Source organism: Gobio gobio (genome assembly GCF_949357685.1).
Source record: "Gobio gobio genome assembly, chromosome: 23".
NCBI classification, from domain to species: Eukaryota; Metazoa; Chordata; class Actinopteri; order Cypriniformes; family Gobionidae; genus Gobio; species Gobio gobio.
In genome coordinates this window covers 8942158-9086336 of record NC_137119.1, presented here as the reverse complement: position 1 = coordinate 9086336, position 144179 = coordinate 8942158, and the positions used below count along the sequence as shown (strand labels likewise).

The 144179-nt window shown below is 40.0% G+C and overlaps 1 protein-coding gene across 2 annotated transcripts; it reads right to left on the bottom strand.

Moving 5' to 3' along the window:
* Positions 1 to 61388: 61388 nt before the first annotated feature.
* Positions 61389 to 138629, bottom strand: plod2 (procollagen-lysine, 2-oxoglutarate 5-dioxygenase 2). Of its 2 annotated transcripts, XM_079806964.1 has the most exons (20): positions 138227 to 138608; positions 109601 to 109692; positions 109305 to 109441; positions 106482 to 106645; positions 100938 to 101050; positions 100661 to 100724; positions 98410 to 98507; positions 88738 to 88839; positions 84781 to 84906; positions 84564 to 84685; positions 81570 to 81674; positions 80589 to 80714; positions 79459 to 79600; positions 78047 to 78109; positions 76770 to 76883; positions 76464 to 76529; positions 72419 to 72523; positions 72047 to 72193; positions 63038 to 63163; positions 61390 to 62953 (listed from the first exon to the last, which is right to left on the bottom strand). In XM_079806964.1, exons 1-20 carry the CDS (start codon positions 138321 to 138323, stop codon positions 62798 to 62800), a joined length of 2265 nt encoding a protein of 754 aa, XP_079663090.1. In that variant the 5' UTR covers positions 138324 to 138608; the 3' UTR covers positions 61390 to 62797. The 2 variants fall into 2 exon arrangements, with proteins under 2 accessions (XP_079663091.1, XP_079663090.1); XM_079806965.1 differs by lacking the exon at positions 78047 to 78109 and having other exon boundaries at positions 61389 to 62953; positions 138227 to 138629.
* Between the last annotated feature and the right edge of the window lie 5550 nt (positions 138630 to 144179).

Sequence of the window (144179 nt, the reverse complement as noted above, 5' to 3'; positions counted from 1 at the left end):
TTTCCATCGGCTAATAGAGCAGAAAGGGTTTTCTCTACGGCGGGGATTATAGTAAATAAAAAACGCTCTGCACTAGATCCAGAAAACATAGATCGCCTTGTGTTTTTGGCCAACAACTTTTAGGACCAAATCTTGCCCATGTCGATTATTATAGCCTGGCCTATAGCCTAATGTTAGTGTCACTGTTACGCACTTAAGCAGCGCACTTTGGATTACTTTTGTTCTACATTACAAGTTTGTATTTTCGATATTGAGCAAATTTCGAATTGAAAATTGAATTGTCAAATTTGAGCATTTAATATTCGAATATAATTCGAATATTAAAAAAAACGAATGAATGAAATTCGAATGGGATAATGGAGGAAGATTGACAGCCCTAGTCTGAACTCGTCATTAGGACCAGATTTACTAAACAGGGCAAATTAGCGTGAGAGCGCATTTCCATAAATGAGCTGATGGGAGTGGACAGTTCTGCGCGTGATCTACTGATGACGCACAAATTAATGAACACAGACGCAGCCGCATCATTTCCATAATGACCAAAGCAATCTACCCGTTAGCGTATGGTTTAAGCTGGCTTTTTTGGCCGGTAAATTATGGCGCAAACACCAGTAAATTGATGAGCGCAAACCTTAGTAAATCACCTTGCATGAACCATTTAAATACTCTCCTCCCAAACATTTTGCATCTGAAAGGGAAACCCCTACAAATGCATATGCAATAAGGTCAGCTGCAAAAATGACTGTGTCTACACCTTTTCAGCTCTAATTTATCACTGCGCTTCTTTAGTAAATCCTGACGGTATTTTTTTTTTATTCCAAAAAAAGGGGGTGCTGGCACAAGCTGTTAGTAAATCTTGCCCTTAGGCTCAAACCAACATTTGAGAGGCTGTGCAATGAAATTGGTCCGTTGGTTAGTCCACATCCACTGTTAAGGCAACGTCACTTGAGTTTTTTTGTTGCGCATCAAGAGATTAAATCGGTAAATGTGTTAAAATGATCTGCCTCAATTGAGCACATACGTTTTTATGTGCATTTTTAGCATTTATACGCAACTCTGCGTTTTCAAGCCCAGCGTTTTTTTAATGCAATATCTGAAAATGCACATAAAAATAACTGGGTGGAAATAGCTATTTATCACTGTGATACTTTTCAGGGAAGGAAGAAGGTTTGGCTTGGCTGGGACGTGTTTATTTCAGAACTCAAAACAAAACAGACGCACTCTGCGTTCTCTGCATCAGACAATAACTTTCTGTTTCTCAGTTCACTTTCCCCAGATCCATCTCTTCCTCAGCCACGCACGAGCTCCCAGTCCAGTCTCTCTCCCAGTATTCTTCTTCTTCTTCTCATTATTATTTGGGCTTATTGGCGGTTCACATTAATAAGAGCATTACCACCATCTACTGTAGGTAATGAATCTCTCCCAGTCTTGCATTTCCAGGTGGCTTATATCCTGGCTGTGTCCAAAACCTGGAAAATGCTGCCTTCGGAGGACACATTTCAAGGGAATGTACCAAGGCACGTCTGAATCTAATGTTAGCTTCACTTCCTGTCTCCTGAGATACCTTCATCTGATTGATTTTTGAAGGCAGCATATTTGTATGCCTTTGATACCCCACAATCCTATGCTTTCCATTCTGTGACAGTTGAGCTGGAAAAAAATTGCATCCGAAAGTTGCGTTTACTGGTCAGTTTGTGTGTAAATGTATGTTTTTACCAACATTTTCCACTACTGATGTCATTTCTAGCGAGAAAGTACTTATGTAGTAATTAAATATTTGTTTAGTTCTCACCAAAGCTCTCTCTTTTTTGCTGTAGATCAGTAAACGGTTACACTGCCTAAGAAGTCTGTCCGAGATCAGTTTCGCGTGGTGCCTTCATACACAAACGCTGCCTTACAAGCCATTGTCTGATAAGGCAGCGAGGCAACGAGTCAGCTGCCTAGGTTTTCAGTGTCTCTCCACACCAATTACAGAAACAAGACACAGGTGTTAGTCATTTGTACTTGATCCATTTACGTGCCACTCTTCTCCTGACTCTCCAGTTGCAGACTCTGCTGAACCATGCCCCCCTCGCCACAATCACATTCTTACGCTTTCAGGAAACAGTTTTGACTTGCTAGTTATTTTACAACCATACATAATACCATTGTAGTTAAGTAGTGAGTTACATTTTTGTTTGGGTTCTCACACCAGAGCAATGATTTGAATGGTTCCCACTCATCCAACTAATGGCCTAATTATAGTTGTCCCTGCATATTAAAAGCAGGAGAAAGTTTGAATACTAATTTCATTAACACCAACAAATCACTAGTTTTTATGAACAAAATCCTATTACTGTTTTGTAAGCATGAGTGTGATACGTTCATGTCAAATTTTACTGAAAAAACCCTGTTCACTTCTATGCAGAGCATCAAACAGAGCAGAATTATTTTTCTCAGTGGAGTTTGTTTATCTCAGAGTTCCACTGATCAAATCAAACTGATGGAATGATTAGTTAGCCAGTATTTTTCCTTTGATATTTCAAACAGCCAGCCAGCCCCTTTCAATTCTCTACGATGAATGACAACATTAAAGAGAAACCGACAGAGTTGGTTATCAAGCACCTACCTTGAAGGGAGACATCTGTTGAGTTTATTTAGAAGGCATAAAATATGAGCAAAGCCCTGTGTGTCATATACTCAGAGGGAGATCAAGGTTTGAGCTCAGCTGCTCTGTGCAGGCACTCAGGCACTGAAATCTGTTTTATTGTTGCAATGCCCTCAAAAGACAAAAGATGTCAATGCTGGGATAAATTTAAACAAGAGCTAGAATAGTTCAATTTGCACACAAAACGCTGCTTTTTACGTTGGCATTACCATAATTGTAAGAAAACTCTCCTTTTACTCTGAGTTTACATTCTCAGACTTAGAAATGGTTTCTATGGCTATGTTCATAATGTCAAATTTGATATGTGTGTGTGTGAGAGAGAGAGAGAGAGAGAGAGAGAGAGAGAGAGAGAGAGAGAGAGAGAGAGAGAGAGAGAGAGAGAGAGAGAGAGAGAGAAAGCAAGTAAAAACTAAATTTGCAATTTTATCATGTAGATCAGTTCCACATGAATCAGTTCATTTATATCAACATTTTTCCACTTTATTTTATTAAATTTTTTGGCCAGGAAACATCATAATAAAAAAAAAAAAGTAATTTTCAAGTGGGTCAAAACTGTTTTTCAACTAATTGCATTTAATGTAAAGTTATACTATAATACATTTTTATTTCATTGCAAATTACATGCATTTAATTGTCCAAAAACATTACATTCAGTTTACAGTAAAGGGGTACTTCACCTCTGGAAAGATGAATGTGTATTCAAACTGGGTCATTTATGTACTAGAAATGTGAAATAATTTTAGAAGTTGGTGCCTTCTTGACTGAGAAAAGCCAGAAAATTTATTTTTGGCTCATATGGATGAAAGACAACAACTCCCAGAATGCACTTGCTTCGCTGCCCTATGAGGCCACTCCCAAGCCACGCCTACCTGTTACATCTCTTGCCCACCGCGGCACAACCTCACCGTCGTTTTGATTTTTATAGTAATAAAATAATTTAGTTCAGTTAGAGAACAGACACTACAATTAAAAACTGAACGTGTCTGCTCCGAACGAGAGTCGCAGCACAAACGCTGCAGGAGTCAGATTTCATTCATCAGAGAGTGAGGAGCTGACAGACCCGATGGTCGCGGAAGATTTGGTTTCAAAGCAAAATGCAACTATTTAAGTGAGTTTGTCATTGTACCGCTTTGTTGATGTGTTTTCATGAAACCACAATTCAAGCAACCCGCCCCTGAATTGGCGCTAATTTTAAACCGAAACTAAAATGAGCACGGCCGACCGGCAGGGCCGTTTCTAGCCATTCTGACGCCCTAGGCAAAATCCTTATTGGTGCCCCAGTTATATTTTAAAAAGCAACATTTTAAGTATTAATTAACAAATAGCCTACATACATAAACTCCAAATTATATTTGTATATATTTTAGCCCATAGGCCTATATATATATATATATATATATATATATATATATATATATATATATATATATATATATATATATATATATATACACACACACACACACACTGTGTATATACCATTTTTAAATCGGCCGATTAAGTTTTATATGGGACAATTACAAAACACACTGATTCTTTTATGACTGCATTGGCGCAAAAAACTTTCGTAGGTGCAAGTAAGAGAAGAAAGTATTATAGAGTCAAAATATAACTGCACAGCACTCACTTCTTCATGAAATGCTCTCGTATTTTGCCTCTGACATACACACAGAGCAATGATCTCTGTCCATTTCACAGTGTGATTTCTCGACTGCCACAAATACTGCCCTAACAAAATACAGATTTTGTGCATTTTTTACTGTACCTGTTATTTTAATTGGCCTTTAGCTTTATTGTATGGTTATAAAAAGCGTTACCAAGTGCCAGATATACACTTATATTTTGGCCATCATTCGGACAGTGTCCGCTACAACATGCTTGTACTAATAGTGGAATTAATCTAAACTACACCTGTTCTATTTCTATGCAGCATATTCTCTGGCTCTGTAGGCATTACTGTTTCATGTCATGCTAGCTGCTCTTCAGTCAAAAGATTCTGACCGATGTCGTTTCGGCATGACTTACACTATATACTTCTACAAACATTTGTGAAAACATTTGTGAAAGAATGGGTCGCTCTCGTGAATTCAAGCCATGTTCAACCGTGACTTATTGCCACCTGTGCAATAAGTCAATTCTTGAAATGTCCTCACTAATACATATTTCACAGTCAACTGTTAGTGCTATTATAACAAAGTAGAAGCAATTGGGAACAACAGCAACTCAGCCACGAAGTGTAGGCCACGTAGGAAAAGCACACCACCACTGGTCTCTAGAGCAGTGGAGATGAGAATCACACTTCTCTGTCTGGCAATCCGATGGACGAGTCTGGGTTTGGCGGTTGCCAGGAGAACTGTACTTGCCTGATTGCATTGTATTAAGTGGATTTTGGTGGAGGGGGGATTATGGTGTGGGGTTGTTTGTCAGGGGTTGGGCTTGGCCCCTTAGTTCCAGTGAAAGGAACTCTTAATGCTTCACCATACCAAGACATTTTGGACAATTTAATGTTCCTAACTTTGTGGGAACAGATAAGGGATGGCCCCTTCCTGTTCCAACATGACTGCGCACCAGTGCACAAAGCAAGGTCCATAAAGTGAGTGAGTTTGGTGTGGAGGAACTTGACTGGCCTGCACAGAGTCTTGACCTCAACCCGATAGAACACTTTTGGGATGTATTAGAGGGGAGACTGTGAGCCAGGCCTTCTCGTCCAACATCAGTGTCTGACCTCACCAATGCGCTTCTAGGAGAATGACATTTGAAGCAATTCCGCTGGAAATTTGCTCTTTTAAATAGCTGGATGGCCGCAGGGGAATCGCTGTGTCAGCTGCTGCTGAAGCGTCTTTTAATTAGTTTTAATTATTTTTTAAGCTCTGTGTTTCTTTCAATTCATTGTTCTCATTGTGTTATACTCAGTTGTACGGTTCCTGTTAATAAAATCTAAAAACTGCTGCAATTACATCCGTTTTCTCAACCTTTTCTACCTTGTGGCGAAACCAATATACATATATAAATAATCCAGCATATGGGGTCAAGACAAACATTGTTATAAATACTAATTAATTCAATACAAAATACCAGTCACATGACCTAAATACAAACTTTTTCGATTTAAATTTTATGTTAACAACAAAAAGTTTTTTATTGTGCTCTGTTATGTATTGGATAATTAGCTTAGAAACATCAAACTCTTTTGGAAACAACTGTAAGCACCATGTGCGATTCAGGTGAGGAACGTACTTGTGTGATTCACATGACTATTTCAACCGTCTCACTTGTAAGAATGAAGGTTTCTGCCTAGGCATCTGACAGCGAGGCAGCTCACTATGTTTTGGAACAGAGCTAATGTCTCCCCCTAATGTCATTTCTTTATAAACCCCTCATGCCATGTCTTTATCTTTGAGTTGTTTGTTACATTTTAGTGGTCTGGCACCAGAGTGTAGATAAACGTCGTAAACAGATCTTTACGAATGAATAAATTCACCTCCACCGGCATTGTGCCACTGGCAGACGTTAATAAACTGATTCATGGTGTAATGCACTCTCTCTCGGGTGCGGCCGTAGCCCTTTTATGCTGGCTGTTTATGTGCGCTGTTATTTCATAGAGTCAGCTGAAAAGGTCTATCCGCAGGCAGATGATAAATTATGTTTTCACACTCTAATTTATAGAGGTGGGCTTGTGTTGCTTGAGCAATTTTTATTTTCCACTTCCAGTAGCGCAGAGGGTTAGCAAAGAGAGTTCTGAGAAGACTTCAGCCTTCACAGCCGTCACTCCTGTTAGTGCCGTGAGGAAGAGTAAGATTCTCATTTCTGATCCCGGGGTGAGTTTTGCCGCAGCAAAGAAAGTTACAGAAATTGCTAGAGTTTAAGAGAAAATAATGCCCCCTTTGCCACAGTCAAGAATGTATTCCATCATAGTGAAGGCTGGTAATGATAAATTATTGCCTTCTAGCTTTGTGTATGTGTGTGTGTTTAGGGGTGTAATTGATATTCAGTTTTGAAACTGTATTAAACTAAAAAAATACACAAACCTGTATTGAAATTAATTTAAATTAACTGTATTAAATTATTAAAATGTTGCTTTTCTATAATGAAGGCAAAAAACATTCCCAAAAAATAAGGTTTAAGATTGTCTTTAAAAAAAGTCAAAATTGTATATTTTTTCTTTACCTTCTCGTTGGAGATCCCATACATATTGTATACATATCCCATACATATACGTGTTTCATACGAAAAAGAAGTGAAGTGTGCTATTAGTGCTGTATACTTCTTTTAAACAAAAAAATAAGAAAGTATACTTTCAGTCTACTTTGTACTTCTCAGAAATATACTTAAATTTGCACTTAAGTTTACTTGACTTGGATACTGACAGAAAGGTGTAAGTATATTTGGCCTATACTCAAACTTTTTTATCAAGATCAACTTAAAAGTATAATTAAGTATTCTAAGTATACTTGGCTTGTAGTTGTGTTTACTCTTTTGATTGAGTAGCTAATAATTTTTTTTTCACATAGTTTTGCTTACTGTCTTATAAACTTACATTGTTGAAAATATTGATTTATAATGAAAACAGATATGTTCCTAATTCTATGTATCTGCATTTTTATGTAGGGTAGTCCACTGGTAATGTACATAGGAATTTACTTCAAATCTACCGTTTTCAAATCCATTCAGCCGATCTCCGGGTCTGGCGGTAACACGTTTAGCATAGCTTAGCATAGATCGTTGAATCTGATTAGAACGTTAGCATCTCGCTATGCTAAAAAGTGCTACCACCAGACCCAGAGATTGGCTGAATGGATTCTGAATGGTTTAAATCTAGGGGAGTACGAAAATTAGCCTATTTTCAAAAATACTGGAGTGTTCCTTTAAATGTCATCATGGCAAACAAGTAAATTTGGCAGACACTTTTATCCTTACATTTAGTGTGAGCCTGGGCCAGCGATGTGCCAGGCAAGGCCAATAGCCTCGGAGCTCTAGCACTGAGGTGATCATGTCACCTCAGTGACATGAGGTGACATGTTGCGTTTCAATTGTCGGGCCAGTAGCCCCACAGCTCTACCCTAAAACCCGCCCTTAACATGCCTCCATAGAACAAAGTCACACAACCTTCATTAGCTGACAGAAAACTAGCTAGATCGCAAGCATGACAGAAGCAAGCGTCCCAGGATCAATATTTAACCAATGTTTTACAATAAAAAAAGTTACAGTGACCATAATTTATTAATTTGTATCTGGAGTGCACATCAATCATGCTGAATCAAACCGATATTTACCATTTCACATAAAAGAAGAACACATACCCATTCGGTTGCACCTGATTCCACTGATTCCACTTTGCGATCACAGGAATGCACAAAATAACTCCATTAAGGTTTTTAAGTCCAAACGCTTACACATTTTGAACATTTTTATGTCGCATGTCTTTAGAAAGAGTGAGCATTTCTATTCATTTTCTACAAAATTATGCAATCTGAGGAGGTTTGAGCGACCTCTCCCCTCTCACTATACTGTTATCCTTTCAGCTAGAGCAACAGAGGGAACTCACGAGCAGTAAACAGTCCTGAATTTCATTTTAATAAAGCAACATTTTAAACAAAATTGTATTTTGGTCAAAGACTTCATCCGGATCAGATTCAGAACGATGATCAAAATATAGATGGAGTTGATTGAATTTATCAACACCCCCAAAGCTTTACAGTAGTTTCCTCTTCATGGGTTCAACATTTCATAACATGAAGTAGTTTATATTTACATTTACATTTAGTCATTTAGCAGACGCTTTTATCCAAAGCGACTTACAAATGAGAGCAAAAGAAGCAACTAGAACAGTCAAGGGCAACAGTATGCAAGTGCTGTAGCAAGTCTCAGTTAATCTAGCTCAGAACACACAGGACAGTTTTTTTTTTTTTTTTTTTTTTTTTTTTTTTTAATAAATTAGACAGACAGAAAATGAATAGAATGATAAGTGCTATTCTTGATTGGTCAGGTGCTGCTGGAAGAGATGTGTCTTTAGGTGTTTTTTGAAAATGGTTACAGACTCGGCCGCACAAATTGAGATAGGCAGGTCATTCCACCAGGTGGGAACAGCCCAGGAAAAGCTCCGTGAGAGCGATTTCATGCCTCTCTGGTATGGCACCACAAGGCGTCGTTCACTAGCAGAACGTAAGTTCCTGGAGGGTGTGTAAGTCTGAACGAGCGAGTTTAGGTATATTGGTGCAGAGCCAGTGGTTGCTTTGAAGGCGAGCACCAGTGCCTTGAATTTGATGCGAGCAGCTATTGGCAGCCAGTGCAGACTGATGAAGAGAGGCGTGACGTGCGCTCTCTTCGGCTCATTAAAGACCAACCTCGCCGCTGCATTCTGGATCAGTTGCAAGGGTTTGATAGTGCATGCCAGAAGGCCCGCTAGAAGAGCATTACAGTAGTCCAGTCTGGAGAGAACAAGAGCTTGGACCAGTAGTTGTGTGGCATGCTCTGATAGGAAGGGTCTAATCTTCCTAATGTTGTATAATGCAAATCTACTGGATCGGGTTGTTGCAGTAATGTGGTCAGTGAATTTTAGCTGATCATCAATCACAACTCCAAGGTTCCTGGCTGTCCTGGACGGAGTTATGGTTGATGAACCTAGCTGAATGGAGAGATTGTGGTGAAGTGCTGGGTTGGCAGAGACAACAAGAAGTTCTGTCTTTGCAAGGTTAAGTTGAAGGTGATGTTCCTTCATCCAGGCAGAAATGTCTGTTAGGCAGGCAGCGATACGAACACCAACCGATGGATCATCTGGTTGAAATGGGAAGTAGAGTTGAGTGTCGTCGGCATAGCAGTGATAGGAAAAGCCATGTTTCTGAATGACCGATCCCAGTGATGACATGTAGATGGAGAAGAGAAGTGGTCCAAGCACTGAGCCCTGGGGAACTCCAGTAGCTAGATGATGTGACTTAGACACTTCACCTCTCCATGACACCCTGAAGGACCTACCTGAGAGGTAAGACTTGAACCACTGGAGAGCAGTTCCTGAGATGCCCATCTTCATGAGAGTTGACAGGAGGATCTGGTGGTTAACTGTGTCAAAAGCAGCAGACAAATCCAGTAAGATAAGTACTGTGGATTTGGAAGCTGCTCTTGCCTGTCTGAGTGCCTCCGTAACCGAGAGCAGGGCAGTCTCAGTTGAGTGCCCGCTTTTGAAGCCGGATTGGTTGATGTCCAGGAGGTTGTTCTGTTCAAGAAACGTAGACAGCTGGTTAAACACCACTCGCTCAAGTGTCTTTGCAATGAAAGGAAGAAGGGATACCGGTCTGTAGTTTTCTAAAAGTGCTGGGTTTAGAGAGGGTTTCTTAAGCAGTGGGGTTACCCGAGCCTGCTTAAATGCTGTGGGGAAGGTCCCGGTGCGAAGAGAGGTGTTGACAATGTGAGTGAGTGCAGGAGTAACAGAAGAAGAAATGGCCTGAAGGAGGTGGGTGGGGATAGGATCAAGCGGACAGGTAGTGGGATGATTGGATAGGATGAGTTTGGAGACATCTGCTTCAGAGAGCAGAGAGAAGGAGGGGAGCGTGTGTGTGATGGTTGTTGAGATGTGCGTGTCAGTTTGTGGTGTGGAGAATTGACTGCTGATGGAGGAGGTTTTGTTTGTGAAAAATGATGCAAAGTCATCAGATGTAAGAGTTGATGAAGGAGGGGGAGGAGGAGGACAAAGGAGCGAAGAGAATGTTTTGTAAAGTGCACGAGAGTCAGAGCAGTTGTTGATTTTGTTGTGGTAGTATGTAGTTTTAGCAGTGGAGACATTAGTAGAGAACGAAGAAAGAAGAGACTGATACAGGGTTAGGTCAGTAGCGTTTTTAGTTTTGCACCACTTCCTCTCTGCCGCCCGGAGTCCAGAGCGATGTTCGCGGAGAACATCAGACAGCCAGGGGGCAGAGGGGGTGGTTTGGGCTGGCCTGGATGTAAGGGGACAGAGGTTGTCTAAGCAGGATGTTAGAGTGGAGCAAAGAGAACTGAGCAGGTGGAGGGAGTGAGGATGAAACCATAGTGGATAGACGGGAGGGAGAGAGCGAGCGTAGATTACGCCGAAAGGTGATCTGTGGGGGAGTGTGTGTTGTGTCAGGAGTCAGTATGAGGTTAAGAGTGATGAGAAAGTGATCTGAGGTGTGCAGTGGAGTAACTAAAGTGTTGTTTGTGGAGCAATAGCGCGTGTAGATAAGGTCCAGATGGTTACCTGATTTGTGAGTAGCTGTAGTAGTATATACTCGCATGAGGTCAAATGAGGTCAGAAGAGTGGTGAAGTCAGCAGCCTGGGGTTTATCAAGGTGGATGTTGAAGTCACCAAGCAGTACCAGAGGAGTGCCATCCTCAGGGAAGTGAGAGAGGAAAATATCCAATTCCTCTAAGAAGTTACCCAGTTGACCTGGAGGGCGATAAATAACTACAACATGGATTTTAGCAGGATGAGTGATAGTGATTGAGTGTGATTCAAAAGAGCGGTTGCCAGATAGAGATGTAATGGGCTCAAATTTCCAATCATTTGAGATGAGCAAACCAGTACCTCCACCCCTCCCAATCGGGCGAGGGGTGTGTGAAAAAGTGCAATTATTTGAGAGAGCTGCAGGAGTGGCAGTGTCTTCTGGTTTGATCCAGGTTTCAGTTAGAGCCATGAGACTGAGATGTGAATGAGTGGAAAAAGATGAAATAAAGTCTGCTTTGTTTACAGCAGACTGGCAATTCCACAGACCAATTGGAATGGACATTAATGTAGTAGAGGAAATAGGTACACTACGCAGATTATTAGGATTACGGTGTCTAGAACGTGCTGAGCGTGACTTGCGGGTGTTTGAGGTAATAGTAGCAATTTGGAAGCACATCGTGAATACGGGTCAGAGAACCAAACAGATAACAACAAGCAAAACAAGCAAAACACAAAAGTGGACAAAGTAGAAGGAAAGCTAAACTCAAGTGCCTTGTCGTGTCCTTGCTCGAGTGGAGTCGCGCAGAGTAGAGTCGAATGGTCTTTACACTCCTCGGTCTTCACACGATGAGGGCTTCACACGAGGGCTGCCGCTTCCGCTCACTTATACTCACGAGAACCGCTCACTTATACTCACGTTAATTGTCCTTATTGAATACAGATGGCTACTCCCAGTGAAACGCATTCGCGTGAGGTCACGTGACTAACAAACTTTCAGCAAACAGACAACCAACTACAGCACACAGAAAACGTTCTGACTAACAGCTGAACTACAGATCACTTAAGAAAATGTAAACAGTACTCACAGACTAGTTGTTCTCCCTGAAGTTCGATTGCTTCTCTCTACCTCCAATTGTAAACAACACAGCTCTTATACCACGCTGGCTAGCGGCCACGCCCAGTGAAATGCATTCGCATGAGGTCACGTGACTAAAAAACTTTCAGCAAACAGACAACCAAAGACTAGTTGTTCTCCCTGAAGTTCGATTGCTTCTCTATATGCTGTTTAATTCATGATCACGTTATTTTACATTTGTATTAACAATCTTCTATCTCTTTTTCCTGCTTCCCTTTCACCTCTGTTTTGATCCGGAGATTCTGTCCTAAAATAAGCGTAATAGCACCCCCCTACCGTATAACAGTGAAAACATGGATAGCCAGAAAATTCAGTCAGTGGCAGGAAAAGAGTAAAGTAAATGGTAAAATGGTAAATGGACTGCATTTATATAGCGCTTTTAACAGACCAATGGCCATCCAAAGCGCTTTACACATTGCCTCACATTCACCCATTCAAACACCGACGGCGGTGTCAGCCATGCAAGGCGCCATCCAGCTCGTCGGGAGCAGCTGGGGTTAGGTGTCTTGCTCATGGACACCTCGACACTTGGTCAGGTGGAACTGGGGATCGAACCACCAACCTTCCGGTTTGTAGACAACCTACATGAACCACTGCAAAAGTAGATTTGAAGGAAATTCCTATATACATTACCAGTGGACTACCCTACATACAAATTCAGATACTCAGAATTAGGAACATATCTGTTTTCATTATAAATCAATATTTGCAACGTTTATAAGACAGTATGCAAAACTATGTGAAAAAAATATTTAATAGCTTCTCAATCAAAAGAGTAAACTACAAGCCAAGTACACTTAGAATACTTAATGATACTTTTAAGTATATCTTGATGGCCAGGGGCATTAAATGTAGTACACAATGTAACTACAGAAGACTCAAGTTTTAAATAGGAAAAATATTGAAACTCTGGTCATTTTTTGAGCGTGATGCTAACGGTCTAATCAGATTCAATGATCTATACTAAGCTATGCTAAAAGTGCTACGATTAGACCCGGAGATTGGCTGAATGGATTCGAAAACGGTAAAACTCAACTGTTTAACTAGGGGAGTTGGAAAATGAAAAACATTTCTATTTTCAAAAAAGTGCCGTGTTCCTTTAGCTACTCAATCAAAAGAGTAAACACAATTACAAACCACGTATACTTAGAATACTTAATTATACTTCATTAGACCATCTCTGTAGTCCTACTTAACAACTGCCTTTTTCAAGACATTTATAAACCATATATTTAATATATTTTGTTTACTTATGTATAGTTATTCTATTACATGTGGGATTGGGACACACAGAGTTTACAGCTTAACTGTTCAGTCAATCAAATTTTTTGAACACAAAGCATCAGGGAAACAAACCCTGGAATATGGAAATCCCTGAAATCAATTGCTAGCACATTAATTAACCTTGCCCTGATAAGCAGATGCTGGGTACACCTGAAAAGCACGCTTAGCTGTGGACCCATCTGTCACAGCCAGTTTCTAGGGATGGAAGGGCTGGACAACAATTTGGTGACCTCCAACATTTGCCTCCTGCAGCTCTATAACCTCTTTCCACTGACCACAGTGAGGCAAAGGGTCATGCAAACACGTTGGTAAAAAAGTAAAACTATCTAAGAGCCACTAATATAATAAATAATGTAATTAATGGCCACATGGGTCATTCTAGTGTTGCCAGATTAGGTAAAAATTGGTTTGGGAGGGTGGACAAAATCTGGGCTGGTTTGGGGTTAGTTCGGCAGTTTTCAGACATCAAAATTGAATAGGCTAATTGGTTAACAAACAAAATTCAAGTGTGCTTGTACTCCATAAAATCAGTCATTATGACGTTACTAAACACACCCACGACCACTGCAGAGTCGGCTGGTTTTGGTGTTGATGTCAGCAACGAGCATGCACTTTTAGCCAATCAAGAGCGATAGCAGACAGACGTGATGATTCACGAGTTGTTTTAAGCGTGATACAAGAAATCCGATTTTGAATTCGTAGCTGTATATTCAAGTGATCACTATGCCAAAGTGGCATACACAGTGTTGGGCAAGTTAATGAAAATTAGTAATTAGTTACAGATACTAGTTACTTCTTTTAAAAGTAATTTAATTACTTTACCAATTACTGTATATCAAAAGTAATTAGTTACTAGGAAAAGCTTTCTTTTATGTCTGCTTTTTAAATGTAAATATGAACAGTACTGACCAGTCAAACACAATAAACATAATTTTTAGACCTATTTATTGTAATCAACAGGGCAAAAGGCCTTCAAATCAAGCAGTAGGACAGTGTTTAGTGTCCACCAGCAGCAGCGAGCATTCCTTCGGCGCAGCTGGGAGAGTATAGCCTGGGAGAGTTATAGCCTTTTTACAACTGGTCACTTCATTCGTTTTCTCTGACCAGATATCTATCCGATTGTGAAAAGACCAGACCAGTAAATGGCTTCCGAGATTCTTTCGAGACGGATTTAATTCCGATTACTCAAACAAACCAATTCAGAAGGTGCAACACGCGTCACCGCAAATGAGTAAAGCAAGCCAATTCGCAAACTGCCGCCAGTGAAACTGAAAGTATAGGCTAAGTCTTAGATGCTCAAAAACACAATCATCTTCATTAAAACTAATGAGACTAAATGATCTTAGCAGTGCTTAGTTCGCTTTCTCTCATATTGCGGTCTTTGATCTTTTAACTGACACATAAAATGCAGCTCATATCTTTTGCTTTCATTGACGTGAACTCTGTTAAATGTGCATATTACGCGGGAAATGAAGATCGGATTTATATTCATTTTGTGGAAAGGTGTATGGTAAAACAACCTGCATGTTTTTATTTAAAAAAATTTAGATTGTGTGGCCCATTTCATTTGTGAGGGCCTACGCCTAACCTCAACTTATAAAAAATGCCTTTTCACTGTGGTGGTGTGTGTGGTGGTGATAGTAGTTTAAACTAACATTGTGATGCTTGAAGTGTTTGATATCTATTGATTTTACTATAGGCAATACAAGTCAAGTGTTGATTTGAGAGGCTAAAGCATTGGGTTAACTCGCTGTCAGCCGCTGGCCGCTTGGTCATCACTATAAAAAAAACAAAAACTTTAATTTAACAACAAAACAAAAAAAATGCTCCAAACATTTTTCTAAATTAACTTAATAAAAAAACGAAACAAAATATAACTACTTTGAGATTAAAAACAAAAATGAACTATTTTAATGGCTGCAACAATGTGTAAAAGGGAGGATAAAAAAAAAAAAAAACACGGGCCAGGCTAGGGCCTAGATCTGAGCTTCTTGTCTGCAAGCGTTCATTTTTCACAAAAGAGAGTAACGCGAGTAACAAACTCATTTAAATTTCAGTAATTGTAATTGCGTTAATTGATTTAAAAAAATATTTAGTTACTTGCGCGTTACCACTAAAAGTAGTGGAATTACAGTAACGTGTTATATACAGTAAGTTGTAGCTACAGTAAAGAGTGACCAAACTCTCAACGTGGATTACAACTGTGTTGGGAAATGACTCGAAGGCTCTTTGTAAATATAACTGTTATTCCAAGTGCACAGTTGAATGACTTAAAAGAAGTGTCCTGTCTATTGTCATGTGCACACTGGCCTGACAGTCATTGCAACCTTTTACCATCCAGACTGCACTCCAGTATACTCGTCCCTGACAGCTAAAAGAGGTTTGAATCAACGATTAATCAGTTTTGACTGTGCAAAGTTCTGCATGTTCTACAATGTGTACTTTTAAAAAAGGCGTAATTATTGTTGTTCTTTTTTTGAACACGAATAACACATTTTGGGCTTTTATGGTGTGTGCGAGGGTTAAAGTCAGTTAATTTCTTGAATATTTGACATAATTTAACCGTTTCTACCCATTCCGATCTCACGGCAATTCGTACATATTTTACGAGGTGGTTCATTTCTACGAATTTGTACGACCTCACTCGTACGAATTGGTACAATTTGTGCTAAATCGTACCGAGTTGCCCAATTCGTACGAATGACCTCCCCCTACCCTGCCCCTACCCATCACTGGGGTTTAGACAAATCGTACAAATTTGTACGAGTGAGGTCGTACAAATTCGCCACCTCGTAAAATACGTACGAATTGGTCGTGAGATAGCATTGTTTTCTACCTGTTTGGGTAGAAACATTTTGTCATTTGCTAATTTTCTTTTGCTGTATTTGATCCATTTTCCTGTTGTATTGTTCTCCTGGCAGGAGAAGTGATTCATTTTTATAATTTTATTTTGTCGTCATGATTTAGTTTTAAGGAGGTAAATAGTACTTATACACCTTGGTTGTCATGACAATTTTGATAGTGAATAATATGGGCAGGTTTTTGAGAGCTTTTTGGCTGGAAAACGTCGACCAGATCTGACAACACTACATGGTTCACAAATAAGTTTATTTTTCTTAAACTAAATGAGACTGTGTGTTTTATGACAACAACCGCATAAAATGCACTGTTAAATACAACGTCACTGTCAAAATTGCTGCGCTTCATTTTTTTGCATGTTAACTGTTAACTCTGATTTTACCATTCAGTGATACATAAGAGAAGCTGTTTGTAGTATAGTCTATCTCCTGCTTAGAATGTGCATGTTTATAAGGACAGCTAAAACAGACATTTCTGTATTTTTCTCCATTTGTCTCTGTCATACCTCCACACAAATGATGGCAGTAAAATTCTAAATCCACTTTCCGCCAGCTAACCTGCTGCCCTTTGTTTTGCATTCTGAAGGGCAAAAATAATGATTTCTGATTTGGTATGCATTTCCCCCCATCTCTCTCCCATGCGCTGCCTCTACTTGTGGAGTGAGACAAGAGGATTTCAGGCTTATTAGAAGTCTTCGCTGTGCTCTGCCGGTACTGTAGATTTTATGAAAAGAACTGAGAGAAGGTGAAATAGACGGGGCACTGGAAAAACAAGCCGATATGTTCAAACAAACACCACAGTAATAAATATCTGTTGAATAATTACATCTGCACTGCTAGAGTGCCAGGGTTTTCAGGAAACAAACACTATCGAATTTAATTTGTGGTGAAGTTTGTATGCCTTCCTTGACCACAATTCCTTGTCATAATATGAGACACTTTATCTTTATATTCATGAATTTGGTGGAACAATTTAATGTGACTTACAATGTTTTAAAGGGTCATGAAACCCTAAACCAAATTTTCTGAGATTTTAACAGAAGTATGTGTGTTGAACATCATGGAAGACAATGTTACCATCTGTTAGTTTTGAATGTAGGAGAAAACTAGTTAATTTGAAACCTTTTTGCTCTATTTTCAATTTTCTGGTTTAAATTCGTCTTCATGTCAACGTCATAGGATGTGACGTTTTCTTGTATTATAGTATGGCGATGACTCATCGATGTCTCATAATTATTCATGAGTCTGCGCTGCTTAATTCATGACCGCACACGCTTAATTATTCATGACAGCACGTGTTGATAGGCATTTTCCTCTGACTGGCGCTTCAAACAGTGAGATCGCACACAGTAAGTAAAAGATGCATTAATGGATCAAAACAAACTTTTTTTTCCCACTCTGTTTGAGTTTCTGCATTGCCTACGTTCTCTTCAATACATCCTGAGTCTTCATACAAATGTGATTCATCCACACTGTGAGTGTAATCGCTCTTTACGGCTATTTAACCGATCAAATGGCATATAAAAACTCCACAAAATAAGCCTCAAAAGTTATCAAAGTTATGCAACAGCGTGTTCATATATATTTTCGAATTGCGAATGGCTGTGCATTTAATTGTTCATTGAATTATTGCTGTCACAGGATATATATGTATTGACAGCACTAAATCGTAAATTATTTGCATATTGACAGCACTAAAAACTTAGAATATTTACGTATCCGTGTGAATGTGAAGCAGTTCCCATGTATGAATATTAAAATTGTGGCATTAATGTTTTAATTCTATTGTATTTAACTGTCAAATCAATTACATTATTTCAGTCGCATTTATTAAATGCAGTTTACTCGTCTATTTACTGTAATAGGTCTCCTATGCAGCGACTGACAATACAATCATTAAATACACCAAAACACAACATAAATTCACAAAAGACATCAATTTTATTTGTTTGCTGTAATCCAAATCTTTAGAATCCATGTTTGTGAGGAACAGATCCAAATGTAGCCCTTTATCGAGCGATCTTCATCTCCATTCTAAGCATCGACCGTGTAAATGTCAAATCCTGCGCTTGATTTATGAATTCAAATTTAAAAAATCGTGCACTCAAGAAGCATTATTACATGTTTTACGGCAGTGGTATCAAATGCTCATTGGCTCTCGCCTGCTTCGTCACAGATTGCGACATGTCGTGTTTTAGTCGATGTACATTTCAAATGGGAAATGTGCGCCTTCACGGAAAGAAGCCGGATTAAAATTTTCATGGATTAATAATTTAAATTCTGCTCTGTACCTCATACAAAACTATACCACCAGAGAGTAATGGGACTGCACATCATCATCTGAACTACTTTTGGTAAAGCTTTTGACATTTTCGACAAAAAAAAAAAAAAAAAAAATTGTTTATTGGTTTATTGTGATTACACTTTTCTGTCCGTTATGCTTTTATTTATAACAGTACATCTTTTTGAGAAATTGTTATGATTAGGTTTAGGGGTAGGTGTAGGTGTAGGATTAGCGACTAAAATTGACATTTTCCTACACAATTCTGTCCATTACGTTTTATAATATTCTGTATAAAATGGGTATGTTTAGGTTAGGGGATCTTACATTTATCTGTAAAATGGTAAAGGGGAAATTATACAGATATCTTTATGAAATGAAAGATTCGTAAATATTTAAAAAATTTCAGCTTTAAAAACGTAATAATGCAACGTTTAAATGTCACCAATACGTACATAGTTTACGTTTCAGGACCTATCCAACACCCTATGAAAGTTATGTATTAACACCTACGTATTAACGATGAGACCAGGCTGGGTTAGTAGAATAAGTTGACATGCACTTGCAAAGTAAGGTTGCACATTAATGGTTAAACTGATAATCTTGATTAATTAACAAAACAATCATGTTTATTAATCACGATTAATATCCAGAAATTCCAGAGAAAGAGAGAAGTTAACACACACACACACACACACACACACACACACACATAGCCTGGCTCCGCCCTCCTACGTACTTCCGCTCAATTTTCATTTTCCTTCAATACTCCGTCTGGGATTGCGGTTTTCACTGGTCAAATTTTAACCGGTTCAATCAGCGAACAGAGGGAGTGGCTGAGAACGATGGCGTTGATGTCGTGCGCTAGTTTGAGATTACATACGTCACGACCAAACGTTAGCGATTGGTTATGGTAGAACAAGAGTGGCTCTGGGCAGATCCAATATTTTTAAACTTCAACGGAGTACCCGCCTTCAAGGAAGTTAACACTTGTCAATGGAGAGTGGCCAGACTCTCTGTACAAATGAAATGTGCGAGAGTCTGGTAGGACCAGGCTAACACACACACAAACAATATTTACTTTTAAAATGTAATTATCAAAAGGAGAAAAGTATTAAAGGCCTTTTTACATTTCACTTCACCTACAGTAATAGACCTGTAGGTGGCACATGGACATCATTTAACCAACTATGATAATTTCATCGAACGTAAAATCAATACAAAACAGGGGCTCCTAATTGTAATCCAATAAGCCCAAATGTTTAATTTTTACTTTCTATTTTAGCAGCAGTTGTATAAGTGCATTTATTCACCAACCATGATCACAAACAATATGGTCGAGATTCGTGTTTGTATTTATTATGTATTTTGAGTCTCTCGCAGATTAAGTAGCAGCAAATCGCAGACACAGCCTCGTGAAGGACACTTTCATTCGGGCAGAATTTCACAATGGACATCACTAAACTTTAACGTATTTGTTGGTGTAAAACACCGGATAGAAAATGTATCCTTTTAAGAAAAAAGCTCAGTTTTTGGGGATTTATGCTCTTGAGATCTGGCAACCCCAATCAAGAAAGCTTTAGTGGAGGCTTTTTACCAATGCAAGATAGGGTAGAGGGGGGAAAAAAATGCCCCCCTACTGTTTTTCCCAAAATAACCACTAGATAAAATCAAGATAAGTTTTTGTTGTTGCTATGGACTACTTTGACCAGAGTGATGTAGAAGTTTTCACTGCGAAGCTTACACTGGTGATGTACCTGAGAGAAAATGTATTTCACGTTAAGTAGACTAGGGGAAAAGGCCCCCATGGGGTAAAATGCCCCCCTACTGTTTTTCCCAAAATAACCACTAGATAAAATCAAGATAAGTTTTTGTTGTTGCCATGGACTACTTTGACCAGAGTGATGTAGACGTTTTCACTGCAAAGCTTACTGGTGGCGTACCTTCACGTTAAGATATATAATTTATAATAGTAAGAAAAAGCTTGTTGTTTTGCAGAACATTACAGTTGTATATAATATGAGAAGAGCAAGGCCTAATTTGTTTAATAATAATTTGCTACATTTATATAGTGCTTTTCTAGGCACTCAAAGCTCTAAAATGACATAACTTTTTTTTTTTTTTTAAACCTAGTCTGTGGGGTAAAACGCCCCCAGCCCCAGGAGTATTGCTTCCACTATCATAAATTCTGTAGTTATGTTACCATCAAATGTAATCTAACTAGGTGGTTAAATAAAAATATTTGGACTTAAAGGTCCCATGGCATTACATTTTCATTTTATGAGGTTTTTCAACATTAATACGAGTTCCCCTAGCTTGAATATTGTCCCCAAGTGGCTAGAAATTTTGATCGGTGTAAACTGAGTTCTGACTGTCTTTCTCTGCCTTTGAGAAAATGACAGCCCAGAAGAGCTGATCTTGAATTTTCCTGTTATGACGTCATAACAGGAACGGTTACCTCCCTTTCCTCCGCCCAGAGGATTTGGCACGCCCATGCGAGTGCCATAGAGTCCTCGAGAGATCATGGCTTGTGAACGAGTGAATGCTGGCAGTTTCTCAGTGTTTGGATGTACAAATGAAAAAAATTTAAAAAGTATTTTTTTCAGTTCCTTCTGATCTGTGATCATTGATTTCTGATGTGTTGCTAATTATTCAAGTTCACACAGAACTTTATTATTCGTGCACACGCTGCGGCTTCTCTCTCTCCCGACAGAACAGTGTTTTTGTGTTTTCTATCTTGTGAGTCAGTGTTTTTGTACGTCCTCGTCGCGTCTATCTGTTCTAAAATGTGCATACAGTCGTGAGTTTCTGCTCAACATCGGCAGAGCCACATCTTTAGAGATAAACCTCACACATGCCGAAGCTCGGGCTGCACTGACCGGTCGGCCTTCAACATCACCGACCCCCAGTACTGCATCTGGCCCACAGCGGAGGCGCCATATACAGCGCGAGATCAAGCAGAAGGGGGGTAAGCGCGGGGTATCCAGGCTAGGCTAGCCAGCTATCCCCACAATCAAACTGATGAGACGTGCTGAGAGAACTGATGAGAAGTGAACTCAGGTCCATCCGTCTCCGACCTCGTTAAACCACGCCCCCTCCGCTACAAGATCTAATACTCATTTCAAATGCAAAGATGTCAGTCAATCACAACAGTGGGCGTTTTTACTGAAGTCTCACAGCAGACACGCCCCTTGAAACAGGACATTCAGCCAGAGGGCAAACATCAGTATAGAAAAAATGCCTTTTATTTCTAAATGATGAAATTTTATGATGTAAAAATCATACTAACAATATAAGTACACCTCAGAATACATTATAAAATAAAATAAAAAATCCATGCCATGGGACCTTTAAAAATTACCTCACATTTGAATCAGCTAGCTAGTTAACCAGCCAGTTAGCATAAGCAAACAATATTTTTCAAAAAGGTTGATTTTCAAAATGGTTCATTACTAATATTCATATGTATCTACTGTTATTTTCGCTCGTCTTTTTAATTTTAAGTTTAAAAAAATTGTTGTACTCTGATTCACCTGTAAACTTATAAAGCAAATTGCTTTGTCAGAGTGGGGGTTCCTTAAGCATTTCCCCCACTCTACCCTAATGGAAATATTAAATTACCAGGGGGCCAATATCGTGACAAAGCTGATATCGTTATCACAATTAAAATATGATTAATTGTCCAGCATTGCAAATTAACAGTAGAATGTCGAAATTAGAATGTCGAAATAAAGTGTTACCCTTTTTTTTTTTTTTTTACTTTTTATAGAGAGCCTAATAGCAATCTATGCTTTTACTTTTCTACTAATTTACTGTCTCTGGGCACTAGTTCTCCATTCTGAATACAAACAAATTTGTGTTAAAGCTCATCTTACCAAATTGAAAATCTCAATTACAGACATATGAACAAAATCCCACAGTGGCAATCTATTACCTTTCAGCCTTACCAAGTTTATCAATGCTATTTGTGTACTTGATGGCAGTAAAAATGTGGCATATTGAACTGCCTTGTCTTGTCATCTTGACAGCTTTTGTGTTTGTGTGTTTGTGTTTTTTGCCTCACAGAGATTAATTGTCCCTGTGTCGCTGGCTGACAACAGCGTTTATGAGAGGGAAGGCCAGAAAAGTGGTTGTCGGTATTTTTTATTTCCCTCTTCCTCACCTTCACATTTTCTTTTCTGCTTGCAGGTCCTTCTTAAAATGACTACATCAGAAGTGCTTGTGATTATTGACACATAGCAATAAAAGAACTAAGCTGAATATACTGTAAAATTATATGTATGACAATCAAGTTTACTTGCTAGTGTACTTTTAGTGCCTCAAAAACTTGCATAACTTCCAAAACCCTAACCCTAACCCACCCTAACCCCTAACCAGTGATTCATTTTTCCTCAAAAATACTTATGGTATCAACCTTGGTAAAAAATTGTGTGGACTAATACAAACAGTATGCACTCAGACTCCCAGAATCTGCATACAGTTTTGTTTTCATGTTCATCTCAACCTGCTGTGGTTCAATACAGGACTATTTGTGCTAAATTATTTTGACCACTTCAGAGACATTTGAAAACAATCACCACAACAATGATTTTAAGACTTCCACCACTTATAAACCATTATACTGAACACTTAAAATCAGTGCAGTCAAGTTCCTCACTTGCAGGGCCGTGCAGAGAGTTCTTCAGAGGCAGGGGCTCAAATGTAAAAAAGGGGCAATATGTAAATATATATATATTAGGGGTGTCATGGTACACAAAACTGACGGTTCGGTACGTACCTCGGTTTTGAAGTCACGGTTCGGTACGGATTCGGTACAGCAGTTTTACAAAATTGCTTTTTATTAATTTTTATTCAACAGTGGTTTAATGAAAAAAAAAAAATAGTGTCAGTCCTTAAATGAATTCAGTTATAACTAAAAGTTTCTTAAAGATAATGCTGTAAACTTTATAGGGAGCCCTTAGGCTACATATTGCTATTAAAGATTAACAACAGAGCCCAAACTATTAGCCTAAATTCATTTGCTATTTATTTTTAGATATAAAAATCAACACTCATAAGCTTCACATAAGGCAGTTTTTGCATTAATATCTAAATCTAATTTATTTATTTTTTTTCTCCAACTCGTTGTTGAAATATAATCATTTAGTGGCTGTAATTTTCATGACAGGTTTATTTAAACATACATTAAATAAACAAGACATCACTAACAGGCTAAGTGGAATATAATGAATATATATAGGCTAATATAATGAATATATAGGCTAATATAGTGCATGTATTCAGTGAAAGAGTTAATCTCTCTAGTGAACTCACAGCTGTGGACACTGAATGACTTCTGAGGTAAATGTAATTCTACATGACATTGTTTGTTTACAAGCTGTTTTATTGTCTTTCCGCGGTTGAAACACCGATGGAGCGATTACACAACATATGATACGTTTCAATAAGTTGTAATGTATCCTCAACATACCTTTAGATATTCATTTCTTTAGGAAGAGATGAGCGCGTTCACTCGCGCGCCGCGCGCTGCCGCTTGAAGTTGAACTGATACGCGACGCGTCTCTCTGTCACGTCACATATAGGCTAATAGAGCGTTAAAACGGCATTTATCGTTTGAATTTCATGAGAAAATGGACTGAATACTTAATATGTTCGTGTGGGAACTCGGATTGCAGTGTGTCCATGTAATTTTCAACCGATTTATGAATAAGAACAGAAAATTAACACTCCACTTCACATGCCCAATGGAATTTGAACTTGCTTTGCCAGATCACGATTGGTTGGTGTAGTTTAGTAGTTTACTTTTTTTTTCCCGCGAGGCCACACACTCTCTGAAAGGACCATATTTGGCTCGAGAGCCGCTTCCGAACAGGGGAAAATCAGCAGTCAATCAAAACGCACGCAACCCATAGCAACGCGTTATGGCAACGCCTAAACAGAAATTGTCCGACTTTTGAGCCGTTCGTTACTATTGTATACATTGTCATCAATGTCATGTTATAATAATCACATTTATTTAGTTTTATTGACCACGATATTATCATTGATATTTGTCTGAGAGGGGCACTTTTGATTCATTTTGAAAAAGGGCAGGGGCTCGAGCACCCAAAGCCCCCCCCCCTCTGCACGTGCCTGCTCACTTGTTTGCTTTACATATGTTCTGACACTTGCACGATATGTCATTATAATATTAACATATCATGAATATCAAGCTCAAATGGAGTTTCAAGGTTTTTGATCAGCGAATGGTGGGTGGATTTATGAAGTTTGGTTGACAGTTTGAGGAGCCAAACTCAAAATACTTTTCTTTTAAATGCTTTTCATTGGTTTCATTTTTTGCAAAACCCACATACAGACGTAAAGAATGACCAATAGCACTGATTTTTAAAAAATAAAATAAAACAAAAATGACGAAATATAGATACAAGGATTTCACCCAAAAGCAACGCTAAATTCTTATTTACAGTATAAAAAAAATTATTCCCACTATTAAATACCCATTTGGCACTTAAATTCCCCTTTTCAACTATTTTCTTAATGTTCATATAAAATAAACACTTCACCCAGCTATGTGATGGTAAAAGACAATCGCCACCCACCTTATTCTCTATGCTCTCTGATTCTGTTATCAATGGGATTTTAATGTTTTATTTTGTCTTGACTCAATAAGGCAATGGTGGGCGGAGTTAGTGTAAATAGCATCGGCCAACAACGCGGGCTAATACACACACCAATATTTAAAGGTCACATATCGTACACCTTTTTTTTTTTTTAGGTTTTGATGTCCTTAAAGGGATAGTTCACCCTGAAATGAAAATAAAGCCATCTTTTACTCACATTGCTGTTGTTCTAATGCCCTATGTCCTTCTATCTTTTTCGGACCTCAAAAGCAGAAATTAAAAAAATAGTCATGCATGCGCTCATTCATAATGGAAGTGAATAGCGACCAGGCTAAACCATTACAAAAATATCACTGGAACAACAGCGGGGGAATAAACAATGGCTTTATTTTCATTTCAGGGTGAACTAGCCTATCCCTTTAAGAATATATATTTGGGGTATAATTACCAAAAACCATCTCAATATATTTTTACTTGATATTTTTTTGTAAGGGTAGATGTATGTGTTCATAGCACTCAGCTGACACGTTTGTTTGAAGGATAGCATTGGGCAGGATGTGGAATAGTGTGTCTTGTCAATAAAATAAAATGGCTTTTTAACAATTTAATCGAAAAAATTATTGGCAAACTAATCGACTATCAAACTAATCAATTATCAAACTAATCGTAAGTTGCAGCCCTAAAAATGAGTGAAGTCAATGATCCGTCACTACATTCTGTAGTGGAGTGACGTGGCAAGATGGAAAAGAGAATTTTAGTGGTCAGCCACTTTCCTATAATTTATATGTCTTTGTGTTCATACGGTGGTACTCGCCATGCTGAGTACAAGCCTGAATGGAGATAGACACGTTCTATCCAGTCTATCTCAACAGATAAATGGAGGCAATGTTTCTCGTTCATCTTTAATGTTAATCCCATGTAGTCTTTACCTTCTAAAATGAAAAGAAAATATATTTGTTGTCTACAACATGGAATAACATCCATGAATGTCATGCACAAACGTTACAACCAGTAGTGGGAACGCCCACTAGCTACCTATCCGCCACCACTGATGACATGCAGCAAATGATCAAACAGCTAATAATATGTTGCTAATGTTACACAAACCATGTTGCTGCTTTGAACAACTTAGAATGTCTACTTAGTACCAGGTGACCAAACAACACTATAAAAGTACAGAACTTTTCCCAGAACTGTATTCCAAAAGACACTAATTTGTTTAGAGACAAAACTTTTCACTATAATTTCACTATAATTTAAAAGGATAGTTCTGTAATCATTTACTCACCCCCATGATGTTCCAATGCAACCTATGCGTTTCCTATGCTTTTCAAACCATTTATTAAAATATTTGACAGTCATTTGTTTATTAATCAGACGCTGGCTGCGCTGTGTTGTTGTTGCTCGCACAACAGTAGGAAAAATTATCTAAGACATGCGTCATCTTTGGAGTACACTTTAAACTTTATACAGAACTATACTGAATCTTATACAATCTTAAGACAACATTTCCTCATATTTCAGCAATCAAGTCTTGATTTTCTGTCAGCTGTGGAAAACAAGTCCTATAATTCTCGATGCGTTTATCACTTTCTTGAGTCGGTTCTTTTTCTTTTTTTTATGAACGCGTTAAAGCGGTTAAAGGAACACTCCTTTTTTTTTTTTTTTTTTTAAATAGGCTCATTTTCCAACTCTCCTAGAGTTAAACAGGTGCACATTTAAAATTTTTGTCAGTTCTTGCTTTCCCTGGGAATCGGACCCATGACCTTGCCGTTGCTAGTGCCACGCTCTACTGTTTGAGCTACAGGAAAGCATAGATCATTGAATCTGATTAGACCGTCAGCATCTCGGTCAAAAATGACCAAAGACTTTCGATATTTTTCCTATTTAATACTTGACACTTCTGTAGTTACATCGTGTACTAAGACCCACGGAAATTGAAAAGTTGTGATTTTCTAGACCGATATGGCCAGGAACTATACTCTCATTCCTGCGTAATAATCAAGGAACTTTGCTGCCATACCCTGGGTGCAGCAGGCACAATGATATTACGCAGCGTCTAAAAATAGCACAAAAGCATAACCAACGTGACAACCTGCTTACACACGGAGCGTGCTGGGGACTATTTTCAGGCGCTGCATAATATCATTGCGCCTGCTTGCACCCATGGTACGGCAGCAAAGTTCCAGATCTAATCAGATTCAATTATGTATGCTAAGCTATGCTAAAAGTGCTACCGCCAGACCCGGAGATCGGCTTCGAAAATGGTATAACTCAACTGTTTAACTCCAGGGGAGTAGGAAAATGAGCCTATTTTCAAAAAAAGGTGGAGTTTTCCTTTAAAACTGTCTGAATCGGTTGAGGGTTCAGTTTGAATGATAGCCCGCTTACATACAGAGTTGTTTGGATTGGTTCTAACTTCCTGTATTTTTTGTGTATTTTTTGTGTTTGTAGTCCCATATACCATGGGACTACATGCATATAGTGTTCATTCAGTAACATGCCATCGTATATTGAAGAACTATAAATTACCATCTGATACCATCACTATATGGCACACCTACAGAAGGTACATATGAACAAAACAAAGGGGTATTTTTTGAAAGTTAAGTTTGAGAAACTTGAAATGCTGTTACGTGAATAGTTGTGTTGATAAGGTAAATAATTGTTTATCTTCAGAGTCACCTGTAGCCAATTGTTGCATTAGTGATAACAATTGGCTGCAGATGACTTTGAAGTTAATGCTCAAAATGCTCAAAAAAAAAAGAAAGAAAGAAGGAAAGAAAGAAAATTCCTCAGGGCTTATGATTTGAGAGTCCACACTGCAGCCTATTCTGGCCTCAGGCCGTCTGCCTGACATTTAATTCACAGTTTGTTTTATTCATATGTCCCATTTTAGGGTTATCTGAGATGTATTAGATCTAGCATGGGGGGAAAAACTCTGCATGTCTTTCAAAGATTTGATGTTACTAATCCAGTGCCAAATCCAGTGATTATTTCATCCTCAAATTAAAGTGCATGTTGTATCCTTCTGGTACCTTTTTAACAGAATTTTATTTCCAGATGGACTGATTAAAACACCTGTGTGGCAAACTATAGCAAGTTGGCTAAATCCAGCCAATCAGATTAATATTTCTTGATAGAGGAAGTGCTTTTTGTCTGCAATAGACCCATAACATTTCTGGGTTTGGAACACAGAAGTAAACTATAGGGGCATTCACGCCATGTCAGAATTATCATCATTATGGGATTCTGACTTGCAAAGCATTCACGTCCTCATATAATTGGTAATAATAACCTGAATATTAATTAGGGTGTTGATAGTGTAGCCATAGAAATGCATACTTCCCAATCCAAGGACACGAACAGCCACTGACACATGTTTTCCTCAGCCCTTAACTTACGTTTTATGGTTAGCAGCAGCAACAATAAAGGCACTATTATTGGAATAGCCCATTAATGTAATATAATTACTATGTTCAGTCTTCTTGTAACATACTGCTCCGAGACAGAGGTTGAGAATCCAAATGCAGCTTTATTTGTAAGGGGTAATCCACAATCGTAGTCAAAAACAGGCAAGCAGTCCAAACAGGCAAACAAGGCAGGAGAGACAGGCAAACTGGTAATCCACGGAACAGGCAAGAAATCCAAAACCAGAGACATGAAACCAGGGAAACGCTCAGAAATGCAGTAGAAACACTAAACAAGACTTGGCAATGACTGACAGAATGAACAGGCTTATATAGGGTGAGCTAACTAGGAAATGGGTGCAGGTGGATGTAATCAATGGGTGTTGAAGAGTCCGGGCAAAGGATTATGGGTGATGTAGTCCTTGATGGAGTGACAGTCTGGAGTGTAGTGCCCTCAGGTGGTTCTCATGGGCACTCACACAGGACGAATTGTGACATAGCCCCCCTCCTAAGGAGTGGCTTCCAGAAACTCCTATAATAATAATCCCGGAGGGAGGTGGAGCGGAGGCGGACACGGGGGTGGGCTGGAGGGCCAGGCCCATGGAGCGTAAGAGGGCCTGGAGACCGAGCAGAAGACCAGGAAGGAGCAGGCTGAACAGATGACCAGGGTGGTGCAGGCCAGACAGATGACCAGGGTGGCGTAGGCGGGACAGATGACTAGGCTGGCGTAGGCAGAGCAGGCAGCCAGGGTGGAGCAGACGACCACCACAGCAGCACAGACGGTCTTGAAGCCCCCCGCGGTGGAGCAGACGACCACCACATCAGCGCAGACGAGGTTGAAGACCCCCACGGCGGAGCAGATGTCCACCACAGCAGCGCAGGCGGTCTTGAAGACCCCCACGGCGGAGCAGACGACCACCACAGCAATGCAGGTGAGGTTGAAGACCCCCACGGCGGAGCAGACGACCACCACAGCAGCGGAGACGGGTTTGAATACCCCCACGGCGGAACCCTCTCTGGACTCGTGCCTGGAGGCGCAGCCCTCTCTGGACTCGTGACTGGAGGCGGAGCCCTCTCTGGACTCGGGACACGGGCCGGAGCCGTCGCTGGACTCGGGACACGGGCCGGAGCCGTCGCTGGACGCCGGTCAGTGGCGGGAGCCGTCTCTGGACGCCGGTCAGTGGCGGGAGCCGTCTCTGGACGCCGGTCAGTGGCGGGAGCCGTCTCTGGACGCCGGTCAGTGGCGGGAGCCGTCTCTGGACGCCGGTCAGTGGCGGGAGCCGTCTCTGGACGCCGGTCAGTGGCGGGAGCCGTCTCTGGACGCCGGTCAGTGGCGGGAGCCGTCTCTGGACGCCGGTCAGTGGCGGGAGCCGTCTCTGGACGCCGGTCAGTGGCGGGAGCCGTCTCTGGACGCCGGTCAGTGGCGGGAGCCGTCTCTGGACGCCGGTCAGTGGCGGGAGCCGTCTCTGGACGCAGGTCAGTGGCGGGAGCCGTCTCTGGACGCAGGTCAGTGGCGGGAGCCGTCTCTGGACGCAGGTCAGTGGCGGGAGCCGTCTCTGGACGCAGGTCAGTGGCGGGAGCCGTCTCTGGACGCAGGTCAGTGGCGGGAGCCGTCTCTGGACGCAGGTCATTTGCGGGAGCCGTCTCTGGACGCAGGTCAGTGGCTGGAGCCGTCTCTGGACGCAGGTCAGTGGATGGAGCCGTCTCTGGACGCAGGTCAGTGGCTGGAGCCGTCTCTGGACGCAGGTCAGTGGCTGGAGCCGTCTCTGGACGCAGGTCAGTGGCTGGAGCCGTCTCTGGACGCAGGTCAGTGGCTGGAGGCGTCTCTGGACGCAGGTCAGTGGCTGGAGGCGTCTCTGGACGCAGGTCAGTGGCTGGAGCCGTTGACTGGAGATGAAGAAGAAACCCTGATGCAAGAAACCCTGGACATGAACAGGAGATGTCGCTGAACCCTGGACATAGACAGGAAATTTCGCTGGACCCTGGATATGGACAGGAGATATCGCTGGACCCTGGACGGCAGCCATGACAGGACGAGACTCTGGAATGGCGGCCATTTTGCACGAAGACAAATGCATAGCAGATGCAGTGGGTATGTCACTATCCTCCTCCATGATACCCACTTTAAAAGCAGAACCGCTCAGTTGCAATGCAATGTCAATATACGTCTGAGACCAATTAGGATCATGCAAAGGCATGATTGAACTGAGCGGCTCAGATAGTCCTCCTCTGAAAAATATCATGAGACATACCTCGTCCATTGAAGTCAAATGTGCCAGCTCAGCGAAGTCCTCTACATAGTCCTCGATAGGACGATCTCCTTGACGGAGACACAAGATTTTTGCTGATGGATTCATGGTGGCCAAGTCTTCTGTAACGTACTGCTCCGAGACAGAGGTTGAGAATCCAAATGCAGCTTTATTTGTAAGGGGTAATCCACAATCGTAGTCAAAAACAGGCAACAGGTCATACACAGGCAAGCAGTCCAAACAGGCAAACAAGGCAGGAGAGACAGGCAAACGGGTAATCCACGGAACAGGCAAGAAATCCAAAACCAGAGACATGAAACCAGGGAAACGCTCAGAAATGCAGTAGAAACACTAAACAAGACTTGGCAATGACTGACAGAATGAACAGGCTTATATAGGGTGAGCTAACTAGGAAATGGGGTGCAGGTGGATGTAATCAATGGGTGTTGAAGAGTCCGGGCAAAGGATTATGGGTGATGTAGTCCTAGATGGAGTGACAGTCTGGAGTGGAGTGCCCTCAGGTGGTTCTCATGGGCACTCACACAGGACGAATTGTGACACTTCTTCATACCAAGTTAAAATGTTGTGTTTTGTTCATTATAATTTTTATTTATTTAATTGATTGAATTTCTGCTTTAAAATAGTAAGCCATCAGTTGTTTTTAGGTCTAGTATGTAATGTTTGTATTGTAACCCCGCCCCCTTTTTCTTATAATGCATATATAGATACATTAACTATTTGTTTTCATAGCCTTTATATTATACATTGTTTGGAGGACAGCATTGGGTAGGATATGTAATACAATTGTTTAAAATAATGGATTAAATTATTTTTGGAAAAATAATTGACAGATTAATCGATCATCAAAATAATGTTAGTTGCAGCCCTAGTAATTACGCTAATTACAACATTGCGTGAATGCAGCAAAAAGCAATGCTAACTGGAGGTACAGGTCCAGCAAAAATCCACTCTTGCTTTTCCACAACTAGTTTGAGATATGCAGTTTAATTCAATAGCATCCAAAAAGTCAAACGTTTTCTAAACCCACCATGCCAGACAATTCCTTTTTTTTTTGTGATGCATCAAAGCAATTGCTAGGTCTTGTTTTTGTTCTAAGCTCCAACACATGCTTCCTCTTTCTTTTTCTTTCACAGTTGTCACTGTTAACTTTGTGCAATTCCCACTTTCTTGCCACCCAGCAACCTTATAAAAATCACACTTCCGTGACAACACTATGTGCTGCAATGCTTTTTATGGTCAAAGTAGCGCATGACTTCTGTGTTGAGAGGTGCATTGAAACCCTGACTGAAATGGCATAGGGCAGGCTAATATAATTATATATATATTTATATACACACCGATCAGGCATTACATTATGACCAATATGATCCTAATGTTGTGTTGGTCCCCCTTTTGCTGCCAAAACTCCAAGACTCCACTAGACCTCTGAAGGTGCTGTGGTATCTGGCACCAAGGTATTAGCAGCAGATCCTTTAAGTCCTTTAAATTGCGAGATGGGGCCTCCATGGATCAGACTTGTTTGTTGATCAGACAGATGCTCGATTGGATTGAGATCTGGGGAATTTGGAGGCCAAGTCAACACCTCAAACTTGTTGTTGTGCTCCTCAAACCATTCCTGAACCATTTTTGCTTTGTGGCAGGCACATTATCCTGCTGAAAGAGGCCACAGCACCAGGGAATACCGTTTCCATGAAAGGGTGTACATGGTCTGCAACAATGCTTAGGTAGGTGGTACCTGTAAAAGTAACATCCACATGGACCCCGCAGAGCATAGCCCAAAGCTTCACACTGCCTCCGCCGGCTTGCCTTTTTCCCATAGTGCATCCTGGTGCTATGCTTTTCCAAAGTAAACGACGCTTACAGTTCTGATGCTCACATGCCCACTGTTGGTGGCTTCGGCAGGTGGACAGGGGTCACCTTGTGGACCCTGACTTGTTTGCAGCTATGCAGCAACATGCACAACAAATTGCAATGCACTGTGTATTCTGACACCTTTCTATCAGAATCAGCATTAACTTCTTGAGCAATTAGAGCTCCAGCTCGTCTGTTTGATCGGACCACATGGGCCAGCCTTCGGTCCCCACGTGCATCAATGAGCCTTGGCCGCCCATGGCCCTGTCGCCGGTTCACCACTGTTCCGTCCTTGGACCACTTTTGATAGATACTGACCGCTGAAGACTGGGTACACCCCACAAGAGCTGCAGTTTTGGAGATGCTCTGACCTAGTCGTCTAGCCCTCACAATTTGGCCCTTGTCAAACGCTTGCCCATTTCTTCTCACACATAAACTTTGAGGACAAAATGTTCACTTGCTGCCTAATATATCCCCCACCCACTAACAGGTGCCGTGATGAAGAGATAATCAGTTATTCACTTCACCTGTCAGTGGTCATAATGTTATGCATTATATGATTTTATATTGGGGGGGGGGGACACTGTGCCTTTAACTGTTGTTGTGATTTTATAAAACAAATAAGCCTTTTGAGGTTCTGTTCTAAATTGATTTTACCAAGGTTTCTGCTTTGTTGTATGCATAACATTCCTTGACCATGGTAAAATTGCTTTAACTTATAAAATAACACTATGTCTTCTTACTCATATAGCAGTCACCTCTTCTGTGGGCGGCTTTGGAAAGGGACACAGGTATCAGAGTCCTTAGAGAGGTTATTATAGTGACAACCCCAAGCTGTCACATATATCTGACACAGAAAGCAGGACCAGAGGCATTAGGTGCTGTGCGCATCTTTGTGTTGTCTCTCTGGGCTGTAATGTGAAGAGATTAGTGAGTTCTCCGATGATTTCCTCATCTTTTTCCACATTTTCAGCTGTCTGGCTGGACACCTTCGGCCCTGGACATCTTGCCTCCATAGAATTAACCTTGAAAAAAAAAAACCTTGACTTTCCATTAGACCAGGACAAGAAGAAATCCATTGTCATCAATCTTTGTTCCTGGTCAAAATAGGTTATTTTTCACACACAAGGATACACACAACTTCCATTAAAGGGATAGTTCACCCAAAAAGGAAAATTAGCCCATAATTTACTCACCCTCAAATCATCCTAGATGTATATGACATTCTTCTTTCAGACTAATAAAATCTGAGGTATATTACAAAAGTCCAGGCTAATCCAAGCATTAGAATTTGATTCATAGTTGCTCTGTTTTTGAAGTCCATAAAAAGTGCATCTGTCCGTCAAATAACTGCTCCACACGGCTCCGGGGTGTTAATAAAGGTCTTCTGAAGCGAATCGATGCATTTGTGTAAGAAAAATATTCATATTTAACACTTTATCAAGTAGAGTTCCAGCCGATGGATTTCCTTGGAAAAGTGTTGAATGTTGACAGTGAAACTCAAGATGCGGACCTGACGTCATAACGAGCCTGGTCGCGTTAGTCTTCCGGTCGGCAGGGGAACTTTCAACAATTTTTCCATAAATCGAACAGGAATGCTTCAGCCGAAAGTTTACTTGATAAAGTTTTAAATATGGATATTTTTCTTACACAAATGCATCGATTTGCTTCAGAAGACCTTTATTAACACCCCAGAGCCGTGTGGAGCAGTTATTTGATGGGCAGATGCACTTTTTATGGACTTCAAAAACAGAGCAACTATGAATCAAATTCTAATGCTTGGATTAGCCTGGACTTTTGTAATATAACTCAGATTGTATTCGTCTGAAAGAAGAATGTCATATACACCTAGGATGATTTGAGGGGGAGTAAATTATCGGCTAATTTTCATTTTTGGGTGAACTATCCCTTTAATTGAATTTATCAATGCTGATCTTTTGTTACTTGACAATAGATACTTTTCCACCGTTGGGCCAACCTGGTCTTGTTGCTTAATTACTGTTCCATTCCATCCGACCCAGCTATGGATATGGTTTCATTTTCAACTGTACACTCTAAAACAAAAGGGTCTATATGGCACCAAAAATGGTTCTTCGTCGTAATCATAGAGGAACCACTTTTGGTGCTATATAGCACCATATCTTAACATGTTCTGTATATGGTAGCGGTGCTATATAGCAACTTAGTTAGCGGTGATATATAGCACCTTAGTCAAAGAACCCGGCGAAGAACCACTAAAGCACCAAAATTGGTGCTATATAGCACTTAAAAAGGTTCCCCTATGATTACGAGCCAAGAACCATTTTTGGTGCCATATAGAACCTTTTTTTTTTTAGAGTGTAGGGCCAACAGAGCTCTTTGGAATGTAATATATATGCATCATTCATTACCTTGGTAACGCAAGAATTTACATTGTGACCACGTTAGGGGCAGTCGTGGGCTAATGGTTAGAGTCAGACTGGTAACCCGAAGGATGTGGGTTTGATTCTCAATACCAGCAGGAAATGACTGAGATGCCCTTGAGAAAGGCATCCAACCCAGCAAAATGGCTGCCCACTGCTCCTCCAGGTGTGTGTGTGTCTACGGTTTGCAGTGTTTGTGTGTTCACTACTCACTACTAATGTGTGTGCACTAACCTGGATGAGTTAAGGACAATTTCAGATATGGGTTACCATACTTGGCCTTCACATGACACTTATGGAGGTTGATCAGATATTTCTTTTAATTTTATTACTAACTTGCACTAACTTTGCTTAAATAGCGTGCCTGGCCAGAACCTTATATAGCACCTTAACCACCCCAATGAACCGCTGAAGAACCACACTGGGCTTAACAGGTTCTTTATACAGTAGTGGTGCTATATAGCACCTCAACCACCCCAAAGAACCGCTGTTTTTTGAATACTATGCATTCGGACATACTACTCTTTTCACATACTGTTTGTTTAACTGCTATTGTACAGGCATATTCGGATGCAGGGCCTGCACTGTACAAAGTTTCTTAGATTTCTTCTCTGTTAATGTATTATCTGCCAGAGAAAAAAAAATAATGAACAAGCGCTCAGAATTAATGAAAGTCGTTAAGAAAAATAGCTTAAATACCTCAAATGTATTGGAAAACGATCAGTAATGAGTTCATGTTCTTGTGCCAAATATTTTCTCGCTTCAGGCTAATAAAAGAACTAGAACACATGATTTCTTAAAGAATAAAAATAAAATTCAAGTCATTCAATTATGATCAAATCCTAACCACTTTGTACTCTAACTGGCATAACCATTACAGCTATAGTGTATTATCAACTAGAAAGTGTGCATGCTTTTATTCATTTTTGTTACAAGAATGTGTGAGTCACTGTCAAAAAATGTCATTGTGAGTAGTTATGTTGGTATCTAAGGTGTTCAGAGTAGTTTTTAGCACATTGTTATGCGGTTGCTAGGATGGTTGCATTGGCATTTTGAATGGATACTACCAGTAGCTGCTATCAAGTAGCCCATACTGTTTGACCCCCAAGTAAAAGCCATAGTAGTTATAGTTTGTGAAGTAGGGAACAAATTAGCAAAGTTTTCATTGAAAGCTCTTTGGTTCCTCCTTGTGGTGCAAAAATCCTTTTGTTTCTGAAAAACATTTCTTTGACAGTGTTTAGCATTTTTATACATAGTTTATATATTTTATATAACTTTATTTTGTAATGCAAGTATGATTTTAGATTATGTGATACATGGTTCTAATACTGATTTACTGGTCCCATTTCTGTCACTTATCCTCAAGGGGGCAGAATGAGGATGTGGACATGGATTGTGTATGTCTAGTTAGGTTTACCCTGTAGATACAGTGACACCTTGTGGAGGCTTGCTTAGGTCTGAGGGATTAAGGCAGGGTGGTTCAGTCTTATTGTAGCCCATCCAAACATATATTTGTGTGTTGCACTGTATGGATAACTCCTCCACATCTCTTAATCCTGCTGATTTGTTGGTCTTAGCTGGTCTCCCTGCCTGGTCAGTTGATCTGCTGGTTTTAGAGAAGGTTTGGCTTGTCAGCTGGTCAAGCTTGGAGATCAGCAGCTAACACCAAAAAACAACTGTTGACCATACATACTCAATGTGTTTGTGTAATATTTAGTATAATTTTATTTTAATTGGAATTATGCTATGTTGCTTTTTTATCAAAAGCCTTCCAGCATTAGGGACTGATGTTGTGTATGTATGTGATTGTGTGTGTGTGTGTGTGTGTGTGTGTGTGTGTGTGTGTGTGTGTGTGTGTGTGTGTGTGTGTGTGTGTGTGTGTGTGTGTGTGTGTGTGTGTGTGTGTGTGTGTGTGTGTGTGTGTGTGTGTTTATTACAGTAGAATATTTCACCTGACGCAGTCAAACAGTAGCATCTCCAGTCCTGGTGATGATTTGTGCTTGAATTATATCCATTCAAGATAATTGCACAGACTTCCACAACCCTCATCTGTGCTTCCTACAGTGCATTAGTGCAATCCACACAAACGGTGAATGCTGGGAATGAAAGCTGTTGATGTGCAGTACATTGTTCACTTAGTGGTATTTGAGTGGTATTTTTCAAAGCTCTTCTTCAGAAAATGCATAAAAATCATATTTTACAGTATAACTGTGCATCGTTTCACTGAAGATGTCATATCACATATCTAAACAGCCATATAATATCAGACAAGTTACTGTATTATAGCCTCCAGTCAGTTCTGCTGTGCATGTTTTAATTTTTGCAGATAGCATAAAGTATTAGGTGATTTTGTAAGGGAAACCTAACAAGATCTTTTACTGATGTGCTAAAAAAAGATTATGACGTTCTTGCTAATACATAATGGCCAAAGCTCAGATTGCAAGACTGGAAGGAAACAAAGTAATTTACTTTTCAACTAATGTGCTCAAAATGTTCCGAAATGTCAAAAAAATTTACGCTCAGTCTGAGATTGGAGCCATGATGTAAGCTCATTCATTCTAATGGGCTTTGCAGCCATTCCTTCTTTACAGAATCAGTTCTACTTGGTCAGCACTGTCGTGTGAAACTGAACACCAGTCATGAAATGCATTACTCGCATAATCTCTCAGCTTTCATTCAGGCTTTCTGAAAAGCCCACAATTCGCTGCTCACAGAGCAGACATACTGGAACCCCACAGGCTGGCAGTGGGTGGGTTCAGGCCTGCTGGCTGACTGGAAGGGTGATATGTTGTCTGTTTCTCACAACCAGGTCTATTTTGTGCATTCAGACCTACCCAGCTGAGCCACGTTGTTTTGGCAAGATGAAGATTTGTAAATTCTACTTGCTCATTCACAGTTTACCCTGAGAAAACCACAATTTGATTTCGCAATTTGTGCAGCGGACATGAATGACACATCAAATCATGTGATTTATTGCGGAGAGTTGGTAATTTTCTAAGCAAATAGTTGATATCAAATAAATCCCATTAACAGATCAGCTACTGTATATCTAGGACCAAGAGAGAATATTATGGACTTCAAGGGGGGCTCTACTTGAGGCAGTTAGCAATTACAGAGCAATTTGCTTGCAATCACTTATTCGACCACACATAACACCCTAGCAATGACCTAGAAACCACACTGTACACCTTAGCAATGTCTTCATAAACACCCGAAATGGTGGCAAGCTCCCTTATTTCCTCGTTATGGTTGGCAAGGTTGGCAAAACAAACCTTGCACCTTCATTAATCTCGGATATGATTACGTATGAGTTCTTCTTCTGCTCATATTAGCTCATTTGTACACAATTGTTAATGGGAAATTCTGTGATATGAATTTTCTCCAAGAATTCCATTCATCTGAATTTCTGAACCTATTTTCACATTCGTAACAATTTAGCATTTGTTACAATGTAAGTTTGCAAGGCCTTGGACTCAATTTCATCGGGTCTGTGAATATGACTCATAAATAAATAAAAAATCATCATATCTGAGAAATGTAATGTTTAATCAAATGTTGAATCCTTTCAGTCGGTTGATAACAAATAAATCCCATTTACAGATCAGCCACTGTATATCTAGGGCCAAGAAAGAGCATTATGGACTTCCAGGGTGGCCCTAGTCTCGCGTAGCCAGACCTTCAGACTGATGGCAGAAGGACTGGACTCTATCACAGCTTTCATTGATGAAGGACTGCCCAAGAGGACATTTGACCATTTGTAAAGCAACCAATCACAGTTCGTTTTGTTCCACGTCATGTTTAGGGGCGTGAAAATGTAAAGTCGATGTCCCTGCAATAACAGACCGGCGTGCACCTATAAATGATTCAATCAAGAATGTTTTGCAAGTTTACTGCAACAATGGAGCCGCAAACTTCACACACTTTTGAAAATCCAGCATTTAGTTGATCCTGATATGCGCTCATTGTCTTAGTTTTAAACACGACAGCATTCTTCTTCCATGAGGGAGTTTGCCGTCACAGCATGTTTCCAGGCGGACCGTTAAAGAACACGACACACACGTATCGTGGACATCCTGTAGAACTCAACCAATCAGATGACGACTTCAATACTCCTGAAGTGTTTCCAGATAAGTGTGCCAGAATCAGACGTTCAGCCAACTCACCATGGGCGTGACGTCTTAGGCTGAGACTAGGGTGGGCCTACTTGAGGCAGTTAGTAATTACTTAGCAATTCCCTTGCAATCACTTATCGACCACACATAACACCCTAGCAATGACCTAGAAACCACACTGTATACTAGAGCCCGACCGATATATCGGCGGGCCGATATTATCGGCCGATATTAGGCTTTTTCCAAACTATCGGTATCGGCATTTATGATGGCCGATAAATGAATATTTTTTTAAAAATAAAAAAACGGACGAAACACCTCTCAAACACATTGAGTGTTGGCGTTTCATAGTTTGTCCACCGGAGGGCGCTCTACAACGTGCCGGCTGGCAACACCACCAGCTGATCCAGCAGAGTCATGCTGAGCTTCAGCGCTCTGAGCGCTGCATTCACAACACAGATCATCCGCGAAGTGCATGTAAGTTGGCAACGAGACATACATTGCTTGAATTGAATAACAATTAAAAGAACATCCCCATCAGTTCTCTTAACTAAAATAACATGACACAATTTGTAACTGCCAAGTCCAGTTTTGCTGTTACATGTAAGCCAAGAGAGCTGGTAATTACGCTAGGTTACAGTTGACTGACTAAGTTTAACTCGGACAATGTGACTGAATAAAATGTATTTCTTTAATAGTCTGACAGTTTGACATCATGAGACGTATCATCTCTCCCCTGCCCGTTATTTTGAAAAAGTATACATATTTCTAAATTATAACTTATCATAGACGCTAACCACAAAGCTAGCTAATGCCATGGCTATCAGTGGGAGACCGCTAACATTAATGCGCCTTGAAAAACACAACAAACTTATTCTGCCTAAATAAAGTAATGATTACTGTATTTATAACTAGTATATTTGTAGTTCCAGTCTCTGCATTGTAAATCGTAAGTTAGGCTCGTGAAGAGTGAACGAAAGTGCGTGACTTCGTTCAGACGCCGCATTAAAAAGTCAAATAATGGATTACACGAGTCATCATCAGTAACGTTAGTAGATTTTAGAAGGCAGGCAGCAAATGAGGATTGAAAATGGTTTGTGGTAGCTTGATGGATAGAATTAAAAGTGCATGTAAAGGGATAAGCAAGTTGACATTGTAATTATAAGGTGGCTCATATTTATACTGTATATAGTTTATGTTTTGCTGTTGTTGTTATTTATCAGAACTTCTAGAACTTAACTGAATATTTTTTTTTCCAGTCTTGCTAAAAGTTATATTTATAAAGCTTACCACATCTATTAATACTGGTAACTTTGATTTTTTGTTTTTGTTAGCCTATTGTGTTTTCGTCCAAACGACTTTAAGTTTCATATCTTAAGTTTGTATTTTTATACATTTTATTTATCAGAACTTTAATATATTTTATGTTCCTCTGTTCTGTTGTAACAATAAAACAAACAAGTTTATTTTTAAACTGCATTATCATATTATTTTAGAGAGGCTGAGGGATCATGAATAACTACAAATAACTGATGTATAAGGGAAATCTGTTTGTGTTTTTTTACGCGTTTCTGTTATTTTATTTTTTAATTTTTTATATATATCGGCTGATATATCGGAATATCGGATTTTTAAGTGACCAAATATTTGTATCGGTATCGGCCTTAAAAATCCTTTATCGGTCGGGCTCTACTGTATACCCTAGCAATGTCTTCACAAACACCTGGAACGGTGGTGTAACGCTCAGGTTCAAGGAAGATGAAGACGAAGGTGACACAAAGTTTAATAGAACAATCTCTGCATGCTTAGTTGATTAATCCTTTCAGTCCTTGTATGCTTTTTGAGTCTTTCTTGTTCTCATCATGTTGGCAATCCAGTCTTTCACTCGGCCTGTGTCCGTTTGAGTATTTTCAGATTTTCTGCGAGGAAAACCGGTAATTCTAAGTGAAATCAGACATTAGCCCATTTCACACAGCAATCCTGGGAAATTTCTGGGAAATTACCAGAATGACTTTACCAGTAAGTACACCAATATGCTGTTCACACAAGCAACGGCGTTCTGGCTTTTTACCGGTAAGAGACCATTCACACAGCAGCAAAATACCTGTAAATTATATGATGTCAGTCATCTTTAAGCGCTGCGCTGTTGTCTTCATCCGCATGAGAAGAAGTGCTTTAGTTTCACTATCTGATCAATTTGACAACATACTTTGACGTCTGAGTGAAAGGCATAAGGGGGTGATCAAATAGAACGCGTGTTTGCTCTTAAACACACGAAAAGCGCATAATAGTATCAAACTGCAGAGCGCAGCGCTGATGAATGGAAAAGAAGACTGGGTCTCGAGTGCGACACATTGAAAAAGCGGCGCAACGGTCAAAGATGATAATTTAGAGCATATTTAAATAGAAAAAAATATTTAAAACCTTATTGTAAACAGCATGGAGTAATGATGTAATCTATTGAGCACCCCCATATAGCCAAATTGGCATGATCCTTGTTTCATAACACCCCTGTGAAGATTCGACAGTGAGATTGGTAGTCGAATTCTATCGAAGAATCGAATCTTCGACTATTCGGGGTCACCCCTAAATTCTACCTGTCTGCCATTTCAAGAGTTCACACTTGCATATAATATATAGAGAGTAAATTTAAATGTGTATTTGCCATGCTGTCCGGGGGGAGGGCTTCAAGCTCGCAATTTGGCCCGAACCCAGAGTACCCTGCCGTGTATGTAAGTGGTTAGAACTAAAAGTGTGGAGAAGGGGTGGTGGAGGGATGCTGATAATTGTCAACAAACGCAGGTAGGACTGCTGTGTATATATATATATATATATATATATAAATATATATTCTAAACTTGTGTCAATTATCTGAACGTGCTCCTCCCGAACCTTGTTAATAAAACATCATTTAAAAGGCATGTGTCATTACCTTGCAGTAATGACACTAATTTCTCATAACACGTCCAGCAATTTCCAAGAACTTACCATACAACTTGTGGAAAATATGGAAAGAAATGCTTTTAAGTAATACTTGCAGAGCTGAGGGGGAGAAAACTGTTTGATCCATTAAACATCACTTAGTGTGGTTAGTGCTGTGTTTCGTGGAGGAAATTCCAGTTGCACAAGGTAATGAGATCATGGAATGTGAACAGGGCTAGTCTGATAGAGCAGAAGAAATTAGAGATCTGCCAAGAATGTGCCCGGGAAGAGTCCACTGCTTACATGTCCACTATAAAAAACAACCCACCTTCAGAGCCAGCCATTAGTTCCAATAGCATAGTGTTTGGCAGGAACAAGAGAACTGGGATAGGAATAAATGAAGGAGGGTGAGCTGTTAAAAGCCCTGGGTAAGAAACAGCAAATCTTGCGGTTAAGAATATCTCTGTGAAGTTTGAAGTTATTGGATTTTTATTGGTTTTCAGGGAAAAGGAGGTTTTAAGAAGCAACTTCAGAAAGAGAGGGTGCTTCCGAACAGCCAAACGGATTCAGCTGCTTCGTCTCCATTCTCTTTGTCTGTTCTGAAGTGGCAACCAATTGTTGTTTAGTCTAACTGCATTTCTCCAGCTCATTTTCCTCCCTATGTGGCTGCTTTCCTGGAAGAACTTGCCGGTTACCATTAGCTAGTGTGCTCTTCATAATTCTAAAAGAGCTGAGGACCAGCCCAGTGAATCTGTTCTTACTGTAATGATGGGGCTAAAATAAGATGCTTCCAACTGGACTGACAGAGAGTTGGAGGGGACAAAGAGTGAGAATACAGGATGGCATGGTTATTGTGGTAAAAGCCTTTGTTGTTAAATCGGGCATAATGCAATACAGTTCATGCAATGCATCCATCACCCGGATTGTAAATTTATACAAAGAGAAAGGGAGAGAGGAATGGGAAAGGCACAGAGCCCAAAAGTAAATTAGACTCGCCACAAGACAGAACCTCAGTCTTCTGTCCAGGATCCACAGTGGCAATGGTTTCTAGAGGCACGCAAGCAAGTCTTGGAAGAGAGACAAGAAAAAAAAGTGACATCTAGGACCAGTGTACATGAATGTCGGGTCAGGATCTTTGGAGATTCTATTGTCAAAGTCGCCGGGTTAAAGCACAGATAGATTTGATCTCCAGGTCTTTGTGGTCTTGGAGTAAAGCTGTACTGGGTACTAGTATTTCCACAGGAGGAAAAGAAGGGTGATGGGTTCATGCCACCTCAAATGTACTCCTCTTTCCAGACTTTTCTTTTGCATGCAATTGGGGACTGACTTGGGGAAGTGCTAAATGCAAATGAAACAAACACTGGGCCAAAAGAAGTATGCAATTACCATATTCAACTAGAGTTGCACAGTATTCCCGGAACTGGGGTAAGTCTGGAATACTGGTGCAAGATTGGCTCTAATTGAATGGGTTATTCACTGTCATGGATTGTCAGCTTTGATACAAACCACAGCAGCAAATAACTCAGTCTGTCTGTGTGGAATATTCTCTCTCTAACATAGTGATAGAATGCATCATCCTTTCTAATCATGGAGACCTGTGATTAGCATCCCATATTTAGGTTTGACTCAATGTTAGGCTTGTACAAAATCTGATATGCCTGAAGGTTGAAATGTAATTGCACTTCCATGAGGTTTTCTTGGCTAGATCTAACCATTTGATGATGTACTCTATCAATTGAGTCCATATGGTTCTTTTTAATTACTGATGCTGGATGTTTGATTAATTCCAACAATTATTCCAACAGTTACTTAACTTTCTGTACGATTGAAGTAGGCTATTTCCTATTTCTTCCTGCCAGAGAATTCAACAGACATCTAATTTACTAAATTTGAGGAGAGCTGATCCATGTGAGAGATTTAAATTAAGCCAAGAAAACATTACAAGACTGAAGCTTATCGCCCATTCATGTTTTTAGTCTGTAACAAAAAGCCCCAGGTTGTAGCCAACTCTCAGCACATGCCCAACCCAGACGGTCTTCTAGTCTAGTATAAGCAGCTGTGACTAGTCACAGATGCTACAACAGATTTCAGACTGTTTTGAAATTTGGCCGACTAGTCAGGTGTGTGCACTGTCCCTACTGTAAAACAACGAGCAACAACCAAAGAAATTGGAAGACAGCAAAAAATGTGAAAGGAAGGTAAGGCAGGTGCAGATGCCAAAAAAAAAGACTCCACATCTCCCCAATCACTGAACAAATCATATATCTAGGGGTGTAACGATATTCAAAACGAGCCGGAAAACCGCGATACACCACCCACAGTTCGAACCGCGATACTCTTATGTCGAACCGATCCAGCCCCGCGCTGCACCAGCCCAGCTCTCACTTCACCTTATGCCACAAAATTATTTTTTTCTTCCATGATATTAGATTAAATTTCATTTCTACACTTTTAACAACTACAAGCGCACACTCTTTAGTTATACGTGGCGGTGCCCGCCCTATCACGCCGTATATTATAAGCGCAAGAGAAACTAAAAGTAAAGAACCAATAAATAATGTAACTGGTTCAACGTGTGTTAGCTGGGAAGAATTTGTTATGATGTTCATTCTGCTCATCAGGAGCAGTTTTCATGTTTCATTAACAGTTCATGAAGTATTGTGTATTCGCCATGGTAACTGTTGTATCCATAACCACAAAATGCCACTTTATTTTCACTTAAATGTTATTTTGTTTATTTTTAAATAGTGTGGTGGCTACTTAATAGTATTAACAAAAACTGCTATTTATTATCTTTAACTTATAGGCCTATTTATTCATCAGTATTAGTCATATTCATACATTTAATGTGTTTGTTAAGTAGGCTACAGTGGGACATTTACTTGTGTGTGTCATAAATTTGTATTAAATAAATGTGCTTTTTTTAACTTTATGGTAAATGGTAAAATTAGAAGATTATTTCTGACTAGTCTACAGTGCAGACATTTATTTCATTTGAGTTTACTCAGGTATGCTAACTACTCTAAAGAAAACATGAAGCCAATGTATAAAGTTAAATCATTGCTGTTGTTATTATTAAGTAAAAAGTGAATCTAGTGTTATTATTGCTGGTGCTCTTCATGAACCATGACTCCACAGCAAACAGAACCGCACCGAACTGAACCGCACCGCGGCTCCAAAACCGTGACATGAACCGAACCGTGGCATAGGTGTATCGTTACACTCCTAATATTTACAGTTTGGGAGGACAGTGATCGCATAATAGGCCCTTTTCACATGACATCAGTTAACATTTTCTGACTCGAAGTGGTGTATGCCTACTTTTGCATGCACACTGCTACACATAGCATATCAAATATTAGTCATAATAATAAACAATAAGAATACACATATAAAGAAAAAGTAGGCTACTGACACTACTGACAGGTGAAGTGAAAAACACTCTTTAATATCTCTTCATCACTGTACCTGTTAGTGGGTGGGATATATTAGGCAGCAATTGAACATTTTAGAAGCAGGAAAAATGGGCAAGCGATCAAACAGACAAGCAACTGTAGCTCAAATTGCTCAAGAAGTTAACCCTTAAATGCATGACTGTTTCACCAAACATTCTTACATATTGGGGTCTTTAGCGACCCGGATCTATGTCTAACATGGATAGATTTATACCTGTTGCGATAATATATAAAACTCCTGATATTAGAGTAACAATTACAGAAGAATAAAATAAAACATATTTCGTTACCTTTTGGAGCTTGGAAGGGTTCAGTTTGAGCAGATGTTTTGTACCATCACCACTGTCCTCGTCAGAGCTCCTTTAGCAGCACATTCAGCATCTGACTCATATTCGCCATCTCACGCATATTCTCAAAACTAATTTCCAACATATTCAAAATAAATATTTTGATCACTGACAGCTTCCTTCATCAGATCCATCATCAAGTGACAGTAACAGTAATAGTGTTCAGTTCTTTCTCTGCAGTAAATCTCTGAGACATTTCAAGTTTTGCAGATTATAATTATTATTGTTTCGTTTTTTGTCTGAGGTCACTATGAGTGAAACGTCACTTTATCATTGTGTATCAGACATCGCCACCTTGTGGAATAAAGGTGAATTGCACTTATTTCGTCATTATAGATTAATTTATTATTGTGCTGAAAAAGTACAGTCTTACACACCTCGGGTCGTTAGCAACCCTATAAAATAACTAGTGGAAAAACAGGCATTCAATTATTATTTTATTATTTATTTATTTGTATATAGTTTAAAATGGATTGATTGAGGAATACTAAGAATGTTGTCTAACTTAAAAAAATTAATGAGGAGGAGGGGAGTGAATGACGTCTTGGGTCGCTTAAGACCTGAGGTATGCATTTAAGGGTTAATGCTGGTTCTGATAGAAAGGTGTCAGAATGCACAGTGTATCGCAGTTTATTGCGTATGGCGCTGCATAGCCGCAGAGCAGTCAGGGTGCCCATGCTGACCCCTGTCCACCACCGAAAGTGCTAACAGTGGGCACGTGAGCATCAGAACTGGTCTGATGAATCACGTTTTCTTTTACATTACCTGGGGAACACATGGCACCAGGATGTACTATGGGAAGAAAGGCAAGCCGGCTGAGGCAGTGTGATGCTTTGGCCAATGTTCTTCTGGGAAACCTTGGGTACTGCCATCCATGTGGATGTTGCTTTGACACGTACCACCTACCTAAGCATTGATACAGACCATGGACAACCTTTCAGGGAAACGGTATTCCCTTGTGGCTGTGGCATCTTTCAGCAGGATAATGCGCCCTGTCACAAAACAAAAATGGTTCAGGAATGGTTTGAGGAGCACAACAAGTTTGAGGTGTTGACTTGGCCTCCAAATTCCTCAGATCTGAATCCAATCGAGCATCTGTGGGATGTGCTGAACAAACAAGTCCAATCCATGGAGGCCCCATCTCACAACTTACAGGACTTAAGGGATCTGCAGCTAACATCTTGGTGCCAGATACCAAAGCACATCTTCAGTGGAGTCCATGCCTTGATTGGTCAGGGCTGTTTTGGCAGCGAATGGGGAGCAACACAATATTAGGAACATAATGTTATGCCTGATTGGTGTATATCTTCTGTGGATGTCTCAAGACAATTTAGATATCTCTCTCATCTAACCCATCTATTTTAGGTCCTAGAGTCTCTATTAACAAGCTAGTGAGTTAGGAAGAGTTCAAAAAGCTTGTGTGGCTCTAGGAACAGGGTTGGGAAACACTGCCATAATTGATGCACCTAGTTCATGATTATTTGTGTCATCTTTAAATGTCTCAAAGGATTGTCAGTTTGTGTGAGGTTTGGGAATGTAGTATTTTGGGAAGATGTGTTGTCATATAGAGACAGGACATATAATTGTCTGGGATGTATAGTTTGTGGGTATGAGAGTCATATGTTTGATGTGTACGTGTGAAGAGTACTCATTTTGGACGTCTCAAGAGAGACGGCTGGGTGGGCGGCAATAATCAGTAATAAACACTGAGCAGACAGGCGTGACACAATATCAGCACAAATACAAGATGACAGCACTGCAAACAAACATGACAGGGATGCGCCCAACACATGCAGATTTTTCCCACTGCTATGTGCAATCTATAATGATTTATCAGACAGCCATAAGGTGAACAGATTTACTGCCTTTGTTGATATCCCTGAGACTCACATCGTTCACATACCTCAAAGAAACTTCATACATCTGCTTGAACACAGCTGTCTTGATTAAATAATCTGTTTTGGTTCTCGTAAAGGTTTTCCCACAGCACTGTTTGTTGAATTACTGAGGACTAGATTTTTGTTTGGTCTGGTCACTTGTAGCGCGCTTGCACACATGTGGTTCAGTTGATAGACATTGGCCAAATCGGGCAGAAAGGAGTGCTGAGGTTCACTTTGTGGAGTTACGGCCCTATTGACTCAGGCCGTCAGATTTGATAGAGGAGTGTTTCGGTTCGCTGCTCAAGCTTGAAAAACACATTACATCCACCCCGAAGTCTTCCTCTTCCTCATCGTCTGGCGGTTCAGAAAGAGAAACACTTCATTGGGTCCATTCATCCCATAAAACCGCATGAAGTATGCATCTATGACAGAACAGACTGTTTGACACACAAACCTGACTGATTCTCTATGTACTCAGTGTCTGGCACATAATGCTGACAGATTGGACCTGTAGGCATCATACTTTTATGATCACGATCACACAAACATACATGTGATCCTTTCCCCTTTACAGAAACACCTCAGTGTCAACATCGTAAACCCTTGCCAACGACCCTGTTACCTCAACTAGACTCATAAATCCACTGGAGAGAGGGTGGGTATTAAAAAAAGAAAGAAAGAAAGACCGCCTTGGAGACAGTGCCACGCACCCTTGCTCATGAAACTGTTTGTGGGTAAAGATCTCCTTTTGTGTCTTTCCATAAGTTGAAGGATAAATGTCTGGGAGTGTTCGAGTTTTAGATTGTTTTTCCAGAGTGTTGCTGTGTAATTTGGCTAAATGGGCTTTGCCCTGCATTTAAAACAATCCAGTAAAGAATCTCATTGCTGGAAAGTAAACAAGCTGATGCACTCACAAGCATACAATCAACACTAATTACTGTTTAGGAGAAAGGATATACCACTCACCTGAAAAAGTAGTAATGGCTGGGTGTTAGCGTCAAATGACTGGTCTTAACTATGAGGGCAGTAGGCATTTTTAACACATATTCTGCACACTGTGTTGTCTCTGTTTAGCTCTATGGCCTGTGAGTGGTCTGAAATGGACCTACAGGGCCCCAGTGGCAGCTGCCCACATTCACTGCCCACTACATAAAAAAGAATGAGAGGACTTTTACGGGGTGTTGGCTGTGTTGCCCAGAGACTGAATGTCCTTTAAACCATCTGGAAGTCAGTGTGATGTCACAGCCTTGGCCTCTGAGAAATATGATAATGCCACATAAGCAAAATAGCACAGCAAACGGAGAAAATGTAGAAATATTTTTGTTTATATGCATGATAGGACTGCTCGGTTGAGGAAAAAAAAATGAGCAGCAAACCTTGATTACTTTTTTTCTTTTTTTTTTAAGCAATGCAGATTCACTTCCAAATGAAGCTGTCTTAAAATGGAGACTTAAGATTTTGAAAATCTGTTCATTTTTATTGAGCACTATAAAGTATTAGTAGGAAAAGTTAAATATAAAAAGTTAAAGCTGCAGTACATAAGTTTTGCTTTGTCGCCATCTCTGATTGAAACCAACAAGTTATTTGCGAAATTATCATTTTTACGAGGCTCCTTTGCATGGATTAATTTAATATTTTGAGGAGTATGTGTGGCTGTCATTCAGTCACCGCACCTGTGTGCATAGTGCATACTGCACTTCGGATTCACAGACGAACGTCTTGGAGTGTGACCAACAGGGCCGGCCCAGGCCAATTTGCTGCCCTAGGCAAGATTTTACTTGGTGCCCCTTGTATCAAGGTTTAGCACTAAATGTTATCAGTCTAAGTTGCGGAAACACTGGTACTGTTTTATTTTTTTAATGCATTGATGTTTTTAAATTTTTATTGTTGTTGTTTTATATGATGTCCAGTCCATTCTACCCCATCATTATGTTCATGATATTATTACTATTTAATTTTTTTAAAAGGCTGGTGATAGTTAAATTATACAAAAATAGCACCTACGCCACATAACAGCCTAAACACAAAAAACAAGTACAAGCACAAACTATTGAGAACTAGCAAAAGTGTTTGTTTTCCAGTAGATGGCAGCAAACTTCCACTAATATGCACATTCATGTTTTCACCATGAATTAAACTGAGAAATTTAGATATTTAATGTGAAATTTACATAAAATGTTGCTATTTTAAATAAACCTGTATATAAATATCATTACTAATTTCGGCAAATACATTTTAAAATGTCCATATGTCCAAATAAAGCGCGATAAAACTGCACAACTGTAGAGTAAAAACATTAGGCTATTAAAAAAGTGATATTACATGCGTTTAAAAAAACAGATATGATTTTTTTTTTTTTTTTACAAAATACACTGTCTGTGGCCACTGGAGAACCCAGAACAGCTGCTTGCATATAGTTTAAGGTAAAACTGGAATTAATTAGCGTACATTAGTATTTTACTACTATGCTTAAATAAACTGTTCATTCATTACATCACTTTACCTCTGTCTTTACACTGCAAAAATGCTCTTCTTCTTTAGTAATTTTTTCTTGTGTCCAGTCCAAACATCAAAAAATTCTTAAATAAAGATGTATTTACTAAAATGACATAAGATAATTTTTTCCTTATTTTCTGGGGGGAAAAATCAAAATGAAGTGAGTTTTAGCTTAAAACTAGCACAATTATCTGCCAAATGGGGCGAGAAAAATGATCTTATTTCTGTTTGGGACAGAAACAAGAAACAAGATTTCAATCAGAAACAAGATTATTTTTCTCACCCCATTGGCAGATAATTTAGCTTGTTTTAAGCATAAACTCACTTAAGAAAAATATAATTTTACTTATCTAGTAAATGCATCTTGGTTTAAGAATGTTTAGATAGGCCTATTTAGACTAGAAACAAGACAAAAATACTAAATAAGAATAGCATTTGTTGCAGTGTTTCCCTTATCTTGCCTGCATCAGAGGGCTTCTGTTTTTTATGACACTACAATTCGGCCATACGTCATAAATTATCAGGCAACTTTCACCGTGTCTACACCTGGAGCGAGCGGCCAAGCTCCCTAAAAAATGAAAGCAATCCTGTCTACAGTAGATGCGGCGAGAGGTGACGCGACACAACAAATTCCCAACGTTAAACTGATCGCGCGTTATAGGCTATTTCTGACGCACTTCAAGTAGCTCAGCGGGGGAGATTGATGAGGCGGACCGGGAAGATGCGGGGGACTTAGTTAAGTTTTTTTGCGCGTTATTTGGTAATATTTCAAATGAATGTGAATAAAATAGTATCAGTAATACATTTTGGCGCCCCTATGGATGAGTGGCGCCCCTAGCTTTTGCCTATTCCGCCTATGCCACGGGCCGGCCCTGGTGACCAAAATAAGAATTCTCACCGGAAAATGTCATCTGAACAAGTAACATGTCTGCCACTTTTGTTCTGAAGGACTGAGAAAAAAAGGCATTGCAACAAATTGCACTACCAACGATAATTAAATCTAAAGATTGCTTAGCTCATATCACATCAAACTGTGCAAATTATTATTATTATTGTTATACTTTGTTCTCAAGTTGTTAATGTTAACAACGTCAGAATTGGGTGACTACCTGTATATTAGCATTACCTGTAGATTTCAAATTCTGTCTTTCAAATCTTTTGCTTTTAAATACGGGTGAATCTCCAGTTGTCACTGATGATTGTCATTTGGACCTTTCTGGATTACAATCCGCCATCAAAATGATAAATTTAATTATTCCAGCTGCTGTGAGAAAAGGCTATAAATGATCTGCCACCTGCAGCATCCTCACATGCGATATAGCCTACCCGGAACTCCTTCTTTATGTAAACAGACCTGACGTAAAGACGAACGGCGACATGCTTGAATTTCCTGCGGAAAGCTACCAGTACCACTCAATTTATAACACATTATTACAAGCTTACGATTGTGAATCGGGTTAAGGTAAGGAGAGAGTTTTGAAAACTGGCCTGTTATGTACTTGCTTAAAAATTTATTTTGGATCATTTTTAACCAAAAAAAGTTACGGACTGCAGCTTTAAATATAATATATTTGAGCGTGTTATTTTTGGAGTAGCCTATCAACTTGTTAGCTTAGCCACATGCTAACATATGATCAGTTAGTATAAGGCAGGGATCCTCAAATATGGCCCACAAGATCCACTTTCCCGCAGAGTTTAGCTCTAACCCTAATCAAACACACCTGAACATGCTAATCAATGTCTTCAGGTTCATTAGAAAATCACAGGTAAGTGAGTTTGTTCAGGGTTGGAGCTAAACTCTGAAGCACATTTGCCCTGCAGGGCAAGATTCGAGGATCCCTGCTATAAGGCCTACAAAAACAGCATGTAGGCAATAGAAAGTGAGGCAGCTCTCCTGGATTTTCAGAGACAGTACAAGTATGTGAGCTTCTTTCAAAAAAAAAAGAAAATTGTGTTTACCATGTGGGGAACCTCACGATTTTCTTTGAGTCCAGACATTTTTAATTGGGGGCATGCCAATTTAAGAATAATGCAGAAGAAAACTGCTATTTTTAATGAACTGGTAAGTTTTAATTGTGAATGTTGACAGTACAATTAGTTTGTACACATTCTGTGTACTGTTGAAGAATAGCAGTAGCACTTGCCAGCTAATGCTAGATCATTCCTAAGGCAGCATGAGAAGCCTAATTTATTCACTTAATGTGCTTTTTTTTTTCTTCTTTTTTTTAAAAAAAGAAATTAAATTACCTAAATGATTGTTTTATTTCAGCCAACTTCCAAGTAAGATTTTAAGGCATCATAAAAATAGATGCTTAGCATGGCTAGAACCTAAAAGTCTGTTTTCATCTTGAAGTTTACCTTACACAAAATACTTATTGAATAAATGACAGGACCATCCATACTACATTCAGAACTGCACACACATACAATACCATATACAGGCATATTAACAGGCACTGTTATATTAATAGGACAACACCTCCTCAATGCTTGTCTTTGTTTCAGTACTTTTCCATGTGTCAGAATCAGGACTGAGTCACCAGTTCATCTTTTCCCCACTGAGCTTTCCATTCCGGTCCAGCTGTGGTGAAACGCCTGTCACTGAAGATACACCGAAGGCCTTCTAATCACACATACCAGTCCCACATTACATTAGAGGGAGAGTTAAGTGAATGCATGGCTCATTTATAGGATGAGTATTTCTTAAATCATCTGAAATGTCTGCCTTGCTCCTCTCACATGCCTGACGTCATGTCTCAGTTTCAGACCTCCGATTTTTCTTTCTGAATCTGAATGTTTTTATTACCAAATGAACTAAGACTAAATAAACCCAATCATGGTCATATGATTCATTTGATTTCTTAATATAGCTGGCATAGTAATCCAAGAGATGTTGTTTCTGTCTTTCAGGACAACCCTTAACAAGACCAGCTTTGACCAGCAGCACAAATTCCAGGTCAAGCAGGTGTACCCCCAATGCCTATAGCTGGAGAATATAGTTAAAGTTGGGGTACTCGGACTCTAGTTCAACTTTTTGCGGACTTGGACTTGCCACAGACTCGGATGCATTTTTACTTGACTCAGAATCTAGCGTTTTGGACTCCAGAATTTAGGGATTTGCTGAAATATGCTCAGGACAGTTGACAGAATTGTCACTGGCCAGACCAGATCAGTACTGCACTGTCACGAAAGTCAATCATTCGTATGTGTTTTTATGTCTTGTCTGTTTATACAATCAATTCGATGCTTGCAAGCTGTTTAGCTTCTGTGAGCACACACTCACGCTCACATATAGCACCTATCAGCCAGCATGCAAATGCCAAATTAAAGGGGCAGTAAGCAATTTCTGGTAAACACTGTTGATATTTGAAATTACCAAAACATGCCCCTTTCCAAAAGGATCACACCCCTATCTTGATGCATCCGTGTACACATTCCACATTCACGTACACGCTATACAACACAGGCAACGGCTATGGTGGAATCTGCTGTGCCTGCTGCCTGAGACTATGATGTAGAGGTCTACACGGGTCAAAAAATTAATATCTGAACCCGAAGAGACCCGAAATGTGCTACATGGAACCGACCCGGACAAGTCTATTATTTCAAAAGCTGGACCCAGACCCGGACCCGTGCAGATCCGAGAAATGGCAAAAATATAGTACCCCGAACCGACCTGGACCCGTCTATTATTTGAAAGCTGGACCCGAACCCGGCGGGAAGACACAGACCCGACTGGACCCGATTGTCACATATTCCACAATAAATTGCTATTAACAAGTCAATAAACAAGTTGTGAGAAATACAACTTTTTGTCTTACCTCATTTTAAAGCCGTCGTCTCCCTTCCTTGTACCTGTGATGCATTACAATCCTCCTCAAACTTCAACAAACTTCAACAGTGTGTCACACGTATTACACTTGACTGCACTTGCTTTTTCTCATGTTTGTCCACAATATGCATGAAGGATGCTCAGACAGAAGAGGTGCCCGTAGGTTTAACCTCTTTATACTCATTGTTTTTTAGCTTTTTTCGCACATCGCTCATGGAGGTATCCATTATAACCGTGCGCTTGCAACTCTTCTAACGGTTGAGAGAGAGAGAGAGAGAGAGAGAGAGAGAGAGAGAGAGAGAGAGAGCGAGAGAGAGATTGTTGACGTGTTGACTGACTCTGATCATGGCCAGTTGTTCTCAGAGTCCGATCAACTCATATTACTCACAATGTTAAACAGACATGGGACCCGAAGTAAAAGATTAGGACTCGACCCGGACCCGGCTGACCATTTAAAACATAGACCCGAACCCAAAAGGGTCCCAGGTCCACGGGTCTTGGGTGCTCTGTTTAGACCTCTAGGATGATGTCATTATCAATAAGTGAAAGCAATTTGTGTGTTACTATGATAATTCTTGTTGAATGTCTAATTGTTATTTAGCTCCTCTACTCCTTCGATGGCAAAGTCATCTCTTCCATCCCTAAAAAACAAACACATTTTTCATGAACAGATCTCTACATGTAGTACATAGTCAAAGTAACTAATATATTACAAATATAACAGCATAAAGGGGTTATAGCGTAAAACCATATTTTAGGAGTATGATATCAAACTTTTCGGACACACTTGAAATGGGTGGTGGAGGAGGATTACACGTTCCAGGCTTATAATAATAATGCAAATGAACAAACAAGTGAAGATCAATATATTCAAGAAAAATACAGCATATTTTACACTTCTATGAAACTCTTCTGTGAAGAGATTAAATAAAGCAACCTCGGCGTCTGTTTTCAGGCCTTCGCGCTTAGTTCTCTCCAGTGCTGGAAAGCTTCTCCGATATTAATGTGCGTCCTACCTTTTGCCTGATCGTAACCATTCTTTTTACATTTTTACTCCCCTGGCCTTTTCCTCTTTTGTATTTTCTCTGCCATCTCTCTCTTCATATAGTCATCTGCTAATGTCTTGTCTTTTGCACTGAGCTATTTCCCCATCATTAGTGTATACGTGCCTTACTGCTGATTGGCTATAAGTGTGTTTTCACCAGCTCACACTAACAAATAATCCGATTATTGTAATCGTATTTTGGGCTCCGAGCTTGGATTTTTGCCCCGAACCAAGAATACTCCCCCCGTATATCTGGTTAGGAGAGTAAACAGTGTAGTGCTTCCTTTACAGCAGAACGACTTGTGCGCATGCGTCATAGTGCTCACGTGAACAGCGTTAGCCAATGGTAAGCCAGCCTTCTGGAAGTGCTGCACTGTTTACACTATGTCAACAGCGTAAGAGCCTGACACAGACTAGAAGAAATTGTTGAATAAAGTCGTCATGTTTGTTTGTTTTTTGAGCACAAAAAGTATTCTTGTTGCCTCATAAAATTAAAGTTGAACCACTGGAGTCACATGGACTATTTTATTTTTACTACCTTTCTGGCCCTTGAAAGTGGTAATTAAATAGCTGTCTATGGAGGGGCCAGAGAACTCTCAGATTTCATCAAAAAGATCTTCATTTGTGTTCCAAAGATGAACGAATGTCTTAAGGGTTTGGAACGACATGGTGGGTAAGTAATTAGTGACATAATTTTTGGGTGAACTAACCCTTTAAGTTCTATTTTGTGTCTTATTGTGATTCCAAACATTTAAATACACACAAAGGTATGTCAAACTGCCTGTCTTAGTGAGTATTCATGTTTTAAGTGAGCTTAAACAGTTGGGAGAAGTGTCGCTGATGTGTCAGTATATTGAATATGTGCATTAGATCTTAAAGTTAATCCTTAAATCAAATAAAAGAAAAAGAGATAATCACTCACTGCTCTTGACTGAGTAACTTTAAAGGAACACGCCGACATTTGGGACTTTAGCTTATTCACCATATCCCCCAGAGTTAGAGAAGTCCATACATACCATTCTCATCTCACCTCTAGTCTAGCTTAGCACAAAGACTGGAGGTAAATGGCTCCATCTAGCCTACTGCTCAATAAGTGACAAAATCGCAGAAAATAAAGGAACTTTGCTGCTGTACCATGGGTGCAGCAGGCGCAATGATATTTCACAGCGCCTGAAAATAGGCTAACTTCCGTCAACATAACCAACGTGACAACCTGCTTGCACAGAGAGCGTGCTGGGGACTATTTTCAGGCGCTGCGTAATATCATTGCGCCTGCTGCACCCATGTGGCAGCAAAGTTCCTTGATTGTTACGCAGGAATGAGAGTATAGTTCCTAGCCATATAATCGCAACTTTTCATTTTCCGTTGGTCTTAGTACACAATGATACACATCACAACATGTAAATAGGAAAATGTTGGCGTTATTTTGTCACTTATTGAGCAGTAGGCTAGATGGAGCCGTTTACCTCCAGTCTTTGTGCTAAGCTAGGCTAGCGTGTGTGTCAGACAGAGTTATGGCAAGCACAGAGATGAGAATGGTATGTATGGACTTATCTAACTCTGGGTGATACGGTGAATAAGCTAAAGTCCCAAAAAGTCGGCGTGTTCCTTTAATTATATATTTAATGTATACAGTGAAGATTATGCTTTTTTTTTTTTTTAAACATATATTACTTTATTAAAACTCTGTAGTAGGATATTTCTGTATACTATATAGACCTACATGAAAAATTGTTTATTTTATTTGTATTTTTGATTGATATATTTATGTATCTTTTTGGCCTACTAGACTGTTAGACTGTTTACCTGTGTTAAGCTTGAGAACTTTTTACTTTCATTAGTTAGGATAGTTTTTGCTGTTGTAATGAAATATATATATTTTTAAAACATGCTTCACGTTTCAAAGGACAACAACATCTAACATCTTTAAGCAGTATTTACATGGGTCAAATACTGTCAAATACTATAGCTTTTTACTATGGTGAATATGGAAATATATAGTAAGGTGTTTACACCTGAGTTAAATAGGACCTTTATACACAATGCATACCATTGAAAAGACTGTATAGGTCTGTCCACACAGCCTCATTTTCATCCACTAAAAATATTAATATGGCATGCAAAATACATAGCCTTAAACAGAGAGAAAAGAAGTGCATTTTCAGCTCTTCAAGTCCCAATAGGCTGTTCCTATTCACCAAGGTACTCCGATTACTACCCCCTACCTTGAATTCATAACTTTATATCGATGGATAAGTCAAGTCCCATCCTATAGCTTTTTACATTCGAAAAGCTGTTTCACTCAGAAAGTCACAATATAGAAATCAACTCGACCATAACTTCCATTACATGACTTTAAGTTTACTGAGCAAGTTACTATGAGATGACATGAAATCAAAATGGCAAGATGCAATAGAGGTTTGCTTTTGTTACATTTAAAATGACGTATTTTTGGAGGGTTAAGGTTTAAAAAAATATTGACTTAATAAAATACAGTATTGTTTAGTTGGACTCGGACTTAACTCGGACTTGATTGGTTAAAGTACTCAACTCGGACTTGATTAAGGTGGACTCGAACCCAACACTAAATATAGTTTTAAGAGTTCACACTTACAAATAAGTTAGATAGAGTAAATGGTATGTGTATTTGGCGTGCTGTCCGAGGAGTGGGCTCCGCCCCCCCCTCCCCCGTATTATTGGCTGTTGTAGGAACAAGCCAAGTGTGAGTTGTCGGGATGGTGGAGGAATGCTGAAAAAAACTATTTCCAAAACTTGCTAGTCATTTCAGCAGGCTATGATGATTTTTGTTTTCTTCTTCTAAATAGTGGTATGAATAGAATGTGCCGCAAACTAGAATGCAGCATATTTTCAAACTAGAATGCAGAATATTTTCAACACCTGAAATCCAGGCTTTAGGCAAACACTATTTAGTCTGCTGTGTTGAATGGTTGGCACTGGTTTGTGAGCACTAGCTTTTATTCTGCCAACTGCTAAACAAGACACTCCAACTTGATGCCACAGAAGACAGGGTGGTTCCACTCGATGATAACTCTGAGACCCGGATCTACCACCACTCAACCCCATAATAAATATGTGAAAGTGTAATTAGAGAAAAAGAAAGGGTATTTGTGGGTCTGGATCTTTTTCTCAGACATAAACAGATGGGCGGCCAAGTTCCTTATGTGGTCAGGCCTGCACTGTGTAATCATTACCTGTCACTGGGCACTGCAGTTTAAGGGACAAATCAGTTGACTTATGCTGGGTTCAGACTACACTATATTTTCTTCTGTTACTATAGTCACTGTGTCAGATTATGCGATTTTGACTCCTAAATTCTTGTCGTGGACAAGAAACATGTCTGACTACACGTTGCTTGCTGGCCAATCATCGCTTGTCATCTTTAACGACATGCATGATGAATGTAGAAAAGGCGGAACTAGCGTCTGACTTCCGGAAATAAGAGTGTCAACAAACAATGGCTACCGAAGCAGCATGTTAGCTTAAAGCTAATTCCAACACTCACCAGGTTGCTGAAGCGCCTCCACCATTGTTCACCAGCATTTATCTTTTTTCACTCTGTCATGGTATTCCTTTGAGGAAATAATTTAATTTCGCCATGTTTCAAAGCTGTACAGAAGTGCTTCAGTGCTCCTATTGGTCAGTGTTACAGATGTGATGGAACCCAAGGACCGAAAAAATAATTTCTGTCGTGACATTGTGAAGCGACAGTGGTTGTTGCCCACTATCACACACTATACGAACCACCATAACACGCTACATCAAAAGGATTGTGCCAAATTTGGGCATGTTCAACAATGACTTCACAAACCATGATTTTTTGTCTTGACCTTAAATGGACACCTTCCCACTAGAAATTTTACGTTCCCAAAATGTTCTCCGAACACCAGATCCCCGCTGGTGTCAAGGATATCGCCTAGTAACGTTCCCAGAACGTTCCGAGATGGTCATGATGTGGAGGGTTGGGGGACGTTATTTGGCGGACCTTCATGGAACATTCAGGACATTCTCGGAACGTTTAGGGGACCATATTTTATTTGAAAATGTTTTGTTCCCAGAACATTCTCAGATTGTCCCCGCTGGTGTCAAGGACGTCACCTAGTAACAATCCCAGAACGTTTCTAGACAGTCATGATGTGGAGTTCTTTAAAGGGTTGGGAGACATTATTTGGCGGACCTTCATGGAACATTCAGGACGTTCTCGGAATGTTTAGGGGACCATATATTATTTGGAAATTTGATGTTCCCAGAAAGTTCTCAGTACGTCCCCCCTGGTGTCAAGGGCGTTGCCTGGTAACATTCCCAGAATGCTCCGAGATGGTCATTATGTGGAGGGATGTTATTTGATGGTCCTTCAGGGAACATTCAGGATGTTCTGAAAATGTTTAAGGGACCATTACTATAGGAGGTTCCCTCTAGTTCTCTACATTACATTCCCACAACGTTTGCAGGACCTTTAGGGGACCAACCTAAAAAGTTATTTTTTGGTCCTATTTAGGTCCTTTCATCATGTTTACTGAATGCTTACAGAACATGTTTGAGTGAATCTATGTACACTGGGCTGCTTTGCAAATGAGGGTCAGTAAAACAGGATTTGCACAAAAGTTACTTTCAAAGATGGATCAATACCAACTCTACCTAATCCAATGTCGTATCCAGAATACGCAAGTACCACACTTTATAATGTGTGTGTGTTTGCAAAACGCCTTTCTGAATTTCTATTTGGTGCTGCTAGTATTGCAAAAAATACTCAAAACTGTTTTAAAGCTTCACTAACATGTAACATGTGGGACCCTCTCGTTGAATGTACAGAGTTTCAGAAAAAGAAATAAATCAAGCCAAGTGGCCTGATCTGACTTCACACTTCCTGTCCACTTTCACATTTTACATTGATCGTCTTGACTACAGCTTTCCCTCTCAGCTCTGTTTGATAAGTTATCCTCAGCAAACCTGTACGTTTATTAGCCTTGCAAGTTTCCTGTGCCGCTGCCCTGCATCAATGTCATCTTTCAGAGCCATGAGCAGGGGGAGAGCGGCCACAAAGGGGTCTTTCTGTAGCTTGCTGCTGCGCTCGTGTCTCTGACCTACATGCCTCCCTCCTTCGATGCATTTCTCAGCAGCTTCTCAAACCCGCAGACACAGACGGAAACATTGAACAAGTCAGGGATCTATTCCCAGCAAGCCCTAACCAACAGACGGAAGATGAAGGGAAGGAAAAAGATCTTACACCTAGGGCATATCCGCTACCTTCCATCACCATGGCAACTTCCAAACTTTACTATGTGGTCTACACTGAAGGTGCATTCACATTGACATGATTTGCAGTTACAAAGAATCCTGAACTCATTTGCTTTCAATGACAGTTGAAGTCACATGAGTGGCAGAAATCGCTGATACAAGTATCACTCTCCATGTGACTTTGGCTTGTTTTTTATTTTTCAAGTCTCACAGAAGGAGCTCCGGAGTGATGACAGTGCAAGATGAGAGAGAACCAGGCCTGGACTTGATGTGTTTTATTATGTTTATATGCAGAAGTTGTCTGATGGGGCTTTACTTTCGTTAAACTTTACGTTGATTGTTCGCCGGTTTCCGCCTCCTTATTCCCTGAGCGTGGGATGAAGGAGGGACGCGCTGTCATAGAGCCCTCACTGCTGTGAGTAAGTCGCATTCCATCGAGTTGGATTGTGCAGAATCTACCGACAAGGACTATTAAGGTGGTGAAGCCGGAGGGCTCGGTGAGGGGACGGATATACTCACCTCCATCCATCAAGTCATGGAGGGGCGGCTGCCGTTGGGTAGGAGGAGCTGTCGCCATTCCTGCCCCCTTTTTCCCTTAACCCTGTTACAATGCCAAATATGCATATTCTTTACTCTATCCAATTACTTGTAAGTGTGAACTCGTGAAGTAACAGTTTTATCACTTTGTGCCACTCGGTTTTACCTCGCTTACTTATAGCAGTCATAATTTAAAGAGTACAAGCTCATCTCTGATTCCAGTTAAAGTGATCCAGCTGCATGGGAGGAACTAGTTTCAACTCCTCCGCACAATCCTTAAATTGTTGCGCTGATATTCTATCATCTCATCAATCTTACAAAAACAAGTTCAAGAATGTGTCACTAACCATGTACGGAAACAGCGATTGCATCAGTTTCTTGTGTAAACGAACACTCTGTCAACACTTTAATTTCTCAGCTGTGATTACTTATTCTATAGAGACATGGTTTGAAAAGCCATTTGGCATATGATGGAAATGCAAGTGTTCAACACACACATATTATATTACATTAGTATGACGTGTGGAATGTACATGTTTCAACATGCGTCATGCTTAAATTAATGGAGTAAAAAGGAAATGTTCATACTTTTTTATAGCTGTATTGTATTTTACAAGGTCAGTGTTGTTCCCAATCTTGATCTGTCTAGAGCATATCTTTAGTGCAAAAATCTTTTTATTAACAATTTTTGTATTGACACATTTCAACACAAAGCATTTACTGTCAAATATAAAAAGCGTTTTCTCTTTAAAAAAAACATTTTTATTATTTCAACAATTTCAAAATAAGTTAAGAGTTTGACCTGGCTGAGACATTTAAAAGGAACAAAAAAGTAAAACATTTGACATCTCTGAGATATTCTCATTTCAAAGGCATATTTTACCTTGTTTTTACAGTAAAAAACACCTTCAGCAAAACTTTGGAAAAAAAAACAAAAACAAAACAACAACCAGAATTAATTTCAAATCCTGTAGTTTCTTGTTGTGCAAACATACAACATTATATGTATTTTGTTGACAGCATATTCATAGTTTCATAGTTATGTAACCTTGTCATGTAAGTCATGTAAAATGCCTCATTTCATGGATTAAAAACATGGTCAACTGCTACAACTGAACTATTGAAGTCATGTTTCATTTCATTGCCACTAACAGCTCGCCAATCTAGATTATTTTACAGTACTTGGAGCTCACTTTCCTTTTTACCAATTATAAATAAAAACGGAAATAAACAATTTAACTTTTTTTTTTTTTTACTGATGGTAGGAAGCTGACAGTATAATTATTGCTGCCTTGAAATCATGTTGAAATGATTGCATTTATAAGTATTGTTCATGTGCACAGACTTTGAGTTGGGGGCGTGTCAGTTTTAAAATCCTGGTGAAAGTTAATTAATATTTATCATAAAGTTGTAACTCCAAATCTTGATGCACAGTTTAGCGTAGAGGTTTACTGTAATGTGCACTAAAATTTGCCAGAAAACAAAGGTTTAAAAGGGTGACAGGCTTGTGCAATGTTTGTGCAATTGTATTCTAATGAGAATGACTTAAATGCACATCATCCAAAATATTAAATAGGAACTTTCCAGGAGGACTTGCAGGCAGCTATTATGAATGAGTGCTAATGCTAAACAACATGAACCAAGTTACTGAGCTCACCGGATTTCTTTCTTTGCCAGAACAATTATGATCAAATCTCTCATGTAATCTTACTGAGTGTTTTAAACCTCGTACTGAACGAGGTTGAAATGTATGAAGTCTGCCAGAGTATGTGTTTGTTTGTGTATATGTGTGCATTGACTTAACCTTCTGATGAACAGCATTTTCTCTCTCGACAGTAGTAAATGTTTTAAAAGACAGCAAACAGAAACAGTCACGCAACACATAAACCAAGAAAAAAATCTGTAAAAACAAACAGCTGACACTACACAAACATATCAAGGCCAGTAAATTTCTAGTGTAGAACTGCTAGAACTACCAGGGAGTCTAAGGATCTATGAAGGACACTGCAATGTAGCGTGTGCCGTTGGTCGTAGGTAGTCCTTCGTGAAGGTGGGTGAGTCTACCTGGATGCATGAAGCTCCAGCCTTTTCTAGGAGACTCTATGGAACAGTTATATCTGTGAAATCGGCAACCTCCACCCTGAAATAGAAGGAAATGTATTATAAGTTGAACTACATGTTAAGTTTTTTTAGGAAAAGTAAGGCCAGTATATCACAATCTTACCTGGAAATCTAAGCCCTTGTTGTTGAGAGCAATATTAATGGTGAATGTTGAGGAGTCGTGATGTGGTCTCAGGTAGGCTTGTCTGTTTGGAGTGTACTTCACCACAAAGTTCATAATCGCATAGCCCTGAAAGACAAAAAAAAGATCACAATCAAAACCCAACTCTCAAAAGTATCTTACAGATTTGCTTAAAGTTTAAGGGTACGTTTACATGACAAAGATGTACTAAAACATTCCAGTACGCACCTATAGACTGATCACGTAATATGCATATGCATGACATCACCGGTTTCACAAATGCACAAATGTTTTTATTGTTGTTTTTTACAAAAACTTGCACTTTGAATTCCGTTTTCAGACGTTTGTGTTCCCTTTCGTTCAGTCACTCCGACGTACGTCAGTGACTGACGAATGGGGGTTTCGCCTAGAAGCCAATTACCTTCGAGGTGTTTAACAGCGCCCAATGGCGTGCCAATGCCATGGGCATGCGGAATTTGCATGCGTAACTCCGCCCCACCGTGTGGGTATATAAGGAAGTACGCTGGCAACATCGCATTATGTTTCTGCTTTGGAGCCAAGAGTACCTCTTCACTCCTTCAAGCCTACAACTGAGTCTTTGTCAAGCCTTTGAGACGAGCAGCTTTCCAGAGGCGTTGGATCTGCGGCGCGTTCCAGTGATCGCATACTGCCTGCCTGCTGATCTGCGCAGTGGTCCGTCTGACAGCTGGTGTGTGGTCCCTGGGCGCTTCGGCGTCTCTGCGAAGCTTCCTCTCCTAAAAGAGCTTACACGTGGCACGTCCTTTTCAGGATGTCTCGCCCGTGTACTTCTGGGTGTGGCCGGTCGTTGACTTCCTCTGATGGGCACGATCTCTGCTTGGTATGCTTGGGCGTTCAGCATGCTCAAGCAGCGTTCGTGGATGAGTCATGTTCCCACTGCGGGAACATGACCATCGCGGTTCTGCGGTCGAGACTCAAGGATCTTCGTAATGAAGTGAGAGTCCCCTCAACCACACCCCGATCTACCGTGCCCCCCGTGGCCGGTACTTCGGCTGGTGGTCAGGGTGACCTGAGGGTTACGGTGTGGAACAAAGCCCCGACACTCATGCCTCGGGCCACACCCCCCTCTAGCGTTCCGCAACCCGTGAGTGTCCAGGCTGAAATCGCGGGGCCAGCTCCGGCTCCCTCGCGCATTTCGTTTGCCGCTCCGGAGGATGATCCGATGTCGGTCAACGCATCACAAGGTGGGCTCGAGTCCTCTGAGGATGATGACCCGGCTGTGCTGCCGCCTTCGGGCGCGCCAGCATTGCCCGAGTCGGACCCAGAGCTGACAGCCATGCTGTCTCAGGCAGCCGCGAGCTTAGGGTTAGAGTGGAACCCTCCACCCTGTCCCGAACGCTCGCGGCTCGATGATTGGTTTTTGGGAGCCCGCGCTGATTCACGTCAGTCCCCGCCCCCAATACCTTTCTTTCCCGAGCTGCATGAGGAGATTGCCCGGTCCTGGAAGTCCCTGTTGTCTTCCCGTGACCGGTCTGCAGTCTCCTCCGCTTTCTTAACGCTGCATCGCTGCCCCACACCGGGTACGTCTGTAGTCCGAATGACCCCGCTGGTGCAGTTCCTGGGAGCCTGGCTTCAGATTCCAGGGCTGTCCCGCTGGGTCGCGAAGACAGTCAGGCGCGGCTACGTGATTCAGTTTGCGCAGGTTCCTCCCTGTTTCCGGGGAGTCCACTTTACTATGGTCGGGGCCAATGCCCCTGTCATGCGAGCGGAGGTTGCCACCCTACTGGCGAAGGGTGCGATCGAACCTGTCCCTCCAGCCGAGATGAAGTCCGGGTTTTACAGCCCCTACTTTATTGTACCCAAAAAGACCGGTGGGTTGAGACCAATCCTGGACCTGCGCATCTTGAACCGTTACCTTCACAAGTTTCCGTTCAAGATGTTGACAGCGAAACGCCTTTTCGAATGCGTTCGTCCCGGCGATTGGTTTGCAGCGATCGACCTGAAGGACGCCTACTTTCATGTCTCCATCCTACCTCGACACAGACCGTTCCTACGGTTTGCTTTCGAGGGGCGGGCATACCAGTACGCGGTCCTCCCATTCGGGCTATCTCTGTCCCCTCGCGTCTTTACGAAGATTGCCGAGGCAGCCCTTGCGCCCCTTCGGCAGCACGGGGTTCGCATCCTGAACTACCTCGACGACTGGCTCATACTGAGTCACTCTCGAGAGCAGGTTTGCGAACACAGAGATCTGGTTCTCCACCACTTAGCCTGTCTGGGCCTTCGGGTCAACTGGGAAAAGAGCAAACTCTGCCCAGTGCAGAGGATCTCTTTTCTCGGTATGGAGATCGACTCGGTCGCCATGTGCGCGCAGCTTACGAGCGAGCGCACGCAGTCTCTGCTGACTTGCCTCCGTCAAATCGAGAGCAAGAGTGCGGTTCCACTTAAACATTTTCAGAGGCTCCTGGGGCATATGGCATCTGCAGCCGCGGTAACACCGCTCGGATTGCTACATATGAGACCGCTTCAGCACTGGCTTCGCGATCGAGTCCCGAGATGGGCATGGCGGTCTGGCACACTCCGGGTCCAAATAACCCGGGCCTGCTTACAGACACTCACTCCGTGGTCGAATCTCAGTTTTCTACGGACCGGCGTGTCCTTAGAACGAGTTTCCAGGCATGTTGTTGTATCAACGGATGCCTCCTCCACGGGCTGGGGTGCCATGTGCAATGGACAAGCAGCCGCGGGCTCCTGGACAGGACCCCAGCGCCTTCTGCATGTCAATTGCCTCGAGTTGCTGGCAGTACGGTTCGCCCTGCACCGCTTCCGAGCGTTGCTGAGGGGTCAACACGTACTTGTCCGGACAGACAACACGGCCACTGTAGCGTACATCAACCACCAGGGCGGTCTACGCTCCCGCCGTATGTCTCAACTCGCCCGCCATCTCGTTTTATGGAGTCAGAAGCACCTGAGGTCCCTTCGTGCTATCCACATCCCGGGAGAACTGAACCGTGCAGCCGACGAGCTCTCACGGATTCAGCCACTTCCTGGAGAATGGAGACTCCATCCCCAGACGGTCCAGCTGATTTGGGAACAGTTCGGCAACACACAGGTAGATCTGTTTGCCTCCCACGACTCTTCCCACTGCAGCCTGTACTATTCCCTGACCGAGGGCACGCTCGGCACGGATGCACTGGCGCACAGCTGGCCCCAGGGCCTACGCTTATATGCGTTTCCCCCAGTGAGCCTTCTCGCACGAGTACTGTGCAAGATCAGGGAGGACAAGGAGCAGGTCTTGTTGGTCGCCCCGTATTGGCACGGCCAGACCTGCTTCTCAGAACTGCTACTCCTTGCGACAGCCCCTCCCTGGCCTATCCCTCCGAGACCGGACCTCCTCTCTCAGAGACGGGGCACCCTATGGCACCCGCGTCCAGCGCTCTGGAAGCTCCACGTGTGGCTTCTAGACGGGACGCGGCAGGTTTGAGTGGCCTGCCCCCTACGGTGGCCGCCACCATCACTTCCGCTAGGGCAGAGTCTACACGACACCTCTATGCGTTGAAGTGGAACCTCTTCGTCACCTGGTGCTCTTCCCGCCAAGAAGACCCCTGGAATTGCCCGATCGGGTCCGTGCTTGAGTTTCTCCAAGAGGGGCTGGAGCGAAGGCTGTCTCCCTCCACCCTGAAAGTGTATGTGGCTGCAATATCTGCCCATCACGACCTCTTGGGAGACAAGAAGGTAAGTCAGCACGACCTGATCATCAGGTTCCTGAGGGGAGCGAGGAGACTGAATCCTCCTCGCTCTCCTCTCGTTCCCTCTTGGGACCTCTCAGTAGTCCTAAGTGCTCTGCAGAGGCCTCCCTTTGAGCCTTTGCGGTCGGTTGATATTAAGTTCCTGTCGTTGAAGACGGCTCTGCTGACCGCATTGGCCTCTCTTAAGAGGGTCGGGGACCTGCAGGCTTTTTCAGTTGACGAAGCGTGCCTAGAATTCGGGCCGGCTAACTCTCACGTGACCTTGAGACCCCGGCCTGGATATGTGCCCAAGGTTCCTACCACTCCCTTCAGAGATCAGGTAGTGAACCTGCAAGCGCTGCCTTTGGAGGAGGCAGACCCAGCCTTGGCATTGCTCTGTCCAGTACGCGCTCTCCGCGCTTACGTAGACATGACGCAGTGTTTCAGGACCTCAGACCAGCTCTTTGTCTGTTATGGTGGAGAGCGGAAGGGAAGTGCTCTCTCAAAGCAGAGGTTGTCTCACTGGATAGTGGACACCATTGTTTTGGCTTACCAGCAGCAAGGTCGACCATGTCCCCTTGGTGTGAGGGCACACTCCACCCGGAGTGTGGCCTCCTCTTGGGCTCTAGCGCATGGCGCCTCGCTAACAGACATCTGCAGAGCTGCAGGCTGGGCGACACCCAACACAATCTCAATCCCAGCCAGATTCTACAATCTCCGAGTGGAGCCAGTGTCCGACTATGTACTCGCCCCCCCGAGGGGCCGGTAATGGACCAGGCTCTAGGTGTCTTCGCTTGCTCGCCACTCCACTCCACGGACTGGATACGTGCGATATTCTCCTCAGGTGAGCTCCCCGAGAGCCCTGAGCTCCTCCAGCACTGTCGACGCCGACATCAGTTCAGTCTGCCCTTTCGAGCCCAGACCCTCATGTCCGGCCAGGTGCCCCGTGTGCATGGTTCCCTCCGGCGACCCCCACACGAGTATTTCCACCGTAAGCCTCCTCAGTGAGCAGGTGTCTTTCCCTTGGCAAGCCCCTGCCACCCTAGGGTTAAAAATCCACCTTCGGCTGGTACCCTAGAGTTTCCCATATGCAGCCCACAGCGGGTCATATGTGTACTCTCTAAGTCCTCCCCACGGGTAGGCATCTTGGCATTCCCTCACTGGGATATGCTTCCCAGTGTACCTTGGTAATCCTGTGATAAGTGGGAGTCCTACGGCCTTAAGTGGCAGGATCTAACACTTACGCAGGGCACTGGACGACAGCTGAGTGGCGCGGTTATATTGGAACCCCCATTCGTCAGTCACTGACGTACGTCGGAGTGACTGAACGAAAGGAAACGTCTCGGTTACGTATGTAACCCTCGTTCCCTGAGGAGGGAACGGAGACGTACGTTCCTCAGCCACGTCAGCTGTGCTGCTGGAACGCGGAGTTCAGATCTTGGCTCCGCAGCAGATACATAATGCGATGTTGCCAGCGTACTTCCTTATATACCCACGCGGTGGGGCGGAGTTACGCATGCAAATTCCGCATGCCCATGGCATTGGCACGCCATTGGGCGCTGTTAAACACCTCGAAGGTAATTGGCTTCTAGGCGAAACCCCCATTCGTCAGTCACTGACGTACGTCTCCGTTCCCTCCTCAGGGAACAAGGGTTACATACGTAACCGAGACGTTTTTCAGGCCCCCATAACATTTTTGTCTTGCAAATGAACGGTTTGAAGTTTTTAGTTTTTAGGAAAAGAAAAACGTAAAACACAACGTAAACGGACCCTTAATTTGTGCAACTTTTTCTTCTGTGGAGTAATATATATAGAGAGTTGCAAGAAAAAGTATGTGAACCGCTTGCAGAATCTGTGAAGATGTGAATAATTTTAACTAAATCAGAGAGATCATACAAAATGCATGTTATTTTTTATTTAGTACTGTCCTGAATAAGATATTTTACATAAAAGATGTTTACATATAGTCCACAAGATAAAAAAAATTGCTGAATTTATTAAAATGACCCGTTCAAAAGTTTATGAACCATTGATTCTCAATACTGTGTGTCGCAAACTGCCCAATGTTCTTCAGAAAAATCCTCCAGGTCCTGCACATTCTTCAGTGTTCCAGGATTTTTTGCATATTTGAACCCCCTCCAGAAGTGACTGTATGATTTTGATATCCATCTTTTCACGCTGAGGACAATTGATGGACTCAAACACAACTACTAAAAAAGGTTGAAAAATTCACTGATGCTCCAGAAGGAAACACAAGGGATTAAGAGCCGGGGGGTGAAAACTTTTTGATTTTAAAGATCAAGGTAAATTGTACTTAATTTGTCTTCTGGGAAACATATCATATATATTCTTTTGCTTCTGAAGGGCAGTACTAAATGACAAAAAAAAAAAGAAAGATTTTAACAAAATACAATTTTGGACATCATCCTGTTCAAAAGTTTTCACACCCTGCCTCTTATTGGATTGCGTTTCCTTCTGGAGCATCAGTGAATGTTTGAACATTTTTTTAATAGTTGTGTTTGAGTCCCTCAATTGTCCTCAGTGTGAAAAGATGGATCTCAAAATCATACAGTCACTGCTGGAGAGGGTTCAAATATGCAAAAGATGCTGGAAAACTGAATTATTTGCAGGACCTGGAGGATTTTTCCGAAGAACATTGGGCAGTTTAACAAGAGACTCAAGAACAACCATCATAAAACAAATAAAAAGCCATGGATCATCCAGTTAAGAACACACAGTATTGGGAATCAATGGTTCATAAACTTTTGAATGGGTCATTTTAATAAATTCAGCTATTTTTGTCTTGTGGTCTATATGTAAACAGACTTGGAAATTTTGAACTCTTGTTTTATGGAATAGAGCTTCAAGGAGATTCTTCTAAAATTATTTTTCTGAATTCCACTTAAAAAAAATAACAACAGTGTAATGGTTTAGAAAGACATTAGGGTAATTCCAGAAGTTACATTTTTGGGGGAAATATCCCTTTAATAGATGACCTACAAAGAATCCAGACTCATGGTGCCAACCGGAGTTCACATTCCATGAGTCAAATGAACCAGAGACCTAATAACACTTGTATGCTCAGTAGTGGACAAGCGAGAGAGGGAAAGCTGAAAATTACAGAGAGAAAAAGATGACATGACTAATTCCATGAGTCACGTCAACCAAAGACCTAACAAAGTTCAACTAGCAAGCTGTGTTTTAGCTGGCTGCTGTACTAAGCCATCTGAAATTATGCAGATGTACAAAAAAAGATCCCTGTGGCTGACAAATTTTTTTTTTAATTGCTCAAATTATAGAAAATGCCCTATTTACAACTAATAAGCAGCAGTTCAATGATTGCATTAGAGTGTGAAGTCATGAGTCAAATCAACTAGACTTAACGGATGAATTTCAAGAAGCCTGTCGAGAAAATTTCTAGGTCATATTTCACCCCACAAAGAAAATGCTGCAAGAAGCAGTTAGGAGTTCAAAACCGTTAGTTTCCAATTAAATTAAAATGGCGGGAAATATGGTGTGGAATTTAAAAAAATATATATATTTTTTTAATTTGCAATAATAATAAAAAGTCCCACATTTGATGGATTTTTACTGGTGTAAGAATGCAGCTGGCTTCACTTCTTCAGCAAGTGTTTCCATTTTTTTATAGCTGTTTTTGAACATGCCATCTATGTTTGATTTCTAATTATCTTTGATTAACTTTAATGACATACTGAAGGAGGTGCGGTTACTTTAAGACCAAATGCTGAATCCAATATATAGACATTCATCCGATTTCATTTGTCAATTGCTTACATTCGGTTAAGACAAAGCCGACTGTATTAACTATGATACTCGCTATTTTTGGCATACCTTTATGCGTATTTATCCGTTCAAGCGCAAGACGTGCTCTCTGTGTTCGTGCTATTGATGAAGCGCCATATGCCGCGCACCAGGCGCGTCACGCTCTCATGTTCAAGGCAGCAATGCAAAACAGTGAATCTACATCACCATACAGAAAAAAAAGGTTCACTTCAAGAATGAAAAAAGTAGCTTTGCTGTAAAAACTGCACAAATGGAAACAAAAAAGCGCAAACTATATAATATCTTTCCATAAACACTTTACACAGAAATAAAAATACTTATATGCCTATACACACTCTTCCAGCCTAGGGTGAAGTGATAATACATTAACAACGTTTTAAGACAACGTTTTATGTCTTTAATAGAAAACTATGAATGGCCACTTTTATTATTAATCATCTGTTTGGCAACTAACGTTAATATTCTCTTAATATTCAATGTTAATACATCAACAATGTTCCGCGCCACCCAGGGTGGCCAGTCAGATGCTGGCCAGTGGCCAGTGGCTCCGCCACTGAAAGTAGTTTGCAGTACAAAATGCTTACGCTATGTCTGATGAGCGTAACTGGTGTGCAATGTCGTCATTTTGAACTTCGAGAGGCACTACACTTTTTTCCGTAAGCTGAATACAGAAGGCGATTCGCCGGAAACTAGATACTTTACTTTTATAAAGTTTTAAATATGGATATTTTTCTTAAACAAATGTACCGCTTCGCTTCAGAAGTTAATATTAACCCCCTCGGAGTTAATATCCATATGATGGATAGATGCACTTTTATGGACTTCAAAAATGACCCAACAGTCACTGCCATTATAAAGCTTGGAAGAGCCAGGACATTTTTTGATATAACTGATTGTGTTCGTCTGAAAGAAGCATGTCATATACACCTAGGATGGCTTGAGGGTGAGTAAATCATGGGATCATTTTTCTTTTTGGGCAAATTAACCCTTTAAGTTTATCTGCGGAAAATGAAATCCGGTGGGCTTTGGAAAGCCGCGTGCAGTCCTACGTCACTGGACTAATCTTCACGGTACTTTAGACCGCAGACAGCAGCAGGTCTAGGGGAAAAAGAGTTAATGGGAAAAAAAAAGTTCCTGGGACAAATTGTTCCGGGTAATTTTGGAAGAAACGGGGCTATACATAAACATCAGAAATAGCTTCCACCTTTGATGACTTTTGTTGATTTGGAGAAACAGTCTATAATACTCTGATTGAAGTAATTGATTGAAGAAAAGACGACACAGATTCATTTAACAAGGTAACCATAAGAAATTGCCTTTTCGAAGTTAAAAAAATGGCCCCTTAATTGAAAATTTGATTTCTGGTTTCAACCTAATAAACATAAGACGACATAAAGCCTTACAAAAAGATGAAGAGGTAGAAGAGACATTTTGATTTAACAGCTGATTATGACTCAGTCCAGACCCAGACAGACTGGCTCACCTTGGTGTAATAGCCAGAGAAAACCTTGAGAGTGACGGGAGAGATGAATTCTCTGATAAAGTGCAGCCATTCCTTATCGAAATCGATCTGTTTCATATGAATGTCATCTGTCGGGACACTCTCATAGCCTCCAGTGATACGCTTGTCCTGCGAATAGAAAACACAATGACTGGGCAAACAGTTAATGATAAAAACTGCACAATTGCACTGCAGTGTAAAGACTATTTTAAAGTTAATTTTCACTAACCCCCAAAATAAGGATTAAATATGTGCATGACTAGGTATTTAAACATTCTTGTCTGCTTTTTTTATTCAATGGTGATCCCTGTACAAAGAGTGCAGACTGTTTTAAGGCCGGCGGGTTTATCTGACCTTGTGATTTCCACCAGACCATGACCCATAGTTTTCCATCTCGTCCACCAGCTCATCGCAGGCCTTCTCCGAGAACACGGGGAACCAGAAAACATCTGGGCATGGCTGCAGAAACATAAACAGGTGCTCAACATAATCCGGTCCTTTTTTTTAATACATAAAAGTCATTATAGAGTCATATTGTAGCTCACAGTCTAGTCCACCTGGCCTATTTATTCATAATTCAGAACAATCATTTCGAGAATAATCATTATGAGAAGAGCTTAATCATTATGAGATCAACAATGAGCATATTATCACATGGCTGCTCACATTTACATATCCATCTGACAATCATAACAGAAGCAATTTACAGATAGATGTCTGAAAGGTACAGTAGCAAAAACTGCCAGTTTAGGAAAATGGTCAAAATTGTTCTATAAATCTAAATTACAATTATTTGTGATGCACAAAGCTTGGCAAACTCTAATCAAACACCTGGACAAGCTAATCAAGGTTTTCAGGATTACTAAAGCTACAGAAGTCAGTTTGATCTAGGTTGGTGACAAACTCCGCAGGTCAGTGGACCTCGAGGGCCTGACTTACCCAGCCATACTGTAAAGTTGCGGGGATGTTGGAGCCATATAAACCAATCAGGCATAACATTATGACAGGTGAAGTGAATAACACTGATTATCTCTTCATCATGGCTCCTGTTAGTGGGTGGGGTATATTCAAGTGAACATTTTGTCCTCAAAGTTGATGTGGTAGAAGAAGGAAAAACAGGCCTGCGTAATGATTTGAGCGAGTTTAACCAAGGCTCATTGATGCACGTGGGGACATGCTACTGTAGCTCAAATTACTCACGAAATGAATGCAAGTTCTGATAGAAAGGTGCCAGAATACACAATACATCGCAGTTTGTTGCGTATGTGGCTGCATAGCCACAGACCAGTCAGGGTTGTTGCATTGTTGCAGACCATGTACACCCTTTCATGGAAATGGTATTCCCTGATGGCTGTGGCCTCTTTCAGCGGGAAAGTGTACCCTGCCACAAAGCAAAAATGGTTCAGGAATGATTTGAGGAGCACAACAGCGAGTTTGAGGTGTTGATTTGGCCGCCAAATTCCCCAGATCTCAATCCAATCGAGCATCTGTCAGATGTGCTGAACAAACAAGATCCATAGCACACCTTCAGGGGTCTAGTGGAGTTCATGCCTCAACGGGTCAGGGCTATTTTGGCAGCAAAAGGGGGACCAACACAATATTAGGAAGGTGGTCATTATGTTATGATGATCGGTATATACATATATACATATAACAGTTAGGTCCGTTCGAACAATTTATTATTAAATTAATTAAGTTTTGTGCCTCTAACAAGTGCTTTCAACCTTCTTTTTTATCTGAATAGTATGCGGAAAACACTTAACGCAACTGAATTCTTTTTTGAAAATTATGGAATATTTACGTATTTGGTCTATTCACACAGGATTAGAATTGCCTGAGGTAACATTTCCAGACCTTTTTTCACCAAAGGTAAAAGTCGCCGTAATATTTACTGATATCGTCCGTAATGATTACTGAGATGGCACATTCAAACAGGACTAAAATTACTGAAAAGCTCTGCTAATAATTACTTTACCCTACCTCTCCATGTGAAACTAATCCCATCAAAATAGGGTTTATGTCTTTGGATTGTGGGGGAAACCGGAGCACCCAGAGGAAACCCAAACCAACATGAGAAGAACATGCAAACTCCACATAGAAAGGCTGGGACTCAAATTAGTCTAGCTTGGATGTTTTGACACTGTAAATCACCAGATCCTCCAATCAACTTTCTCAACACTGGGCATCTTGGAAACTGCTGGTTTGAATCCTATCTCCCATGTAGTTGGAGAAGTTGCATCAAGTAACTACAGTGGTGACTCTGGGTTTGCCTTATATTCTTCTCAGTATACACAATGCCTACAATTCCTACAACTACTATGCCAGAAACAGAGTTCTAATTCTCATGCTTGCCTTTGGCTAGCCAAATCTCGGCTTAAAGGGGTGGTAAACCACGATTTCACTATTCTAACTTTAGCTAGCGTGTAATGTTGCTGCTTGAGCATAAACAACATCTGCAAAGTTACGACGTTCAAAGTTTAAAGCAAAGGGAGATATTTGCTTTTAAAGAAATCAGTTTCTAAGAACTACAGCAAACGGCCAGTAGGCGACTACACACATTCCTCCAGGGTTGGTGACATCAACAGGCTCAATATTTACATAAACCCCTCCTCCGAGAATATTAAATAAGGGGGGGGTGAGGCCATTTTGTATCGCGGCGCTGTTGTGGTATAAGTTAGTTAGGCAGGAGTGTTGTTGCCGCGATGCCGAGGAAACGCTGTTATTTCCATCCGGATTGCAGGTCTGGGGTACTTGCTCTGTTCAGCCTTCCTTGGGACAGGGGTGCGTTGCAGAGCGTTTAACACACAGCATGTTATATGCACGTGTGTTTGAGTCAGCGGGGAATCAGGCGCGCGCAGGGCTCCCTGCAGCACATCTAACAGAGGAAAACATCCACCGTCTTCGCGATTTCAATGCCGGATTTGCACAATCCGGATTTGCGGATTTGCGTGAAAAAAACACTGCCGGTGCGTGGATGCACGACGCGCGCGCTGCACATTTCACGGAGGACAACACAAACTTCCACAAACTTCGCGAGTTCAATGCCAGATTTGCACAACGTCAGCTGCGTGAAAAAAACACTGCCGGTGCGTGGATGCACGACGCGCGCGCTGCACATTTCACGGAGGACAACACAAACTTCCACAAACTTCGCGAGTTCAATACAGGATATGCACAACGGCTTGTCCTGAAAGCTGGATTTACAAACAGAAGCTGTTCACGGGCCACAACCTGTAAGTCTGATTTATATTTCATCGATGTGTTTTCCTGTAATAGGTTGTAGCAAGGAAGTAAACAGATGACAGCGCTGTTCTGCAAACCAGTCTGTTAAATGCTCATTCATACTTGACGTTATCCGACGAACACCTAACATTACAAACACTAACGTTAAAATCTCATCAGCGAACCTGACATTAGTGTAAATGATTCTTTGATTAGAGCTTTTATGTATTGTTTATCTTCAGGCATGCTAAACATGGTTCTGTGTGTGATTTGGCTAACTTACTAGTAAAGCCAGTGCTTAGTGTTCGTTTTGGGTTAGTTCTTGCGACAGATATTTGGCTATAATCGTTCTAAAAATACAAAAGTAACAGTGCCATTCAGTAAAGATCATTATAGATCCGCAGTCTTTACACTTGAGGACTGAACAGGTTCTGCTCGATCATCTTCACTCAAATGTTCTCATATAGTTTTATTGACGCCAACCAAAGCACAGCCGAATAGCGAATCAGAACACACTAGGCCAGCTAACCAATCAGAGCCCACTGCGTATTTTTGAGGGACTGGCTTCATACAACCCGGAAAGCATCAGACCGTTTTACAAGGAGGGACAGAGCAGTGTAGAATAAAGGTCAAATATATGAAAAATAAGGCAATTTTTTTTAAAACGAAGCATGAACACATGTTACAGTGCACCCCACAAACACAGTCAAGCCTTCAAAAGAATGTGTTTTACCACCCCTTTAACCTAGTAAACACGTAGCTTCCTGTCTTCAGCATCATCGTTCATAGAAAACAACATCCAGGTCAGAATTTGTAGGTAGTGTTTGATGGCCAGTTCAGCTTCAGAGACCATTGCAAAGGCTGTCCAGACATGCAGATTTGCACTTTACTTCTTCAAGAACATCAGGTCCTGCTTGCATGGACACTTAAATTGGTCTTCAAAAGAGTATGCACTATACCAATACTTGCCTTGCTTCACTGATCAAGGTATCAGTGCTTGCCTATAGAACAACAACTAGTTATCTATCCGTCTCCAAAAACTCTGGTCGATAAGTGAACAAACTCCCTGTCCAGAAGACTAAGTTTCACAGTGCATCGATGGTGGAATGATCTTTCCCATTCTACCCGAACTGCATCCGCTAAACAAAGAAAGAAAAAAAGATTTGTTTGTTTATACCTGCTCCAAGACATTGTCTGTAAAAATTCGAGTGTAGTTGGGATGGATGTATTTCTCTCTCCAGTCCTGTGTAAAAGACAGAGAATTAGTACTTAGTCCATTCACTGACCTGCATTGCAAACATTGATACGCTTCTCTGCATTCATTCGGCAGGTCCTAGATGGAGGTCAACACAGACTTATGTTTACACTGTCAGCGCTCCACTTCAGTACTGATGACAAATGAACCACTAAATGTAAACTTCTGGGTTTTTGTAACAGACACGTTGTATACAAAAAACATTCGATCACAAATTGTGTCACTCACCAGAGGGTTTTCAAACATTTGCCAAAGGTCATTGTTATAATGGGACGTGTTATAGTTGGCAGTGGAAATAAGCCTTCCGAACTCATGGCGATTTGTAATATACATGAAAACTCCCTGAGGTGGACAAAGAAAAGGTAGTTAGATACTACAAATTATATTTTTAATGGAAAAAGTCGAACATTCACAATTCAAAGAAAAATGAGTAAATGTTAAATGAGCAATAAACAAAACACATCCAAATAATTTAAAGTAAATAATACAAACAAATCACAAATAAACATCATAATCTGTAATAAATAATGTGTGATCATTAAAAATTGGAGGACAGGTGTTGGGAACGGCTGTGAGAGGGAATGGAACGGGATCACAGGGAAGTGCTGGGAAAAGTGCAAATCCAGGAATCAACATTCCTGTTCACTGTACTACAAGCAGGGACAAGGATTCTTGCATCTAAATATGGGAAGATCCAGACTTACTCTCAGTCTAGACTTTAAAATGTTAGCATAGTTATTGAATCCAATGCAAACATACATATGTAACAAGTGCTACATAACTACCTAGGCTGAGATAAGTCATGGAGCTCATGAGGGTAAGTTTCATGTTATTGGTATTGGTGTGCCTGGGAGAGGGTTGCTCTTGGATATAGATGTCACTGCAGGGAAAACTATAATGCAGGATATCTATTAGATCCTTCACTGGCTTTTCCACCACCTAACTCAGGAGGGGTGTATCATTCTATGGTTCTGTGTATATGTATATATAATATCTGGTGCTTTGTCCAGGTTAACCCCATCAAAAAGAAGAGGCAGCTTATCAAAACAATGGCATCACTTTCCCAAAGGGTTCCGCTGGTTAGCTGAACACATCTGTCAGTGCAAGATGTATTCTAAAATGGCGGTATGGGTTTAAATCAAATGTTTGAATGCCTACTAGTACATGCACCTAAATGTATGGAATAGAAAAAAAACATGAATAAAAAGGGGATTTATGGTTTTTCCACATGCATAGTAATTTAACTGCATAGTATTTCTTGGGAATACATGTTCTGTATTCTGACAACAATGCTTGTGATCTTGAGATTACATAATACTGTATGTACCTCAAGCAAGCAAATATTAAAATGTTAGTGGACCTTTCCTTTCCAAAAATAGGCATTTATTACTACATTTAGTATTTTAGTATGGTTGGAATATTTAACCATTTGGAAAAGTGACGCCTTGCTTTAAAACATTTGTATCTTAAATGATATAAGATAGAATAATCAAAACAAGAGGAACCTTTGGGAGTCTGAGCATATGGAATGTTTCCGGAGAAGGAGATTCTCTTTCTCTGTGTACTGTCTAAAATGAAGGAAAAGCACCATGTAAATTATATAATGAGACATAAACAGTGCGAGTAACAAAGAGGTAGAGTTGCTAAGAAATTAGCATATTAAGGGAAGACTGTCCTTCCAGGACAGTTGAGGTGCTTGTTTTAGTTGGCTGATTTTCTGTTTAGAAAAGATCTATGCACTGCCTTAAGGTGTCCTAAGCAGTAGACAGGAAGTATTTTAGTTAGAAAAACAGCAGAGTTAGTTATTAGTGGTGTAGGATGTTTAAGGAGAGGCAAAAACGCACAGCCAGACATTCCCATTGGTTCAATGTCACATGTTACTTGTGAAAAAGGGAGCGAGGAAAAGGATGATGAACACTTTGAATGCATCACAGAGGCTGCCATAAACGGACAGAGAGGTCATGCCTTCACAACAGCACATTGATGTCCATTGAATACTTGCCAGTTACATCTTGGTCACAGAAGTGCAGCAGATGTTTAAAAGCAATGAGAAATCAGGCTAAAATGTCATATGCAAACTAATACAGAACAACGGCTGTTTTAAAGGTTAACTGCTTTATCATCCACTTTCCTTCATCCCCCCCTTTAATCCAACTTAAATTCTATCGACAGAATATGTGACATGCTGTCAGTTACCACATACTGATCCCTCAGTTTGCAAAAAAACTAAGATCTTATTAGCAGTAATGAATGTACAATGGAAGTTTATGGGGAAATGTATTCTAGAGGGATTGGATAACTGGGTTAACTAGTAGTTTTGTGTTACTAACATAATTCATGTGGGTGGAGTTTGCTTGCAAGCAGTACTTTAAGAACAGTATTTATGTATGTATCATGTTTCCATGTTCAAGATACAATTTTAAATATTGGCACATAAATAACTTTGCACATAAAAGTTAGTTAAGCAATTTTTGTTTTGGTCTCTTCCATTGTAAGTGCATTACTTTGAATGTGTTTTTTATTTCTTATTAATAAACAGCATGCCATAAATGCTGTTGATAGAGCTTAACTTATATACAGTATATATATATATATATATATATATATATATATATATATATATATATATATATATATATATATATATATATATATATATATATATATATATATATATATATATATATATATATATATATATATATATATATATATATATATATATATATATATATATAATATAAAATACAATTATATAGTTACCATGGATTTTTTATATTAAACAAATTATATTAAATTAACATTGCATACCTAAATACTTCAAACCCCAGACTATCATTAGATAAATTATATAATTTTTGCTGATCTAGATTACATTTTATTATAATTGTACTGCTTTGTGTTCAAGCGGTCATACCACGTCTCTGGCATTCCTGCACATGGCCATGTCAGGGTCCAATCTCTCCAACACAAAGACATTCCTCTCTTTGAGTTCATTCCTCAGAGTCTGGCCCTTAATGAGGTAGATGTGGGCCATGAAGGGGATGTTCCACACACCACTATTTACACAAGAAAGGACAAAACATTTCATTTTTGATATAGTGCACTGCTGTATATATTCCACAAAAATATTAAGCAGCACAACTGTTTTTAACATGGACAATAATAAGAAATCAGCATATTACACTGTTTTTTGACGGGTCATGTGACACTGAAGACCGGTGTAATGATGCTGAAAATTCAGCTTTGCACCACAGGAATAAATGACCGGTTATATGCTTGTCTCTCTCTCTCTCTGGCTTGGTAAACCCTACAATATTGGGACAAAATGTCCCCACAAAAAAGGCAATATCCGAAATCTTTGTGGGGATATTTTTGGTCCCCATGAGGAAAACGGCTTATAAATCATACTAAGTGATGTTTTTTGAAAACATAAAAATGCAGAAAGTACGATAGGTGCATTTTAAAAATCATTATATCTATGGAAAGTCCCCATAAAACATAAAAACACAACGTGTGTGTGTGTGGTCCTGGAAAAATGTCCTCACAAAGATCCAATATCCAATTAGTTTGAACCCTATGAGCAAAAACAGCCTATATATCATACTAAGTGATGTTGTTAAAAATGTAAAAAAGTTTTCTGTGATGGGTAGGTTTAGGGTTATTGTTAGGGGATAGAATTTACAGTTTGTAGAGTATAAAAATCATTATGCGTATGGAGAGTCCTATTTTTAATATTGTGTTAAAATAGATTGACTTTGTTAGAGACAACCTGGTCTCACTCCCAACTCGTTGACACGCAGGGTGGTCCATTGATTTATTTTATATCTATTTTTTATTTATGCTATACCAAACCCCATCCCTAAACCTTCCCATTTGTGTATTATATGATATAAAACACAGGATATAACAGGCAGATCCGACTGCAGGCACAATTTATTCAAAAAGTACAAAAATTCCAAGTGTTCCGAGGCCAAACGATTGATTTTCTTAACTGTAATTTCAGATCTCAATCATTTATGAATCACAATCTCATAAGTCACTCACACACGCTTTCCTTGCACGATGTCAATGTAGTCCTCAGATCTTGCATAATAACCATCCAGGCTCAGGGCTCCCCAAAAGTTGGACCACAGTTTTCCGTGACGGGTAACAAGGGGGCCAATTATTTTTCTGAGGTAGAAAAATGATAAAGGAAAAGATAAATGACACACACACAAAAAATCAGCTCATAAATGTACTATATAGGCCTACTAAGAAGGCCTTCAAGAAGGCATTAAGACTACAGGAAAATCTAATGCTTAAAAGCTGACCACAAAACAGGTGTAGATTTGCTGTACTGAATTTTTTCAAGTAAGTTGTTAACATGATTCATGTGAGAACATTTTCTTGTGTGAGGTCGTGAAGAGTGCTTCTTTTTATTCATGAACACCAGAGCAGTTTTATATGGTATGGTTTCTACAATCATGAGAGTGACCCTGAAGTACCAGAGTCAAGCCTTCACATCTAAAGTGACCTTAAACTCTACACGCATAAAGAATATCACTTTACTGAGGTAAACATGTCATCCAAAACACATTAGTGGAAATTATAGTGTTGGTCAACAATGTGAAAGCAAGCAAGTAAAATTCCACATTTCTACAGCTACCAGATACGATTTCACTCCACGAGCCAGAGGCAAGAGTTCCCAAGACCTCTTAAAATATCCGAAAAGGGTTTCCTCCATATTCATGCGAAAGAGCGCTTAAGGTTGTCACGTTAAATGTGACTGAGTTCAGGCTTGTTTTTTAGTTTAAGTCAAGTGGCATTTTAAGAGTACATGCGATATAGAGCAGACTGTTTCTATGCGCCATGGGAAAACAGGAAGCCACCCATGCTTATTTTTAAACCGTGAGGGACTTGCATTCAGTCGGCTGTAATGTTCCTGTGGTTTTAGCACTTGAGGGATCCAAGTCCTTTCCCTCAGACAAAACGGTTACTGTGGAAGATTCCAGAGTATTGAAATGCTTAGCATCAAAGTGAAGCTACCTGTTTTGCTCGATGAGGAGCTTCAGGGTCTGTCGGTTGGTTAGCATCACATCGGCATCAATGCTGAAGTAATAATCACAAGAAAGATCCTTCCGGCATGAATCCCTGGAAGAAAACAATGAGGGTGTCATTATTAATTTTGGCAAAATTCTGTGTAATATTAATTCTCTCAAAGTCTTTAAATGCATCACAATTCTTTTTGAACTTGCATTTTTTTAAGTTGCAAGCCACCACCAGCGTTTTTGATAATTCTTACAAATTAGACTACAACATGCATAAGCAATGCTTTTATCTCTGTTTTTGATCCAGAGATTGTGTACTCTTTCAGAAGATTCAAATTCCATCAATGGTAGGAAAGCACTGTCTCATAAATGGGAAAGAGTAAATCTTGGGCGGGGAAAGAGTAAATCTTGAAACAGTGTATCATTAGAAAGATTTAGGACTGTAGTTTCAATATTTGACCACTATTTGTGATGTGGTTTATAGTGACAAATTTGATCATTTCTGAGTGCAAAAGTGCCAAATCAATCAGTAGTTTTTGATTTCATATACAATAACAAGGCATTTTTGCATCCGCTCTGTTTTATTTGTGATCACAGGTTCGCTTCCCAACATCTTTCACGTGTTTACTTGATATTCCAGTAGGAAAGATTGAATTGATAGCAAATGGAACAGTCTTTTGTCCTTTAGGGTGGCCGTGATTTTGCCAAGTAAGACATGTTCCTGGATCAACATCTTTTGTTGATCCTGGAACAATCCTGTCCAAAAACATAGTTCTAACCCTTTCTAAACCTTAAACCTAACCCAGTCCATAAAAGATCTCTAAAATCCAAGGGAAATGATAGGTGAATAAGAATGGTGTAGAAGCCGCTAACCATAGTTGTAAGCCTAAATTTGACATACACTGTTAACTTGTCCCTCAAATCTGATTGGTTGTTTGGAATGTTGTTCCAGGATCAACAAGGATGTTGAACCAGGAACCTATTTTACTTGGTGAAATCATGTTCACTGGCTTGTGGTTATTTTATTTTCCTCAGAAATTTGAAAAACTGCTCATATTTGCCAAGTCAGATATCTGAATATAAACCCAAACATTTATCAACATACATTATTCAGCCAAGACCAAACTGTATGAGCCCTTATATGCCACACAAAGTATTTTAGAAGAAGAGACAAAGTTGATACTTAAATGAAACATAAAGGACAACCCAAGTGTCTTTAAGTAATGTTCCCCTGAGTATCATTCTGTTCGATTTTTAATATTTATTATTTATGTATTCTTCTATGTTCAGCTCTGAAGCACAAAAGCAGGTGTCTGAAACAAAAATGTTTAACGTCTGCTCTGACGTCTTACGCAAGCCAGCATTTTTCAAACCTACTAATTAAGACGAACACATTGCGTGATATCACCATGACAGCAGCCACTAATGCCAAACAGACATGCAGTGAAAATAGCATCAGGACCAGCTAAAATAATCAACATACGTATTTGCACATCCCACTGAGTCGTCCTAAAACCTATTTGATGTTGTATGACTTCATACATCCACTAAAAGGGATGTTAGTTATTGGGATTGTCTGTGCAAATCTCAAACTGAAATTGTATATGTGAGTTTAGAGGTGGCTCAGGAAAGTCAAGGCAGAAAATATTATGACATTCATACTTTCTCTAAGTGTGTTAATTTCTTTTGCAGTCATTGGGCCTCATTCATGAAACACGAGCAGAACGAATTTGTGTGTAAATCATTCATTAAGCCGCTCTGACGTAAATTTTTGGATTCACATATTTTCAAAATGTTAGTTGGTACAAAAGAAATTGTGCAAATGGTGCGTAAAACATTTGAGAAGTTCTATGTTCCAATTTAGGCAAACTGATGACATTGCATTTTGATGCACTATGTACCATAATAATATTTCAAGAGTTGATTTGCCCCGTTTTTTGTTTTTTTTTACTGTTCAACATTGGGTAATAGGCAGCGCTTGTCACTGTCACTTTTTACCAGGCTGTCCAATCACAGTGGAGGAGGGGCGGGACAAAAACTACACCGAGCAATCATCCCACTTGTACACCGACTGAACAACAATAATGGACAAGTTAATACTGCTTTTTACTGCATTCAGTAATATTCTTCAAAATGACATACTAGTAACACATTACTGCCATGGATATTCTGTATCATAGCAACCAAAGTATTTCAGCATGAAAAACGCTGCCCTTGCAAAGTGCTTTCAAGCGCCACCAGCTGGCCGTTTTCAGAAGAGCACCAGGCGGTTTTAGTTGACTAAAAATGCTTTGGTGGACACACGATAATTGAATATTTATTGCTAGGCATATGGTCAATTAGTCTCTTTAGCATTTTTGCAAAATACTGGAGCCAAACCTGAGAAAGAATTCCAGAAGATTCCACAGCGTTCCTGCACACGTCATTTGCAGTTGTAACTCATGGGTGGGGATTATGCTAATTATGTATGAGCGTGCACGTGCGTCCTATTTACGAATGGTTGGAATTCATTTATATACACACGTTTAACTACAAAATCTGTGGTATACGAACTGTTTGTGATTCTGGAGGAGAGTTTTCGTAAAGGTCCATTTTACGCGCAAATTTCTCAGAATTTGCTCATATATTTACGAAAGTTTCATGAATGAGACTCATTGAATGAAAGTGGTCATATACAAGCAGATTGAAAGGGTTTTGGAGCCGGACTGGGAATCTTGGGGACAGCAGTGTTTGGGAGAGTACTAAACTGAAAGCAAATAGAAGGGTTCACGGGAGCGTCTTCTGTGTTTCGTTGGTACATTGCTATAGGAGGGGCAGATTTACTGCTTTGTGGTGAGCCGGAAGTTGTTCCTGTGTTTTTTCATTTGTAAGGAGCAAAAGGTTTTTGTTCATCTTTGATCAAGAGTTTGAGGTTGAATTACTCAGATTTGCATTGTAATTTACTTTATTTGCATATTTTCGAGAGTCACTCTTAAATTAAAGGGACGCTTACATTCCCATGTTCCTTGCTTCTCCTTGAGTCAAGTTCTCCTCTGGGCCAACAACCTTAAAACTGCGGAATACATCCTTGTTCTCTTCCCAAAACTTCTGTATGTGCTTCTCATGGTAAACCTCCTGAAGAACAAGACATGGAACAAGAACGGTCAAAGACAGACTCTAAAATCCAAAAGGTCAAATGCTTCTCACTGCTTTGTCAGCCAGACACTCACACTGTTGTGAACAAAGATGTTCAGTTTATCTTTGGGATAATCTAGGCTTAGTAACCGTTCAAGGAACTCTGGTAGGAATGGAGTCGGCTGCTCGATGTATACACCAACAGTCACTTGTGGAAATTCCTGTTTAGATGAAGAGAAAAGTCTGGTCAAACAATATTTCTTCGTGCAGTTGAGTTATTCACAATGTTTTCAATTAAAATATCACAGCAAGAGCCATTTTTTTGCACAGTGATTGTGTATTTCAACATAAATATTTTGCTGGAAACTCAACTAAATATTGTTTATATTTTAATTACCATGTTCCTCCATCCTTTCTCTTTGGGCCAAAGGCAGGGGAACACCCTTTATGGATAGCCAATCCATCACAGGGCTAACACACAGAGGTATACTCAATAACCATGTGGTAATGCTTTTTTTAAATAATAATCCATGGAATTAAATACTTGAACAATATAAAAGATACATCATCTAATTAGATTTTTGTCCCTTTATTTCATAAATGCAAAAAAAGATAAGGTTATTCATTACAGTAGTATCAGCGTCACATTATGTAACACTTAAATGAAAAACCAACTCACTCAAAAGAGTACAGTGAACCATTTATAAAACGATTCATTCTGAACGTATAAACTACAATCGGAAAGCAGTGAAATGGTTGATGGTCTATACCACACCTGTGACTGTACACCATATTGACAAAAGTTTTGGGACGTCTGCCTTTACAAGCACATGAACTTTAATGACATCCCATTCTTAATCCGTAGGGTTTAATATGGAGTTGGCTCTCTTTTGCAGCTATAACTGCGTCAACTCTTCTGGGAAGGCTTTCCACAAGGTTTAGGAGTGTGTTTATGGGAATTTTTGACCATTCTTCTAGAAGCGCATTTGTAAGGTCAGGCAGTCATGTTGGAACAGGAAGGGGCCATCCCCAAACTGTTCCCACAAAGTTGGGAGCATGAAATGGTCCGCTAGGTCTTGGTATGCTGAAGCATTAAGAGTTCCTCTTAACTAAGGGGAACTAAGGGGCCAAGCCCAAAACCTGAAAAACAACCCCACACCATAACCCCCCCTCCACCAAACTTTACACTCGGCACAATGCAGTCAGACAAGAACTGTTCTCCTGTCAAAAGTCAAAACCAGACTTGTCCATCAGATTGCCAGACAGAGAAGCGTGTTTGGTCAATCCAGAGAACACGTCTCTATTTTCACATTTCTTTATGGTTCTCTCTCATGTGTGAATAATGAAAAGCTGCCCTGTCCTTCACACTGATTATGTTATAGCAAAATAATATATAGTAACATCATACCATCCAGCCCTATTTCTCACATAGTAAGAAGCGCTGCTGGAGGTCTGAGAGAAAGTAGAAGCATCTTTCCCATGACATTGAGCTTAAGGTTACATGGATCGGTCACCACTACTTTTGTGGTTCTTGACCAGCTCACTAGATGAAACGGGAGCTGAGTGGCACCATGTAATTTCCCAGTTCCGACCTTGGCTCTTGGTTTCTGAAGGGAGTGTCCTAGAATCGAGCCAAATGTCTTTAAATTGTTACCGACAGAAGAGCAGGGACTAAACAGGAGACACAGGGGATTCTGCGGAGTCTAGACCAGGACAGTTTTCTTTAACGGGGCCCTTTCAACCTCTGCAAAAGCAGTGTGAGAATTTGAATTCAACAACCAGCCCAAAACCACTGAGCAGATGAGAGTGGTACGACCCGGCCACTTCCTTTGACAAACAACAGACTTTGGGCTGGGCCTTGTCTCATCAGCCTTTCCAATGCTTTTTTTGCAATAAATCAAATGTATCTGATGGGTTAAAACTAGGCTTTTTGTTTCACTTGACCAGTCATCTGTCAATGACCGAAATGAAAATGTGCTCTTGCCATTTGTGCTTTAAACAAGACACAGCCCAAGTATATCTTATATCTTTATATACTTTTCCCTCCAACAGTCTAAGATCCAGTTGATCCATTCCTTGATGCTGATGGTCAATATACTCCATTTTGCATTGTGCCTAACAATGCCCTTCAGCCGTGACTATACTCACAATACAGCATTGATAACATATCTCATATCATGCAGATTCATGAGGCAAAATGTGCTCCATTTTCTAAGTGATTGGATTTACAATCTCTGCATGGAGGACGATAAAACACTCAAAAAATTGTGACGGAAGGGCCAAGGCATAGCTAGAGATTTGGGATCTTTTGACTTGGGCCAATAAGCACCCACCCAGATCAGCCTAAAAACCATCTAGCAATGCCGCCAAGCTACCAACCTGAACATCTTGGCAACCATTAATGTAATATGTTTAATAAAAATGTCACAAACTGGCATTTATCACACAACAGACTTCACTCTGATGACATATTAAACACTTCTGCAATCATTTAGTCTGTTTAAACCCTGCCCCGCCACAATCGACCGCAAGTGAAATGCCCACTTTTATAAACTCAATCAACAACTGATGGATAGACTCAAGTCCCTGCCTATTATTTTTCCTTTTTTATTAATCAGGGTGATACATTTGTTTAGCAATTTGTTTTTGTTTAGCAATTAAGCAATATATTTGTTACAGAATTTACTTGAGAAAGCCAACTGAAATCATATTTACCGTAAACTATTTTTATTCTTCCAAGACAAAATATTTTGACTCTAACTCCTCCTAGAGCACCAAACTTGGGTCAGACCTTCAGACTGTTCTGACTCAGTGTGCTATATCTTTTCTAACTGATCCGACTTATGCTTTACGTAAAAATGAAGATTAAAAAGATAACAATCTCATAGACTTACATTCACAGAATTTTCAAATGAGCCAAGACTGTTCAAACTCCTGCCTATCTATCTGTCTATCCATCCATCCATCCATTTTCTGATAGACTGTATTCCCTTCAAAACTGTCAAACTTTAAGCTTTAAAACTACTTTAAACTTCAAACTTTTGAAAAAAAAAAAGCTTTTAAAACTTCTTCAAACTTTCTGGTCAGGCTCTCCCAAACCAACTTCAATTGTATCTACCAAATGACTATTTAACTACCAAATTGTATCTAGTTGTAAGTTGATATTAGCTCAGGTCCATTAAATAACATTAATAGATGTTACTTTTGAGTGTGTAATAATGTATTAATAAATGTTAACATGAAATAACAATAAGAAATAGCATGTATTAATCTTAGTTAATGTTAACTGATGTAGTTGACTACAAATGGACAAATTGAACCTTATTGTAAAGTGTTACTACTGTAACATCACACAAAAAAAAAAAATCTGATTCCGTTTCATAATGACTTTAATAATGTTCTAGAAACCACTCAGAAAAGCTTAGCAGTGTGTTAGGAAATGCTGATAAACGAAAAAGGTCAGCTCCAACATTGTGGTGAATTTTGCAAAGGCAAGTACTACAAGCAGAAATGAGTTATTTCCACACCAGTAACTCAAGCTTAATGTACAGTATAGAACGAAAACTTTTTGCCAACCTTAGCTGAACCCTACGACAAATTTTCAGGACAACCGCTGTAAGTTGCCCTGTGGATAAAACCCCACATTGAGCCGCCCGCTAAAGAGAGGTCTGGTTGACAGCAACACCCCAGTAAGTGAAACCGTTCTAAAACCAAAAGCCATTTCCAGCACCACAGCAGTGCACAACTTCCTCTTCCTCAAGTGGCTCCTCATGGGCATTTATCATCTTTTTAGGAGTGTTTAAAGTGTCATAGGGTGCATAACATGCATGTTATTGTTGGAAACTGCACATAGTTCCCATGCCTCACTTCTTTTAGCTTATCTCAAATTGTAAAGAGAAAAGGAACTAGTTATTCACGTAACATATACAAACATGTTTTAATAGCGCTGGAAATGTTTCATTGTTTTAAATGGCAGTTTTAGGATATAACTTTCTGGTGCTGAGAGGAAAAGGAACAAAAACAGCCACTGTGGCTTTCATTGGATGACTCACTTTAAGCTGAGACAAATCCACCATGTCTTGGTCACAGATGGTACAGCCTTGCTCATAGTTCCACACATTAGGGATGTAGTTGGCCAAGTAATTAAAGTATATCTGTGGGAAAAAAAGTTAAGTTATTTATTTTATAATACATTAAAAACAATATATAGACTACAAGTCAAAAGTTTGGAATCATTAAGATTTTTTTAACCTGTTAACTGTCAGCCCCCTTTTTGAAAATATACATGAAAATGCACTATCCAAACTTAAATGGTTGCAAGAATGCTTTGGAATATAGACATACGTTTGGTCTCATTTTAAAGAAGATTATGAGAGCAGATTTCATTAAAAATTAAAGTATGAAAAAGTTATGAGAATTTACATTTACCGTAAATCAAATGTACTGTACTAAATATTTTATATAAAATATATACTTTACAAAATTACAATCAAATCAATGCCAAATGTCTAACCAATTTGTGTTCCAAATTTGAAGTTGATATCACAAAAATTGAAGTTCCCATGAGATTTTGTTTAGGCACTGAACCACAAATAGCCACCGGGTGTCATTGAAATTCCATTGATTTTTTTTATGCAATCTCCTGTAACAAATGTATATATTTTTGTCCAAATATCACAAAACAGTTGGCAAATATAGAACCATGAGACTCAGACCTTTCCGACGATATGTGTTTTGTCAGGATTAGAAAAGGTTTTTATTGTAACGTTTTTTAAATAAATGTCGTAATATGAAGCATGACGACGCCCACTAGGGGAGGAGCCTCTATAAGAATTTAGAGTACCGTTTCCATGGTAACGCAAAATCCGATTTCAAAACTGTTTTCACAGGAGGAATCTCGAGTTCGTAAGCTTTTGAATGATATTCAAGTTTGTCAACATTAGATCAGGATAAATATAGGATATAATTGTTTTAAACATGCAGTGGCAAATGGGCCCACCGGTGGGCCAGTGACAGTTAACAGGTTAATGGTTTTGAAAGAAGTCTTCTGCTCACCAAGGCTGCATTTATTTGATCAAAAATACAGCAAAAACAGTATTATTGTGAAATACTTTTACAATTTTAAATAACTTTTTTTCTATTTGAATATATTATAATAATTTATTTCTGTGATTCAAAGCTGAATTGTCAGCATCATTACTCCAGTCGCCATAATAATCATAAATATTTCTTGAGCAGCAAATTGGCATAATATTAGAATGATTTCTGAAGGATCATGTGACTCTAAAGACTGGAATAAGGATGCTGAAAATTCAGCTTTGAATCACAGAAATAAATAGCATTTTAAAATATATTCAAATAGAAAAAAAGTTACTGTTTACTGTTTAATACTGTTTTTGCTGTATTTTTGATCAAATAAATGCAGCCTTGGTGAGCAGAAGAGACTTGAAAACCATTAAAACATCTTAATGATTCCAAACTTTTGACTGGTAGTGACTGGTATATATATATATATATATATATATATATATATATATATATATATATATATATATATATATATATATATATATATATATATATATATATATATATATATGTATATATATGTATTCTAAAATATGTATTCTACATGGTCCAGATGATTTAAGCTCCAGGAGAGGAAATGTCCACCCATATCCCAGCCCAGCATGTAGTAGTTAAATCCAATTTTGGTTAGGACAACAACCCAAATATGTATCCTGCTGTCAAATTTTCATGAACTACTGTAACTAAAACTATAATTATCACTGGACTGTTACTTTAGATGTATAACACAACACACATTACCCAATGAGTTTTGTATCTTTTGAATTTACAGCATCACAGGGAGGGAAAACTTCCATCTGGTGGTCCTTTTGCATTTAAACTGTGTTATAGATCAAGCAGATTAACTGTGTTGAAGGGAATAATGTTCTTGTTCTTGTGTGTTGGCTTATGGGGAAACGCCTCTTTTTATCTTCGATCAGGATAATGAAATTTACTTGTTACCATAAACAGGTTGCCTCAAATTTTGCTGTGTAAACCTTAACTATTTATTTTTGATTGGTGCGATAAAGGTATGCCCACCCTCTGCAAAGCCCATGGGACCCAAGATCAAATATTATTTACACTGAAAAATATTTGCTATTTTTATAACACTTCTGTGTATTTTCCAACCAGAAACATAAGACTACTACTATAACAATTAGAACTAGGGGAATCTGTCAAGATACAATGACAACATGCTTGTATCCAAAACGACTTGCCTTTATATATAGTTGTGGATTTTTTTAAGTGATATGGCACCTTCATTTAAAACTGTCCATGTGCCAAAGCTTTGGGTTCCCTTTCGAGGGAACTTCACACTGCGTCCACTAGGGACAGCTTTGGGAACGCCCACAGCGTGATAGCGTCTGATGCACGTATGTCAACTCAGCCAATGGCGAGAGTGAGCGTCACGGGCGGGTGACGTCACGTCCAGGAAAGGATAAATATACATCCGGTCCGATCGCACTTCAGCTTTTCTGCCTCAGCTAAGCGATCTGTGTGAAAAACTGTCTCTGTCTACCTATTGTTGTCCGTCAAAAGCACAATAAGTCTCAGTTTAAAAATGGCGAATGCATCAGTATTCAAACAGTGTACTCCTCCGTGTCCCCGTTTCCTTACGGGTGGAGATACACATGATTTGTGTGTGATGTGTTTGGGAGTGGAGCATGCTCTGTCAGCCTTCGAGGGGGCTGAGTGTGAGCATTGTGAGAAGCTGCCGCTTCGCATGCTCCGCTCCCGCCTGTCACTCTTTGAGAAGGGTGATCAGGATCGCGTTCCCTCTGGTTCTGGACCCGCTGCTGCTGAGGCACAGCGGAGAAGGACATCATGGGGTTCGCAGATGGATCTCTCGGCGGGGTTTGAGACGAGCGCGAGCGCTCTTTCTCTGCCTTCACCCGGGAGATCTGTCGCTCAATCTCTGGTGTCGGAAGCCCGCGCTGCGGCTTCTTCCGCCCAGAGTGAGAGCCCGTCGCTTCAACACTCCAGCTCTGAGGAGGTGGATGTGTTGAGCGTCGGATTGGGGGAAGATGATTCGCCATCTCTTTCCCCCGCACACGAAGAGCTGGTGGAGGTGATTACTCGCGCTGTGGCGAAGTTAAATATTGATTGGCCAGCCGAGAAACAAGGCGCTCGTCCGAAAAGCAAATTAGACGAGCGCTTTTTGACGTCAAATGTGTCACCTTCACCACGGGGTCTTCCTTTCTTTCCTGATTTACACAGTGAGCTGTGTAGATCATGGAAGAAACCATATTCATCACGTCTTTTCAGCCCTCAAGTAAAAACATACAGTGATATAAGGGGGCTGAAAGAATATGGTTATGGGGCGATGCCTAAAGTGGATCAGACGCTTGCTAGTTATCTGTCCCCTGCGTCAGCATCGTCCCTGAAGGCCCCCACGCTCCCCACTAAACCATTAAAAACAACATCAGGGCTAGTGGGGAAAGCGTACACGGCAGCAGGGCAGGCTGGTGCATGTTTGCATACAATGAGCATTTTGCAAGCGTACCAGGCTGAACTGCTGGGGGATTTGGATGGCGGCGAAACAGTGAGCCCTGAGGCAGTGCGCGAACTGCGTCGGGCCACAGATTTATCTCTGAGAGCCACCAAGGAGACCGCTAGAGCTATTGGGCGGTCTATGGCAGCCTTGGTGGCGACAGAGAGACATCTGTGGCTCAATTTATCTGATATTAAGGATAAAGACAGGGCTTTTCTCCTTGATGCGCCAGTTGAACCCGCTGGTCTGTTCGGCGACGCTGTAAATGAAGTCGTCGACAGATTTCAGGAGAATAAAAAGCAAGCGGAGGCTTTTAAAAAATATCTCCCGCGCCGCCACCAACCCTCTGGGGCTGCTGGGCGTGAGCAGCCCCAGCCGTCTAGCTCTTCGTACAGGCAGCAGCAAAAAGAGAGTGTCGCATCTCGTGCTCCACCTCAGAGATACGGTGGGCCAGGTCGGCACTCTCAGCCGAAGCCTTCTAAGCCGAAGACCGACCTGAGGGTCGTGCTTCAGGCGAAGAAGGCTTCAGGCCAAAAGAGGTCCTGACGCCAGCAGCGTCAGGTCTCCGAGGGCGCCCCCCCGCGGGGTGGATTGGTGTTCACCTCAGTATACGGTGCCCACTCCACTTCGTTGCCCTCAGGGGACCGTTCTGCCAACCCCGCCACCCTTGGTGCTTCGGGGCGCAGCGGTTTCCAGCGAGCTCGTGACTCGGCGTCCACAGGACAAGGTGTCACACTCGCAGCCTCCAAGGAGGTTAGAAACACAGCCAGATCGGTTAGGTGCTGCCAGTACGCTTCAGGCCGCCGAGATGGTTGCAGTGGAAATATCAGAGACCAGCCTCGAGAGGCTGGTTCCCTTAGTAGATTTTCTGGCAGAATGGAAACGTCTACCAAATATATCGCTATGGGTCCTGCAGACGGTAGAAAAGGGGTACAGAATTCAGTTTGGGTTCCACCCACCTCGTTTCAACGGAGTGCTGGTAACATCAGTACGTCCCGAGCAGGCTCTGATAATGGAACAGGAAGTAGAAACCTTGTTAAAAAAGGAGGCTATAGAACAGGTCCCTGTACAGAACAGAGAGTCGGGTTTTTACAGCCGGTACTTCTTAGTTCCAAAAAAGGATGGAGGGTTGCGCCCCATATTAGATCTTCGTCGTCTGAATCGTACGGTCAGGAAACTAAAATTCAAGATGCTGACGCTAAGTCAGATTGTGACCCAAATCAGATCCGAGGATTGGTTTGTCACAATAGATCTGAAGGACGCATACTTCCATGTCTCCATCCTTCCACAACACAGGAAGTTCCTGAGGTTCGCTTTCGGGGGCAAAGCGTACCAGTATCGGGTTCTTCCATTTGGTCTAGCTCTCTCACCCCGCACGTTCACGAAATGCGTAGATGCAGCTCTGGCCCCGCTCAGGCTGCAGGGCATACGCATTCTGAACTATATAGACAACTGGCTGATTCTGGCACAGTCGCAGGAGATGGCGGTTCGGCATCGAGATGTCGTCCTCGCGCATATTCAAAAGTTGGGGTTGAGACTGAACGCGAAGAAGAGTGTGCTTCCTCCAGTACAGAGGACCACTTTTCTAGGCGTGGTTTGGGATTCTGTAGCAATGCGGGCAGTGCTTTCACCCACGCGCATTGCTGCGATTCTGTCAGCTATAAAGAGAGTCAAACTAGGCCAGTCATTCACTGTCAAGCAGTTTCAAAAGTTGCTGGGGTTATTGGCAGCGGCGTCCAACGTGATTCCTTTTGGCCTGCTGTACATGAGGCCCTTACAGTGGTGGCTCAGGACCAGAGGGTTTTCCCCGAGGGGGAACCCTTTTCGTATGATCAAGATCACGCGGCGGTGTCTCCGCGCCTTGGTCATATGGAAGAAAGCCTGGTTCCTGTCCCAGGGTCCGGTGTTGGGGGCACTATGTCGTCGAGTCACCCTGACGACAGATGCCTCTCTCACGGGCTGGGGAGCGGTAATGGAAGGCCGCTCAGCTCAGGGTCTGTGGGGGGACCATCATCTTTCGTGGCACATCAACTGCCTGGAGATGATGGCAGTCTTCAATGCTTTGAAGTTCTTCCTCCCGGACCTGAGGGGCCATCATGTGTTGGTCCGTACGGACAACACATCGGTGGTTTCCTATGTAAATCGTCAGGGGGGTCTGCGTTCGCGCCCACTATGCAAACTAGCGCACCAGATCCTCCTGTGGTCTCTGGGGAAGTTACTCTCCTTGAGAGCAATCTTTATCCCGGGGGCCCAGAATATTGGAGCGGACATCCTGTCAAGACAGGGGCTGAGGCCAGGGGAATGGAGACTTCACCCCGAGGTGGTGAAGCTCATTTGGGAGATTTACGGCCAGGCGGAAGTGGATCTGTTTGCGTCTCAGAATACGACGCACTGTCCACTCTGGTTCTCGTTGACACATCCAGCTCCTCTGGGACTGGATGCCATGGTACAGACGTGGCCGAGGCGGCGTCTGTACGCATTTCCCCCAGTTGTTCTGCTCCAGGGAGTTCTGGAGAAAGTTCGCCGGGAGGGGATAAGTCTACTGCTAGTAGCTCCTTACTGGCCGAGCCGGATTTGGTTCTCGAACCTTGTAACACTGCTCGATGGCTCACCTTGGAAGATTCCGATAAGGAGGGATCTTCTATCTCAGGCGGAGGGCTCAATATTTCACCCCCGCCCAGAAATGTGGAACCTATGGGTTTGGCCGCTGAGGGGGCTGAGCTCATAGAGTCTGGTCTCTCTACTGAGGTAGTGGAGACCATTCTTAGCTCCAGAGCTCCATCCACGAGGAGACTATATGCCCTGAAGTGGAGGTTGTTCACTTCTTGGTGTCAAGAACGACATTTAGATCCAGTCAACTGCCCTGTTGGTTCAGTGCTAGATTTTTTACAAGAGCGATTCTCCTCTGGGTTGACCCCTGCTACACTAAAGGTGTATGTTTCATCTATTTCTGCTTACCATGCCCATGTGGATGGTATTACTGTGGGGAGAGACCCGTTGGTAACTCGTTTCCTTCGTGGCACTAAGAGGCTGAGGCCTGCGGTGCGCACTAGAGTTCCTACTTGGGATTTGGCTATAGTGTTGGAAGGTTTATCTGCGGCTCCGTTCGAGCCACTTAACATCATCTCAGAAAAGTTTCTGACTCTGAAAACCATCTTCCTTCTTGCCATCTCTTCTATTAAGAGAGTAGGAGACCTTCAGGCCTTATCAATATCCCCTTCGTGCTTGGAGTTTGCACCAGGGATGGTTAAAGCTTTCCTTTACCCTAGATTAGGGTATGTTCCGAAGGTGTTAACCAATGTTCCACGGCCTATAGTGCTGCAGGCTCTCTGTCCTCCTCCATTTGTTAATCCAGACCAGGAAAGATTGAACCTTATATGTCCAGTGCGAGCACTGGATGCTTATGTCCACAGAGCTGCCCTGTGGAGGAAAGCGGATCAATTGTTTGTTTGTTTTGGACCTCAGAACAGGGGTCTCCCTGCGTCCAAACATACAATGAGCAAGTGGATAGTCGAGGCTATCTCACTGTCTTATGGGTCTTCTGATCAGCAGTGTCCCTTAGCTGTCAAAGCCCACTCTACTAGGAGTATGGCGGCCTCTAAGGCCTTAGTATCGGGGGTTTCCCTCAAAGAAGTCTGCGATGCGGCTGGTTGGTCCTCGCCTCTTACGTTTGTGAGATACTATGATCTTGACCTGGAATGTGCTCCAGGTTCTTCAGTGCTCCTGTCTTGAATGTGCCACAGTTTCACACGACAGGCATTTGGTATTATGGCGTTTTGGTATTTCGTTCCCAAAGCTGTCCCTAGTGGACGCAGTGTGAAGTTCCCTCGAAAGGGAACGTCTCAGGTTATGACTATAACCATAGTTCCCTGAGAAGGGAACGAAACACTGCGTCCCTTTGCCATACTCCCTGCATCCCTGTGATCCCTTGCTTCGGCAGTTTAGCTGAAGTGCGATCGGACCGGATGTATATTTATCCTTTCCTGGACGTGACGTCACCCGCCCGTGACGCTCACTCTCGCCATTGGCTGAGTTGACATACGTGCATCAGACGCTATCACGCTGTGGGCGTTCCCAAAGCTGTCCCTAGTGGACGCAGTGTTTCGTTCCCTTCTCAGGGAACTATGGTTATAGTCATAACCTGAGACGTTTTAGTTCCCTAGAACACAAACTCGTATTCCTTGTTAATTTGTTCACTGGCTGCTGGATACAGATTTTGGCAGGACAACTGCGCACACTCTTGACATGCTGCTTTCGATTACAGGAAGTTAGAATGTAATAATAAGGAGGGGATCTTCAATTCAGTCCAGCCTCAACCACATTACAGATGGTATCCAGATGCAGTCTTTCTAATTCGTCCCATGTCAGATAGTTTTAGATAATTTAACATTTATAGTTGACTGCTGAGACAGGCAACCCCTTGGAGACGCAGGTCATGACCTCTAGTGCTGTGAGGTCAAGCGTTTAAACATTACTGACAGAATAGGTGTTCCTCACTGATTCCAAATGAAGAGAGGCTATAAACCAAGCCGCTGGCTTAACATTCTGGTTGTAAGCTACTACTGTGTATCCTCAAGCCTTGTTACTTTTATTGGACTTGTTTGAGTATTTACGAGAACATCTGTATTCCTCAGGACATGTTAAAGACACTGGAGATCCAAGAGTTCATCAGGGACGGACACAGGGCAGCTTGAATGAATCAAAGAGCATAGGGGTGAGCTCTGGATGGTTGATTATTCATTGCAAACAGCACAGATGGTTGGGTATTAGGAGAAGATGACTCCACACAGCTCTGTGTTTGTGTAATCTGTCACTGAAGTGCAGCAGGAAAAGCTCTACGGTTTGAGATTACATTATCACCCAGGCATCCTGCTAAAATGTCAAACTCTACAGCTAGGCTGAGAGAGTTGGGCAATGACTGCAATATTTCGGCCAAAGGACTGTCTAGTATTTAGTGACTAACTACAATTACAGTAAGAGGCATCAATTTGAATACAACCCATGTAGTGTTCTACTGGAAAATATTATCCGTTTCGAGAAACATGAACAGGGCTTGACAGTAACACCCAGCATCCCACCAATGTAAGTGCAATGTAGTGTTGTCAAAAAATGTAGATTTTTTCAAAACATATCGATACTGAAATACTGTATCTGAAACACTTCCCATACTCATTTTCCATGCAGAATTATTAGGCACGTTGATTTTCTGATCATATTTTTTTCCAGGCACATTTGACCAATTCCAAACCACATTAATCTTAATAACTACTATTCATTTCGTATTTAATCATTTATAAGTGATATATAATTGTTCATGAAGGCTGGAAATGAAAAACACCTTATATTCAGTTGTGCAGAATTATTAGGCAAGTTTTCTTTTACAGATAAAATGAGCTCAAAAAGAGATTTAACTCTGAAAAGTCAAAACGTATTAAATGCCCATGAGAAGGATACAAAACTAGACATTGCAGTTAAGGCATGACCATTGTACAGTGAAATTAGGTCAGCAGGGTCAGACAAAAACAGGTGGTGAAGAAAAGACACATGTTAATCGCAGTCTTTTGCCGTCTTTTCTTCACCACCTGTTTTTGTCTTACCCTGCTGATCCAATGAGCATTTCACTGTCCAATGGTCATGCCTTCACTGCAATGTCTAGTATTGCATCGTCCTCATGGGCATTTAATAAATTTTGACTTTTCAGTCCGAGTTAAATGTCTTTTTCGGCTCATTTTATCTTTAAAAGAAAACATGCTTTTAAAGAAAATGTGCTTTTGCTCTGGGTGAATATTGTTGGAGCAAAAAAGTAAATTTCAAGCCCTGAAATAGGAAAAGGTAAATGAAAGATTTTGCTGTTTAAATTAAAGCAACTGCAGAAGGTGCAACTTAAATGGTCAGAAAATTCTGACATGCGAATATGTGAGCTCTGCACACGGGCAAACACTTGTTTTACCAACAATATCCATGACTATTAATAAGACATTTTGTTTTGAAGGTAAAATTGCCACAGTTTCAACAACACTTCTAGTGACAAGCCCATTAAACCTACGTTCAGAACACTTCCAAGGCCTCAATATCTGTTAGAATCTGTGCATGAACAGAAAACTGCAGGTATTTTGATCCAGGTCTACTTTCTGCACTGTTTGCATTATTCATTGACATTTACCTTGGTGTTCACATTTCCATGGATAACCGCTGGCAAACTGTTGTAGACAGTGTTCCTCATTCGCACACGGTCTGTCCCAAACTTCAGGAGAACTTCATCTAAATGTAAAAAATGGATATTACATTTTTTACATTCCGTAAGTCCATGGAATTCTTTTGTGTGTTTTATTGTCCAGCAGGCAGAAATTGTAAGTCTGGGCATTGAGACTAGATATAGTACACCTCTTCTCATGTAGGCCAGTAGGCCATAGTCTCAATTTGATTTGTCTTTAGAACAAAAGGTGTGAGATGAGTTAGACTTATGGATTTGTTCAAATCCCGATATGAGCAGTAGTATTAGTGACGCTTGCCTTAAAGGGATGGTTCACCCAAAAATAAAAATTCTGTCATCATTTACTCACCCTCAAGTTGTTCCAAACCTGTATGAGTTTCTTTGTTCTCCTGAACACAAAAGAAAATATTTTGAAGAATTAGCAGATCAAGCAGATAGAGCAACCATTGACTACCATAGTATTTTTTCCCCTACTATGGTAGTCAATGGTTGCTCTATCTTCTTTTGTGTTCAGCAGAACAAAGAAACTCATACAGGTATGGAACAACTTGAGGGTGAGTAAATGATGACAGAAATTCTGATGTGGAAATGTACTATTTTTTCTGAGCCATTTAGAATCATTCAAATTCCAGTAATGACGTGGCTAGACCTTGAAAAGAGTATAATTGTTGAGAAATTGTATGTACGAAAGGGAGCGCAGCCTTACGAACTCCTTGTGAGACTTGAAGCTGATGAAACTGCAAACTATTCTTCAGTATTTTTTTTCTTTAACTAATTGCACTCCTGGTCTTTATTCTTCACAACTGGTCTTGGGTCATAACCTGTTATACCCCCTACACAATAATGAGCCGTATTCTAATGTAGAACCTGGAATAGCGTAGGAGAATGACGTTGAAGAAAAGAGATTGTCGAATGAAGTTGTTATTTTTGTTGTTGTCGGTGTATGAATGAGTGTGTGAATGGGTGAATGTGAGGCAAAATGTAAAGCGCTTTGGATGGCCGTAGGTCTGTTAAAAGCGCTATATAAATGCAGTCCATTTACCATTTACCATTCATTTAATTAATGACAGATTTGTATTTTTGGGTGAACTAACACTTTAAAGGATTAGTTCACTTCAAAATGAAAATGTCATGATATTTAACTCACCCCCATCTCATCCAAGATGTTCATGTCTTTCTTTCTTCAGTTGAAAAGAAATTAAGTATTTTGAGGAAAACATTCCAGGATTTTTCTCCCCATCATAGACTTCCATGGCAACCAAAATGTTGAAGGTTCAAATCAATGCAGTTTCAAAGGGCTTCAGAGACTCTGCGTGATCCTGGATGAGGAATAGGGTTTTATCTAGCGAAATGATCAATCATTTAAAATCAATAAAAAATTCAAATCAATATACTTTTTAACCTAAATTGCTCATCTTGCGCTGCTCTGCGGCTCACCAAGGATTGCGCAATCACGTCGGAAAGGTCACGCTAGACGTAGGTATAAGTTCCGCCCCAAGCAAACGTGCAAGGACTAATACAAACGCCCTTTACCAAAAAACACTCCATCTTCAACTCCAGAATCATCCAACATCGTTGTTTTACCTTTTGTTTTTTGCTAAAGGGCGTTCGTTTTAGTCTTCGCATGTGCGCTTTGTAAACACGGGGCGGTACTTCTGCCTACGTCTACCGTGACCTTTACGACGTGATTGCGCAATCCTTGGCACGTCGCAGAGCAGCGCAAGATAAGCAATTTAGGTCAAAAAGTATATACAATTTTTTTTTTTTTAATGACTGATCGTTTCGCTAGATAAGACCATATTCCTCATCTGGGATTGCGCAGAGCCTCTGAAGCCCTTCGAAGCCCTTTGAAACTGCATTGATTTGGACCTTCAACATTTTGGTTGCCATGGAAGTCTATGATGGGGAGAAAAATCCTGGAATGTTTTCCTCAAAAAACTTTTTATCGACTAAGAAAGAAAGACATGAACATCTTGGATGAGATTGGGGTGAGTAAAATATCAGGAAATTTTCATTTTGAAGAGAAGAGAACTAATCCTTTAAGTCCTTCAAAGAGATCGCCATGAACTAATAGGACGACCAAAATAGTTTTCATGCAAATTCTAAATCTATCTTTGGCAACCCTTTATTCATCAGCTATGTGTGATGCAATACATTAAACAAAATAATTGTGTTTACACTGCATCTTGGATTGACTCACCCACTGCTCCATTCAAATTTTGGAAGATCTCGCACTTGTGGTCCAGGGTCATATTAAGCCTTTCCTAAAATAAAGAAGAGAACACACTTGAGTTAGTGTAAAAGTGACCATGTGACCTTTGTCCTTGTGTAAACTGTTTATAGTTTCGTATTTTCAACCAGTTTGTTTTCTTTTGAGTGGAATGATATGTTTTCAAGCGTTTTATAAGTGCATGTGGTCAAGTTACAAGCACATTTGTGTACTCGCAGAGTGCCTTAAGGTTTGCTTCTTCACTGACCCGCTGGAGTGGATCCACGTAGATCTTTGTGTAGAATAGCTGATCATCATCGTTATCATGAAGGTCCCACTGGTTCATTATCTTCTGTATGTATGGAGCATAGCCAATAAAGCCTGTGAAAGACATCACATTGGTCTTTTTATGGACTGTCTGTGTTGTAAACAAAAGTATAGGATGTAAAAGATATGCGTGAAGCGTTGACATTATGGGATGTCTGGACACAACAGTTCCAATTTCAATTACATCTTCTCTGAGAATCTTAAACCTCACTCCCAATTCTGGTGCGGTTCCTCAAACCCTCAAAACAGTGGGAAGTCTGGCAGAAGCATCTGACCAACAAGCAACAAGTGTTGTGTGGCCACGTCTAACCTCAGATGGCAAAGACTTTCTACATAAACTCAATATGGAGGACTGTGATCAGCATATGTGCTGGCTCTCTGTGTTTCTATATTAACCTGGGTATGGATTTCTCATCATTTTCTTGAAGCTCTAACCACAGTTGAAAATTGTAGGGCTTGGTTCTCACATTGGCCTCTGTGCAGTTTTAGATACCATCATTCCACAGGAATTAGGAACTATTTTAAGGTACCGCCCTGGACATTTTTAATTCCTAATAAACTTTGTCTATAGCCTACATTCATAGACTGATCTGAAAACCATTTAAAACACATCAAATCGTTTCCAGTGGCTTTAGTAGGAATCTGTACAAATTTGTTCAGAAGGCACCATCACATCTCAAAGGATTTTACTGGAAATCAAGACCTTGAGATCTTTCAGTGAATTATCAATCCACTAAAATCCACAAGAAGATAAACAAGGCAAGTTTTCAAGCAAATATGATTTACATGTCAGTTCATTCACTAAATTAGCAGATAGTCTTAGTCTGAAGGCGGTCACCTCAGATGTGGTGACATGAATCTTGTTTTATTACAGTGCAATAAAGTAAAACCCTTGACATAATGCCCAGGTTCGAAAGCAATCGCTGAAGCCAGATGTAATGCATTATGACATGTGGTTTTAATCTAGAATCCAGAATGTTTTTTTTCCCACAGATCAAATCAACTCTACCTTCAAGAAGCTTGAATTTGGGCAACATAAGGGATGATCAGAAAGAGACGAGCTGTGCCATGCAGTCTTTCTTATGTCCACAAACACACTGGTCAACATGACATTTCTGGTCCAACTGAAACAAAACAGTAGTCACCGCAATCTACGGAGCCGCCGAATGGATACAACCAACCTTCAATTTTGGATGCACAGGCAATCGAACAGGAAGTCCAACACAAACAAACTTGTCCTGTTAATGACACAGGCTCTACACCCTGACAGGACACTACACAAGACGAAGTGACCACTGCAGTCAAAGCAGTAATTGACCAGATGAAAATAGACAGAATCAGGACTACAAAGTTTAGACGAGCAATGACCACATGGTTTTTTGCGTACAGAGGGGCTGACATTACTGTTCTTCAATGGAGAAACTGAGAAAGATGGATGGACGCACACGTACACACACTCAAATGAATGCACCATTCATGAAGACCCCTGTATGAATAGTGCACTATACCTGATGGCCCTCAGGAAATTCCACAGGGTGAGTGGCCGCCGCTTGGCAGTTTACACAGAAAACACTTTCTCTATCATATTGTCCCGATAATGAAATTCCACTGTTTGTTCTTCGCTCTCTATAATCACCCTCCTTGCATTCTAAATCCTACCAGACCAAACAAACCCAAACAGAAGTGTTCGGGGCAAACTGCACTATGATGATACGGCTGGCCATGACCTCATGTGCGCAAAGTCTTCCAGTAATATGCTGCCTGAGTTGAATTCTTAAAGACTGACCTCCCAAACGCACAAGCGAAACATGCAAACATGTGTATAAATAATATGGAACTTTGAAGAATGTAAACCACAAGGTATTACAAGCTGTGAAGAACCAATAGCATGCTTACAGACTAAACAATTGTACAAATCAATTGTGCACAATCTTAACGTGCATGTGCACTTAAAGGGATTGTTCACCAAAAATGTACTCATCTTTAAGCCATCCTAGGTGTATATAATTATATTCTTTCAGATGAAAGATTGCTCTTCCAAGCTTTATAATGGTAGTGAATGGCGATCCTGATTTTGAAGTCCAAAAAAGCACATCCATCCATCATAAAAGTAATCTATACGACTCCAGGGGGTTAATAAAGCCTTTCTGTAGCAAAGCGACAGGTTTTTATAAGTAATCCAGTTTTGTAATAACCATATTTAAAACTGTATACTAGGCATGTGCCGGTATAAAATTTTCATGTTGCGATTAATTGCTGAAGCTTTTATCACGGTATACGGTATTATCACGATATTGATAAGTTAATTATAAATAAGTTTACTTATAAATAAGTTGCAAAAAAAGTGTTGTCATACTATCCATCCATCCATCATCTTCCGCTTATCCGGGGGCGGGTCGCGGGGGCAACAGTCTAAGCAGAGTTGTCATACTACAACAGGTTAAATCACTTTCTTATAACAAAAGAACCAAACATTTAAATACAATAAAGCAATACACAAAAATGTATAAAGTAAACAAATATTTAAAACAGATTAAAGTGCAAAAGAATTATAAAGAACAATAGGTATGCTGAAATGTACATTTACCTAAGATTAATACAAGCTTTAGAAGTATTTTTCATTGTCAGTTTGTTAATGAATGAACTAATGTTAAATACTGGAGCCTTGTAAAGTGTGTGATTGAACAACAGTCAGAACATATTCAAACAATATCTAGGGCATGTAATTTAGTCCAGATTAAAATATAAAATGCAAGTTTGAAAATGAATAGCCTTAAGTCTTTAAGTATTATGTATTAGGTTATGAGATGAGCGGGGAAACGGCTGCGTTTCTGCTGTTCCGTCAGCGCCCTCTGCTGTCAGAGAATGAATGTGCACTTCAGCGGGTCTCCTCATTCCGCCATGTGCTCGGCTCATGCACGGTCTATTTACATCATTGCACGTTCCTCTTGGTCTATTTACATCAGTGCGCGTTCCTCTTTGACGTGTTGTTCATTTTAAACGGTTGATGGGTAAAGTATTCTTAAAATTCATTCTAAAAATCTGAATAATTCGTAATAAATAATTATTCACGGTATTTTGAACTGCCCACGATAACAATATTGTGCATGTTCATTATTGCGGTATATCGTATTACCGTTTACCGGCACATGTCTACTGTATACAATAAAATACATAGCGACTTACGCTAAAAGACTAAAAGGGTGGTCACACTGCACTTCTCATTCCATTGACTTCCATTCAAACGCATGTGAATGCGTCTGACCGAAAAAGTTTTACATTTAGCTGCGTTCCAAAGTTCAAGTTTGGTGAACTCTGACCTGCGAATTCGCATTACGTGAAGCCGTGTGAATTACATGAACAATATTTTTGCAGTAAAGTCCAGTAGCTTGTATATATTTGACATTTTGAGTATATTACTGTGGCGAGGTGGGCGAGCGAGTGAGACTGGTGCGACATTTTGCTACAAAAAAGCTACATTTTGAACAAAAAGCTGAGAAAATCACGTTTTTGTCAAAGACTACATCCAGAACAGATTCAGAGTGATGATCAAACACAGATGGAGTAGATAGAGTCCATCAACACCCCTAATGCTTGCACAGGCCTATAGCTCGCCCTGGGTCGACATTTCATTCAGTAACATTAGGCCGTTTTAATTTATATGATGTTTAATGTTGATGATCACGTTGTTTTACATATGCATCTGCTTACATATGATCGCTTGTTTTTTTGCGACTTCTTCGACCGTGTTTTGATCTGGAGATTCTGTACTCATTCAGAAGATGTGTAATAGCGCCCCCTAGCGCATAACAGTGAAAACACTGAAACCTGGAAAATTCTGTGTTTGGCGGGGAAGCGTTTTCTCACAAATAAAGGAAAATTCTGCGTTTGGCAGGGAAAGAGTTAATTCTAAAGCCCTATTTTCAACAAGGTAATGTGAAATTCAATTTTGTTAATTCAATTCAAATATATTAATTATTTATTTTATTGTCATCTCACACATGGATCTTCATTCAATGAATTAGCATCAAACAAACAATATAATCCTTATTCTTAGTTTATTAAATGAAGAGATTGAAAAAAATGATTGCACAACCACCAAATAGGTGGCGATGTGCAATAAGTAGGTTATTTAAATCGCCATTTAACAAAATAAGAAGAATTAAGTAGAATGGCATGCTTTTTCTTAGCATCTGTTTCCATGGTAAATCATTCGTTGTTCTGTTGAGAATGTCTTGTATGTTAACCGGCTGGTTTTTGGAACCAGCATACCTCGAGTAAGCAACTGAGAGTCCAGGGTATATGTGACGGTAAGTTAACCTTACCTTTCTGGAATACCCCCTGGGCAACAAACTCAGGCTTCTTTTTTATCAAAATCTTCCGACATTTCTCGTGTTAGACTGTGTTTTGTTTTGCTCTATCCTCTGCGCTTCCTGGTTCGTCAATACGTCATGCGTCAGGTCAAGGGTTACTCTTTCGCAGTAAACCGAGCCGTCTGTCGGAAGCTAGTTATTTTAGTTTATAACGTTTCAAATATGGATAGTATAGAGTCATATACACCTAGGATGGCTTGAGGGTAAGTAAATCATGGGGTCATTTTTTTTGGGTTGACTATCCCTTTAAACCAGATTCAGGTAGCCAGTTATATACATGTCAACCGTTTAACCTACTTGCTCAGCAAAATTGTCTTCTGATGCTGAAACATAACCTATTTCACACTGGCCTTTATAGTGCCCCTTGTGGTAACAGTGTGTTTGAAACACGTTGGAACGCAATGATGCATGAAAGCTAAAAATGTTTGTTCATTTACTTGAATGGTTTGTTTTAGTCCTTACATTTGCAAAATGCAAAATATGTTTACAAAATGATGATTATTGAAAGCGAAATATGAAAATATATGATACAAGAAAATCGGTCCAGCTTGGACATTAAAATGTAAGATGTGCACACCATGAATAAGTTACCAAATTGGCAGTAAAGGTGTTTACATGGGGTAACAGCCAAAATCTGTGCCATTTGCATTTTGACCAGTTACTATATGCAAAAGTCTGTTTATATTTTGGCATCAAAACAGGTGAAAATCTCAAGCACATTTATGAATTTCAAAATATCATGTAAATGCAGCAGATGTTTCACTCTGATCCCAAGACTTATGTCTGAAACACTTTATTCAAGTTAACAGAAATATCTAGCTTTCGTGTGTGGTGTTTATGATATTTCCCTTGAAAAAGAATATTGATAAAGGCATTTAAATTACTTTTGCATGACCTTTGTTGGGTTATTTAGCATAATCAGTGTACAATAGCAGATTTAAATGCACTCATACTGATTTGATACAATATAAGAGCTGTAGTTATCCACTTGAACCGAACTGAAGGAGTTGAAATCTCAATAACATAATGGCTTTGGGCTTTTCTGCTAAACTATGAAGCAACTTTCCTTTTTTCACATTCTATAGGTATTTGCTATTCCCATTTTTACACACCTCCAGAGTTAAGAAAGCGTTTCCCACTGCGGACAGAAGGATACTTCTCTGCCAGTCGAGAATCTGGCCAGATGATTCCCTCAGCAGCGAACACCAGCTTATGATTGGTCTGCTGGAACTTTCTGAGAATCTCCTCAGGTCCACCAGCAAAGATGAGATCATAACTGAAGAGGGAAAAGGAGAAGTAAATTGTTATCCTGTTCACCACGCTTCCCAACGGATCAGCGCTTTTCACATTTAAGACATTATCAAGCAGTTGCACGAATGATGTTTGCTAATCCACGTCCAGTTTATTTAATCAGCTGTGTCTATTTTCACTGAACTGCTAGAAGGGAGTGGAGGGCATTTCTTAGGCATTTTGGTCTTCTATTTCAGACACTATTAATATGCCTGGTTACGTTAGTAGCTATAAATGTCATCAGAGGAAGTAAACTGTGAGGGAGGCACCATGGTTTCCTCTCGTCTGGGAAACACCTGTGCACACAAGTCATTTTCCTTTTTCTATCATGATTTAAAAATTAATCTCTGGAATATGTGACACAGCTTTAATATGGCAAAATGGTCTCAACTACACCTCTAAAGGAACTATTACTGTTAAAGATATTTCAGAGAAACCCTGAACTCTGATTTGCTAGCTACTTTCCTAAATTTGTAGCTAATACATAAGGCTAGCTATTCACTGACGTACAGCCTTGAATGTTGTTATTCTAAACTTCTCTGAACTCTGAGCTGTTTAGGAGACCTGGAAATATGTGTAATTCCAGATATGGGTGTGTATTAATAGCTGCTTCTGAGTTCAGAGAGTTCGGCAATAAGGACTTGATTCGATTTGAGGTGATTTATATAAATTACCCCTTGATAAAACATCACTGCACGTGGCAGGTTAGCGTGAAGTTAACTTCAAATACTAATCTTTTTCTACTTTGTGATCATAATAATCAGTCAAAATTCTGTGGAGCACACCCAGACCTGCACAGCAAAAAAACCCTCTCACCACACTTTCATTATAAATTGGTATGCTGTAATTTCCCTTCAATGATGGCGTTAAATAACAGGCAATTTATTATGGTTGATTTGCATAAATTGAGCAAAAAGCCACCATTTCTGCAAAAGCCTTGGCAGGTCTACAAAATTGTTGAACAAATGCCTGACCGGTTTGCCTTCACACAGAGTCTTGCTGTTTCCCATTGAATTGGCAATGGTTCTGTAAGATTTCTCTTATTGAGGTGGGTGGAATAGGATATGCATGTACACTTATGACACATTTGTTAAAGTTGATGGAAAGCTATTCTGTACATTTAGCCAGTTATTTTGTCTTTATCTAGACTAGATATTTTGCTGGGCATCATTTCCTTTAAATTACAGGTAATTACTAAGTAAATGCGTATAATAAGTACTGAGGCAAAGTAAGTATTAAGCATTTTATGGCAAATTAGAGTCTATTCACAGCTAGTCCCAACATAGAGAAATGAATATTGGATCCTTTTCTGTCTCTGGTATGTGGACCAGTATTTTTTACTGTGTAGTAAATATGATACCATGTATTGGCTTTTCACACATGACTAACAAAGGATATTAATCCTTAATACTTAATCCTGGGCTGTCTTGTTCCATGTTTCAGATTGTTCATATTTTACCCAGTATTAGTAGTTCCCATGCAGTGCTTCATAAAGCAGTGCTAACCCACTTTCAAAATTTCAAGTGAAAGTTTTTTTTTTTTTTTTACCAGAGCTTAAACTTTTCTTTAACCAGTTATTTTAAAAACAAGTTAACCCAGGATTTAATGTGGTGAGAAAAGTCTTTTAACAATACACCAACTGTACATCTTTGCTAAGCAACTTTTCAAGTTGTTCATGTTCCAGTTTGCGATGTAACATCGGTTACACTTTATTTCAATAGTCCACTTCAGATATTCTACTAACTATAAGTAACTTTGCAACTACTTATCAACTGACCCTCATTACTTCGCAACAACATGTCAACTAACTAACATGTCATTAGAGTATTAGTAGCCTGTTAGGTTAAGGTTAGTGTAGTATCGCGTAGCCAGACCTTCAGACTAACGGCAGAAGGTCTGGGCTGTATTGCAGCTTTCATTGGTCAAGGACCACCCAAGAGGACGTTTGACTGACATGTAACGCAACCAATCACAGTTTGTTTTGTTTCCGCATCATGTTTAGGGGCGTGAAAATGTAAAGTCGATGTTCCTGCAATAACAGTCTGGCGTGCATCTATAAATTATTCATTCAAGAATGATGTGCAAGTTTACTGCAACAATGGAGCCGCAAAATTCACATACTTTTGAAAATCCAGCATTTAGTTGATTCCGGTAAGCACTCATTGTCACAGTTGTAAACACGATGGCTCTCTTCTTCCATGAGGGAGTTTGGCGCCACGGCAGTTGTTTCTAAGCGGACCATTAAAGAATGCAACACACGTCTCACGGACGTCCTGTAGAATTCTTCCAATCAGATGATGATTTCAATATTCCTGAAGTGTTTCCAGACAAGTGTCTCAGCCTCTGTGATGTCTGAGGCTGAGACTAAGGTTAGGGTTAGTCGAGTAAGTTGACATGTACTTTGTTGAACAAAGTTACCTATATTGAGTCTGTTGGGGGACCATCAGTCTATTAATACTCTAATGACTGGTAAGTTGACCTTAGTTGCTAAGTTACTTATAGTTATTAGAATGTCTAAATTGGACTATCAAAATAAATTGTAGCCTGATAGTCAGACCAAAGTAACCAGATTCATGGCCAGATAAATATCAACCAACCATAATTTCTATCCAACAGGCAACCCTTTAATTGACAAGCACACCAACCTGTCCACAAACAAGACCACCAAGTCCTCTTGGTCAGCCAGAGACTCCATGGCTTCCTTCAGCAGTCGAACTTTTTGGCCTCCACCAATGGACCGACCCACATCGCCTCCCTTCCACTCCTCTCCCATTCCCAGCACCTGCATTCAGCATGTGTCAGTTCAAACAGCAAGCTCAGTCAACCTACTAAAATCACACCGCCATCCACCCGCATTCTATTAATGAGTTTAGAAATTAAGCGCCCACCATGTGAGAAGCAGTGGTCTTGCACAATAGGGTGTGAGAGAAATAAACCTTACCTTCACATTGAAGTTGAAGTAGTTTGCTGACTGCATGAAGCGGTGGAAGCCTTCTGTCTCCTCCGTTGCAACAGTAAGTACAAGCAGTTTTTCTGGTGACAGGTGAAAAAATAAATAAATGTAAACGTCTAGCGTAGAATCACTACAATTCCTGGGGTGTATTCCTCGAAAACCTAAAAATATTTAGGATTCTTGAAGTTTTCCAAAACCCTGCCATTCACTAAAAATACTCTTTACCAAAATATATGTATATGTTGCTTTTTGCCTACAGTATGAAGTAGAGGGTATCTTATTACTCCAAACCAAACTACAACCAAACCTCAAACCTATGTCAACATTCGCAAGACTGATTCTCAAAGTTCATCCCCTCCTCTTGAGAGGATAAATGCAGAGTAAAGTTAAAATCACCATGATTTGAAATGGTTTTGGCAGGGCATGTTCCATAATGAGTATTAGTGTTACATATGATGGTGGTAACAGTGGTGCTGATGGTTAGTTAGCAGAAGAGGTTCTTAAGTTTCTCAAGCACCCGCTACATTTCCGCTGGACGTGCCTCTGAGCAGGTACTGACCCTCTAGTAGAGCAGTGTGGGAAAATAAATTCCAGACTGGGGTGTGAAGGACTGGGTAACTTCAATCGTCCGTCATCTCTTGGTTTGAAAAACAGCCCCAGAGAAATCTTAAGCAAACTTAAGAGTAAGGAACAGGATGTGTGTACGTCAGCTGTAACTGTAACACAGTGTAGGTTTTACGACTGTACTGATTTGCAAACAAATGACAAGCATAGAATAAAACCTTGATTGTTCTTGCAAATGATTGTGTGCCCTTTGGAAAACTGCTTCAGTGCTTTGATTTATATTTAAAAGTAATTTTCACAGTCATGTCACATTGTATTTGCGGTTAAGGTGATTGGCTTTAAAAAACAGAAATAAGTGCCCATGATGAGCAAAGGTAGCACAATGCTTGTCTTTGCAGAATTAACTGGATTAGAAAAAACTATTTGAGTTACCATACTAGGGGTCAGATTTACTAACAGCTTGCGCCAGCGCAAACCCTGTTTTGGTGTTAAAAAACTACTGTCAGGATTTAGACACGCAGTGAAAAATTTGCGTTGAAAAGGCGTGGACACTGTAATTTTTTCAGCTGAACTTATTACACATGTATATGTAGGAGTTTCCCTTTCAGATGCAACATTTATGGGATGAGAGTATTTATAAGGGATCATGCAAGGTGATTTAAAGGGGCTATATGCAACTTTTTCCCCAAAATAAACGTAACAATTGCCTTTTTATTTGACCATTTATGACTCAAACATCTCCTGATGAGCATACTGACACCTTGTCCGCTCACAGTGGGTGCACCTATAAGCCTGTATCCTATTTTTCCTATTTTCTGGCGGGTCGTCTTTTCCCGCGCTGTCTGCGGATGTGACGTCACCACCGCTGCGAGAGCGAGCAGAAAATGAGAGCAGTTCTGTTTTTTGGCCACAGGTGTCAGTCGCGAGTTTAAATTTCAGAAAAACGCATATAGCCCCTTTAATAAAGTTTGAGCTTGTCAATTTACTGGTATTTGTGCCATTATTTAATGCCCATATAACAGAATCTTAAACCAGACGGTAATTTGACCTGATCTTAGTAGATTGCATTGGTCATTATGGAAATGATCCGGTTTCGTCTATGTTTATTAATTTGCACGTCGTCAGTAGATCACAGACTGAACTTTCCACTCCAATCAACACTTTTATGGGATTGCACTCTCTCGCTAATTTGCCCTGTTTAGTAAATCTGGCCCTTGGCCTTCAAAAGTCACTGTCACTTTTTGACCACTAAAAAAACTGCACTTAAAATACTTTCTCTACAGTAGGAACAACGTTGGTGGGTTTCTAAATATCTCTGGTGAAAATCGAGTTGAATGGAAAGTCACAACTGGTCAGTGCCTTTGCCTTTGGAATGGAACACATTAATAAAATAAAATAAGGAGTTATGGCACGAGCAACAGGATTTCTCACCTCATGAAGTGGCTCAACTGAACCATTTCAGAATAATGCTAGTACTCCATATGTGCTGAGCCAAGTGTGGAAATGTAATATTAACAAACAAGTAGTACCTAAAAAGATAATAAGACTTTAATTAACTATAATTCCATTTTTTAACATTTAGGGCCAGACGTACTAACAGCTTGCATCAGTGCAAACCCTCTTTTGGCGTTAAAAAACTCCTGTCAGGATTTACTAAAGATAGGCAGTGAAAAATTTGTACTGAAAAAGGCGTGGACAGGGTTATTTTGCGGCTGACCTTATTGCTGATGCTTTTGTAGGAGTTTCCCTTTCAGACCCAAAACTTATGGGAGGAAAGTATTTAAATTAATCATGCGAGGTGATTTACTAAGGTTTAAGCTCGTCAATTTACTGGTGTTTGCGCCATTAATTACTGCCCACAAATGCACGTCCTAAACCAGACGCTAATTGTGTTGATAATTGCGGTAGATTGCGTTGGTCATTATGGAAATGATCCGGCTGCGTGTGTGTTCATTAATTTGCGTGTCATCAGTAGATCATGCGCAGAACTTTCCACACTCATCTGCGCTTTTTTGGTATTACGCCCTTAAGGCCTGTACACACCAGGACGAATATCGCGCGCGCTTATCGCCAGCGTTTTTCGGCGCGTCTTGAGTGTTCACACCCAAGTGCTGCGGCACTTTACGCTTCTGACACTCGCTCATCACACAGAAGAAGAAGAGAGACAGTATTTACGTGCTTGCCAAAACCACATATATATTATGTCTATGGCCAAAACCATTCACACACTTTTTGCTAACTGGCAGGCAGCATTAGCAGCTTATCTTCTTCTTTGTCTACTTACTACTTCTTTGTTGTATCAATGTGTGCTCGGTAGGCTTGCTACGATAGTCGGTGTTGCCGGTGTTACCGGTGTCCAGACTCAACACCGGTTACATCACTTGCCCACCGTGGCACCGCCCACCGTCTTTTTGATTTTTTTTATAGTAATAAAATAATTTAGTTCAGTTAGAGAACAGACAATACAAATAAAAACTGAACGTATCTGCTTAATAAAGCAGGATCCGACCGTGCAGTCTCGGCAGCGGCAGGAGTCATTCATCAGATTTAAGAGTGAGGAGCTGACTGAGATGATCGCGGAAGATTTGGTTTCAAAGCGAAACGTAAAAGCGCCTTTTTAAGGGAGTTGGTCATTTGTTTTGTTGTTGTGTTTTTCATTAAAAATAATAGGCTAATGAACCCTCAATTCAAGCAACCCGCAGCCGAATTGGCGCTAAATCAAAACTGAAAGTAAAATGTGGACGGCCGCACAGAGCGCGCATTGTTTCCTTTCGCCTGGCTCCGCAGTGCGAGCCTCCGCGCTACGCTGACTGCGCGCATTTATTTTTGCCGCGTGCACCCTCGCGCTCGTGCGGGCGCGTCAAGTATAAACGAGGCTTTACGGACGAACTGTTATTCATTCATGGCGTGCATCTCAATCATAGACTGATCAATGCTTGATCAGTGCCCTGACTACTGAACTAGGGAACTGATTGAGACGCACCCATGGCCTCACAGAGCGCGCATTTACAGACGAGCTGTCATTCACGGTGTGTGAATACGCAACACTGGCGCGTTTTCAGTTCAGAGCGGTCGTATGCATGTTACTTTCGGTTAGACAGAATTAGTGATTTAAAAGCCTCCGCCGGTGATACCGGTATTACCGGTGTTGTCACACATCAATTAACCGGTGGGAAAATTTCCTCACCGTCACATCCCTAGTGCTCGGCAAGACCGTTTTGTGCTTGAGCGCCACCAAGTCGTGTTTTACTGTCACTTCAGCAGCTCCAGGCATGTGAACAAAAGCACTGATCTCATTGGTCAGCCAGTTTTTAACGCGCCGCGTCAAAATAAAAAAACGAACCCGAGGCGTTTTTTTTTTAAATGACGCTTTTACGCCTGGCGTTTTGCGCGTCGGTGTGCACACTCACATTGGCGCCCTTTGTTTAGTCACGAGGCGTTAAACGTCTGCGATAAACGCACGCGAAAATCGTCCCGGTGTGAACAGGCCTTTACGCTAATTTGCCCTGTTTAGTAAATCTGGCCCTTGAAGTCTACATGAAATCTTGTAATAATAAGTAAATAACTTGTAAATTAAGTAAAGTTCCTAAACATTATTTCAGGAGGAGTGAACCCATCTAATCTTTCAATTAACTGCTGGAGCTCACCTTGCTCCAGCATCATCTGTTTTAGCATCCCTCCACCTCCAACCCAATTTAGCCATCTAGCTACCAGACTCATCTTCCAAGCATTAGTAGTCGCACTGGTGGGTATATCGAAGCTCGGGTTGAAGCTGCTTCCTCGAGCCCCTCCACTGTGGACAGCAAGCCAAATACGCTTACCCTTAATAGCTTAAAGATTATATGGGCAAACAAGCTTTTGAAATATGTTTGTTTGTAATAGGATCAGTCACATGGCTTTACGGCTCAAAAAAAAAAAAAAGTCTCCAAAATTGAGAAAAGAGGCCAGCCTCTAGGTCACATACTTCCAGCGGGTTGTGTACCATCCGAGTAACTGCCATTGAAATGAATAGAAATTACAACAGATAGCACTTTCCAGGTCTATTGATTACAGTGTGGGATTTTACCATATTAAAGCCAAGGAGAGAAAATTCCACTGAATTCCCTCCGCAGTCAGAACTCAACGGTGAGAAAAAGTGTACAGCTTCCATGGAAGCATAAATAAAGTATAAGTCAATGTATAAGAAAAGAGCCAAAATATTCTGATGAACAAAATACAATCAATGGGGACTTCTCAAGAAAAGGCTAAAAGCCCTGGAGACAAAAAGCCCTTTTTTGTTTGAACTGAACCATGATCCTTCTGATTCATTTCTAAGTTCCAGACAGACAGGCCGTTTCATCGCACATACATTAGCTATATGATGTTCTATAACATGCAGTAATGTTTAATCTGGATGCTTAGACGGTAATGTAATACCGAACGGAAGGCCACTAGAGTCATGCTAGTCACGCCATGTGCACACGGCATCCTATAAACGTCTATTGAGCCTCATTGTCTGAGAAAGCTTGAGTTTAAAGTAACAGCTGGGGAAATCTACACAGTGAAACTGTCAGGACTGCTACTCTTCATGAAATATGATATCTGCCAGGCTTCCTCTAGTTTTTGTTCAGTGGTTACGTCAGCCTTAAACATGGGTCATGTTAAAGAAAATCTGAAGGGTCTTTAATCATTGTACACTCCCATACACTTAATCTCAGTTATTTCTCCAAGACAGCAACCATATTAATAGCAAATGGTTTTAGGGGTCTTCAGCATTTCCTCAGTTTCAGAAAAAGATATGCTCAGATGTGCCAAGATGCCAAGTCTTCTATCTAAATATGAACTCAGACATTTCTTATCAAATTCTTCCAAGATCAAATAACCTTATAGCTAAGATGACCACATTAATTGTATAGCTCCATACATATTTTGGTAACACTTAGAATACTGTTCCTGCCAGTAATGGATAACTATACAGGAACAAGTGAGTAATGCAGTATGAACACTCTAGTAACAACTATTAACTAACAATAAACTCTGATTAATGAATTAGTAATAGTGCTTAGTCGAATGTGGTAGTTCACTACTAGCTAATCAGTCACTACCCTTTTTTTCATACCTCCCAGTGGACTACTAAGAACTACTATATACAGGTTCATAATTAACATGAATAATGCATAATGTATATTTAATTCTGAAATGAAGATCATGGTAACCCACTAGTAATGACTCAAGTGTTACTAAATTGTGGGCGTTGGAAGCAAAAAAAATAAATGTGGGTCCTCTCCCAGAAAATTTTTACTGGAGTTGATGCCATTTACATTAAGTACATATATATTGCCTTGTTTACTAAACGTCTGGTTGGGCCAGACAAAGTTACGGAAAACACAAAACTATATACAGTGACAATAGTGTAGGGATAAGATGCATGGCATCAAGTTTTGATGCAAATCGACCCAAGGTTCGACTCCGCCTTTTGCCGAACTCGCTCTACTCCCTTTTCCTATCACATATCAGATCGGAAAGGCGTTTATTTTCAATAAACAATGAAGAAAATGTTAGAAAAGTGGAAATAAAGCGTCTAACGTGTTTAATAATAACTGTTTATTATCGGGGTAGGTAAACAGTCATGTGCTGAATAAGAGGCGATAAAAGTGAGTGTGTCCAATATCATTGGTCTTAAAAAGTTGGTGGGTCTTGTCCCACCCATATACAACGGTTCCGACGCCCATGTACTAAATTCTACAGAAGGAATTACTAATTATTTGGATCAGTATTCTAAAGTGAAAAACATAACTCTCTAGTAATGACTGATGTCATTGTAAACTTTTGACGTTTTTGTAAGGTTTTGGATAGTAATGACTCAAGTGTTACGTATACTTCTATAGGAATTACTAGTTATTTGGATCAGTATTCTAAAGTGAAGATCATGATAACCCACTAGCAATTACTTAAGTGTTACTATCCAAAACCTTACAAAAACCTCAAAAGCTTACAATGATTTCAGTAATTACTACAGTGTTATGTTTTTCACTTTAGAATACTGATCCAAATAATTAGTAATTCCTTTAGAAGGATGTAGTAACACTTGAGTCATTACTAGTGGTTTACCATTACCTTCACTTTAGAATAAATCATATATTATGCATTATTCATGTTAATTATAGTTCATAGTAGTCCTCTGGGAGTTATGAAAAAATAGTAGTTATTGATTAGCTAATAGTGAACTACCACATTTACCTTAGCACTATTACTTACTAATTCGTTAAGCAGAGTTTCTTGTTAGTTAATAGTAGTTACTAGAGTGTTAATAATGCATTACTCATTTGTTCCTGTGTAGCTATTCATTAATGATGGAACAGTATTCTAAAGTGTTACCCATAAAGTGTCTCGTTGTCTCTATTTTGATTTCTCTTATGGGATTTTAGGATAATTATCTTAGTTATATTTCAGTGAAGTTCTCCATGAACTCTTTAGAGCTTTGAAAGAGCTACCATTGAAAAACACAATTTTCCTGTGGGATATGTTAATCACGGATAAATCAATAATTGCTTGTTTAACCAAGATATACTGAGCTATGTATCTTGTTTGGAATCGACATCTAAATGTCATTATAGTCAATGTTTTTAATTCATGTATACTTCATGCTTTGCCAATCTAGAATTTATTACACCACTGGGACTGTGCCGGCATGGATCTTTCAATATTTTCTCCTTGTACTTAAATAAAGTTTCACAATAATTAATTTCTGTGAATCAACAGAATCAATCACAACACAATATCTGTCTGACTATTCCATTTTGGCTATACCTATCTGTGTCTTGAAACATTTGCATAATGGATGGGGGTGGGTGATCAGGGTGGATTGTTACATTCTGTCTCTGTGGTCTTCCCCTAAGGCCAACAAATAAACATCAATTGCTTTGACCCACAAGTGACCTAACCTCCCCCTGATCCCTTTAAGACAACAGCAAAAAACAAGCGACCACAGTACGCGAATGCTATAGCCACTGTCTTCCTGAGAGAATGAGGGCTGGATCAGAAGTCCAGCTCACCAAACTTAGAGACAATCAGCTGCACTGGCTATAAATACAAGAAGTATGTGATGACGCACGACTCCTGCTGTGATGGTCGAATGGCACCGTTTGCAATGATGTGAAGATAAGCAGGTGACTTAAACTTTCCACTCAGCTAAAATAAAAGATTTCACAGGAAGATTGGTCTTTTGTCTTGTACCACTGCTGTTGTTAAGGTGTTTTGGGTAGTTGTTTTTACATTGATGTGGTTGCAAAGGTGTTCTGGGTGGTTGATTGGGTACTGCTATGTAATGGGCAAATTCAGTCATGGAGAGGTTAGCTCCAACCATGAGAAAACTCACCTGCTTGTTGTTTTCAATTAATTCTAAAGATGATGATTAGCTTGTTCAGGTGTGTTTGATTAGGGTTGGAACCCTGCAGGATAGTGGCCCTCTAGGACCAAAGTTACCCATTCCTGTGCTAGGTGGTTTCTAGGGTCTTCTAGGTGGCAATTTATTGTTCTAGGCCAGGGGTCTTCAACTAAAATTGCTTGAGGTCCAGTAAATGAACCCTCCTCACCGGCCGAGGTCCGGACAATTATATACCTAAAAACAATCATTTATGTTTATTGCCAGACTAAAGAAATGAGAGTAGATAGCATTTGTTCTTAATTGAACAAAATATAATATGTTCTCATATGGAAAAAACATGTCTGTTAATATTGTTAAAGCAAACATAGGTAATCCTTCACAAAATTGATCTCATTTTGTTGTTGTTCTGTTATGTCCTTTAAGTTGCTTTGGTACAAAATATCTCAATTCAACCAGTAACCATGTCTGACAAAAATATGATGAACTAAAAATGCCTTCATCTCTAAATCTGCACTGAAAATACATTAATTTCAACATTACTAGCAACTAAAGTGCTTTTTTTCCCTGCTGAACTGAGATAAATAATAACAATCAATGAACGCAAACCCCCTGGTTAAAAAATAAAAATTCAAAAATGTCATACATTTTATGTTCATTCACATGTAGTCTCTACTTAACTAAATGTATCTAATATTGAACACTGACCTCTTCTGTGCTTCAAATTGCACTGGTAAAATATCATTAGCAATATCATTCAGAAACACAAACAGGCAAAAATAAAGTGCCACCAGTGTTGGAAAAAAAATGCGTAAGAAACATTTTATTTAATGTTTCCACTTTTGACAACCGCAACAGAATCAGAGCAAATGAGACACACAGGCCTCATACAGGATGCAGGAAGAATAAATGCCATTCCACCCAATCATCTCGGAAAACTCGGTTTTCAGCGTCAACTTTCCTAATTTTTGAAAATGCCATTGTTTTTGCGCACCGCTTTCTGCTCTTACTCTCTTCTTCACTGCATGCGTGACCGCGCGTCTGAACGTAGCAACAGTGAGCGTAGTAACGTTAACTGTCGTTGCAACCCGTGGCGACATAGAACCCAAACAGTTCAACTATTTATTTCATTACGTCAAAAGGCTTTGCGGTCCGGATGGACGCAATCTCGCGGTCCGTATTCAGACCGGAGTCCGCTAGTTGGCGACCCCAGTTCTAGGCCAAGGGTCGGCAATTAAGTTTGGCATCGGGCCAAAAAAAAAATCGCCATTAGATGGCCGTCCAGAACATAGTCAAGGGATAATTTAAGAAATTAATTGATGAAAAATGCAACTAGAATAGCCTGTGACATACTGTTACAGTGTCTTTTGTAACTGGTAATGGGTTAGGGTTAGAGCTGTTACTCTGTTAAAAAATGTGATAAATGAATAAAGCAGTAGTGACAGATGATCTTCACTCACCAACTTGCAACACAGACCACCTTGCTAAAACACACATACGTGGGAGATGCGGAATGGATAAAAATAACTCCAAAAATAAAAGAGGACTTGAATAAGCCCATTAATGGCATGTTTGAGTCATGCTCTTAACGAACTATGTTTCATTTCATCTTTCCATATTGTGAATAATAAATGTGTATTTGAATTAGCTTGTTACACAATGGAGCCTAACTTATTGTAATAATTATTTGACGTAGCCAACTTTTACCATTTTTTAATTATTCCTTGGTATCCTCACGTACTAAACTGCATTTTAAAAAATTGTTTGCATACTGGAGGTATGGTATTACATCGCGTGCAGAGTGATGTTAAGATTTAAGCTAGCCGGTGAGAGAAAATGGCACTATCAAAGAATCGACAGCGAAAAATAGGACATACAAAGAAGAATGGAAAGACAACTGTGCGCTTGTCCTACCTGGTTTTGTGAATGCAAAGCTGGTGTGTCTTATCTGCAACAAAGTTGTCGCTGTTTGTAAATAATATAATATCAGACGGCACCACGAGACGAAGCATGGCACCTTCAAAGTGGCAAAATTGAAGCACTGAGAGCAAGCTATGCACTTTCATCTAACTTTAACTCTATTCATGTAGCCTAGTCCTGTTTACTTTGTCATTTCAGGAGTATGAGCATATGCACCCCCAGCTATTCTGCATCCATGATCAAGAGTTCTTTTTGTTTTGTTTTTTTTGCTGGTTGTCAATATGTTTGATAAAAATTAAGCTGAATTTGAGTTGTTTGCTTATAACAATCACGTGTTGGTGCTGAGGCCTTGTGTTATAAGCAAACATTTCAATGGTTCACTGTTCGTTTTTTCATACCACACATTTCATGATGGCTATTTTAGAGGCGCGTCTAGCGATCCATTCCACAGACTCTTTTGAATGTCTTTCAGAACTTTCAGAACTAAATAAATTAAAAGCTCTCAATTCATCCCAAAATAAAACATTGCTGCAAAAGCGTTCTCATACTTTTTTTGAAGGCAAAATCACTAAAGACAAATTGATTGTGAATAACTGTTGTTGTTGTAATCTCTCCGGTTCGCACCGCCCGCTCCAAGCGGTGCTCGAAACCAGTCTTACCACACAGGAGTCGGACGCTCTAACAAGGAGGCTAAAGGCTGCAACCTCTAGCTTCAGTCACTAGAGCGTCTCTTGACATCAGGGGATTTACCTGCACAGCTCACAGCTTACCTGCACAGCTCACTTTCAGAACTAAATAAATTAAAAGCTCTCAATTCATCCCAAAATAAAACATTGCTGCAAAAGCGTTCTCATACTTTTTTTGAAGGCAAAATCACTAAAGACAAATTGATTGTGAATAACTGTTGTTGTTGTAATCTCTCCGGTTCGCACCGCCCGCTCCAAGCGGTGCTCGAAACCAGTCTTACCACACAGGAGTCGGACGCTCTAACAAGGAGGCTAAAGGCTGCAACCTCTAGCTTCAGTCACTAGAGCGTCTCTTGACATCAGGGGATTTACCTGCACAGCTCACATTAGCTGGCCTCCTTTACACTATCATGACAGATCTATTTCAGAACCAGCCGCTATCAAAATAATCTAATGCCGACCACTGTTTCTAGGTTTCTAGGTTCTGGGTAGTTGATAGGGTGTTTCTCAGTTGTTGATAGGTTGTTCTGGATGGTTGCTTATTGGCCTGGCAAAAATTAAAGTTTGATAAATTCAAAAAGAAATAGCATCATTAACAGAATGATTTGAGGTATTGATTGTGACCATTTTGGAAGAGTTATGCACCTACATTTAATACTTAAGGTCTTGTCACATTAACCATTGTTCAGCAAATTTGTCATGGTCAAAATCCAGTAATTTCAACAAAGAATTAAATATGAGATGAAAATTTGAGGGTGAGAGATTTCCCAACACAGATGTCACCTCAGGTTCAATTTGGTCACATTAATTTGTTGCATTGACCAACAGAAAGCTGTTTTGAAAACAAAAAACAATTGATTTCTGTGTGAATTGTGCATCCTTCATCCCTTTACTAATGACAATAACCAGCAAGCAATTTTGTGTTTAAAAGACGTCTAAAAGCCGTCCAAACACAGCCCTGACGTCTAGGCTAAAACAAGGCAACATTTGGGCTGTCAGGGAAAATTGAATGGACATCTAACCATAGCCCAAGAATAAACTTGTCATCTAGAACATGAACATGTCAATGAAATGAAACCAAACACCTTGTAATCACTGTTGACTTTTCTTACATGATGGAATATCATATACCTCACAAGTTATTTTGGCAAAAACAACATGTAACCACATTCAAGGTTATTTTGGCTAGAAGTGGGTTACTCATAGCCGGACTATATCAGGTCTATAGTTAACCGAGATGGTGAAATGACGGCTGTTGCTTGCTGGGTAGACAATGGACTTTTTTTAGAGCCAGGGGTTTTGAAAAATTCCAAGTATGAGCAATAGTAATAGGGATGCTTATTAAAATACTCCATTAAATGGGATTTCCAATTTAAGGGCCTGGTTTCACTGACAGGGCTTAGATTAAGCCAGGACTAGGCCTTAGTTCGATTCAGCCATTTAAGGAGCTTTAATAAACGTGCTTTAGAAAAAAAAACATTAATGGTGTGCATCTTGAGACAAAACACTGACACATTAAGATATGTCAGTGCAAGTTGCTTTCAGTTAAAAATGCATTTTAGTCTGGGACTAGGCTTAAACCTTGTCTGTGAAACAGGGGATAAGATGATAAGATGTGCTGTTGAAATAGTAAAATAGTGAATAATGATGTGCTATTAATCTTGACATGCCTGCCATATGGCGCTTCACAGGAACTGAGCAGAAGATGTGCTTAGTGGTTCTAATGTATCTTCTCAAAGACACCATATGTAATCACTTAAAGCAGCTGTGATTAAAATTGATGCACTATATCGAGATGTATTTTCCAAGATTCATGTATCCTACATCTAAAACAGAACAAATTACAAAACCAGAAGAATCGTATTATGGGAGTGTGCACCCTGTAGGGAAATAATGTGTGTTAATGGAGTCCACAGATAGTGCTTAATGTTGTGCAGCCAGACATTCAGCGTAGACAGAGAGGTCACTGTCCAACACTCCAAAGAATTTCATTTTCCGCTTCTTGATGTAGGAACACTGTTTTTAGAGCAAAAAAATTGCGGAAAAAGCGGCGTGGACCTTTAAACGATGGCTATTTTGAATGTAGTACATAGTCTGGGCTGACTTGAGGAGACAGTGTTTGACAGATCAGTGTGAACTGCTGAGGTCCAGAGGAATGCTGCTTCAGACAGGCTAGCTGTTTCTTTTCTCAGTGTGGTGCTTTAAATGTGTTCCTGCGCACAGAGTCCGCGGCTGTCTCTGTAAACTTTCACAATGCACTGGAAGGTCACAGTAATACACTCAGAATGTCTACCACATAGAACAATCAAGTCTCAGTGGGAGAGTCAGAGTCCAATATAAAGCAAAAGACTGTCCCTTAAAGTAACTATTTCTCAACTTAATGACTGGGAAACTAGAGAACGCACTTTGTTTTCTCTGTGGCCCTCTCAGCTTATCGTCCAAGTAATGCTTGAGGCTCTGGAGACGGAGTTTGTTTAAGAAAGCTCTCAGTCTACAATAACATGGCCTTTCACACTTTTTTTGGTCAGCTCTCTGGTGGCTTGCCATACATCAGGTGGGTAAATCATACTGGGGGAATGAACTAAGAATGAAGTTCATTTAAGGCCTTATTCGAAAAGCGAATAAATACAATCATGCAAATTATGTGGGGGAAAATGCAGTGCACTATTCAAAAGTACAACACGATTTTTGTCTATTAAAAGTTTGTATACCTAAATGAAAGTTAAATAAATAGCAGGTAGATGCTATGTATGTGGCAGATACTATTTGCACCTCAGTGCTGTAGTATATTAAACATTAAGCAATAATAATAGGGTGTAAAAGATTATATTTATTACAATTAATTATTATCCATTATTAAATGGATGCCACCTTATTGTGAAAATAAAGCCTCCGTACACCTACCCTTAACCGATAAATACTGTATTATTAAACACACGTTAGACACTTTATTTCATTAATTATATCTAGGAATATAATATATTAAATATATATATTAAATATTTTCTTAATTTTTATTGAAAAATAAATGCCGAAATGATATGTGATGGGAAAAGGGAGTAGAGTGAGTTCGGCAAAAGGCAGATTTGAACTCGGGGTCGATTTGCATCGAAACTTTCTGCCACGTGCCTTAACCCTACACTATGGGTAGGTACTGATGACAACCCCGTGTCTTCTGTAATTTTGTCGGGCCCAACCAGATTTCCCCAAGTCCAGTTGGTGGAGTTAGTCTAAATAGCCTCTGCCAACAAGGCATGCTATTTTCACTTAGTGTAATTAGACATTTTTATGAGAGTTTATGGAAACCTTATTAAAAAAAAACACACACACACACATTTTTGCATTGTGCAAGTTACTTTGTTGAATAAGCCTTTATATTGCCTGTATGATTTTTTTGTTGTTGTCTCATTTAAAATTAAAGTTAATGGCCTGATTTCACAGACATGGCTTATAATAAGGATTAGGGCTTAGATTAAACCAGGATTAGGCCTTAGTTCAATTAGGACATTTAAGTCTCATTTATAAATGTGTGTTAGGAAAAAACAACAACATTACTGGTGTGTATCTTGAGACAAAACAATGGCACTGACATACACTATATTGCCAAAATAATTGGGACACCCCCCCAAATCACTGAATTCAAGTGTTCCTTCACTTCCATGGCCACAGGTGTATATGGCATGCAGATTCCTTCTACAAACATTTGTGAAAGAATAGGTCGCTCTCAGGAGCTCAGTGAATTCAAGTGTGGTACCGTGAAAGGTTGACACCTGTGCAATAAGTCCATTCGTGAAATTCCCTCACTACTAAATATTCCATGGTCAACTGTTAGTGGTATTATAACATGGAAGCAATTGGGAACAACAGCCACATAAAATCACAGAGCGGGGTCAGCGCATGCTGAGGTGTATAGTGCACAGAAGTCGCCAACTTTCTGCAGAGTCAATAGCTCCAAACTTTGTGTGGCCTTCAGATTAGCTCAAGAACAGTGGATCTGCGAGCCAGGCCTTCTCGTCCAACATCAGTGCCTGACTTCATAAATGTGCTTCAAGAAGAATGGTCAAAATTCCTATAAACACACTCCTAAACATTTAAGTTAATGTGCATGTAAAGGCAGACGTCCCCAACCTTTTGGCAATATAGTGTATTTTAAGATATGAAAGTGCAAGTTACTTTCAGTTAAAACAGCTCAAACATGCATTTTAGTTTGGGACTAGGCTTAAGCCTTCTTTGTTAAACTGGTGGAATATTTCATAAATTAATACAAATACTTGAACTACAGACAAAGTCAAAAGTATTCTTCTCAAGAGGATGCAATAATGGTGGGCTCAAAATCTGAGGATTTGGAATTCTAAAACAACAGTTGTTGATTATTTCTCAACGAAGACAATGTAGGACTAGAAAATTACTGAGCTCACAATCTTGCATTTGTGTCCTTGAGGGAAATGCCTAATGCCAGATTGCTCCAGGGGGAATGTCCTTACAATTGTTGCACTATAAATGGGCTTTTGTAAAAGTAAATGTGATGTTATCATAAAACAAATGTTTATCAGCCTATCAGCTGCAATAATTCTGCAGTCTGATTGAGTTCAAAGCGAGACAAACATTAGAAAAAAGTCATTATTTTTATTTTTTTATTTGATCTCTTCTATAAAATGCATAGAGTTACCAATATCAACTAAATAATCTATTTCTAAACAGGAAGCCAGTTTTAATAAAAACACTGAGTAACGACAGCAAATAAGACAGGGGCTAACAGAGGGGATCTCACTTCAGGCAGCTCTAGGAAACATAGAAACACTACTGAGTCATATAACTGACCTCATTAAGCAGTCTGATCCCTCAACAGCCAGACTTTACACCAGCACCCATTCATTCACATCGTAAGTATGTCACTGTGTTTCTCCAACAGACCAGCTCTTCCGAATTGGTGTAGGGAGCACCCTGTTCTGCCCGCTTTACATGAGCATGTTAGTGCAAACCCAACCAAAATCACCAGAATCAACTTCCAAAACATATATACACGCAAACATCTAGAGGTCAGACTTACGGCTCATTACACTGTGAGAAAAAAAGGGCCAACGTCAGATCGGAAGAATTTTAATGTAACCACAGGTAGCTGTGACTCAACAACGAGATACTTGTCTATAAACACAGACGTGCTGATATTCCATAGCACGTTCTAAATCTCTGTGCCAGTAGCCAGGTGACTGCCAAATGTGTTATCACTTAGGGACCAGAAACCAAATTTAAAGGCTGGGCGCAAAACAAACTAGGGGGAAACGGGTGGTGGGGTGATTGTAGACAGACATTATTTCAGCTGTCCGCAACTTTAAAATAGAAAAACTTTCTCTCTTGGGTCCTGGAAATTTCCTTGATTGTTTAAACACACCCCCGTGTCTATAACCCGAGAATCTTGTAGTACACTGACAGAGGGAGTTGTGCTTCGAATGCACCCCTCCAAAGCAGCTGTAAAAGCCTCTAGAATGGAACATTGCATGACATCAGCAGCATCTGGTTTAACATGGGTTTGCCCACAATAGTTCAGTTGGGGCTTTAACTTACCAGTAACTCTTATTTACTTTTCCTATGGCTGGAAAAACAATCACAAATATGGAGAACAGAGAAAAAGGAGGAGAATATTTGGTCAACGTAACCAAATTTGCGCCTGCCGTGACCTATTGCTCGCAATTACTGTAGTCACTTCCTGAGCTGGGTTGAGCGTTGCCATGGAGTTGGAATGCTGTATTGGCTAGAGCAATTAAACAAGCCAAACAGAGGGACAGCTTCTGTTTGATTCTGGAAACCCTCGTAACTTTGAGATTGAAGACCGCACACAGTTATAGGACTTGAATAAGGATATTAAATACAAAGGCAAGCATCACTATTGCTATATTCTTAGAGTTTATCTGTATGCATGCTAAGCATTTGAGTCAAGAATAAAGTATACTTTGGGATTTATGATGTATGTCCTTTCAGTGCCACTCATAATTAAATCAATCAATTAATACACAATATAATACACTTTTGTTAACCCAACCAGACTAGTCACAATCAAAGCATCCAAACTGCCTTTGAAAAAAATTGTAATATATAAACCCAGATGTAGCTGCAGTCCAGCTCCTCATTTGAATTAAGTTGGGCTTTTCTTAACTTTTGGACTTTCCAAAAGCTTTCTACATTTTGCTTGGCTCTCATAGGAATTCATTGAAAATGCCAACAATGTTCCACTCGCTCCATGCCAGAGGTTAGGGGTTAGCTCAAACTTTGATGAGCAACTAATTTCGCACTACATGGTACGGACATGAATGCTACCTCAAAATTGAATGGCTTGTTAAGGAGATGTACACAGGGCCAGCCCTGACCAATTTGCTGCCCTGGGCAAAATTTGACCTGGTGCCTCTTGCATCTCAGCCAATTCTACGACTGATCATTGTGTTCATAGCAGCTGATAATGGAGAAACCTATACAAAAATAGCACCTAAGCCACTTTATAGCTTAAGCACATATAGCAAGAGCAATTACTTCTAGAATTCATGCACAAGACATGTAATCATTCAGTACGTTTACATGGACAACAATACTCCGATATTAATCTGATTAAGACCATACTCTGATTAAGAAACTACCATGTAAGCAGCGATTTCTAATTACCTTAATCCGGTTAAAGCCATACTCGAATTAAACAAAAATCGAATTAAGACATGTGGAGTATGCCTATTTTAGTCGCATTATCCAAGTGCATTGTAGACATGTACACACCTTAATCTAACTATTAACGTTGTGTATGAGTTTTCGCCGCATTTTGTGACAGGACACACACACACCAGGCACACACACCAGGCAAGTGCAGAGGGGAGGGCTTTGGGGGCTCGTATCAAAAGTATATAAAGTGCCCCTCTAAACATCAATAATATTGTGACAAATAAAACAGAATTTGGATTATAATTAATATAACCGCACGTACAAAACAGTAACAATGCGCTCAAATTCCCGTTTATCTTTTACGTATCTTTCAGTCTGAAATGTCGTTGCCATGACGTGTTGCTCTGGTGCGTGACTGCGTCTTGCTTGACTGCTCACTCGGACACGGCCTCCTCTATATATTTTTTCTTTGTGTTGTAATAATTCTGCTCATTGTAAAAGTAAAATACAATACGTTTGTATCTGTAATCCCAGATTCATAATTGTCTGCTTACAACAGCGGTCGGGAACCTCTAGGCTCGCGAGCCATATGGCCATTCAGTGAGCGCTTGTGGCTCGATGGCAGAAAAAAACAATCCAAACAATCACGATTTTGAAACCTTAATTTTCATCATTAATCAAAGCTATTATTCGAAATGTTGGCTGTCAAGAAGGAGGCAAGATGGGCAGTGTCTCTTTAAAAAAACTGAAAGACACTATATAATATTACAAAAAAATACAACTATATATATATATATATATATATATATATATATATATATATATATATATATATATATATATATATATATATATATATATATATAAAAATTACATTAAAAAGTATAAAAGTCACTCGTTTTTATAAAGTCACACTGTCCAACAGCGAAACCCGCAGGTAAAGTTACAGCGGGTTGCCTGAGCCCATTGATTTGAACAGACTTACGAAAGTCGCGCTATGATTGGACGCCGGACAGCGTAGCGTGGCATGGGTACGTAATGACGTACTATTAATCGAGCTATGTTCTGTAACATGTAAAACGGGAACATGAACGTAATATTCTAAAAGCAACTCATGTAAACGCCTTAATCAGATTATTGTCTTTTCAGAGTAAGGTCAATAATTAGATTACTGCTGTCCATGTAAACGTAGTCATTGAGCACTTCTCTGGCATAGTACTGCTTTTTGATAAATGTAGATGGCAGCAATCTTCCATTAAACTATGACACATTGTTCATGTTATCACTATGAATGAAATCGAGAAATGTAGATCTTTTTAAAAGTTAATTTTACATAAAATGTTGCTATTTTAAGGTTAAAATAACTCACATTAAATCTAGCTAGATAGCTAGCTTTTCCAAAATAACCAATGTTATCGTCTAACTAATATGCAAGTAGATAAATGGTTCATTCAATTCATCACATTAACCCCTGTCTTTACCCCCCTTTACTTCCTCTTCGCTTCTTCTTCCCTGGTCACCAGATTGCTTTAAGGCTATCTATAGCCTAGTTACCACCTAAATTACCTGGAACAATCGTTTTTTTCCCCCAGACCTGTTGTTGTCTGCGTTTCTATGTGGCTCCCGCTGGATTTCGTCCTCCGGATATATGTTTAATAAAGCCTGAACCTTGTAGTCGGTCCATCAGTAGTATTTTTTAAACTTCATTGTTGATTCGAATAGCAAACAACTCTTACTGAACAAGTACTACCTCACGAGCAGGGACAAAATGAGAGGGGAATTTTTACCCGTAACTTCATTTAGACTAGACCCCGGTTCCTGCGGTCGAAACATACTGAGTACCACCCCAAATTCTCTAGTTCCAGGGGAAAGTTCCTGCGGTGGAAACGCGGCTTAAGACAGGCTAATGCTAATTTATCATGGGTCATGTGAATTCGGCCATGCGTCACAATCAGGTAACTGAAGTTTGTAGGTGTGTTCGACTTGAAGTGGTGCTGCGATGTCATTGGTCTGCTAGCGCCGCTAAAGTTGAACATACCTTCAAACTTAAGTGTGGGCACCCCTATGGATGGACGGCACCCCTAGCATTTGCCTATTCCACCAATGCCCAGGCTAGCCCTGGATGTACATGCTATTAATTGCGATTTATTACACGGCTCTGTGGATTCTGATAGGTCAATCACGCCATCCAGCAGTATGTTATGCCCCAATAACACAGTAAAAACTGATAAAACTGGCTCATCCGGGTAACTGACGCCAGAAGGTCTGGAATCTATTGCAGCTTTCATTGGTCAAGGACCGGCCAAGAGGATGTTTGACTGATATGTAAAGCAACCAATAACAGTTTGTTTTGTTCTGCGTCATGTTTAGGGGCATGAAAAAGTCGATGTCCCTACAATAACAGACCAGCGTGCATCTATAAATTATTAATTCAAGAATGTAGTGCAAGTTTACTGCAACAATAGAGCCGCGAACTTCACATACTTTTGAAAATCCAGCGTTTAGTTGATCCTAGTAAGCACTCATTAGCCACGTTTACATGCGCACTTTTTTGTCATTCCGATTAAAATCATTCTGATTGAAAGATTCGGTGGACTGTTTACATGAGACGTTATCTAAACCGATCTGGTGTTTACATGTGCTGACTTTCAGTAGGAATCATTTTGTGACATGCGCACACAGTTTGTCTGCCGTCTCAGATTCGTTACGTATCGTGGATCAATAGTTCTGTGTTGGTAATTTTTATATTTATTTATTTTTCTGTGGGCGGACATGCAGTAGTTTAACCTAATTTATGTCCTATACAATGGCTATTTCAACAGCTGTGAATGATGAATGCGGAATCAAAAATTAATTCAATTCATTTATTTTGAAAAACACAAAATTAACAATAAAATGCACTCAAATTATTAATAAAAACATAGGATATACGGTGAAACATGAATGAAGCATTAAAGACGTGCTCAGCATCATTACTAGTAGTACTAAACATATATATTTCAGATGATTAAGGAAAGATCCCATAATCACAAAGGTATAAATATTAACAAAAGTAATTAAAGTAGACTGTGGATAATGTTATTTAACCAATTTGAAGCAGTTGTTGATTCAATTTTTTTTTATAGCTAACTTAACTAACGAGAAACAGAGAGCAGCTTGAATGTTCCCCGTTGAAATGGCAGCTCTCAACGGCCACCAGGACTTGTATAGTTTTATAAAAGCTATTTATTATTTGTCGTAAAGTGTAAGAATCACCTCAGAAAAAAAATGTATTCTGTCAGGCGCAGTTGAAGCCTCGGACAAACGCTGTCAAGATGAGATGCTGTAGCCAGGCTATGTCTGTGTCATTATTCAAACATCATGTTCATAACATGTTACGAAATAAAAAGTTTAATACCTCAGAAAAATGAACTTTCCTTTCTTGTCAACATTAGACTGGTGTGAGCGCGGCGCGCGCTCTTCAGTTGAGGAGACGTGCGCTGTATATCACGTCACAGAAAGACGTGCGCTCAAAGTAATCGGATCAGATCGTTTACATGGTGGAATTTTTCGTTTGATCGGTTCATGAAAAGGTTTATCCCACCCCTCTCAAACCGATTACAATTTCATTCGGTTTGGCCATTTTTATTCCGATTGAGGTGTTTATATGGAGTATTTTTATTCGGATTGGACTTTTAAACCGATTACAGTGCTCCTTGTAAACGCACCTATTGTCACAGTTGTAAACGAGGATGCTCTTCTTCCATGAGGGGGTTTGGCGTCGCGGCATTTGTTTCTAGGTGGACTGTTAAAGAGTGCAGCACACATGTCTCGCGGACACATCCTGATTCAACCAGATGACGACTTCGAAACTCATGAAGCGTTTCCAGATAAGTGTGCCATATGCATTAGACGTTCAGCCAATGGTCTGTGGGCGTGACGTCTGAGGCTGAGACTAACAGTCATTTAATTATGTCATCCGGGTATCGCGGACTCACTCTCGTTTCATACAAACACAGCTGCTGCCATTTTGCGACAATTTTTTTGTACACTGTAATGGATTATAAGATAGAAAACAGATTTCATGATTTAAAAAAATTTTCATTCTCAAATTACTATCTCTTCTCCCCAAACTGATTTATGCTGTAAAATACTGTGTATTAAGTGGCATGACTGTACCATATCCCTTAAATGTCCATAAAGTTTGAATTTACTGCTTGCTAGCAGCTGCTCTCTCTGTGAAAGCTTTGCGTTTAAAGAGCTAATAAAACACATCTAATTATCATTTCATGTCTAATTATTCACTTATGTGGCATGTATCCATATAATAAGCAAGATAATGTACATCCAATTGGTTGTTATCATAGAAGAAACCCCTTCAGGATGACCAGGCAAGTTCTGATCACCATGTCAGGGTTTATTCTGTGATAACAACCAGCTGGATGTACATTATTATCCCTTACTTAATGGATAAAGCTGGTGTAAAATCTGAACAGGCGCCCAATGAAGGAGGGAACGAGCCTACACTAATGACCGGAATATAATAAATCCAACCAAATAACATTATGTGTGTTTTCACCTCTGAAATGGTTCTTAGCCAGATGAACTGGCTCCACACCAGCCCGTACACTGTCAAAGAAAATGTCTAAAAATTGCATCTTTAGGGTTAAAACAGTTTGTCACTGGGGCAGTATTCTTAAAAGGAAAACTGTGGACCCCTAAAATGTGCATTTTAGTACCTTAGAGTAGTAATATGTACCCTAAGGCAGGGCCGTAACCACCATAGGTATTGAGGGGAACAAGTCCCCTCCAATTATTGCAATTGGCCAAATTGTCCCCCCAAATGATATTTCTTAATGTTGTTCTCCATTAAGATGCAAATGTTGTTCTCCATCAATGCAAAATGATGGCTAATTAAAGAAGGCAGGGCTTAATGTTCACCAAAGATGAGTGTGAATTTCCAATGCGACACTTTTATTTTTACAGTGAAAGAGTGTGTGCTGTGCATGGCTAGATATAAATAGCTATACGTTTAATATTTAACAACTGTTTTAAGATAGATATGTCTAACGACCCGCAGTAACGTACAGTGATCCAAACTACTCAAGTTTTTATGTAACTTCGCCATTTTGAATTGAAAATATACTATTGTTTACTTTAAAAGATGATGTTGGTGTATGAATGAGTGTGTGAATGGGTGAATGTGAGGCAAAAATGTAAAGCGCTTTGGATGGCCGTAGGTCTGTTAAAAGCGCTATATAAATGCAGTCCATTTACCATTTACCATGTCATTCATAACTGAATGTAACGGGACAAGATTTTTTTTTACATATTTAAATGGATTACTTTACAAATATATAGGCTATAATTACTTATTTTTACCATTCGTATTTCTTTATTCCCTTAAAGGTGCAGTGTGTGAATTTTAGTGGCATCTAGTGGTGAGGTTGTGAATTGTAATCACCCACCGCTCACCCCTCCCTTTCGAAGCACATAGAGAAGCTACGGGGAACGACACAGGACAAAAATGTCGTCGTCGGAGAGAGCAGAGAGTGACTAGCGCTCTGTAGAGAAGTTTGTACGTTTAGGGCTACTGTAGAAACATGACGGCGCAAAATGGCGTTTTCACTGTACGGGGACCCGCGGTGTATGTAGATAGAAATGGCTCATTCTAAGGTAATAAAAACATAACGGTTCATTATGTAAGGTCTTTATACTCCACTGAAAACATAGTTACGTATATAATATTGCATGTCTGTCAATAGATCATCATAAATACTACACACTGCACCTTTAAATCCCTTTTAATCCTTTAATTACTTAATTTCTTTAAAAGACCACCCCTCCCCTTAAAAAAAAAGGTCCCCCCAATGTTCAAGACATGATTACGGCCTTGCCCTAAGGTACTACTATGACGTTAACAGGTAAATAAGTAACAAATAAGTCCTTTAAAGGATACTGCCCCAGTGACAAGCTGTTGTACCCCTAAAGGTAAAATTTTTGCACATTGTTTACTTTTTTCTGAGAATGATTATGTAAGGAATAAAACTCTTGTCAAAAGATATAAAATATAGTAATGTATTTTACTGTAATAGTCACTTTAACATGCTGCTGATGTCTTATGTGTTGTCTACGGGAACAGACATGCTGAAGTGTCCCTCAGAGCTCGTAGTCGATCAAATAAAAGTCACAGCAACAGAAATGGTAATTTCTGCCAAATCTGAGCAGCTGCCTGCAAAACCTGATAGAAAAATTAAAAACAGAGATGCCTCAAGGTTGTAGCACAAAGTTTGGATTTGACGATACAAATGTATTTCTTTTATGTGTCTTTTAGCTCGGACAGTCATTTAACGGTTTGACAAACAAAGCCGCCATTCATCTAAACTGCTTATACAAAACCAAACTTCTATAATCAAGTGTGTGGTTGATTGACACCATGTTGCACAAGGCCAATTACAGGCTTGAGCTGCCAGATCCAGCAGTCAACACTATAGACCAGCATATATGTTCTCTTTTACTGGGACTCGGAAGTCGTAAATCTCACACTGGAGTTCAACTCATGGGGCAGTATTTCATTGTCAAGGGTTCACAGAGGGTGAAACGTGGGTGGACATTGAAAACTTACAGAAGGTGTTAGTTCCCCCAAAGGCATTTATGTAGAGATGACATATAGAGTCACGGACCTGACTTAAACGTTTGAGTTTCTTGGCTGTGCAGGATGACGGACGGGTTTTCAGACTGCGGTGATGTCATGCCGCAAACACCCGAGATTTCCTGTGCCGTTCACTCCCTTTCGGTCTACATAAAGCCGTGTCTTTTTCTTTCTATATCTTCCCCTGTGTTTAGGATAGCATGCGTCATCTAGATACCAGTAACTGTTAATGACTGCAGCTTAATTACTGTGTGCTAAGGTACGGAAAAAACTCAAATCAGGGGCAATTAAGAGACCAATTTAGATTGTAATCTGCTGTACACCTTAAATTTGGAAATTTACAGCCGGATTTCTTGAGGTCGGTATGTGTCAGTGGTTTAACCAACAGCATATAAAATGTGGTACAGTTTAAAGTCAACATGGTCAAAAAAAATTTGTGCGATTCATCTGTGGATGTCACCAAATCAAAATATATATATTTTTTGTAAACTTGCTTCGCTTCTTATACAACTTTCTTTTGGGTGATGTCATCAATGCCCTCTTCTTTTTCAGCCCCTCCCCTCCAACTATCTGGCTCCATGCGACTTCTTACGATTCAATCAATTTCTGATGGATAGAATCAAGTCCCACCCTACACTTTTTTCTATTTTCACTCATGTTTCTGATTATGGAAGTAAGCTGAGTCACACATGGTGTTTCATATTGACTTAAACACAAAGAGTGTGTAACATTTGTCCATGATGAATAATGCAAGCTTTATATTTAAAATAAATAAATAAATATCCATTATTCAACCAAATAGACAAGCAAAAACTGGTACAGACATATTTGAAAAGTCAAGAGAGCTGTCTCTGTCCTCTCTGAGTCTTAGGCCCCATTTACACTGCATGGTTCAAGTGACCCAATTCCGATTTTTCCCTCTCATGTGGCACAGATCGAATATGACGTGAACGTATAAGCAGGAAAAAAAACGCATGAATTACGATATCCTCCGAACTCAAACTGCAACAAGGGCTCTCCTCTTTTTTCTCCACCTTACGAGATTAATGTTTTGCTGACCTTTAAAGATAGTGCGGAAAGCAAAACATTATATAAAACATAATATTCATTTTGTCTGCATCCATTGCATAACGCGCCATTTTACTTACTTTTCCGGGTCAGAACATCTTGGGCTGTTTCGCCAGTGTATAGTGTAAATGCAAAAATCGGATAGGGGTCGCTTTTAAAGGGATAGTTCATCCAAAAATGAAAATTAGCCCATGATTTACTCACCCTCAAGTCATCCGAGGTGTATATGACATTCTTCTTTCAGACGAATAAAATCTGAGATATTAAAAATGTTCTGGCTAATCCAAGCATTATTATAGCAGTAATTGTTGCTCTGTTTTTGAAGTCCATAAAAATTGCATCTGTCCATCAAATAACGTGCTCCACGCGGCCCCGGTGTGTTAATAAAGGCCTTCTGAAGCAAATCGATGCATTTGTGTAAGAAAAATATCTATATTTAAAAATGCATTTCATTTTCTTCTATGGCTCTGCATCAGCTGTCCCCGCGCCATCACTTCCAGCGAATAAGGTCAAAATACATTAAAAATACAGACGCGATCATAGATATATAAATAGATTCCTCATAGTGCCTGGGCGGATCAGTCGAATGAGGCATCTAAGTATATATATCTTTGATTGCGGCAATATTTTGACCTTATTCACCGGAAGTTATGGCGCTGGGAATACTAGATGACATTCGTCTGATAAGAGGTAACATACATCATTTGAGGTAACAAAAAAAACAGCAGAAACCGATCGTTTCGTGTTGTAAGACATCAATGTGTCGCCACGAGCCGCATGGTTTAATAAGGATTCGTATGTCTATGTGTTTTTACTCTCATTGCTCTTATACTCTAAAATATCCCCATTGACATGCATTATACGACTATCACACTGCAACGGTTGGAGTTAAAATTCTTCATTTGTGTTCTACTGAAGAAACAAAGACACCTACATCTTGGATGCCCTGGGGGTAAGCATATAAACATAAACACAGACAGTACATTACGCTTATACAGACAGGAGGCATCGTGGAAAACAGTCTCAACAAGTGGAGCCACGGTTGAATAATCCGCCATCTCTTTAGTGTGTATCCTTTGGAAGCACTAGTCTCTGTTGCGTTCAGTTTTTTATTTTTATTTTTTTTAATTATTTTCTCTGTTGCGTTCAGTGCTTTCTTCCGGAAACAACGGACCATATGAGATTCCAAGTCACAGTTCATCACTTAGCACAGCTTTCGTGTTTCGATTTGTCGAGACTGTTTTCCAAGATGGCTCCTGTCTGTATATGCGTAATGTACTTTCTTTATAAAGTATCTTCTTATTAAGCTGTTTGTACACTTACAAAGTTCTCAATGCTTCGGTTTGCATGTAGGGACCCTCATTATGCTACCGTGTTAGTGTGAGGCTATTTTGAGCCTTGTTAGTGGTATTAACTAGCGATTTAATTTTACTTATTCTATGCCCCACATACTAGCGTTATAAACGAATCTGTTTTTAGAGATACATTTCTTTACATTCGATTTTCATGAAAACGCATCCCAGAGAACGTTCTACTCGGTAACCATGTGTTAATTACCCCTAGGTTCATTTTTCACCGGAGTTGTCCTTTAAATGCTCGAGCTTATTACAGCTGGATGAATTCTGATTGGCTGTCAATGTTTTTATCGTTCATCAGCTGAATAAAATCATTCTGAAAGTGAGTCCAACAATATAGTTTCTCTAAGTTATAGCTGTGGTGTGAACTCTGCTATTCTTTAATATTGAGAACGATTTTTAGAACTATATCTTTATCGTTATCTTTATAGTTATCGTCCTTGGTGTGAACGGGCCTTAATAAAAAAAATGATATGTGAACAGGCAGCAGATTTATTCAGCAAGAAAATGAAAAGAGTGGGAAAAAGGAAAAAAGCATTTTTCACGGTGACAAGGGATATGGAAACAGCCCTTTTGGCGGGTGACAAGGCTCATTGACTTATACAGAAACACCTTACAAATGCTTAAAATGTGAAACAGAAGATTGACTCCTTGAAAACAGTACTTTGGTTGTGTTAAACGGCAGATGTTACAAACGTTACTGTCTCAGCAGATACATATTCACATGAAATATTCACACCTTTGCCCTCCATTTGTGTGAAATCAAAGTCGTACAATACTCAAACGTGACATATGGCTGCACTTTGGGGTTTTGCTTTTGGAATGTTTTACAGAGAGATCTTTCTAGAAAGATGCTTCTTAGATGGTAATGTTATTTAGTAAAGCTTGCAATAAAGTTCTGTCACTCTATTTTTCCAGAACTTGACCTAAATGTTTTTTCATTGTCTAATAGCATTAATAAAACCTGACTGACTTTAGTCTACAGACCTAATTAAGAACACTTAATTAGATGATCCAGGAAACAGGGTTGTTTGTAAAATGTTTGACATTTACTCAAGCAATAAATTGCACCCTTAAAACACATCACTTTGTCTCAGAGTTGGGTTGATAGATAGGCTTATTGCTCTAGGGCTGTCAAGGATAAAGATTGCCGCATTCACGTTGCGTGGAAATGATGAACGCCAAAATGAATGAGAACTCTGTGGGTCATATTTTTCCCTCTGACTAGGCTTGTTAACACTCAACAGAGCAACTTGATATTCCTGTACAGTAACTAAAAAATGCACAGGCAGCTGTTCACAAAACATAGAGGCGTTTGAATTATTTAAACACGTTTTTAGGCAGTAAATGTTTTACTATCGCATACAAATTACCGTACAACCTAATGGAATTCAGAAAGTAATTAAAAACTTGTTTGTGCTTCAAAGAAATGCTTGACTCATTATCGTGTGCATTAACCGTGTGCTTTGCAATTTTATAACAGTGTAGTTATTGCACTAGACAACAGCATAGTGTTATAACTCTCACACACACATTCCCTCACAACACAACTGTGTGAAAAAAGGTCTACCTGACATCCCTCAAGTCCCAGAAAGAAGGTGTTCTGTAGTGGAGACTGAGGCTAGTTTTCAAACTTTTTTTCTCCAGTGAATATTTCTCATGGTGAGCTATTTTTGAAAATGATTTTCTGTATAGACACAAACAATAAAATCTTGGCTACAAGAAATGCCAGTATCTGGGGCATATTGTCACATATATGGGGTGGGAACCCGTCATGTTAGGTTTTAATATTTTATGGGGACATTCCATATCCATAATGGTTTTGAATACTGTTCAAACTGTACTGATTCTATCACCTAAACCTACCCATCACAGAAAATGTTCTGCATTATTTTATTTCCACTTCACTTATTTTGATTTATAAGCTGTTTTGGCTCATGGGGACAGAGAAATGTACCCAGAAGGACAATAATTTGGGATATTGTCACCTTTGAGGGGACATTTTGTCCCAATTTACCAAGACCACACACACACACACACACACACACACACACACACGTTTGGCTTGTGACAACTTCACCATGTGACTATCCCCCTTCTCTCCTACACAAGCAACAAAGGAAAGCTAACGTTTTTACTTAGATCATATTCATTAATATAGGCTACAAATGGCATAAACTTTAACTTATTTTCATTTGATCCATATTTGAAGGGGTATAATCTATTAATCAGTTATGATTTAAGAAGGTTGTCATTAATAATTACGTGTTGCCATCACATTAGTTTATGGTTCAGATCTTAATGTTAACGCAAGCGTTAGTTGCGTCGCGTCACGTTCAGTGACACAGCAAAGCGCGCTCCCAATATAACGGGCTCTCTTACCTGTTGGAATATCCTTATTTGTCTCCAAGCTCAGGGAACAATCAACACAGGACATCAGCATCAAAATGAACGCGCAAAAGCACCGACGATGCTCCATCTTCGCTTCAGTGAAGTCCTTTGGAGACAGTGAAGTTTGCGAAGTTGTGTGTGGCTCTGCTGGTCAGCGCGCGGTGAGTCCGAGAAGTCCCGGGTCAGTAATACAACATTTCTCGTAGATCACCAAAGTAAAGTCATTTCAATTGGAAAGCAGTAGCAATACACGTGTTGATTAGTCTCTCAAGAACGAGCTGACTGTGATGGTGCCCTCGGCGTTCCCCAGACAGGGTGACAGGAGCGTGTGTGATTGAACAAGTACAGCTGTGTTTGAGCACCCCTCCTTCCTGCAGTCCTCAAACACGAGCTCAAATATTGCCCCCCTGCACCGCCCGATTTCACACCCAGAGTCACACGCTGCTTCCACTGTAAAATAATATAACAATAATAATAATAATAATAAAACAGCACATTAAATGTGAAATTTTGCTGCTTTGGGTTTTCCTTTTTTTAGTTTTAAAGCAAAATGTCAACGTGTTAGAAACTGCAAGTTCATTAAGTTCACTGCACTTTCTGACCACTTTCAAATGTGTTATAGATGAAGAAAGTAGAGTTGAAATATTAGCATGTAAAGAATTAAAAAAAAAAATTAATTGAAAAAAAAAACATTATGACAAGTTAAATGGATGCATCAATGTTAGAATAAAATAATGACATTTTACAGAATGTACACTGATAAAAATGATGCTGTGGTGAAGTAAATACTACAGTAAATTTCTACATGAAAAAGTTAGTTCAGGTAAGAAATGTAGGAATGTAGAAATAAAAGTGTAAATATCAAATATCAATTACAATTAATTAAAACCTACTCAACTTTTCTGATACTGGAGTTCCCATCATGCACTGGGGCATGCATAATTAATAAAATAGATTTTTTCCCTCCGTTTTCCAGCTGTATATTCACTGTTTTATCATTGCAATTTTGTGACATAAGAAGTTCATTTTCTACTCAAAATGACACATTCATACACATTCATTGATCTATTGAATGTTACCGTCATTGTGTTCCAAGTATTGAATTGGGTGGGTACTGTGTAACATCTGTTATATTGTATAATTATTATACAATAATTATAGCAAAATACAGTAAAATACTATTTTGTAGATTTACAGCGCTGTTCCTGTGTACTGAACATTGAATTACAGTACAATTACTGTAAATCAAAATACAGTAACTAGCTGACAACCATGCTGCCAGTAATGTACTGTAAAAAAATACAATCGTTAATAGTGTAAATATAGAGTCTACACAATATCTATTGTATTACTTAGATGTTTCTAAGTAAAGCATACACTTCAAAAGCATGATTTAATTCAATGTTATATCATTTGAGTAAAAAGTTTGTTAAATTGATGTAACTTAGTTTTGTTTAATTAACTTAGTTAAGTAGATTTTACTTAATTCTATTTGAGAAATTAAATGAATGCAATTTAATTAAGTAATATTTACTTTTCCGTCCACTAGAGGTCGCCGGTTCAAAACAAAGGCGTAGTTTAATGACGCTACGTTTGAGCGCATAATCTTGGGACATGTGGTCGTCATATCACAGCCGGTGGAAAAGAATCGGGATAAGACTCGGGCAGAAATCATGTTCATGGATGCGATTATTAATGTTACTGTAGTATGAAGCAGAGCAGGACAGAGTGTTGTGGAGCTGAGCAAGGCCGCTGGAGCGATTGTAAATAAGATGAACGCAACACACGCTCGCGAGCAACGGGACTTTTATTATGACACAGTTGCCAGCGCCACTTCCGCTTTTTCGGTCATGATGAGTATGAGGTAACGCAGCTCTGTTTATCATATTAGATACAGCTGAGTGTGTTGAAAATTAAGGTATGACATTACTCTGTGCGTTCGCTCGGCAGCTGCTATGACACTTGTTCACACTGCAGTGAGAGTAAAGCGTTTCTGCAAAAATAAAACAAACCGGAAACCGAGGGGAATGCAGATATGACGCAAACGACAGGCGACTCCCTCACACGTCCAGGTTCCTTGGTTAAAATAGCAATTTCTCACGATTTACAAATAGTTGGAAACATTTGGGATATTTAAAGTACTCAACTGAACAAAATATATAATACTGGCCTAGTGGTTTTTGGATTTTTTTTTTTACATAGTGCACCTTTAATGAATGTTAAGTCCAATAGTAAGTAGAATGTACTTGATAATAACAGGTAAGTACAGAGCAGTAGCAGTAAAATTTAATTAAAATGTGTTAGTGCAAATTGTTATGAGGATTTTATCAAGTAAATTCTACAAGTTATTTTTTTTAAGTGTAGCCTATATGAGAAATTAACTGAATGGATAATGTCACACAATGCCTGTTTGTTTCTAAAATCAAAATTGTTTGAACATAAAGCAAGGTACTAAGTTAAACCTAAAATTCTTGTGGAACATCTTCATAAAGGAACTCGATTTTACTATAGAATATACAGCTAGCTTAATTGGAGGCCCTCATCATCATATAAATGCAAATGTGTGTAGGGGGATGGGTCAGGCTTTCACACTGTGAGCACCAAATGATCCTGAAATGACCATAAAACCTGAAATCACCTTCATTGTGGGGAGCAGCCAACAGCCCTCAGGAGGAAAACGGCTTATAAACATACTAAATGATGCTTTAATGGAAATATGAAAGGTTTGAGGGTTACATTTATGAAGTGGATAGAAAATATCAGTGGCCCAATATAAAAAGTATATATAAAGTCCCCCCTCTGACTGAAAAAACACAATAAAATAGGTGAATTTCAGACATAAATTAACAAAAAAACAACAAAAGTACATTGGTACTATTAAGTACCTTGTTAATACTATTGTACTTGAGGCAATGTCCTTTATTGGCATTGATGGTTCCATGCAAACTTTCCAATGAACAGAACGTTTTGGTAACACTTTATTTTACAGTGTCCTTGTTACATATGTTACATGTTACTCCAGTAGTAACAGTAAATTTTGCATAATTACATGCCACTAACCCTCAACCAAACCCTAATCCTACCCTAACCCTATAGTAAGAACAGTTAATTAATATTACTCAGGACTAAAATATGTAATTACACTGTAACAATGACACCTTAAAATAAAGTGGAACCGTTCTAAAGTATAATAAAGTTCTTTATAGTGGGAAACAGTTTGGCTCACTTTTCGTTCCCACTTTATTTTAGGTGGCCTTAACTATGTACTTACATCAAAAATAAGTACAATGTATTTATTGTGTTCATATTGTATTGTAAAACACTTTTGCTGATATTGAGGTGGGATACGGGTAAAGTTAGGGACAGGTGTGGTGGGATGGGTAGGTTTAAGGGTAGGGTTAGGTGTAAGGGAAGTGTCAACAGTGTAAAATGGTATCTACAGAAATTAATTACAAATGTAATTACATGCAGGTCATTTTTAAAATGTAAGTACAATGTAAAAACATACACAATAAGTGCATTGTATCAAATGATTAATTCAAATGTTAGTAGATAGTAGTTAAAGCCACCTAATATAAAGTAGGTCCCACTTTTCTTTAAGGTGTCCGTGTTACAGTGTAATTATATTTTACTGTACTGACTAATAGGCTAATAATTAATTACTTGTACTTACTATTAGGATTAGGGTTTGCAGGACACCGTAAAATAACAAGGACGATGTAAAATAAAGTGTTATCAACAGTTCATCTGATTATTAAAATGTTCTTATCACTAGAAAACATTTGTTATTTTAAGATCTGTTCCCTGAAAGGTTCATTGAGGTTCTTCAATAGCATCGCAGCAAAATCTCCCTTGTCACGTTGGTTATGTTGCCGGAAGTTAGTCTATATTTTCAGGCGCTGCATAATATCATTGCGCCTGCTGCACCCATGGTTCGGCAGCAAAGTTCCTTGATTATTACGCAGGAATGACAGTATAGTTCTTAGCCATATCCGCCTAGAAAAGCGCAACTTTTCATTTTCCGTCAGTCTTAGTACACGATGTAACTACAGAAGAGTCAAGTTTTAAATAGGAAAAATATCGAAACTCTTTGGTCATTTTTTGAGTGAGATGCTAACGGTCTAATCCGATTCAATGATCTATGCTAAGCTATGCTAAAAGTGCTAGCGCCAGACTCAGAGATCAGTTGAATGGATTCGAAAATGGTAAAACTCAACTGCTTAACTCTGCTTAATATAGGGATAATTTTCCAATTTTAAACTTTTTAACTATAAGGTTAGCGATTAGCATTACGCTTTGTATCAGTAGAAACCCGGTAGTATATTCGAATTATCGTACGTTCCCCCCTCATGTCCCACTGAGACGAGAGAATTATGCATTTTATTTCTGGAAAAAATCCTCAGATGACGCAAATATAGTCATTTTGCGTCATTGGAGGACTTTTTGGCCAGAGGCTAGAGACTACAGCCAGTAGTAGAAATTAATGTTTTATTATTTATTTATTATGTTTTAAACCCGCCCATAGGGAGTGGGATCTGTACGTTAAATAATGTTTTATCAACAAAGCTCGGGAGGAGCACGTTCAGATAATTGACTAAAGTGGAGAGTTACTCAGTGCATATGCGTGGTAACGTTAGCATAACATGACAAGTAAGTTAGCTTGTTACTTTGCTGTTTTACTGCTAACAACTATATCACTATGTATAGGCTACTGTGTGATCAGAAATCGCGTCGAGTATTAGCGAGAGTCTTACCTATAGGTGAATACGTTTATTACCAGATGGCCCAGGCTGTTCGTCATCTGGGAAGGTGAATATCGAAGGAATTGCGGTGTCCTTCAGAGTGGCTCTCTTCATTTCCAAGCACATTCGGTTCGTAGTCTTCCAGCTTTAAATGGCGACTGCACCGTATTTTCAGGTTTTCCATATAAGTGTCCTCTCCAAAATTCGGGTGGTTGATGGCCCGCAGCCACTGTTTGCACTGCTCCAAATTTTTAACTGGCAAATGATGAAAAATTACTACTTGTCCTTTTCTGGTTTTGGCTGTACATCCCGGTACAAAGCAACTTAGCACCGTTTGGATGGAAAATACACTAATGTTTAAGTTATTTTAGGAACTAGCTCATCACGGAGATTCACGATATAACGGCGTCTTTTTAGTTTCTAGTCAACTAACGTTAGAAGCGGAAGGCATGGCTTGGGAGTGGCCTCGTAGGGCAGCGAAACAAGTGCATTCTGGGAGTTGTTGTCTTTCATCCACATGAGCCAAAAACACATTTTCTGGCTTTTCTCAGTCTAGAAGGCACCAAATTAAAAAATAATTTCACATTTCTACTACATAAATGACCCAGTTTAAATACAGATTTATCAACATTGCCTGCATTGTGGGAACCAGGCAACAGCCCCCATAAGGAAATAGCATAAAAAGCTTAATAAACATTCTAAATAATGTTGTAATGAAACAGTTAGTTCAGCAATAAAACAAAAGAAATCCCAAACTTGGAAAAACAAATGTGTTGAGGCTGCCCACATACATTGACTGACCGCTTGATTACTGCTGTACTTAGATATTCTATAATTTTCACTGCGGCATATAAATTGAGCTCCATTGCTATACCACAATGACATTGCAGTACATTGAAGAAAGATCCTCTGTGCCAAACAAAAACTATATGGCAGAGTTGGATCTTGATCATGCCATTTATGCATTTTATTGTGGTCTCAAGCTTTCAGACATATGGTGTTGTTGCGCACAGCGTTATAATGAGGTAATCTGGTTCATGTCCAACACTCTTAATAGCCACTGATTGATGTCACTGAGGCCAGTGTATTCTCATTCATTCCTTTCTACAAGATTCAGTTTCACCCATGCATGTTGCAGTGAGCAACACATACTCAAAACACAAGTTCATCAAAGGTTCACAGTTCTCTATGGGCCATTAAAA

Excerpts from the sequence above, each read along its gene's own strand:
- plod2 (XM_079806964.1), bottom strand. The coding sequence starts at position 138,323 with ATGGAGCATCGTCGGTGCTTTTGCGCGTTCATTTTGATGCTGATGTCC. Across the intron at positions 84,907-88,737 it reads TGGATTTGTCTCAGCTTAAA|GAATTTCCACAAGTGACTGT; the intron begins GTGAGTCATCCA and ends TCATCTAAACAG. Across the intron at positions 79,601-80,588 it reads ATCGTGCAAGGAAAGCGTGT|TGGTGTGTGGAACATCCCCT; the intron begins GTGAGTGACTTA and ends TTGTGTAAATAG.